Here is a 101,300-nt window from a genome sequence, read left to right as displayed (position 1 = left end):
CCTTCATGGCATTAATATTTGGGTGGCAAGGTATACACGTTTTATTCTGAAATTACGATTAAATGTTATAATCCAGACGGTAAAGATACTGGCATGATCACGTTATTTTTATAAAAAATAACATGTACGTATGTGTATCACATAGAGGGGCTGTCAAAATCATATTTTATGCATAACTGATATTGTCATAGTCAAACCAAAGGAAATATGATTCCTGGGATATGTAACTATATAAATATTGAATCCATGAATACTCTAATGTTACATTAAGAGTAAAGTGTTTGGATCACGAAAAATGATAAATATTTATTATGCTTGATTACGATATTAAGTAGAATGATTATTTAAATATTAATTTACTTACTAAATTATTAATCCTTGATTGATATTTAATTAGCTCCAATTTGGATCTAATAGCTCTTCCTATATATTCATAGTGTAGAATATCTTCTAATTTTTTGTTAATATCAGCGCCATTATTCTGGAGGTTTTTAAGTTCTGTGGATCAGCTACGCCTTTCCTTCGTTCTGCCACGGCACAAATACCCTTTTCAATAAATATATTGTTTGATAGAATCTCTATTTGCTTTAATTTATCACATGCAGATAAAAAGCTACTGTCCAGTAGAGCCTTGCATTAAGATAAAGTCTTGAATGGCTTGGACAATAGAATCATTTTCAATTTGAATTTTTTTTTTTTTCAAAATTTCACAATTATTCACAGAAAATAATAAAAAAAAATTATTATTTTCTCTGAATAATTGTGAAATTTTGAAACAAAAAAAAATCAAATTGAAAATGTTTCTATTGTCCAAGCCATTCTTAATTTGGGAGAGGGGCAGGTTTTTTTTTTCAAAACTTAGAAAAGTAGTAAATAAGAATCTGAATCACAAGTTAAGCATTATTTTCCCGAATTCTTGGATTCTGATTAATCGTCCCATCATTACTCATAAGTAACCAACAAACTGATAATTCAATGCATTGCATCCTTAATTTACATTTATTGTATCTCGCAACCTTTTTTCAAAAAAGAAACACACACACAAACAAAAAAAAAAGTATCTAAAGCAGTTGGTAGCAATTACCCAATTCTTTCCAAATATGGAATTATTATTCAATAGTTTTTATTCTTATTGAACTTCTTACTTAAATATTATTTAAGATTTAAAATGTTCTAACAATAAAACCAATCAATCTAATTAAATATTATGCAGAAATAATATAAATTTACCTAGTTATTAAATTTTTATGACAAGGCAACGACATTCCTAGATTAAAGTGCTTAGAAAACGAGGGGTCTAACGTCCCATTTTTCTTCTTTTTCTGAATCAAAAGGTTTAGTAAGTCCCTTAAATAAATTAAATAGTTTAAATCTTACAATTATTAAATTATTTTGAATATGAAACATCTATCAGCTTGTTTAAATCCCCTGACGTATAAATTATTTTTCATATTAGTATATATTATTACTTAATAACTCATGAACAGTTCAAATCCCCCCAAATATTATTTTTTAAGAAGGATTCAACGCAACCTAACTACATAGATTATTACATTAAATATTAAAGGAATAAATTGACCAAAAATCAATCAAAATCAACTTTTTTAAGGGCAATTAAAAAAAAAAAATGTAAGGTATATTCTATAACTTCAGCTAGGATATAAAGCACTTGAAGAAAAACAAAATAACAATTACTTTTAATTAAAGTCCTTCATTTTACTCAATTTTTCAGTGGTTACATACATTTTTTATTAATTGTTATCAAGATAAAGTAATAAGTAATTCATTTTTCAAATACTTAATGTTTGTATCAATTTAATATTTACTTTGATATCGAGATATTGCACTGAATCGTAGCTATGCCTCAAAAACTTGATTTTTTAAAAAGGCTTTAGAGGACACACCTATAAAGTTTGAAAGTTGTTATAGTCATTTTCGTGTTCTACGGCTTAAATAACATAAATTATTTTGGGCTTCAGCCTACATGCAAAAATGCTGTTGCATGGTGTTATATTTAGCTATTCAACCATTTTTTAGAAAAAAACTGAAAAATTAAAATTTAGTAAAAATTTCAAATATAAAAATTTATAGAAAAAATGACAGCTCTTTATAAGAAAGGAAATTTTTTGAATTAAAATTCAAAAATAAATTTACATCTGTTACCAAAAAATTGAATTTTTTTAAAAATAAATTCTAAATATAATTTTTTTTTCGAGTTAAACTTCAAAAATTCATAGCTATTTACAGAATTATTAAATTTTTTGAAAAAAAAATCTAATATTAAATTTTCTAGTAAAAAAGGAAAAAAAAATCCTTGATTTAGGTGTGGGGCTACATCCCCTCCAACCCACCCACTCCTGTGAACGTCCCTGATAAGCAGCTATGAGAGATTGGAAATAAGCACTAGTCCCATTCCATAACTCTGCAAGCATTTAAACAGCAATTACTCCGACGTGGATCCTCACGGAGAACAAGGAGATTCATTTATACACACAATTCGTGTCACATCTCCTTAGGAATTAAAAAATACAACTTTAGAAAGTACTAAATCAATGTTCAGGTTGCCAACAATAACTACAAAAAGTGATATGCTAAAAATGCTTAAGATTTACAAGACTAAGTAGCGACATATTTGGAGGGGGCATATGTTTAATAGTGTAAGGTGAAGGCAAGAGCGATATAAATATGGTATAACTGAATTAAGACCAAATCAGCCAAATTAAAGAGTTTTAGGCTTTTTATTGGAAAATTTAATATTTTAATTTTTTTTTCAAGAAAATAACTTATTTAATTTTTTTTTAAAACCTATTCTCTGTGAATAGCTATGGACTTTTTAAATTTCCCTTCAAAAAATTTAATTTTTAAAAACTTTTTTCAAAACATTTTATGTTTGTAACTAAATTTTTCAATTTTTTTTTCCAAAAAAAATTAATTTTCCAATTTTAATTTTAACCAAGTCCAACCCTTCACCCCTCCCCCAAAAAATATAATCTTGCGGACGCCCCCTTACTGTAATATGATTTTTTGGGGAGGGAGAAAATGAATTTTTGCTATAAAAAAGATAACTTTTTACATTTAAAATATAATTTGTGCAGGGAAAATATAATAATTAAAGAAAGAGCGCACGCATCAATCTTTTTTCCCTTTACAATTGGTAAACTTAGTTTTTTCTTTACATAGATCCCTTCTTTAGATATAATATATATGGAGGAGTTGGTATGACTGACTTATTTGCCCAACTACTAGGGATATACCGTTACTAAAATTTAAGCAGATTCTGATATCACCTTTATGGACGATTTTGATGCTGATTCCTTATTGTGTATAAAGAATTTTCATTAACGAATAACAAAACGATTTACAATTTTGATGTTTAACTTTCTATTTATACGACTAGGCAAGAAAATACATAAATAAATTTAATTTGAATTTAAAAAAAGTCAATTCCATTTTGTGTCAGGAGTCAATTTAATCCTGGTTTGACAATATGTATCACTCGCATGACTAAATAGCCTTTCCACTTGCAATGAACAAAGAGTTTTGTCTACATGGTTATTTACGGCCAAATATAGCTCTGAATCAAACGTGATTTTTTTAAAGGCTCTAAAGGCCAACACACACACGACTGATTAAATAATGAACTAAAAGAAGAAAGAGCACGCACACCAATCGTTTTTCCTTTTCTAATTTGGGAAACTTAGTTTTTTCTTTACGCAGATCCCTTCTTTTTTAATAACTATATAACATGAGGATTTTAATTATGAGCACCTCTTGCTTTCTTGATTTGTTTTTAGATACAGGGTGTTTATATTTTTTACTACTGACTTATTTGGTGAACGACCATATGATTTCGGGTATTTTTTTTTTAAAGTCGAAATGGATCAAAATATCGAATCTAATTTTGATACAAGAAACTGATACAATAATATTAATATCGTGTTAATATTAAAAAATACAATTATTATTGTACACAAATTATGATCAAGTTTAAAATTAACAAAGAGTATCAAGGTAATAACTATAAGAAATGTAATGAGAATATACAATGAAATACAAATGATCTTCTCAGACATTTACCCATTATCAGATGGCATTGAGAGCGGAGCAAATAAATAAAAAACCTCATTTCACATTGTAAAACAAAACAATTAATTATTTACAGTTGAAAATAAAGGTTTTTTCATTCATTTACATGAAGATAAATTGAAATTTGCTCAGATTTATAGCCTTGACTTCAATATATTTCATTCAAAGTGAAAAACTACATCATATGAGACCCGTTAACAAAAATCAAGCTTTAATATATTTTCTCAAAATAGAGTCCGGATTTCATTCGGGGACTACATACAAAATACGTTTTGAAATTAAACACAAGTTGTAATAAAGTACGTACGTATTGCCAGGGGCGTCTGTAGGATTATATATATATATATATATTTTTGGTGGGGGTTTGATTTTTTTTACAAAAAAATATCAAAAATTCATAGCTATTGAAAAAAAAATCAAATCAAAAATCGATAGTTATTCAAAGAAAATTAAAGTTTTTGAAAAAAAAGAATTTGAAAAATTTAATTTTTTCGAATTTTTAAATTACACAGCTATTCACAAATAATTAAATTTTAAAATCCATCCAAATCCATAGATTTTCAAAAAAATTAATTTGTCGCATAATTCGCCCGAATGAATTTTTTTTTATGAAAAAAAATATTTCAAAATTTTTTTTACTCCTATATTGCAAAATTTGTTTTTATCCTGACCAAAAAGAAATCCTTAATTAGGGGGGATACAGCCCCTGCAGCTCCTCAAGCCCACCCTTTGCCTACACCCCTGATAAAATATGTACATGGCCTATTGTAGCAGCTCCTTGACAAATTATTATCCTTTTTGTATAAAAATATTAGTCCCTTGAAATCCCTTCAAATTGTACTTCAAACAGTACCATAAATGTATCGTCAGAAAGAAATTTAAATAGAAATATATATCTATTTCTATTTTAAAAACTATTAACATGTACTTACATCGGAGCAAAACTATGTTTCATAAATCAAATGGAGACTTTAAACTATAGTTAACATTCTTAGGTATCTCCACTATAACCCATATATTCAGCAAATTGTATTTCTTGAAATACAGTTAACAAAGTCTCAATATTACGCTAACTAATCATAATCACATCAGATTTGGACATCAACAAAATATATTTAGTGGTTATTATAACTTCACTTTCGATAAAAACTTCTATGAATTACTATCTATTCGAATTTTCCTTATTTTATTCTATCAGTCATTGATCGACTTATTATTATTTCTAATATCCTTAAAGGTATTCAAGAATGTTTGAAACTATTTTTATGAATATTTTTTTAACTTTTGTAGACTTAAATCAATTTAAGACTAAGAAAATAATATAGTAAAGTATTTCTTGCAAAATTTCAACTAATATTAAATATGACAAATTAATGAGAAAATGCACTATAAATCTTAAGAACGTAGTTACTAACTACACCAATTCAGCTGTTAAAGTTTTATCATAACCTCTTTCAAAGATTATGGTTCTAGCTATCACTAATTATTTAATTTGTTTTTATTTTCTACAATCCCAGCTTTGACGAATACATTGTGTGAGGCTAGATAATTTCGCCTTAAACTATAATGCCTTAGGACATTTTGTCTTAAACTATTTTTCCTCAAGGATATTTCGCTATAATACATATATGTATATGTAAATGAATAAGAATTTTAAGTCGTTAATGCTTATTTTTGATTTAAATTGATGTTTCCCTTGAACTTTTTAATCAAAATATGTGATGTTTATTACTTTAAAAAAACATTGAATCGTTGTTATGAGGTAATAACATTGATGGCAACTTTTTTATGTTCCAGAATTCGAGAGAATTCGATGGCACTCAAAGATTGGGTCATAATTAACAGCCAGTTGGCAGTTTCTTCTTCTGACATATCCTGGATCAAAACAAACTGTAAATCCCTCCTCTTACCTTGTAATAATAACACTATCCAACGAAAGCACTAGAATAGCATATTCTCAACTTAGTAGAGTTTGATCCCCTAATTCCAAATATAGCCTTATTTTTTCTCTGTTAGGCACATAGCTCTCAGAAAAAGCCGTAAAGGTCTTTAACTATTTTTGGCTATTTTAAGATTCGATGCTTTGCTAAGCGCTTGGTGTTGAAAATAGTAATGTATTATAATAATAATTTTCAAAGGTTAAGATTAAAAGATTCTTAAACCATTTTTAAAATGTATTTAACTCGAGTTATCTCTGTTTAAAGTTGGAAATAGATGCTTTTTATTCTAAGGCTCATACCTTAAGACAAATATATTCAGAAAGTTTAAAAGTATCTCATGTGATAGCTGAACTTTAATTTAAAAAAAAGAGCTTCCTCAAAAACGCTCTATATCGTTGTCAATTTGAGATAATGCAACAACAATATTTCAAGGATAACGCTCATTTTTGAGTGTATCTTACAAGAAAGGTCCATATATTTGTATGCAATAGCTTAGAAGAAAAAAGTGGGAAATGAAATCCCTTTTAAGAGTAAGATCCCGAATTCTAGATTAGTGTTTATCAATGGATAATTATGTATGCGCGGGAAGGAATCCTTGGCAACAAATTCCCCCTTGAATTTCCCCAGGACACTCGGATTTGATTTTGTGAGGATTTGCTTCGATGACTCCCATGAATATCCATCTTTTGAATCCTCCACTCACTACGGGTTAGGATTGAGTCATTTTGTGTCCATGGAGCTTGAAATAAGGAGGCATGAGCAGTATAACTTAAATTAGCGAATTTTAAAGTCAATTTAAAATGATAAATCTATTTTCTGAGTTTAATCTTGGATCTGTGTTGATGGACAGAGGTGTGTTGCTTCATTCTTCCATTCGTATCACTGGCTTTCTTTTTTTACCTATGTCTCTGTTTCGAAATTATTACATAGTGAGATTTTGAAGGTCGGGTTTGAAATTTTGGGGTATAGTATCATGATTGTTCCAATAGAAAACAACCATTTACTGATTTTTATTGCAATAAAGATTTCATATTTTGATTTAAGAGTTCAAAGGGAACATTCATTTCAACAAAAAAAAAAAAAAAATAGTTTAAGGAAAAAATACCGGACACCACATTGCGTTTAGTCTTGATTGAGAAAATTATCACTTACCTATAACTAGAGAAGAACTCACAGGATTTTTTATTTGGGAATGAACGGGGATTAGTGGGGAAATTTGAGGACTTTCTAAAATTATAAATAATGTTCGGAATTACGTCATTGAGGGGTGGGGGGTAAATAGTTTGTGCAAATATAAAGATCAGAGTTTCAGTATACAATTATATATACCTCTTAATCTTATTGATTTTATCTTCAATCAAAAGCAAATCAATATTGCAGGTGAACTATACCTTCAATGAACAAATACTCTTTTCTTAATAAGACGCTAATTATTATTGCTTTGATACACAAAAAAATTACTACTAAAACTTGAATAGATTATTTCGTCACTTTGTGTAATTACCTAATTAATATATAAAAAGTCCACGGTTACCCATTGCTATTTGATTTCTCTCATTCGTCAATGTAGGTTTTAAACCTTCAAAAACTGGGGGTAATGTTGTTTTTGCTTTTGTTGGAATTTAATGAATAAAATACCTATATGAATAGTAATGTAAATCCGGTGAATTTTTTAGTTAGCTGGTTTTTTTTTGTCATTGGTAATCAGTAGAATGAATTTTCTTTTCCTCAGCAGTTGTAATTATAATTAAATTCCTGAGTAGTGAACATCTTTTCCTAAATAGATTCAATTAAATTCAAACCCTGATGAAACATTCGTATGTGGCCATAAAAGATCCAATTTGACAAAATTGCCCTCAGTATGTATTAAATACAATTTAATTATTGAAATTTAGATGTTTATTTACAAAATTGCACATTTTTAACGACGTTTTAACATCTATATGAATAAATTAAATTCTGCCTGTCTGTCTGTATGAATATCTGAATATATGACAACGATTCGCTGGGTGTAAGGTATATAGTGCACCCTGATGTATATCATAAACACATCTTGATCTTAGAAATTTAGGAATAACAATATAGTCTTATTAAGGAAAATATTGCCAGCATGGTCAATTAGCAACGAGTGTGTATCAGAGTGCACTGTATATATTGCTCCCTGATGTTTATCATAATTCATGAGCATATTCAATATATCCTAATATTTTTAATAAAATATATATACTGGTATGTTAAAATGAATTTTTGTTGGTTTTTATTAGTGAACGCTCCAAAGAATAAAGTACTCATCAATCATCCCAACATATAATTTTTTTTCCCCTCAAAATCTTATTGTTCTTCTTTTATTCTTGTGGACAGAACACATGTCTCTTGGATTTCAATAAAAAATTTGTGACCAAAAATATATTGGGCATTGCTTTTGGAGTTGATAAATCCATTGCCTATGCTGTATAAGGCTGTAGACTAAAAAAAACAACATTTGTTTTATGATGAAACTCTTTATCTTCCTAGGTTTCGACGTGAATCTTTTCTCAAAAAGTTTAACTTGATGATTTTAATATATATTTTGCACCCTTACGTTTAAATAATATTAGTATATAATTTAGCATCAAGTGGAACTACAACTGAAAAACAGAATTTTACAGGCTAAAAAAATTACTATAATCTATGTAAATAAAACTGATTTATAATCTAAGGCTTACGTTGGGAGTTCGTAAAGTTTTTATGCTAAATATTTATAAATTATAGTTATAAAGTACTGTTCATTTATGAAATTTTAAAATTAGCTCATTTTTAAGTTAACTTCACAAATCTCAAACGTGCTCTATAGTCTATAAAATCACAATTCCCAAACATCTCTAAATTATTATATTGGGCAGAGCAAGGCCATTAACCATGCTACTTCATTATTTAGTCTTGTGAATGAATTGATATAAGTATTGAGTAGTTACGTGTGAACGCGCTCATGAAAAAGGATGAGTAACCAGAGACATCTTTTACCTCAGCCTCTTGAAAGTGCGTGCTGTTTTCTTTAGAATTAGTTACATTCAATACATAGAAGTGAATTGAAAATTTTTTTAAAATACTCCTTTAATTGGTTGGATAGAGTTCTACTGATTAAGTATGAGTAAACATTATATTATTATATTTACTCCATCTAACCTAAGAATCAAAATATTATACAGTCTATTCAGTCATCAATTAATTATAATCATAGCTCACTAATCAGAATTGAAGACTCGGACACGGATTGTACTTAACTCTTATTGAGTTGGGACTTCAAACTCTAGGAAAACTCGATTCGGACTAGAAAAAAAGACATTTAAGGTTTGACTTGAATTTAATGTGAAAGACTTGTAACTCGACTAAAATTCGTTGTTTGATCGTAAAGGTTCAGATTTTAATAAGATCTAAAGTTTGAAACTCATTAACTCACGTACCCAAAAACTCGCAACTTTACTGTGACTTTACTCGAGATAATATCTCAATAATTAATATTATACTAGCGGTCGTAAAAATTTGTAGTGAACAGCTCCGTTTGTGAATATATGTACATGTATAGATATACTCATAACATTGAGTTCTTATTTGATATATGCGGAAATAATTCTACAAAAGAATTATCCTCATCACAAACAATTGTTAATTTGAAACTGAAGTCTGTTTACATTTGAATTCGACATTTGACTGAATGAAATTACAAAAAATAATGACCTTGTTTTATCAGCGTTTATAATTTCCATACAAAGTTTTAGAGTGAAGACACAAGATAAATAAATTATAATAGACGATGAAACTCATCAACTTCTACTATTCAGAACTTGTCAATTTTCTTTTAAATGGTTGAGCTTGATCGACTTGGACACATCATTGGATAAAAAAAGAAAGGCAGTGACTTTTATAATAGACCTTGTTATATATCCTGATATGTAAAAGACGGCTCTTTAACATCTTGACATCTTTAACAGTGTCGTTGATCTCAATATTGGGCAGAACTTGATTCACTATTTATGCAAATTGGATATTTTGAAATACAATACTATATTATCAGAGATTATCAGTAAATGAGCAAATGCACGTATAACCATAAAAAAAATCATCCTAAAATAGGTGAAGGCTTTATTGATAACAACAAATACATAAACTAAACTAAAAATAAAAGTATAAATATCTTTATTGATTAACACTCAACATTCATTGGGGAGTTATCTTCTATATTATAAAAGCAAAATGTGTCTGTTAGTCTACGCTTAATTACTCTGGGTACTACTGCTTGTATTTGATAATTAAATAACCTTCTAAAAAAATTTGTTTAGCTTGATGTAACGTTTTAAAGTAGATACATCTATTCTTCCAAAATGTTGAGTTTGAAACTTGTACTAGAGGGATAAAAATATTTGTTTTCTACATACTAGCTATAACATCCTACAAGCAATATTGATTACTTCAAGGGCGTCCGCAGGAATATATTTTAAGTAGGGGCTGGTTTTTGGATTTTTTTTGGCAAAAAAATCCAAAAATTCCAGCTATTAAAAACTAAATTAATTTTGTTTGGAAAAAAACTTAAAAAATCAATAGCTATTCAAAAAAAAATTTAAAATATTAATTTTTTTTTAAAAAAATACCTAACACTTAAAAAATATAAAATTTTTTGAAAAAATTTCAAATTTTTTTTTTAATATTAATTTTTTTTGAATAAAAATTCAAAAATCCATAGCTGTTCACAAAAAAAAAAGTTAAATATTTTGCTCTGCTGCATATTTGGCCCGAATAATGAAAACATTTTATTAATTAAAAGCAAAAAATCCTTAATTTTGAGGGGGCTACAGCTTCTTTGCAAACAATTTTTATAGTAACTTATTGAGAATGATTGGTCCCAAGCTATGTCCCAAGTATGGAATGTTAAACCTGACAATTTTTAAAGTTAGTTTCAGTCTGAGAGTTGTGTGAAACATATTTCTACCAATTTCAATGTCATTTTTCTAAAAAAAAAGGCCTCACTTACTTTTAATTAAAAAATATGTGTTCATGTGATATAATTGAATATTACTTTTCTGAGAAAAGTATTTATATACATATACATTCGATAACATGTATGTATCTCTGTGCTGAGGAGAAGTAAACATCATGGATTATATAAAAAACCTCTTGAAGGAGCTGAGCTCTTTTATTCTTCTCTTATTTTACTTTGTTCTGTTTTTTCATCTGCTTTCTTTTTTTACAGTTCACTTTGTGTCCTCAGAGAACAAGGAGATCAAATATTCTTCAGCTACAAGAATGACAGATCAGAGAAAAAGCCATGTTTGTTGGTTCCGGAACGCCCTGCGACTCCACGATAATCCTGCACTAACTGAAGCTCTCAAGGGATCAGATGAAGAATCTACGGGATTTATTCCACTCTTTATTTTTGATGGTACCTCGAATGGAACAGACCTCATTGGATATAATCGAATGTCTTATTTGTTGGAGTCCTTGAAGGATTTAGATGAACAATTTAAAAAATTTGGAGGATCCTTCATTATTGCTAGGTGATATTTTTAGTCAATTAATGTGCCTTATCCACTATTTAACGGGTAGTTTCTAAATTCCATCTATATTTTTATTTTGAAGAGGCTCCCCAATACAAGTTCTGAAAGAGATTCATTCCAAAAACCCCATCATGAAAATTACGTGGGAGCAAGATCCAGAGAACAAAGGTCAAAAACGTGATAACAAAGTCAGGGATTTCTGTGCAAATGCAAAGATCAAAGCCATAGAGAAACAAGGGCATACACTTTTTGATCCTTGGCATGTATGTTAAAAAAATATCATTCTTTAAGCACTTCATTAAATGTGTTTTTTCTTTTATTTTCATTTATTAGATAATTGCAGCTAATGGAGGAATTCCACCAACAACTTTTACCACATTTAGTAAAATTGTGGATTGTATTGGAGTTCCTAATCGTCCAGTACCAAATGCGGATTTATCACATGCTAATTTCATTTCATCGAATTTTTCGTTCTCTTTTGATAAATTTCCAACACCTGAGGATCTCAATATCTTTCCTCATTCTACATTTGATGATACGAAGAAAGTTTATATGGGTGGAGAATTGAAGGCATTGGAGGATCTAGAGAGAAGAATGACTCATGAGATCGACCACTTTCGTAAGGGACGTTATTTACCAAATCGTAGATCACCAGATATTTTGTGCCCTCCCAAGAGCTTAAGTCCGGATTTGAGATTTGGATGTTTGTCTGTTCGAAAATTTTACTGGGGCATAATTGATGCAAATTGGGAATTTCAAAAGGTAGATAAATCATGAGATAAACATATTTTTATATCTATTAGGTGTGATTCTCCTGACGTAAACTAATATTTTTTTAAATTACGGCATAGGCAGTTGGACTGAATATAGAAATAAATCATCAAATTGTAGCCCCACTTCTTTGGAGAGAATTTTTCTATACCATGGCTGCGAAAAATCAATACTTTACGGAGATTCAAAGAAATCCCATGTGTATTCCAATTCCTTGGACTTCAACCACGGACAATAAACAATTTGACGCTTTCGTCAAAGGCAAAACCGGATTTCCCTTCATCGACGCTGGGCTACGGCAACTCTATAGTCAAGGATGGATACATCATGTTGTTCGAAATGCTATAACCTGTTTTTTAACAAGAGGTGATCTTTGGATATCATGGGAGGAGGGATTCAAATTGTTCTTCAAGTACTTGTTGGATGCCGATGAGGCTGTCTGCGCTGGAAATTGGATGTGGATATCCAATTCAGCTTTTGAAGAGGTGAGTAAATCCTAATGGAGTACTCATGCACTTATTTTATTCAATAGGTTTTTAATTGTCAACACTGCATCGATCCAGTAAATTTTGGTCGGCGTCATGACGCCCATGGAGAATATGTCAAACGATTCATACCTGAACTCAAGTCCATGCCTCTTGAGTATATTTATGAACCCTGGAAAGCACCACACGACGTGCAAGTAAACGTTGGATGCATTATCGGTGAGCACTATCCCTCTCCAGTCGTTAATCATAAACAAATAAGTAAGCTCAATACTCTCAGAATGAAAAAACTTCAATTGGAATTTTCTCATACTCGTAGTAATCCGGTAAATATATATCTAAATGATAATTATTGCTAAAGTCGAGAATTCTAAGCATTTTGGGTATATATAATCCATGAAACTAAAAAATGACATTGTAATCATGACGATCTGAAGATCATGTGTTCTTATAATCCTTTGTTAGATTAACTGCAAGCAGTTGGCAAATGAAGTAAATAAATTCGAGCTCTACTCCTTATTTGGAAAGGATAGTTACCATAACCCTGGAATTAATTGATCCTTAATTCTATTCCGAGTACAAAAAAACTTAAAGCTGAACCAAAAATCCTTTGAGTAACTCTCCATTATCCATGAGCTCACACACTTTATCCTTGGATGAGTGGTTCCCAACCTGTGGATCTCAACTCCAAATGGGGTCGCATCACCAATGTCATGGGCTCGTTCACATATATATTTAGACGCATTTGAATAATATTTAAACACAGTTATAGTACAAATTTATATAACTGTCTAAAAATGTTTTTTACCATGACACTAAGTGTAACAGTTCCCTAGGTCACTCAACACAACGCCTGAGTCAGTATAAAACATGTTTGGGTTCTGTGTTGTTTTGATCGCACCACCAGTATTGTGCCGACCAACAGTATTGCCAAATTAGATCATTTCCAAATAGATTTAGCCAAGTTTGGAAGCGTTTGGGCAAGTTTTTTTCCACTTAGTGGCTAGATTTTTGTAAAAAGAGTAACAATACCGTATCAAATGTGGTCAAAGTTACTGGTCAAAAGTCGTAAAAGTTTGACAAGAGGCATTGTTGACCCAAAAACCTCACCAATTCCGTATGGAGAGTTGTAAAAGTCTTCTTAATAACCTTAAACATGATGGCGACGGGTCGACTTTCTTCTCTGATGAAGAATTTACAGAACGTATAGCTACTTCATGAATAAAAAATCTATAATTCATAATCGGCATAATATATGGCAGTTTCTTGTACAAAAAATTGAATGTATATATAAGATTGCTTGTTTTAAAATGGGTCGAAATATTTGAAAGGTTGGGAACCACTAACTTAGATGCTTTTACCTTAAGAATAATGAGAACAGTTTTGAAAAGTAAAAAAAAAAACCACTGTTGTCAACAACAAAAAAACTCGGAGACTTAAAAATTCTTAGAATTTACAAATATAATTAATAATTTGATTTGTCCATCATTCAAAGTTTATAATAATTATTTTTGTTATTTCAGAGGCCTCGGAGTGAATATTTACATCCCTCTAACTCAACTGAGGCGATAAAATTCATGTCGTTTGAGAGAAATTGTAGAACTTGTCCTTCAAATAAAAGTATTTAATACTTTGAGGGAAAATACTGAAAGGAATTGATCTCGTGGATTTATGTGTATCTATGTATATTTTAAATCTATTCTCTCTAAGCAGTTTCTTTGTCTGTCCTAACACTTGCTCAATATAACTTGGTTCCTTTAATCTCAAGTTATTTTGTCAAGTGTTTATTATTTGTCATATAATAGTACAACATAAAATTGATCTGGGAAGGTTTGGAAAATAAGGATAACATTGGCAGAGTTCTAAAACTCAAAGAAAAATGTAAACTCAAATTTTGACAAAAGAAACGACAAAAAAATGTATTAATTTTTATAAGTATCTATAGCAAATATTATATATGGTGGTGTGCAAGTGTTGTTATAGTCACCCCGTATCAGGGGCGTCCACAAGGGATGGGCTTGAGGGGCGGTAGTCTCCACAAATTAAGGAATTTTTGCTTTTTAAATAAAAAAAATTTAATTTTTGTAAATAACTGTTGATTTTTCAAATTTTGACAAAAAAAATTAATATTTGAAATGTAATTTTATTTTTCAATTTTTTTCCCAATTTTTTTTTGTTAACAACTCTTGATTTTGACATTTATTTCAAAAAATTTAATATTTCAAATTTATTTTAGGAATTTTTTTTTCTGTAAGTATTTATCTATTTTTGAAATTTATTCTCCAAAAATGTAATTTTGGAATTTTTTTTTGAATAGCTACGAATTTTTTGAAATTTTTTTCCAAAAAAATTTCTATTTCCTCTAAGTGTTTATTTTTTTTTTCAAAAATTGAATAATTGAAATTTAATTTAATATTTACAATTATTTTTTTCTGTGCATAGCAATGAATTTTTTAAATTTTTCCCCAAAAATTTAATATTTGAAATTTATTTTTCCAAATTTGTTTCTCAATAATTTATTTTTTTGTGAATAGTTCTAGATTTCAAAAAAAATTTAATATTTGAAATATTTTTTGAACAACTATGAAATTTTAGAATTTTTTTTCTAAAAAATTCAAAAACCAAGCCCCCTCCAAAAAAAAAAAATCCTATAGACGCCCATGAAAGTAGTTCCGGCGTTCGAATGTATTTTCAAGTGTCGTTGGCTTTTTCGACAACTTGGGCAGAAGGGTTATATTTTATTTTTATAAATCCTAAATTTGATAAATATTTTTTATAGAAGAGCCCAAAAACTTCTTTTTTTAAACTTCAAGTTGTTAAAATGTTTCCCAAGCGACTAAATTTGAACCAATAACAATTTAAAAAAAACTGAAATCGATTTTTTCCTTCTAAAATTAATTATATTTAAAATTTGTTAGTAGAGAGGGAATTTTTAATTGTGATAACTATAAAAATTCCTTAATTGCTAATTGCCTCTTGGCCCCCTGGTTCTTTTGTTACTTCTAGAGACGTAGTTAGTTTAAAATTATACTGTGCTCAACTGATACTAGAATTGGTGTTTTCAGCTCCTCTATGTCATCATAAAATTGACTTGCCAATGAGTTATCCCTTCAAATTTAATTTATATCCCCATCCCAAACAAAAAGACCATTGTGTGCAATTTATATTCAACACAATCGGTAAATTATAGTTTTTTTACGAGTCTTTTCAATAGATATATTAAGTCAAAAATTGTGTAATTATACACTCAGAATTATTTTAATAATGTAGAAATATAAATCGATTTTTTTATCACAGGTCAGTTTTATGTTGTAGTCCTACCATATACTTTGAAGAATATTAATAGAGATGTGAAAATGCCTGAAATTTTAAGCGTACGTGAATATAATTTCCTTGTAGAAGAGACTATTATATCTCGGTTTCACTTGTAGTATCAAATTGTACAATTATTTTGCTCATACGCTAAAAAATACGTGCATTTTCACATCTCCAAGCATCATGTATACAATAGTGGAATGTTTAAAGATGTTTTATATTATTCTCACACTTATCAATGTCCAAATATTTCCATTTTTATAGAACTAAAGTATTGATGTATGTATATACGTAATTGATGTTAATATATATTTGAATGTTTAGGAGGAGTACCCGGGATTTCTCGGATTTATTAGAATAATATATTATGATATGAACTAAACAGGTGCGGATGGTCCTTGAAATCCAACCACTTACTAATTTAATAATTAATGAAGGTTGAGGGATTCAAATTAATTCCTATTTCGCTATATTAAAGCATAAAGAATTAGTAATAAACCAGAACAAGCTTGAGCTCTTTCACTTATGTATAAGTGGAGAAAATGAGGATTGAAAGGGATCAACTAATTTTCATTTGCACACTCCAAAGAATTTGGCGTCTCTAGGACCACTTTCTACGCCGTTAGCAATTCCGAAACGTTGGAGAGAACGAAGGGCTCTGTCAGAAAGGCCAAACTGGTCCCGGATGAGGTAAGAAAATGCCCTGGTCAATCCCCTCAAGTCCATGAAAGAGATCTTGGGATTTTACACCAGATTGTCCAGAAAGCAATAAAAAGTGGGTTGAAAGAGCCTTGTGAGGGTGGAGAGGCCACTTTTGATACCAGTAATGAAAAAAAACAAAACATCTTATCCATTGCAAAACCCTTTTGAGTTTATTTGAACTCTTTTTTGACACTTTTGACCTACATACAGGTCAACACCCTCGACTTCACATTTTGTCTGCATATAGACTAGGTGAAGGCCTGCAGTCTCCTCCATCCACACATCGAGGTCTCAAAAGCCAGTGTCAGTCTGCAGTGGTACGCCATAACAGATGACTATATTAATTATTAATTTATAGTATTCATTTTCTTGAAATTCTATATTTTCTTAATGAATAATATCTTGTTGTAGTTTAAAATTCAAAGTATTCCAATTTTAATGGACCACTCGGTATAAATAAGATATTTACATCTAAAGAATGGAAATATCCCTCAGACTCTCTTGATCATTTTAACAAAGTTTACCATTCTCATTGCTTGTACTGTTTCATTCAGGCGACGTTTTTTAGCTGATTTTGAGAGTTTTAAATATATTCTTTATATCTGTAGGTATCAGCATTTTTCTTAGATTAATCCTTGGTTGACCATTGAAATACTTCAGGGATCGAGTAATCAAAAAATGTTTCTCCATATATTTTTTAAACTTTAAACTTTCCATTTCACGTTTAAAGATTTATGACCCATCGTTTGAATGTGGAGTGGAAGGTTACATTTTCACTTTAGTTTTGAATAAATAATTTCAAAGATTCAGAATGATAACCAGTGATGCATGAGTAAATGACAGATTTAAAAAAAAAATAACATTTGAAATTTTTTTAGGATAGACACCAATTTTTTTTATCGATCACTATACAAATTCCACAAAAGGAGGGGGGAGATGCAATGCTATATTTCAATGCAACAAAAACGCATGTATTTAAGATGTTTTTTTTTTTTTTTTTTCATAATATCATTTATGAAATGATGGATCACCACAGTTATTTTCTCTGTTGCAAATTAGTCTAGGAGTTGCCGAACCATACAAACATAAGTAAAAGTGTATTCTATGTGTCATGGACATTGATTTGTGTCAAACTTGTAATGAATCATTGTCAAAAGTAAAACAGTTCCACATATCCTTTGAATGTTATTTGTACCATTTTTAGCGATAAAACGACACTCTAAATAAAGACACCATTCATATACAATGATACAAAAAAATCAAAGGACTTTATCGACTTGAACAGGGATAATTTGAAGGAGAAACTGTATCTTGAGGGCAAAAAAATAAAAAAATATGATGCAATACATAGATTTGATAATTGTTTCGTTTATCAAAAAAACTTAGAAATGTAATATTTCGTACTTAAATCAAAGCTTTTCCGAAGGATATATGTCGCATGTCGTTATTTTAATTTTATTCTACAATCTTTTCTCAAAAAATTAAATAGGAATAAAAATATTCCAAATCAGTGAATAGTCGGAATTAGGTATTATTCATTTATTTAATTAGGGAATTGCTCACAACTGCTTAACAAGAGGTAATTTGAGTTCAACCAGTCAACCATTACAATGATTAAAAAGTAAGTTGACGAAAAAAAATACAGTCTAAATTTATATTTTACTCGTGAGTTAAATGAGTTGCCTGTTGAAAAAATATAAAAAAAGGAAAAAAATCGATTATTACCAAATGATTTTTTAACTTTTTGTTTCTCTTTAAATAACTGTTTATAGAGAAGATATGGAGGGACGATTATTTATTACAAAAAATATGCAAAATTTAATTGGCAACATATCTTAAATTAAGTTGTAGATAATGAGTAGTTTAAATAATTAATTGTTGGCAATTTCACAAAGGTTGTTAAAAATGTTAATTTTTTCGGAGCATTTTAATTACCTGTTTTTCATAAAACACATCAATTTAGAATTTCTGCATTACAACAAATCTGATGGCATCAATTTTAGCTCTCCAACATCATTATCCATGGAGTGATCCGCGTTCAAAGAACTTTCTTAATTTCCCAATTATGAAAGTGAATTGAAAAAATCGTTTTTTGTATATTAAAAATTAAAGCAATCAACTGATTTTCATACATCTCTCAAAAAAAAACCAAAAAAACAACAACAGCTCAGGACTAAATTGCAATTATTTATTTTCGACGGGAAGTGCACGTTCCTCACTACTCCAACGCATGAATGCGACTAAATATCTTTCCAAGAAAACTTTTGAATCATGCCTCTATAATGAAATCACGCCCCATCCGCTTCTACGGCTACAGCTTGATTGCCATGCATTATAAAAATTGACGTTGCATCCGGTATAATCCAAAAAGATAATAATCTAATATATTGAAAAGGAAGGGTAAAAATTTCGTTTACTTTCTTAAAGATTTTGGTAGGCGGACTTTATGAGGATAATTAATCAAATCACTTTATCCATAAAGTCTCTCAGCAGACTCTGTGGAGGCAGTTTTATGGACAAATCTTTGCCAAGTGCCAAAAAACCTTAAATAAAGGAGATAATATTTTTATAATTATGACGATAATGTGAATTAAAATGCTTTTAAGTAAGGCTTTTCCAGCCATCTTTGAACAAAATATGTAGAAATAGTAGTGAACACTTCACTTAATGTAAGATTCTTTGCTAATTTGAGCTAATTTTTATACTGATCCTAAAGATATTTAGATATTCAATAGAATTGATAGATTGAATCGCAAATTTTTCTAAAAAGAAAGAATTGGGCTAATCTGTAGGAAGAAAGATAAAATAATCAAGTGTTGTGTCGGTCCTATTTTAGGACCAAGGACCGTGCCCAGTCGGGTCCAGTCCCACTTGTTGGTCCTTAATGAAGGTAAAATCGATCCCTCCTGACGTCAATAAAGGTTGTTTTTTCGCTATTTAATTATTCTCTTATATAACAAAATAGATTATATAACTAAGTAACAATATAATATGTTCGTATTGTTCGTATGTTGTGTCTTGACGAGGGAGAGACACAAACTTATTTATAGTTGGAGAGATCCAGGATGACCGAGAGACATGAGGAGAAGAAATCACGTGGAGGAATAATATAACACTTATTTATAAGATCATGTGTATTCTTTATAATACAAAACCTACTCTAATTTATTTACAAAATACACGACTATTTATACTACGTAAAATACAGTACTTTAATACATAAAAGAAAATACAAGAAGATAAGAACATGAAAGGAAATATGAAATACATAACACAATATTACCAAGAGTTCGAACTAGTTGAGGTATTTCTATAAACTGGTGTCTCCATATACTCTATTTTAGGACTGTATGGAAGAAGAAAATATATAGATACAAAACTGTCCTCATAAAGTGCGGGGCCCAAAGATTTTATTTGAGGATTGAAATAATCTTTCATTACAACACATTTTTATAATTTTTACTTCAAAGTTGTAAGTCTGTTGTTTAAATTTTTGTATTTGTTAAATGGACACTGACAAATGACTCCATAGATTGACTAAATATAAAACAATTCTAACTGAGTCCCTGATATATCTATTAATTATTTGCTTTAATTATGAAAAATGAAAAGTAAAATTGGGAATTTCGATTATTTTTTTTTTTTGTAAAAATATTCAATTTATTAAGTCAAGATGATAAAATAGTAATTTTCTTCTTTTTGATAAAAAATATCCATTATTAACAATAAACTTCTTAGATCCGTCCTATGTTGTATACCCCAAAGTTTAGCACGCATTATCTTAATTATTGGCCAATTCCGATATGATCTGTATGGACGATTTCAATACTGATTTGTTATGATATAGAAAAGGAATTAGATTAACTAACAAAAAATGACGTACTTTCTTCAATGTTTAACTTTCTACTGATTAGTGAAGAAAATACATAGATATATCAATCATAATTATGATTAGAATTAGTTACAAATAATTTGAAATTTAAATTTAAAAAAAAATATTCCTCTCTCTGCTCAGGAGTCTATTTATTCTTGGTTGGCCAATACGAGTAGGTATACATATATTGATAGCATTACTGAATAGTCTTTTCACTTTCTATAAATGAGGGTGGGCATGGTTCTTTCAGGGGGCGAATATGGCTCTGAATCAAATGTGAGTTTTTTAAAAGGCTCTAAAATAAAAATAAATAAAAAAAATGTTTTATCTGGACCCCTGAGCCCTTAAAATTAAACCTACATAAAAAGACCGATTCTTGCCGATTTTAAGACTTATTACCAATAAATCCTTGTAACTTTTTCAAAATTTTGAGCATTTTCATTCTTTAAATACCTACATCTTATCAAAGTGTATGGTATGTTATTGATTATGTTACTAGATGGATCTATGCATTTCCAAGGATTTCAAAAATCACCCAATCTAAATGATTGGTTCAAAATTATATTTCATTTGTAAGCTCCTTGTATTACATAGCTAAAATAAGTGGTCTGCACATTTTTAGTGGCGACAAATCATAGAAAGAACGCCGAATTTTAGTTTCATGAATGAAGATAACAAGATCCTCGAATTTCATTCTATAAAAAATATACCCGAATTCGAATTTTTACTGTCTTCTCCAGAATTTTTTTTGTACAGGGAGAGAAAAATAATAACCCGAAAACGGGACTGTCAAAATGAAAGAAAAAAAACGCCGAAATCAGCTGGTAGTTAGCCAATTCTTCCAAACTAGGGAGCTATTATTGTTTATTGTTGGAAATTGCTCACAAGAGCTAATTCAAATACAAGTATTAAACATTCGGAACACTGATTAATTTAAAAGAAGTAGAAAAATCGACAGCTACATTGTAAATTTTTATTTTGATGAGGGAACTCCGCCTTATTTCCTAGAGAAAAATTAACTTGCATATGTATGGTGATCTCTGTAAGCAGATATGTTAACAATACACAGAGCGGTGACCCAAAACTTGAAGTAGTATTTAATTATAATTTTATCTCTGTTATTTTTAATGACGAAGTTTTATTATGCAATCAAACGACAGCTGAAACTAAACAAGTTTTGTTTCTATCCCATGTCTCTAAGTGTAAAAATGTCGGAGATACAACAAAAAATTCAACACAGGCTGCATCTCCTTCTATGAACACTACCTACGACATAAAGAAGCCCATCTCAGCCCCATACAGCCAAGAATTCCGAAACTTCTGCAGGATATATGGCTGACTTCTGGCCTGTATCCATGAAGCTTCTTCCAGCCCTAACTTTAACTCTATGGTCTTTTGCAAATTCAATGTGTCTTGGAGAAGAATGTCTGCCGTACCTCTCATCCAAATTTGGATTCGCTACGAGCCCCTATCATGATAGCGTGATGCACCATGGACACGGCCTTCATCATCAAGAGCTGCCAATCTGTTTGCAGGCGAGACAATGCAGTTATTGCATGTGAAGGGTGACATATTACATAAAAAATAGTTAAATATTGTGATATTTAAAGATATCACGAATTGGTTTTGAGTAGTGTTGTGTCGGCCTTTTATTTGTTCCAGTCCAGCCTTATAACCGGTTCTATTGGTGTTTCTCTCTTTGGATTTTATGTACCTCATGTGCGAGCCACACTGAGTGAGGTCGATGACCGTGTGCTGCCCTGGGCCGCCAGTTGCCCATCCTCAGAAATATGTATTAAGGTTATTGCTCATATCTTGCAAAGAATATGATTTTTTCATTATTATAGGAATATCTCATATTGTTACTTAGTTAAATAATCTATTCTAGGTATTATATAACGGAATAATTAAAAAAGGAAAAACATTCTCATTGACGTCACGAGGGATCGATTTTACCTTCTTTAAGGACCGACAAGTGGGACTGGACTGGATGATACCGAATTGGACTGAACCACGGTCCTTGTTTCTAAATAAGGACCGACATTTTATTAGTTTTGAGTGGTCTTTTCTTGATTCCATAAAAATCCCCTTTTTGTGTAATTTAGTCATTCTACTTCAAGTTTTGGATCCCCACTTCTATATACTTTTTTTATATTTACGCGTCTGAGGCTTTAAAATTTTTTCACATTTATTGAACTCACTATTTCTACTCACTCACGAAAACAACCTCTAATTTTTATACATCAATATCGAGGAAGTTTCAATCGCTTCAAGATACCTATTTGGAAAATTTCTCAGTACTTCAAAATGATGATGACTTTTTCTTCTCTGGGAAAGGTTAGCCGTAAAAACACATTAAAGACAATATATGAACATTTATTTTATACAGTATATATATATATATATACGAACCTAATCATTTCAAGCCGTGAAAAAGTCATGCTGCGCGATACGCATATGATATTCCGTTTATGTGGATTAGTAAGTAGAACTCAAGGCGTGGAACATTGAATTACATACACACACACACCGATATAATATGTTCATATAATTTTTATATAGTAGTTATTTAGTTTCTTTTTTAACATCAGCGCCCCTAGTCCCTACTACACACAGCCATCAAACAATTCATATTGGTTCACTTCTTTCAGAAGGAGTACAGAAGGAATTAAATACCCACATCCATTCCAGACACCTTCATAACTGTTTTTGTACAATTAAGAGGAAAATGGAATTTATGTGAAAAAATATATTTCGACATATAGGATATTTATTTCATGAAATAAAAAAAAAGGCTTCAAGTACGACTTCCCATAAAAAAAATATAAAATATCAATAAAATGCAAGCCAGCTTGTGGTTCACAAAGGTTTGGTAAGTAGATTTCTATTTTATTCCAATATTAAATATTGTCAAATATATATTTTATACAAATACATGAAATTTTTGTATTCTTATGAGATATCAACACAAAAGCAACCTACGATGATTTTTTTTTAAAATTGAGTCTTGATTGTTTTATTAAATACTTTGGAAGCGCTGCAAAATACATTTAAAGTAGGAAAAATGTATCATTACAATGAATGAATGGTATATATATATATATATTAGTGCTTACTTAAATTTTAAGTAAGCAATATTGTATTGTAATTACTCATTTTGAACTAGACATCTGCAGGATTATATATAAATTTTTTTGGGGAGGGTTTTGGTTTTTCGTAATTTATTCTGAAAAAAAAAAAAAATGAATTTTTGGAAAAAAATTTCAAAAATTAAATTTTCTGAAATTTTTTTTCAAATATTAAATATTTTTTTAAATAACATTTCAAATATTAAATTAAACCAAAACAAAAATTCAATTTTTTTGAAAAAATATTTCAAATATTAATTTTTTTCTAAAGAAAATTAAAAGATCTACAGTTATTCACAAAAAATCAAATTTTTCGGAAAACAATTTCGATAATCCATGGTTATTCTCTTAAATTTAATTTTTTTCTAAAAAATTTCAAAATCCATAGTTATACAGCAAAAATTAATTCTTTTGGAAAAAATTTAAAAAATTAAATTTAAAGTATTAATTTTTTTGGAAAAAAAAATTCAAAAATCAACAGCTATTCACAAGAAATTAAAATTTATAGTAAAAGACAAAAATTCCTTAATTATTATTTTTTTTTTTTTTTTGGGCCCCTCCAGCCTACACCCTGTGGACCTGCACATTGAGTTCTAGAGAATAATTTCTTCCAAGCGCATTGTCTATTAACTAAGTCGTTCCTTAAGATTAATAATAATTGAGTCTATTTTTAAGAGATAATATAATATACCAAATCCTTATACATTTTATGAAGGTTCTTAACTATAGTAAGTTTTCTTTTTTGGGTATGTCAACTCATAATATAAGGTCTATAATTCATCGAAATATGTGGTTGTAAGTGTATCACAGTTTACTAACATAAAAATGTACACTGAATTATTTTGTCATTTGTGGATTTTTCTGTCATTTCATCCCCTTTATCGTGTTCTGAGCGTTTATTGGTTATTTTGAATGAACTCTTGTTAGTTAAGCTGAAAACAATTACGTAGAATTGTTGAATAATAATTAGCACATTTGGGAGTAATTCGCCAACTACTACCCTCCGATTTTGGGTATTTTTTAAGCTTCATTTATGAGAAAAGATTCCAAGATGTACAGTGGGTGAGAGAAACGGGGTGTAGCCCCCCCCCCAATTAAGGAATTTTTGCGTTTTGCTAGATTTTTTTTTGGTGAGGATTAAAAAATTTAAGTTGAAAAAGGGGTAAAATTTTTTTTTGAAAGATTTCTTTTTTTAAAAAAAAATTATTCGAGAAAATTATGCAGCAATTTTTTGTGAATAGTTGTGGATTTTTGAATTAAAAAAAAAAAAATAATATTTGACATTTAATTTCTTTATTTTTTTTTGTGAATAACTGCAGATTTTTGAATATTTTTTCTATAAATTTAATATCAGATTTTTTTTGTTAATAGCTGTGGATTTTTGAAATTTGTTCGAAAAAATTTAGTATTCGAAATTTTTTTCCAAAAAATTTCTTTTTCTGTAAATAGCTATGGATTTTTGATTTTCTTTTTCTAGAAAAATTAATATTTGAAATTTATTTCCGAAAAAATTTAAGTATCTGTGAATAGCAATGGATTTTGAAATTTAATAAAGGTATTTGCTAATTATTAATCCAATTTTTTTAAATTTTTGAACACCTACTGATTTTTTAATTTTGCCTCTGATGCAATAGAGGTAAGGTCCTGATATTATCAGATGTAAAAAGCAAATGAAGTATCTCTCCTTTTCATACCTTTTCTTCAAGCTTGTTTTTCTGTGAACTAACCACAAATATTTTATAATTTGATTATAATAATAAAAATCACCTCATTTGCATCTTTATAGAGTATGTCCTTAACAGCATGTTAACCATCCTTAAATGCTAAAAGGTTAACCATACCTTCGAGGTCATCCAGTGTGCATTATTTACAATATGGAAGCTCATCAAAGTCTACTTAATTCCTACATATATCATATGTATATTTATACACAAATACCTTGAATCAAAGGAAGAGGTTGACCTTCTTCTGATCAGGGTTATTCCTTTGTAATTGTCTCTAATGCTACTAATAATAGTTATTATTATCTCAATGATTTAACCACACATTATTTATTTGTTCAACAAACATTATAGACGTGTATAACATATTGTATATACATATATTAGACTGGCTCCTTAATTCGTTTTTCCCCAAATGTTGGAAGCATATAGTCCAAGAATATTCTTTTGGGTAAAAAAAGAGTAAAAAGTGGAAAGTGTAGCATTGGTCCTTGTTTATAAGTTGCGCAAATCCCACATGAAGTTTCTAAATTTCATTATTGATAGAAAAACCTTTTTACCAAAATAATAGTCAATATAAGCCAAATTACAGGATTTTTCAAAAATAAATATTTTAGATAAACAACCAATCTTTCAAAAGTGTTAAAATAACTTTTTTCTAAAAGGACTATTACTTATTAAAAAAATGACGAAAAAAGTAGATGTCCCTTATTGCCTCCGCTTAGCATAATGTATTGTTTCAGGAAAGCTAAATTATATTCCTTGTGTTAGAGTACCGGGAAAGAAAACAAAGGCAATTATGGAATTTTGAAATACAAATAAGTATATATATATAATTCTGCGGACGCCCTTGTAAACAGTGATCTATTTACCAATATAAACCCTTTTGGACTATGTACCTCCATCCCATCAAAAACAAATTTAAGAACCAGTCTAATATATACAGTCAAGCCTGGTCTAACGGTCACCTGTTGTAAGCGTGTCACGCACTACATACATATATATGTATGTGGTGCTACAACAAGGAACCTCCTTGTTAACATCTTGCTCTAATTACCTACTACAATAATATTCCGTAAATATTTTTCATGTGTTTTCATTCTTGACTTTGTGGATTGAATAACATTCCCTCACTTTTCTTTGGTAGTAGAAATAAATAGGTATGGAATTTTATGTGGAACTGTTATTTTTCATATGAGTGATTTTGCAGTGGTATGATGATATCACGAGGTTCTTTCCAGTTGTGCCTAACACACACGTTAGGAATGACGTTTCAAAATCCTTTCAAGACTTTGTATCTTTTACAGCCAGCCATGATTCTAATATTTACGTATTTATTTAAGCACCGTTGTTAACCGTCGTTTCTATATGTGTAGACATGTTTGAATGTAGAACAACTATTTATTCATTTTTTTTTATAGTTTTAAAGATTACTTTCTCTTAAATTATAGTCTTATATATATAAATAGTCAGAAATAATTCAGCTCATTTTATTCATGATACGTATAGTTCAAAATATAAATTCTATAACTTGTACACACAGCTTGTATAAGCTGCAACCTAAACATTAGATAAACAATTTGGTATACATCTAGTGTTGGATCGGTCCTCATTCAACTTTTATTTTCTTCACTCCTAGCTATATATACGTTCCAGCCACACTCATCTTACATTGAAATTAAGATATCTTTTCTCCCTCCAAGTTTAATAGAAATACCATGTTATACCATAACACGTGTACGAGTGATGTTTGACTTCCACCACACTTTTTAATACTGACGTCATAGTGTATGAGGGTTTACATGTTTTGTCTTTCTTACCCGGCAGTCGGTACGACTCATCAAATTGAAAACTATAGCAATAGTGACATCATAGACTATGATTGCTTGAGGGTTCTGTCCAATCTGCCTGTCTTGCCCTGTAGTTGGTACGATATATCAATGGTATATCAATATTACATGATAGCCTAAACTTGTATTTCTATTAACCTTGGTCTCTTCGAAAGTGATTAGGCTGAATAGCTGAAAGGGCGTAGTTAGCAATGTTATTAGATTTTTAATAACATTGATAGTCAGTAATTACGTCATTTCAGTTGTTCTAGTTAAGGAACGGTCCTAATTTTAATAGATTTAAATGAAGAGATTATATCATCAATTACTATTTAGTAATGAATAGGACTGATCTTTTAATTTAATAAAGTGTAATAAGACATAGAAGTTGGAGCTAATACAATTTTTTATGTTCTTTTTATTGGTCAGATGGAGTTGCACTGATGAAGTATAAGTAAACATTGGTGTATTAAAGTTACTTCATCTGACCTAGGAATGGTCTTTGAAGTTTATGTTGTGTCGGTCCTATCTTAAGAACCGAAGATCACGGTTCAGTCTAGTCCCATCCGGTCCCACTTGTTGGTCCTTAAAGGTGTGATTTTTCTTTTTTAAATTATTGAATTAATTATATATCTTAGTATGAATATTATAATGGAAACAGGATTTTTTTTTTGCAAGATATGGGGAATCCTTTTAAGAAATATCTCATATTTAATTTAATAAGCCATCGACATTTTTAGGAAAAATTCTAAGGACTGGTGAAATGGACTAGACCAAATAAATAAGGACCAACACAACACATATGTATGTTTGTATATATCTAGTGATGTAAATCCTGTGATTCTTGTAGCTGGCCCATTTTTTTCTTTCTCTTTTTTTGGAATTTTCTTATCCTTAGCAGTTGCCATTATTATTTAATTTCTACTAATTAAATTATATTCATAACCTGAATAAACATTCCTCAGTGCTCTTAATAGACAGAGCGTAACCTTGAGGATTGTATGTAGAGTTATAATTATTGTAAGTCCTTTATTGGACTCAGAGTAGAATTGGGGATCGAAATCGGTGTAATTCTTGCAAATGCCCATATTTATTTCCTTCTTGCCTTTTCACAGCTGATTGTAGCGGATCTCTTTCGAAACATTCTTCAAATTGTCAGCGTAATCAAGTTGATTTTCAGTTATTTTTTTCTAACGTGCCCATTATGCAAACAATGTTCATCACTATACGTATATATATCTTTCGCTAGGAGCGACCGAGTATCGAATCTACACACATTAAGTTCAAGAGAATAATTTCTCTAGTTTCCATAGAGCTACACGCTCAATTAAGAACTAGTATATTTTGTTTATTTGTCAAAAATATGGAGGGAAAATTAGTATCTCAACCGATCTACAACTGAAGTGACGTCAATATAAAGGGTGTAATTTTTGATTTTGATTGGAGGGGACGTTACATATTCTTAAGTATTCTTAGACATATTAGATAATATTCAATGTTTCACGGTTCAATTACTCCTCAATAAGTAATTTTAATGGCTCAAAATGAAATGATGGTTTGACTAAATAGTTTTTTAGTTTATAAAATGTATTTTAAAATAATTGATTATAGCCGTTATGACATTTTTTTGGCTTACAAACTTCATGGATGCAATTTCTAAATGGATCATAAAAAAACTTCCATAGCAAACATATTACCTCATCAAAAAAGTGCTAACACCAAATATTTTCCCCCAAAAAATTACAAATTTAATTTTCCAGGTGTTATATTAAGAAAATAATCTATTTTTGTTATAACCAAAAGCTCAATAAACTCAATTAAAATAAACGTTTTTATTCATAAAAAACAACAATAATTAAATTTCAAAAAATCAGACGAGCATTATAGGCTGAAAATAACGAATGTTATAATAAAATAAGATATATTTGATACGATTTGTTACTTGTGTACAATTAACAACTTACAACTTTTTTACATGTACTTGTATTATTTTCTATTTTCTTGATTCAAACTAGGATTTACTTCAGTTTCTTATCATTGAGTGTATCCTCTTATCATTTGGTTTGGCACACAAAGGATGTAGTCCCGGCATCCCATATTGACATACATTCAAAATACCATAAGCCGTACATCAGAACATCCAGACGTCCCAAACAAATCATTGGGGCAAGGTAAGTGATCCATAGAGATGTGAAAATTGTCTAAATCCTCGTTTTTGTAAATCAAAAAGAAAGGTATACGTTGGGAACTTTAATATCTGCTCATACAGATCACTATAAAAACTGCTCCTTGCTCGCTGATACGCATGACGCATAGGGAGATATAACTAACAAGAGCACCAATTCAAGAGTGACCTATTCAAAAATATACTTTTTAAATTTTGATATGTTTACGAATATTTTTCCATTCTTTAAGATGTGAGAAGTACGTAAATATATTTTTAGGGATCTAAGTATGTCTTATATCCTGCCTCATTTCCCTTCAAGATTTTCAACAACGCCATTTTTGTTGATTTTGAGTAGTTTTTGGACAAAATGTATAGATGAAACACGTGATTGAATGTCAAAAAAGACATGACTCTAATATATAATTACTTTTGAATAATCCTTTTTATATATTTTATCATCTAACCACCAAAACTCCCTAGTACAATGAAGGTAAAGTTAAAAAGCCAAGTGTGCGGATATCAGTACTTAAAATGTATACTCACATGTATCAATCTTATTTTCACTTGTATTTATACATCTTGTGGGAACAAATTATTAATATTTTCGAAAGATTGTATACTCATCTCAATTTCCTATTTTTATAAAAAATTTAAACCATAAAGAAAAATAAGTAGAAACTACATTGGTATTTTGATATTTTTAGTCCTACCGTCAGTGCACCTAGCTTTTTCTCCTTACCATCATTGTACTGGGCAATTTGATAATAAAATATATAAAATTTATTATTCAAAAATAATGATATTTCAGTTTCATGACTTTTTTGACATTCAATTGCGTGTTTCATATATACTTTTTGTCCAAAAACTACTCAAAATCATCAAAAATTGCATTTTTGAAAATATTTATGGCCAATGAGGCAGGATATAGAACATATTTTGATTCCTAAAAAGTTAATTTTCGACCTTCCCACATCTTAAAGCAAGGGGGAAACGCTATCACAGTTCAAAAAAGTATTTTTTGAATACGTTCATACTTGTAGGTTACCAGCATATACTTTAAAAAAAAAGTATGCCCTAGGATTTAGGCAATTTTCACATCTTAGTGATCTATCAACATTAGTATAATTAAATTGTAATATAATAAATTTCACCCCTCTTAGCGTTGTTACATCCGTGTCTACTGTTAAGGACCATGATCCGGAATTCATGAAGCGGCATTATGAGGATGAGTATCGACTCAACAATAATAACGCCTCGAGTGCTGTGGTCATGGAACCCAAGTTCTATTTCTATTTATACGATGATAAAGGAGATTTGGTGCGTGAGAAACTTTCAATCCACGATATTCAAAGCATATTACTCCAACAAACTCAAATTCAAGGACTAAAAACACGAGGATGGCTTATCGGGAATAAGGATCAAAAAAGTAATGGAAGTACGTCCCCATCTCCTGTCACAACAAGTACAACCAAAAAACCCGTCTATCCATCTCGAAATGCGACCAAAAAAGATGTTGCTGATGTTTTGAATAAAATTCAAAACATCATAGAAAATGCCAAGAGTCACAATTCAAATGAGATTGTTATTTCTAATCAAATTAGTATTTCCGGATTTGATGACGATGGACCGTCCACTCTTGCATCAACAGTCTCCCCTACAATGACAACACCATTAACTACAACTAGATTGACTCCAACATTGGGCACCTTTGAATCCAAGGCTGGAGACTTCAAACTCTACGAAGAACGCTATCATGGTTTGAGCGATTACGAGCATCCTTGGGTTGATTTTTCAAAGCAACATCAATTGGCTGATTTAGAGCACGGACTATCAGAGCCAGTTTCTAGGACAAGTTCATTCAATGATGATGATGTCCCTTATTTCCCTGTGCATCCACAAGTTTACAGAAATAAAGTATTCCAGGACTTTCTGTCCCTTGAAGAAGCTTTTCCTTATGACGAGGAGGATGGGAGCTCTTCCATTCACATGATATCCTTAGGCAATGAGAGTGTGTTAGTTCCTATCGTATACTATGATGATGAGGATGATCAAGGAGAGGATCCACCTCTGGAGGCTGAGAGTACAAAAGTTCATGATTCAACCCCAGATGATTCTCATTCAAATCACGATCACGTGGAACATTCCCCTTCTCATTCAACCCATGAACATGAAGATCATCATCCTTCCAAACAAAAAGGGGAGGTGGGAAGCCAGGATCATCATCCCCATAAAGAGTCTCACCATAATCAAGGTCATCAAACCTCCGGCGAACATGGTGATCATCACGGTGAGGGACATGGTGATCATCATGGGGAGGGACATCATGAACATCACCACCCCTCCGGTCATGATGAAATTAAAGATATCCCAAATCCCCCTAAAGGAAATTTAGGATTGCTTCGATCCACTGTGGGTCTGGATCGTAACATGAAGCACTTTATTGAAATCAACAATGAATTGAGTTTGTCTCTCTACTCGAGTATGAGACAAAAGAATAGTCATAATAAGAATGTGATTTTCTCTCCCTTGTCTGCAATTAGCACACTCTCCATGATATTTCTTGGAGCTAGAGGAATGTCATCCTGGCAAATGAATGAACTTTTACATTTGGACGAAATGATATCCTTCAATCCACATCTTTTATACAAACAGCTCATGGATTCCATCATGACATCAGGATCAGCTGGATTTGTTAAACAGCTATTAGTTGACCAAGTAGGAATAATTTTTACTTACATAATAACTAGATTCTTATCCTGATTTGATTTTTAGAAAGAAGATCCATTTATAGAATTTTACAAATCAAGGATCCAATACTTTTATAATGGACATGCCGATCAAGTGGAATTTGAAAGAGTCTCAGAAGAATTTAAAGAAAGAGTTAATAAGCTTTTTCAAGACCTAAGTAACGATAAATTTGAGAATCTCCTTGAGGATTATCAAATCGATTCAGATACTCCCATGGCTGTTATGGGTGCAAGTTATTTTAAAGTAAGTGACATCTTTATTTTATGGATGCAGCATTTAAATCACTCATCTCCTTTAATTTTTAGTGCCGATTGAATGAAAGCCACTTTGATGTCGTTCAACCAGCGGAAATTAATTTCATAAATCTTCCATCATTTGGACGAAGACTCGTTCCTACAAGGGGATTAACCCTGCATGGAAAAATCCAAGCAGGCTATGATCCTGAACTCGATGCAACCTCTATTCAAATCCCTCTTAAAATGCCACTAGATCTCAGCTTGATTCTGATCCTTCCTGGAAAGTCCTCAGAGTTTAAGGTTGGCGGACTCTCTACACTTGAGTCTAAATTAAATTTGAAGGGATGGAATAACCTCTTAAAGAGATTTGTTCCTTTGGAAAGGGCTCATATATATATTCCAGCCCTTAAAGAAAGCTCTTTAGTGAATCTAAATACCACATTTTCCCACATGGGATCAACAGAGATCTTTGGGAAGGAGGCAAATTTTATGGGAATAAATGGAGGAAGGGACCTAAAGCTCTCGGCTTTCTATGAATTTAGTAATGTTTCTCTAAACCATCTCATAAAAGGAGCAACAAAGATGGAAGCACAGAGCCATGAAGATAATAAAACGTATATAATTCGTTTTGAAAGACAATTCCTCTATGTTTTAAGACATAACCCTACAGGATTAATTACTTCCATTGGTCGATACGTGAAGCCAAAACCAGAGGATTTATAAAATTTACAAAAAAAAAAAAACATACTCTAAAAAAGTATACTTTTTTGCCAAAGAAACTCCTCAACTGATGTAATTTTATCGTTCAAGATGGATAAAAGCGAATCTTCTTTAGATCATAGACAGTTCAACAATCAATCATAATGTTAATTAAATTTTTTATTGAAAGGATATAAATATGTATTTATTAAAAAATAATTATGTTATTATTTCTTACGATGGATAAAATCCATAAAACAATCATTTGTACAATTTTATTAAAAATTGGTAGTCCATTTACAAAATGACAGCTCTTTTTTATTAATTTGAAGCTCAATAATAAAACATACTCAAGAACCAGTTGTGTAAAGTAATGATTTTATGACTGCATAAAACATTTTTATCTATTCCAAAAATAAGACCTAATTAGAAATGACCATAAATAAGCATTTAATAATGCGGACGAACTAATGTTAATGGTGTTCAAAAACATTTTAAAACTTGTCCCTGCATTACCTGCACAAACATACAAATTTCCATGGTTGTGTAGCAAAATGGGGATTTTTTTATCAATATTTGAATAAATGTTTCGTCATCATGATTGAGCAAAACGCCAAGATCTCCTTGATGCTGAAGTTGAGGTAGTGAGGATGATGCACATTATGAATATCTCCAGGAGCCTGGTTTTCAAGGTGACCAAGGTGAAGAATGATGGAGAAGACCCTCCAGAAAAGCAGGAAGTGGAGGCTACAATTTAAAGAGTCATCCGGAGTTCCTGTCCCGATCAAGGAAGATCCCATCAAATCGATGAATCACTTAGCGAACGACTTTTTCATGGCTGCTAGGACCATCGTAAAGGGCGACTTATACAAAAGGATCCCGCACAATATTTTTATTAAAGTTCTAAATTAACCCCTCAAGTGCTACCCAACCCTGTACATCTTATTATGTTGTCAGCCGACGATTCCCTTATCAGTACCCTAAGCGTTGATTGATTGAACCCCAATGGGGCATGAGTGTTGTTTACTAATATTAGTTTGTAAATAAAGGGACAGAGAGTGTCACCGTCTAGCGGCCAATTATACAACTCCCTGAATGATGATATTATTTATGAACTAATATAGGAGTATGTTTTAAGACAAAAAGGGTACTGTGAAGATTATTCTCAGCATGTGCAATTTAAAAAAAATAACTGGTTAAAAACAACAAGCTACAGACCTTGTAAATAATATTAACAAAAAAAAAATTGCTTATGCCCTATTAGCTTATTTAAGCTGTGAACAATTCTCAAGAAATATTCACAACAATATGACCATAGTTTGGAAGAATTAGCTCCCTATTGATTTTCTTTTTTAAAATGACGTGCTGAGCTTTACAACCAGCTTTAAAAAGTATGTATAAATATGAGACCGTAAGCATGAACTATACACACTCGTTGATAAATTGTTATCTTTAGTGATCACAAATAATTTTACGCCCTCCAAACATCCATCCAGACAAACTTTGCCTACTAATACATAATTTTAAAAAAGAGGTAATAATAAAATACATGAAAAAGTCAATATTTTGATTAGGAAAAAACAGTATTTAAAACTCTTCAAAGAAAAATTTTAGAACCAGCACCTAATTTTAGGGTTTATTCTTTATTTTTTTAAGGGAAATGTTAATTCTCTAGTATTATCCAGTTTTCACATTCAGAAATGTAACAAAATAGAAAAGCTAGTGTCCGATTAATATAAATTTGATTTTATATATTTTCTAAATCACATTTTTCAAATAATTGTGATATAAGGAATCACAGATATCAGGGAAGATGGGCTATCATTCCAATCAAAGTGTGAATATTTCTTACAACAATAACATTTTAATTAGTTTCAACCAAATAGATAGTAACTATGACTAAGGCTGTAAATCGTATGCACTTCGGTATGGAAAAAATCCCCAAAAATTAACGTGGTAACCCTCACAATTTTAAGATTATTTGAGGTTATTAATAGTGAAATTTACCAATCGACGTTTCTATGTATAATTTTTTTTTCTTCAGAGGTAGAGGAATTGAGACATACGTAACATAATTAAACACTTTAGTTTAAAATTATTCCCCTCCCGAAGAACCATTCAGTACATCCTGATACACAGCAATAAAAAAATTCCGCCAATTAATAAAATATGATCAGATGTAATAAAACAAATATAAATAGAAATGACGAGTAAAACAACTACAAATCATAATAATAAAAAAACTACAACAAAAACTGAGTCAAGAGTATAATATTAAGGCATTGGATTTTGCTATGTCTAATGCCAAAGCCCTTATTGCGAAAACAAGTTATCAACCACTGGAGGCTGAATAATTACGAACAATTTTTATATCTTCTACAGTGTGATACTCGGCCTTTTCTTTGAGGATTCCAAATCCGTCGGGTCATGGATGGCAATGTAAAGCATATTTAGTACGTTAATATCAGCAAAATAATTATTAAATCTTGTAAAACTTTTGGGAAATAATTGTTTTAAATGTTAATTCTATACTCTTCAATAAATTAGCTATGAACAGATGAAGGAAATAAACATTTGTGCAACTCAGTATCAAACAGGGCCAAAGACATCAATTACTACGTTTTTAATTCTCACTTTATACTCTGAGTCCAACAAGAACTTACATTTATAACTCCTAAACAAATCCTCAGCATTACTCTCCATCTTTCATGAAGAGCAGTATAACATACTTGTGATTACACTTTATTCTTACCAGGTGGGTGAAAAAATATTTACACTTCGTTTTTGCTACCTAAATCAAAGTTTTTGTGAGTGCAGTTGGGTCAAATACTAAAAAAAACTGAAAAATGAAAAAAAAACACAAAAAAAACTAAATCTTCCTAAGTTTCTTATAAGGGGAGAAAATGCTATCTGAACGTGACCAACAAATTTCGGTCCGCACACTTTTGGACGCAGGTAAGAAACCAATGGAGGAGAAGTTGTTACCATGCGTCCAGACAAACTATCCAGACATGAACGTTGTGTTCTAGCAGGATGGAGTCCCTGCACACACGTCCAGAAAGGCCCAGAAGTGGTTGGAGGACAACTTGTCTTTCCGGCCAAAGAAAATGTGCCCCCCTACTCACCATATGCCAACGCATTGGACTTTACTTTTTGAGTGCTTGTTGAGTCCAAGGCCTGCACTGACCGTCACCCAAATATCAACAACCTCAAGAGGAACCAGCACTGGTATGTCATGTCTGAGGGATAAATCTGCAAGCGATACAAAGCCATCCTCGACTACCTGGAAGCCATGATTGCTGCCAAGGGGGCTACATCGATGATTAGGGTAGCCAAGACATCACATTAGTTATTTTTAGTTTATCATTGACATAACCTATAACAACTGATTGCTGAAATACATCTTGAAAAAGCTCGAGATTGAAAGTCTAAAGAATTTTTCGCCGTACTCGGTATATGTTATTTCCTACAGAATGAAATAATAATTGTTACAGCTTTATTAATAAACACGGGTCAGCTCGCTAACAAAAAAAATAAAAGCTCACTAAAAAGTGCTTGGGATAACAGACCCTAACTATAACAATCTAGAAGTGAACCTGGAAAAATTGTAAATAATAATTACAACAAGGAATGATTTATTCATTTCAAATTTTGACAACATATTTTCATTTTTTTTACCAAAATAGCTCCCTCCCGTAGACACGAGCCTGATTAAAACTTATTTGTCCACATAGTACAAATACTTGAAAAATTGTCTGAAAAAACTATAAAGACTGTAGTCTAATCAGTCCGGTCCTAATAAAATTTGTCAGTCCTAGGATCGGTTCTTATCAGTACATCATAGCCTCCTTTAGAGAGACAAGATCCCTGAAGTTGAAAGTAGAAAGTGTGCGGCTAAAACGTTAAATACTTTAGCGTTTAACGTATTAGCAATCCTTTAGTATTTTCTATGATTTTATATCCTTCATCCCTAGCTAGGAGTGACGAAAATAACATAGGACTGAAGGACCGACTTATTGGCCCTTAGGACGGTTGAATGAAGATTCCACGGAAAAACATTAAACAGAAAATAAAATAATGTAAGATTAGCAAATCAGTCCGATCCAATAATAGTACTTGTTCATATATGAAAGTACCGGTAAGGATTGTATCAAAAATGAAGCAAATACGGTCCAAAAAGTGATACCATTCATCAATTTCTTAATATCACTAAATTCTACTACAAATTTAGTTAATTTTTTTGGTCAAAATGAGATCTCATTATCTAATGAAAATCCCTTTGAATATTTTTTATTACCTTTGAAGCCTTTAAAATAAAGTATGCATACTTAAAAAGCTTGCATAATATGCATATAGGTTAATAAATATGTAAAATTATAGATATTACACGTGTAATTTACATTTTATTAGAAAGAATATACATAATACGTTAAATATTAATGGCAATATATACCTAAGCACAGATGTAATAAAAAGAGTAATTAATTAGAATAAATATAAGATTGTGCATGAAGATATTTAAGGCTTAATTATTCTACATGTATAATATACATTTATAGTAGATATTAAAAAAGAAAAATTGTCTGCTTATAAATTCCTAATCTGTTTAAAAGCTTTATATTAGATTTAATAAGATAACTTGAATTATTAAAAAAAAAGAGATTCAAAACAGCATGACACGAATTATATTTCAAGAAAAACAACCCACAGATAGCATGATAATGCTATTTAAATAAATACAGTAGGTACACTCTTTAAAAAAACGCTTCATTTCCTGCGTTTGAGACATTTGCAAACAGTGATTTCATATAATAATATTAATGATAAACAATGACAAATTACATCCACTGTCACAGTGGATACAATAATAAAAGATTTTATAAAAAAAAAAAAAAAGTTTAAATATAATTTGAGCATTATATTATTCGGAACATTTTATTTTTACATTTCTACGCAACCTCACAAATTATTTTTGTGTCGATGGTCCCTTATAAATATATATATTGTATGGATATGATAGTAATATACTCGTATATTCAGTATGGGTGTTGTGTATAAACTTTTACTTGAAAAGTTCATCAATTTTTTATAGAACAAATTGTATACGCGTTTCTCACTTAAACACAGTATACATATATAAATTACTCATAAAGTAAGTGCATCTCCTAGGAAAAATGAGGGCTGGACTTCTTGGATTTCTATTCTTTCTATCCTACATCAATCTACCTTTTTCAAATGGTCTATCCGTTATTGATGGATCTCCAGGGTATGTTACTTTATTTCTCATTTTTGTATACATAAAATGTAGAGTTGTTTCATTTGACTTAAGAATATATTACATAATTTTTCATTCAATGATTCGCATAATTAGTTTAAAAGCCATTAATAATAATAATAAAAAAATGAAATTACTATCAAAATATTATATGTAAGTCAAATTCAGTCATTAATTACATAAAATAAAGAGCTTGAGAGATAGGCCAAGGGTTTTTGATTATGAAATATCTACTAGGAAGGTAAGTATTGCTTATTTCATATGGTAAAGTGCAACTGATTGAATGAGACCTTATTTTAATTATGGTTGCAAAAGGATGAACTAATGAATCCATGTAATGTGCAAATATCTACTACTAAATAGTAGGTTGACCGAGACAGTTGCAATTTTTTTTTGTTTTTGACTTAATTGTTTATACTTAAACTCCCCAAATTGTAACAGAACGGACCTATAGATAATTTTCATTTACATTATAAATTACATCAAAAGTGATGGGTCTTGAGGGTCATTTTTAATACATAAAATCAACATTTCTCCAATAAACCTTGATTAAACTTCATCAAATGGATTTAAGAATAAAATAAGACTCAACTACTGAAATAAGAATTATTTTTCAGTTTTTTCAGAACAACTCTGTATTTTTGAATTTCTTTTCCAAAAAATGGATTATTTGAATTTCTTTTCCAAAAAATGGATTATTTGAATTTCTTTTCCAAAAAATGGATTATTTGAATTTTTTTAAAATAATTTTATATTCAAAATTTAATTTTTGAAATTTTTTTCCAAAATTTTTTGCAAATGACTTTGAATTTGAGAATTTTTTCCAAAAAATATAATTTTCTAAGAATGCCTATTTATTTTTGAAATTTTTTTCCAAAAAAATTAATTTTTGTGTGAATAGCTTTGGATAAATATACAAATTTTTAAAAATATCAATCTTCCGATTGATATTCATTGCACCACAAACTACATTATTACAAAAATATTAATTATAAAAAAAAAACTAATTATTCCCCTCCAGAATAGTTTTTACCCAATACCTCATACAAAAATGAAATAAAATTATACACTTTTTTCACAATATTTTTAGTTATATTATACAATGGTCACGTAAATTTTAAGACTGTAGCTTTTTTTATTATCGAGAAGAAGGGATTGTTTGAGCCGTACCCAGTTGAAACTGTCTCCGTCTCCCCTATAGAGTACTCATTATTAATTTTGTTGCAAAAACCTTATATACAACAAGTTGTTAAGTATTATTTATTTAATTTTACATTATGTATCAAAACACTTCGAAGCATCACATGTAATTAATTCAAATATCTTTATCTTTCACTTACAAAGAGGCTTGTTAGGTTTAATCACATAGATGATTGTTGGCAACCTCACTGATGCATAAAATTATCACGTATATACCTTTAAATAATATGTCAACATACATAGTACGGTTTCTCATTTCCGGGGAAACACATTTTTCAATTACAGGATCCTGGGTAATATCGATATCTCGTTATTACATTTATATAGAGGCTACCAGAGGGGGGAGGAGAGGGTGGAATGCCTGTAGATCCCCCGCCCAAATATAAAAAAAACTAATATTTGAAATGAAATTTTTATAATTTTTTTCAATTTTTTTTTTGAACAGCTGTGGATTTTTGATTTTTTTTTAATTACTATGGATTTTTGATTTTTTTTTTCCATAAAGCTTAAGTAATTGTGAATAACTGTGGATTTTTTATTTTTTTTAAAAATAAATTAAATTTTTTGTGTGTAGCCATAGTTTTTTGAATTTTTTTTCCATAAAGTTTAATTTTTTGTCAATAGCTATAGATTTTTGAAAATTTTTGACAAAAAATTTAAGTTTTTATGAAGAGCTGTGGATTTTTGGATTTTTTTTCCCAAAATTTAATATTTTAAATTGAATTTAATTTTCTAAAAATTAAATTTAAGAAATTTTATAGCAATAGTTATGGATTTTCGAAATAAAAAAAATTAAAAAAAAATTTTCGATTTTTTTTTCAAGATGCCCCTGCTATAATGAAAAAGGATTGTTCAATTTAAGCCCAGCTTAAATTTATGTTGAGTTGTTGCAAATAGGCCAAAATATAGCTATTTATTATCGGAATAACCTGGGATACCGGAAAATAGACCATAAACCAATCATATCTAACTCCATAACGTTTGAAATTACATAAAGCAAATTACATCAATATTTTTTCTTTTTTTTCTTTGTGTCTCTATTTTCATTCATGACCTCTTAATTTCATGCTTGCTAATGATGAATTAATTATAATTATTTATTATATTTTAACTATTTAACCTTATATGCTTTTTGATATAATATTAACAGAATGTCTTACAATTAGTTTTGGATCGGTCTAAAAAACTAAAAAGACGGGTGTCCTATCAGTCTGGTCCTTATGAGTTTTTATGATAAATACAACAGCGGAACCTAGTCCTTTCAGCTGTTCAACATAATCTCTTTTATGGGACCAAATAGCTCAAGTTTTAAGTAGGAGTTGTGTGGCTAGAATTTATTATTATACGTTCTAGCTATCATTTATTATTTTCTTCGTTTCTACTAATATATTAATCAATCCTATGATTGAAGAATAGCTACAACGTTTGCTAGGACGGAAAGATCGAGGTATCGGTCCTTAGGACTGTTGAATGGTAAAAAAGATGGGACCGATAAAAAAAAACAACTCAAAGGTCGAGGAAAAGAGTCATTAGGGAATAGGACCGATCGAATACTAGTCACACTTCACACTTGTTGTACATTTGCAATAGTCATAATTTTTATTCTTTAGTTTAAGCTATAATATAAGGCAATTGGGGGAAAAAAAATATGCAAAAATATTAGTGTCCAAGTAAGATCCTTCATTTTACTTAATTTTTGTATGATTGACACATTTTGTAGGATATATATGGAGGATAAACTAAAATTTAATTTATCTTTTGAATGATGGAATATTTTTTATCAATTGTTATCAATCTTTAATTTTGATTTAAAAATTATTTGACGTCGAAATATGCCTCTGAATCGTAATTATAACCTAAAAATGGTATAAAAAAGTATTTGAATTGTAAACCTATTGAAGCGGAAGGTTTCAATTGTCATGTTCGTATTCTACGGCTTAAATAACGATAATACACGGGGATTATAGCCAGCGGGCGTTCTTAGGACAAAATTTTGTTGCATGGTGCTATCAGTTAATTTTGGACTTTTTTTCTTTTTTTTGGAAGAAAATATTGATATACGCAATTAAGATTTCTTTGTGTTTTATTCATGGGTAAAGAGGGGATGTACGTAAAGAAAAAACTAAGCTTAGCGATTTAAAAAAAAAAGCAAAAATGTAGGATGCGTGTGCTCTTTTTTCTTTTTTTGCTTATTATTTACTCAACGTGTGTGTGTGTTCACATCTTCCTCTAAAAGAAGAATTCTCCGCCTATCTTTGGTGTGTAAATTGATTTAAAAAGGCATAATGAAATAAATATAAATTATTTTAGATATAATTATAATATTTTCACTGTATTAATGTTATTTTTAAATGTAGCAGGGGCTCCTCTTTATAACAGAAATTAATTTTCTCTCTCCAAAATTATAACAGGCAGCTGATGTTAAGAAGGGTCTTCATTCAAATGTACCTATATTTGACTCTCCCCTTCTTTTTGCGCTCATTTTTTCTTTACAAAAATGTCAACTCTAGCAATTGGTATTTTCGATATTTTAAACTAGTCTGTTTCAAGAGCCTAAACTTGTATAATTGATTCATAATAATAATATTTAAAAATGATTCGATGTTTTTCATGGATGTAATTGTTATTTAATTTCGTATAGTTTAGTGTCTTGAAAAACTATTAAAACATAATAGTACTTCTTTTCTTAAGTATGCAACAAAATCAATTGGAGGTAAAAATACATAATTTTTGTTTCCTAAATCATTTTTCTTCATTATATGCTCCTGATAAAATATGTGTCATTAGATGATATTTTTTCCAAGTGAGACGAATAAACAGTGACCACACAACAGGGGAAGGGGCCAGAATTCTTCAGAATTCAAAATTATCAAATAGCAGCAAATAAAAGTGATTTGTTTTTATAGTAGTTATTGTCCCAGTAGCGCTGGAACCTTTCACTTTTTTAGAATAAAAGTTATACCAGGTGTGTAATTGAAAACTAAACACATTCAATCTGGAGTTTTAACAAGTTTTTATTTCAAAAACTAGGGAAGCTACATTAGCAAAACTTTGTTCATATGTTGGCATATGAGTTGCCGTTTTGAATAATATTCAATGTAGCCTTCATCGACTTTTATAAGGGCTTCGATGCACCGCCAGAAGCTCTAACACGTGGTAATGTTGTAATTTAAGCACATGGAGTTCAAATTCTCCATAACAGAAGCCTTGAGTGCTTAAAGATTCGGTGCCCTTGTCCTGCAGGCATTGGCCTTGACGTGCAGCCAGAAGGTGATGAGGGGAACAGCCTTTACACTCTTCAGGTTATTGAGAAGTGCTTCAAAACGCTTGAGCTGGTCATGATCAACGATTTGTGTCAGTAAGGGAAGCTCCAACATTGACACACTTTCTCACCCTGCCTTCTTGACAGCATTCAAAATGGCGCCTTCAGAAACGTTGAATTATTTGGTATGAGCTTGTAAGGATTTCTTTGGGCTGTACTGGACATCCTCCTTGATGTCATCTGGATTTATCTTGGGTCGGGCACCACTTCAATGCTTTCTTTTCATGCCAATGATGTCATTAATACCCTTCTTGACGTAGTAAATAGTCAAGTACCGGATCTCTGTTGATGTGTGTTCTTGGAACCTCGATTCTTTTGTCTCTTTATGAGGTCATTTTTTGATTGATAAATGCACATAGCTTATTCGCTGATTGGAGGAATTATCAATTTTTCTCATGTATTTTTCAAAATTATCTCTTTTATATGGATCTTAATTTCAACAAAGCCCCAGTATAATAAAATTGTAAGGTTCCGTGCCTATAACCCTATAGCTGTTAGGAATTGCTTCTGTATGGATCCTCCACTTTCAAAAACGGTCTGCGGTGTCTAATAAATAAAGCATTTATCTCTTACTTTGCACAAAGAGTTTGTTTAGTAAAATAGAATAGAAGATCACTATTTACATAGTTATTTTGCCATAAATCTAACCCATAGTGCTCATGTCATACGGATGTTTATCATATTTGATTTAGAGCCTGTTGCATTAGTAATTATTAATGCTATTGACACTCCTTTAACCCTCAACATATATCTAATATATGTTTCTTGTCAAATCCAAGACATTTTTGACTTGAAAGACACGATTCTTATAGCTTGTTACAACATATTTCAAATATTACGTATTATGATTATATTTGTAAGGACTTTCATGGAAGGATACACATGTGACAAATATTAATGATGTAACATCAGTAGACAGTATAGAGTTTCAATCAGCTCTAAAAAAATCAAACTCGACCAGAGACAAGTCTGATGAAGAGACTAGGAGAAGGGGCGGAAAAATTGGCCCCTTCCTTATTAATATGTTAGAGTAGGGAAATATTTGATCCATTTTAAGAAATAAAAATGCAAGTACTAAATTTTCGGCCATCTTTTGTTTCCCCCCTCGTTACGAAAATTTTAGAGAAGATCAGGCCCAAAAACTGTTTTGAGAAAAATCTAAAACACACATTTTACACGATTATTATAAGTCCTTTCAAAATATTTCCTCTGAATTATTATTTTGTCTCATTAAAGAAGACCTTGAATCCTTTTTTATCCCGTTGTTATCTTTATTATAATTCGCAATCCTTCCTTCAGAAATAATTGGGAAATAAGGCCCAAAATTATTTGGTAGCAGACAATTATCCACAAATATGGATATATTATAGGATCATTGATGATCATTGTTCACAAATTGACAAGATCAAAGTCTAATTGAACTAATCAATGTTTTCAACACGGATTAGGAGGAAAGGAAACATCTACAGATGACAATCAAATACCATGTAAATTTAGATTTTATGAGATACAGTCATAAAATCAATTATGACATTCGTTCAGAAAAATGTTCAGAGGGTCCTCTAAGTGTGTTTAGATACATATATAATTAAACATGAAAATTCAGTGTAGAATAAGTATGTTAAAACAAAATGTTTTGGACGAGAGAATGAATAATGCTCTTGACGTTTCATTAGATCAGTTACAATCAGCTGTGACAAGAGAGGAAGGAGAAAGGGATATAAAGAAGGACATTAGCTAGAATTACTCCGATGTCGATCTCCAATTCTACTCTGAGTCCAACAAAAACTTACAATTATACCTCTGCAACAAATTCCCAACGTTACACTCCGTTTTTCACGAGGACACACGAATGTTCCATCAGGTTTTGAATATATTTGAATCTATTTGGGAAAGAATGTTTACTACTCAGGAATTAAAATAATAATGACAAATGCTAAGGAAAATAAAATTCATTCTTTATACTACCAATTACAAATTAACGGGACAGCTAAAAAACCCACCGGATTTACATCACTGACCATTGTCAATGTGATTTCCCGCTCCCACCGGTGTTTGAGCAACGCGGGGTAACCCTTGGCTAGTAATTGCAATAATATGTTGAGTACATATTATTGCAATTAATGGGCAAGTTGCTACTACTATAAACAGACTGTTCTAGTTATAATTTCTACGCCTAATTACGCTTGATTGAATTACATCATCAGTACTTTTAATTATCTAATATTAATTGATGCTTTTTCATTTTATCTATACTTATTACCTATACTAACAAAGTTGAGCGGAGCTTATGTTTTTTTTTTAAATTTCATTAAATTCAACATTTATATTTTTTTACTTTAGAATAGAGAAGAAATGGTGTTTCACAGCTGATTTTAGTTGATTTAATGAAACGTCAAGACAGCTCCAGAGGATTTCCTCCATAACATTCTTCAAATTGTCAAGGTTACCATGTTACCTTTATTAGCTTCTTCTATTCAACATGCCCAATATAAACACAATTTTCATCACTACATATGCACCCTTTTTTACTATGGTGCGCATGCTCTATTGTATTGATATTTCTTAGATCAAATATCTACAATCAAAAATGACATTATGGAAAGTATAAATTCAAAAGTACAAATATACAGAAAGACAAACCTTGCTTTATCTTTATTCAGTATGTAGTTCACAAATAATAGTTTAGAGCAGCGAGATAAACATCCAACAAAAAAAAAATGATGATCATTGATGTTGTGCCAATGTTTTTCGGAGTATGATAGTGTAGAGTGTTGGATTCCACCCATAAATCAGATGGTTATTGTTGTGAATCTAATTTTAATAAAGAATGTAACTTCTAATGGAAATGGTAAATAAAATAATTTCTTATCTTGAGATCCAGGTAAAAAGATTTCCGTTCAAAAAATGTCGAAGGAGAGTAACAAAAATAACTATATTTGCTTACTTAATATTTTGTATAAATTCCATATTAAAAAAAATAAGTACATACTTTTATTTTTCAAAGTTGTTTTGAGTTCAAAGGTACCTACTTTTCAATTCATTTTTCATCGTAAACGCAGAAAAGTACTTACATATTGTATACCCATGTATTTGCGGGTTCAAGTTTTTTTTTGCAAACCCACCTTTAAAATCTACACAGAACAATGCAGAAACACATACATCATAAATAAGCTTTAAAATGTAATATTTTGAAAGAGTTGTTGAGGAAAAATAATCATAACATCATTTACAATGTAGAAATAAATGTGTTTGGGGTCAAAAGTGATATTTTTAATACAAAATATGCTCCACCTTTTTGGGATTTTCAAATACTTTTGGCAATGCTAAGTGATGTTTATTACCCCTGTTTACCCATTATGTTTGATGATAAATGCAAGGAAGTTAATCAATTGGCGTTAAGGATAGGATAGGAATAAATATGGTTACTGCTTCTTTGTTATTGAATTATAATATAATAGCAAGAGAACTCGGAGATATTAGGCGTCAACGAACAGACAAAAGACAAAAAACTTTGATTTTATAATATTGTACATACAGGGTATGCAAGTTATTTATTTCGCCTTCGACGAACTCTCTTAGGGACATGCAGGTACCTGGGCAGCTGAGTTTTTTTTTTTTTTTTTTTTTTTGTCAGATAGCTTGTTTAAACTTGCACTAGTTAGAAAACAATGGAATCACTTGACCGATTTTTGGTCGCAAATGTTTGAAAAAGGCGGTGATTTCTTCTTGGAAGAATCTAATATAAGTCTCTTAAATCAAATGGAAACTCTAAACTGCAGTTAAAAATTTTGAGTATCTTAACTCATCCAACAAATTTGAAAAAAACCGAACAAAAAAACATATAAATTTTGTTAATATGTTTATGAAATATCAGAATAATTATGTATATTTGTAGTACAAAAATAAATTGGGTTTTCTATTTATCTTAAATTTAGTCCAAGATTGGTTTTATGTTGACTCACCATAAATTTGCTTTTTTTTTTTTAATATGACATGGCCTTTTTAATCTAAGACGGATATCCTAAAAATCTTGTATATAAAGAAGTCCTTTAGTATTTCTGTTTACCATTTTAAATATTTTTGTAGAATTTTATATTAAACTTTTTTTTTCCAATTTTCTGTGAAATAATGGTTAAATTAAAACTTGGTCATATATATATATATATATATAGCAAAGTTATTTTTTCTGTGTGTCTGTCTGAATGTCTCAATAAAAAAAAAAGAGTAACTGGATACCCTGTATATAGTGCTCTCTGATGTAAATCATATACATATTTTTGATCGAAGAAGTAACAATGTTGTCGTGTTAATGGAACATTCAGGCCTATGCATGTATAACAAGGGCACTGTTTATTTTTGTTATTGGTCACTTGTGTACACCAGAGTTGATGTGAATTTTCAGTATATACTAAGATTTGAATTAAATATAAACTCTGGTATTTTATTATAAGTATGCTTGTTTGTATTTTTGAACGCTCTAAAGACTAAAGTACTTATCATTCATCCCAATATACTTTTTTTCTCAAAATCTTATTATTATTCTTGGATTCTTTAGAACAGCACAAGTCATATGAATTTGCATAGGTATTGAGTAGTTACGTGCTAGCGTGCTCATGAAAAACAGAGTCTTACACTGTGGATTTCTTGGGGAGTTTTCTTCTATAGTATTAAAGGAAAAATTGTTTTTAAGCCGTCACCTAATTACACTGTGCGATGTCCGGCACTACCGCTAGTATATTAATAAAACAAAGCATGTTTATCTGTAGAGCCCTCAAATTTGAGTCTTTCCTTAATATCTTAGAACTGTGTGACTACTTAACCACAGAAAAAAACACCGTAGCAACGAGCGTGTGTAACTAAAGCTCAGTGCGTCAGATTAAAAAATAAAGGAAAAAAGGAGTACATATATATATTAATCAAAAAAAAGTTTGTTTATATGTGTAGGCCTCATATTTCCGTGTTCGACTAATATCTTAGAACTGCGTGACTACTCAATGGCAGAAATATTCACGTAGCAACGAGCATGTGTAGCTAAAGATAAATAAAAGTATAAGATCTTTAATAAAAAAGCTGTATACTTTTGTAGCCAAATAACTCCCAGTAATAAATAAAACAATTGGTTTTATGTTTTTTTTTTTTTTTAACTTAAAAACGTTATAGGGCTCTGGTAATCACGAAAAGGTTGAGAATCACTGATTTAATTGATTGTAATTATATGTACTATTAGTATTCCAAAGATAGAATAATGAATATATATGGTTTCCAAAGGATCCCTTTCATATTTCCACCCTCCCTTTTCAATATCCTCATCACGTCGTTTACTAATATATATTTAGATCTTATTTCCTAGACAATCTGTTAAGAATATACAAATGTATTATGTAAAACAGTTATCGTTATTCATAAGACAAAGTATCACAGACATTTCAAATCAACAACTCGGTGGATGAAAACATCCCTACCAACCTACCTAATTAATATCCTCTTCACTTGCTTGTACAAGTAACTTAAAAATAAGATAAAAATAACACGTCTGACGTCTATTGAATACATAAAAGTGTGACTTCGTTACTTTTCTTCTCTTTTTCTTCAAGAAAAGGGCTACTTTTTTGTTATTAAAAAAATAAATTAAATTCAAAAATCTATCTTGAGGCATTTTACATCTGTATGAAGTATGTTTCATCATTATCATCATACAATGTGATAATAATTTACTGAAGAATGAAGATACATAGTAATTAGGGTTGAAACTCCGTCTGAAACCGATTTTTTGGGGGTTTGCTCTCTTGGGTTTTTTTTACCTTGACACTACGTTACCTTAATTGTATATTGTAACTTTTTTTTGTACGCACATTAAGTTCAGGAAAATAATTTATCCCCAGAGCGTTGTCTATTGAGCTACGTCGTTCCATGTTGTATCTTGCAACCCTTCCATCAAAAAGAAACAGAAAAAAAAATCCAAAAATCAGTTTGTACTTATTTTTCTATTTCTTTTGAAGTTAGACCACTAACTAAACAATGTAGACTGCGTTTTGTTGTCAGCTGGCAATTTTTTGGTTGATTGGTCCAATAAGAATGAACTATTGTTAAGCTGTGTGCAATTTTTTAAGCACTAGTGATATGCTCAGCTTAGTAGAATTTAATCCCTTAATTCCAAAAATGTGCTTATTTTTCCTCTGTAAGCCTCATGGCCTTCAGAAAAAGGCCTTAATTTTTTTTGTTATTTTTGGCTATTTTTAAGTTTTTTCAAGGGCTTGGTGTTGAAGTTACGGATACACTATGTGAATATATTATACAGTATAATATTAAGCAATTCTAAAACCTTTTTTAAAATGTCTGAATCATGCTTATAACTAGAGTTATCTTTGGTAGGTTTTTAAATATAGGTGCAAAAATTATTATTCAATATTTGTGGAAATTTGTTCATAGCTTAACAATAGTTCATTCCTATTATACATATTAACCAAAAAAAATGACAGTTGACCCCAAAATATAGCGTACATTTTTGAGTTAGCAGACTAACACCTTTTATACCGATCTGGACCTATATTTTATTCAAGACCATGGTCTCAGACCGTAGATTTAAATGAATCGTTTTTAAATAGTGGGCCAATTCTTTTTTCGGTGTTACTATATAAATCAAGTTTCTGTCCTATCCTGATTTATGTGGTTTTAATAAATTTTGTCGTAATCACCCAACACCCAATTATGTGATTGTGAGAAAACTTTGAAATGTCATAACGGGTAAAAAAAAAGTTCAATTGTTAAAATTATGGCTCATCTCCAAATATTTAACCTTACTTTACTGCAGTTGTATACAGTTGTATACATATGGAATAATTTGAGCTTCATATGACACTATTGTACATAATTTATAATATCTGTCTAAACCGAATTTTAAATGAGACCAATAATTCACGATTTTTTCATGACACCGAACTTCTTTCTGTGATCCAATTTGTTTGCTCAAACATAAGTTATAACTGTCTTAGACCACTCTAGGATTTCATACCAACCCAAATAGTAAATAATCAAAGCATTTAGATTCGAATAACATTAAATCATGTTTCCCCCCTAAAATGTTTGATCAAAAAGTAATTACAAATTCATTACTTCTTCTAATTAATTGTTATATACGAGTGTATACATATATTATGAATTATTCTTATGATTGCAGAGAGAAAATATATATATATATTGTTTAGTTCTTTTTATCCAACCATCTGATTGATGCAAATAATTTTCAAATTTATGTGGAATATTCTAAGATAATAATAAATAATTTATTTATATATTTCCTTCTTTCGTTCCTTATTAAAATAATTAATAAATGATTCTGTTAAGAATGATAGAAATATTGACATTAAATACCTTTTCAATGCATGGAAGTAAAAATAGAACAGTTCTATCTCATATTAAACCTTCAAAACGAGTCCGAATAGCCGCTAGGACACCCTCTCTACCAAGGATAGGCAACTTCCAAAATTCCATGACCATTTAAAAAAAATAATAATATTGAACTATTTGCGGGCCGAACTGAGTGAGGAAGCATGTGCGGCCCCCAGGCCGCCAATTGCCCATCTCTGCTCTATACAATCAAGATTGGAAAGGATATCTAATTTTAAGCACTAAGAGGAAGTCGAAATTCTATCAAAAAAAACACAACTCATAGGTATCTTTTTTTTATATAAGCTTGGATTTTTCAAATTTCATGATGTTTTCAGTCGTAATTATCGTTTAAAATCCTATTAAGTGCCGGACGATAAACATAGTAGGGAATTTTTCACGACTGAACTATAAATAAAATTTGAGTTAAGCTGGTCAATGTTCATAACACTTATAACGGCGGTAAAATAAGTAGAAAATAAACCCCTGATGAAAAGTATCTAGATATAAAAATTTTTGCAGGCGTGCAAATAAGATTTTTACTCCGTGAAAATATATATGTTTGTAGTTTCATAAATTGAGTAAATTTGGAGGCGATATATTAGGATTACGGAAAATCTGAAGGGTACATAAGTTTTTTGTTGCTTTGGGATACCATTTGTCAATATGAATGGAACAAGCTTTGCGATCTAAAGTCTTAGTGATTTGAGATTTTGTTTGGTTTTAACTGGATAGAAGACGTTTCATTGCCTATTCTTATACATCAAAAAGTCCTTATAGCTTAATTGATTGACACTAACAGAAGTCAAAATTCCGTGGAAGAATTCTAATTATTGAGTGGTTTCCTTTTTTTTTTGTATTATAATCTTTTTTTTAGCTTTGATCTTTTACTTTCATAATGTTTTCGTTCATAATTATCGTTTAATATCCTATGGGGATTTTGTCTAGCCCCATGGATCTGTATACAAGTCGTGACGTACATCAAAAAGTTCCTTTATTGTATTACTCAACCCATTTAAAAAAATAGAACCAAAAAGACTTTAAATCTATTGATAGTTTGCCAATTACGTCATTAAACTCCAATTGTTTAATTTTATTTAATAGTGTCAGTGAAAGTGAAGAATAAGTTATAATTAAAAGATTTTTTTTTTTGGGGCTGATTGATAATTGTAAATTCCCAAAAGTAAGGAGAACCCCTGTTGCGCAGTCCCTGAGAATGGATATGTTCAAAACTTAAATATATTAAATTGATAGAGTATTTAGATTCCTTACCTTTCTGATATTTTTCCCCCACGCAAAACGTGACATTATCATGCAAATTTACATTTTTGTTGTGCGTAGTTAGTTACACACTTATTATAATATCAAAGTATACTCTTCACAAAAAGTGTCGACAAGACTACAACATTGCACAAATATTCATCACATGATCTTCGTTTTGTCACCTGATTTAATGCTCATCGCTAACACAAAACTATAAAGTGTTTTTGGTGGTTCTGAACGTTGATTGGTTGAATTAAAATTAGATAATTTTAAGATGTGAACAATCCCAAACAATTATTGATTAATAATTCCGTGGCTCAAGAGAGCTTTACTTCGTTTATACAACAATATACACTGTATATTGTTGTCAAAGGTCGATGTTTCAATTTCTTTCCTAATAATCAGTGCTCAAAACGTTGGCTGGCTGAATTATAATAGCAATTTTTAAATTCTAAGCAATTCTCAATAATTTTTGAATAGAGATTCCATTGGCTAAATAACAACTGATTTTGGGCCTCTTTATGTTTTTTTTTCTCAAGAAAAGTTGCATGGCACGATAAAGGTAATAAAGCAATAGCTTAGATTCAACCAATCAACATTCAGAACACGTATAAACGGCAAGAGTAGACACAGGTGGAGGGAAAAAATAACATTTTTATTTACTAGTATAAAACACTAAATGTTTGAAGCCTTAATCAAGAATAATGGAAAACAATCTCCTACATTTGTCAACCCCCAATAGGCATACCAATGAAAGACACTTCCAATTGTACATGACAAATTCAATTGCAAGGGCGTCCGCAGGAGGTGGACTCGAGGGGCTATAGCCCCACAAATTAAGGAGTTTTTGGTTTTACTATAATTTTTTTCCTCGTGAGTCAGTCAAATTATGTAACAGATCCCCCCCGACCCCCACTGAATAAAAATATAACCCATCGAAGAACCCTGAATTGATAAACTAAAGTAGACACTTTATTAAAATCTAAGTGAAAGTATGTCCCATAGAGGGCGTTTCCAAAATTGAGACGTTTTTCAAGGACGGATAATTACCTTAAGTTCCATATTAAAGAACGAGACAGCCTTACATTTGTATAAGCCTATAAATGGTTATAATTGACAAACTTTTTTATATAATAACAATATTTTTTCCTCCTAAATCAGATAATAAAGTCATTATTATGCCAAAATGTAGGAAGAAATTGAATAGCTATCTGTACGACGTGCTGCCTATTGTATTCATGCAATCTATGAATGTCTTTTTTAAAAGAAGTACATTGTCATCCTTATTCGTAAAACTTTGCATCTGTTCATAGATATCTACTTATCTGGTTATCACCGTCATGTCCTTCTTTTCAACCCAAGTATGTAATATTCATAGTTTTTATGTACGTATTTGTATTGTCACGATACCAATATTTTCGTAGCGGCTCTGTTATCAAAATTAGTATCAATATATCCATATTTTTAGAAGATTTTTGGTAGGTTTCTTTACTAATAAAAACTCAATAAAGAAGCCGTTTGGGGTTCTAGATCTGAAAATGTAGGACTTTTTAGAAATATTTTTATTTTTTGACAATTTTGACCGGATTTTCTAATTTTATTTAAGAGTTCAAACTTTTTGTAATGGATACAATTTAAACAAATAATCCTTGCTGTCGTAAAAGACAAATTAAAAAAAAAAAAGAATTAGACGCTAATAAATATTTTATCACTATAATTCTAAAATTATATGAAAGTGGGACAAGACCCCCTATGGTTATCGTGCCTCTGAAGGAAGACGTACATAAAAAACACACTTCCTTTTATATATAGGGTCCATGGAAAGTCCTATTAAATTAACGTTATATAATATAATTATATGTAAGGTTGCAAGATACTATGTTCGAACTCTCGTTGCGTTGAAACTGGATCAAAACAAACTGTTTTCAATAAAATAAAAGGGTTGTTAACCGCAATGGAAACCATGAAAGATGCTATAATCAAGGAGTACCTGAACGACAAATCTAGATCATCCATCTTGAGGAACCTGAAGAGCCTGGAGGTCAACCCCAATTTTATTCAAACGAACCATTGAGAGGTACAGGGAGACTCCATCTATTAAGGACGGACCCAGATCACGCATACTAAGGTCAAAAAGGACGCTGTTAGCCGTCGAGGAAAGGATTGCAAGAAATACCAGAAGGAACTTCACCAAAATAGCCAAGGGATTCAACATGTGTGCAACAACAATGAGAGACCTTATCCAACATGACCTTTGTATGTATCCCTACAAATTGAAGAGGCAACAGCACCTGTCAAGCAAGGTAAGGGCTAAAAGACTAGAGAGAAGCAATGCCATTCCTCAGAAGCTGAGAAATGGCACGGGTCCCAACATTGTGTTCAGTGATGAGAAGATTTTCACTGTGGAATAGGCTTTTAACCCCCAAAATGATCGGATTCTGCCCAAAAAAGGTGAGCTGGTTGACCATGGAGTCAATTGAAGGCAGAAGCCACAGTCTGTGATGGCTTGGGAGGCCGTAATTAAGAAAGGGAAGTCCCCCTTGGTGTTTGTGCTGGCCAGGGTGAAGATCAACACCAATGAGTACATCAACACCATCCTGAAGAAAGATCTTGTTCCCTTGGCCTAACAGCACATTCAGAATAGAATGAGCCATATAACTTCCGACATGATGGTGCTCCCTCCCACGTATCCAGAGAGCCGCAGCGGTGGCGTGAAGCCAATTTGAGTGGCCTCTGGGACAAGACAGTCTGGGCCTCTCCTGCCTGACGTAAACGTCATGGATTACTACATGTGGTCCACTCTTGATAGCAGAGGCTGTGTGACTCCCTTAGCAAGAATTTGAACGATCTGAAGTCCAAACTGGCGGCTTCCTGGGGCTCCACCTCCGGGGACATTGTGCGTGCAGTATGCAAGTCCTTTCCAGTGATAATTTGGGCTCTGGTCAAGGCTAAGGGTGACCATTTCGAATGAAAGTTATGACACATATTTTTGGAACTTGTGTCCACTTATTTCTTTAATTTTATGCAAATGATGTAATTTGTTATATCATAATCACTTTAATAAACATTTAACAGAACTATCCGTGGACCTTGTATTATATACCTATATAATAAAAAGACCGTCATTCGATAATCTCATGTTTAGGCCTCTGAAATCCGTTAACTTTTTTTAAAGTAGCGAACTATTTAGTAAAGGAGTAAATATATTTTTTTTCTGGTTTGTGAACAATTCAATTTGTTTTCCTCTAATTGATATGTAACAAATTGAGCAAAATTAATTGCAAAAAAAAGATAACTACCTACATACCAAACTGACTTCTTCTATAGTATACAATTAAACATTCTTTCACATTGTTAGTGTCATGGGAGGACCTACTTTTTCAATTAATTATTTTATAAATCCTTGACTTCCGTGATGGTTTTTATTGCTCTGTAGATTCTTTGAATAGATAAGAAGGAACTTGCCAGCAAGAAGGAGACCTTTCATCATTCTGCCACAATGGGATAAAGCAGGGAATTCTCGACTTTGTAGGTTTTTGAATAAGTTAATTTTTTGCAACTCTGGGATAATGCAAATCTATTCTTGGAGACTTGCCCTTAAAAAAATTATCAGATGGGGATATGTGCCTCTTATTGATGGAGGTTTCGAGGTGGAATCAGTTTTTGTCATAGGGAATGACAAAGTTTTACTTGAGAGTGCTGTTATAACATAGTTTCATGCTAGCTGTTGTCGGGTAGTATAAATTGAATCTTACTTTTAATTGCCTTTGTCTTTTGTAACGTGCTTTTATAAATCAAAGTTTATATTTGTAAATAGATATGGCAAGAAACTTACTTGGCAACAGCTGACGTGAAAATTATATTTTATCTATGTGTGTTGTTCTCTGGTCAAAAAGAAAATGAGCGAAAAATAATATGAGGAACAATTTTAAGGATTATATTATTGCAAAATGCGCACATTTTGCAATTTGATTTTTACTAAATATTCTAGCTATTATGATCTTCAAATCAAAGAAACTAATATTTTTTCTTAGATTAGCTATTAATTTTCTTATAAAATATTTAATGTATTAGCCAAGGTTAATAGAAATACATGGTTACACTCTAACACGTCTACTACTAATGTTTGACTTCCACCACACTTTTTAATATTGTTTAATAGTGTATGAGTGGTTGCGTGTTTTGTCAAAATCGGTAATCATAAGAGGGCTTGTTTTTTCCATAGCAATTTACAAAAATTAAATTCTTTTAAAAAAAAATATCAAAATTCCATAGCTATTCACATAAAATTAAATTAAATTAAATATCAAATATTAAATTTTCCAAAAAAAGATCAAAATTAAATTTCAACTAGTTTTTTTTTTGGGGTAAAATTTCAAAAATCCATAGTTTTCACAAAACAGCTATAAATTATTTGTAAAAAAATTTCAAATTTTAAATTTTTGCGATTTTTTTTTCAAAAATCCATACTTATTATTTTTAGGAAAAAATTTGAAAAATTAAAAATTTTAGAAAAAAATTGAAAAATTAAATTTCAAATATTTTTTCTTTGCTCCATAATTTGCCCGGACGAAAAAAAAAAATCCTAGTAAAAAGCAAAAGTTCCTTAATTTGTTCAGGAGCCTGATGGTATTAGACTATTCTCTGCACGGAGGCATCAAAGGTGGAGTAAGTAAGGAATGTCGTCCTTGCTTCAAGTCATGCCATCATGTATCATCATTTGTGTCGACATATCCCCATTGCTATGAAATAGACAAACAGTTGGATATGTGATTGTGAGTTGAATGGGATATTAATACTATGAACCTCATTGTAGGAGCGTACATACAAATTACACAGAAGGAGTCAAACTTTATTTGGATTTATATATAATATATGTTTAAGTATTGTATGTATGTATGAAATATGAATGTTGTAATCTAATGAGACCTGACCTTGGTGGACTATTTTTATTTTTCATCATAAAATATGGTCCTAATCAAATAGGAATTCATTTGTATCATATTTTTATATTTAAAAAAAAAACAAACAAACAAAAAACCTTCTTAATAGAATGAAAAGGGGTCTAGCATTTACAAATAGAAAAGGGGGGAAAAGATTGGATTCACAGGAATCCACCTTGTTTGATTCCTTGGATATGAAGAAATAATGGACTGTCTCATCAAATATCCTTCATTAAACATCAAATTACTGCTTATTTCTATATACTTCACATATTTTATTATAATATGAATAAATAAAGAGTTTGGCAACTTAATTACTCACTATTCAAAAGTAATTAAAGTATCCCAGATGATGAATGATGTAGATCTCATATTTCTGGAATCCTCTATCGTTTACATTTGGTTATTCCAAAAAGTAGGGGGCGTAAAAATAAATTGATTATTTCCCCTTCCAATAAATGGCTTTAGTAATGTGTATCTCGCGTGGTATAAGTGTGATCGGTTTGCACTAGATGGCGTTTGAGCTATAAGATTTCGTCATAAAAACTTCTACGACGGTTGTATGATTGTTTGACTAAGTAACGATTGCGCGTGTGTCAAAGATCGACACCAGCAAAGATACGATAGCCCATACTTTATAGTTTTCCTTCGAAAAGGCGAAGTTGCCAGAAATTAGTGCATCCTAAATTGTTTAACATTGTCTAATGTCTGCATATGATAAAATTATTCAAACATTTTTATATATTCGAATTCGAATTTTTTTAAAACCACATCAGTTTTTATACGTACTGTATATGTAAAAGATATATAATTCTACATTATTGATTATTACAAAGTGAAGGCTCACCTGGCCAAGTAGTTAATAATTATGAAAAACTTTATTAAAGAGTTGAGTGATTAAGTGACGCGGTACTGTTTGAGAGGGCGAAAAGAACAACACTAACAATAAGAAAATATCCCATATTTTACATTTTTTCTTCATACAAGGTAAAAATGCAATCCAGGCGGCTAAAAATTCAAACAGTTTTGATGGTTCCGATGCTCTAGTTTTGGTTTTGTCGATTCGTAATTCTAATGTCATAGTCTGAAAGACCTGTTGTCGAAAAAGTAGTCAATATAATGTAAATCGTCAAGACTGACCGCCATATACGCGCTGTTTTGATTGGCAAAGAAATAAACATTGATGAAAAGAAAAAATCCATTACAAATAATAGATTTCTTATGCATTTCTTTTCACTAAGCCTTATATATGACCACTAGACCAGTGCTTTCCAATCTTTTTTATCAAACGAACCGGTTTTTTTCTAAAACGATTGCGAATCGGCATTCATTTTATCTGTCTTAATCATTAATAAAACAATGATTATATTTCGAATGTATGGCCGTGAACCCTGGGAGGCATAGTGCCCAAGTTTTTTAATATTATATATTAATGCTGGACATATGGGTGAGTGTGAGGAGAGGGCGAGAGCGAGACATATGGTACCATTGATCAAAGTTTGTTTTAAAAATCAGCTATTCATTATGTTAGCATTTTAGAGGGAAGAATATGATCTGTTTCTGGTCTAGAAATGAGAATCTTTTATATTTCAAATAGTTTATTTTTTAGGCGTTTCAGGTATGATATTAATTATATTGTACACAGGTAGGGACACAAACTATATTTTCTTTATTGGAGGGATATCTTATCAGAAACATGATTTGTCAAAGAATGAACGAATAAGACTTATAAAACTTATAACTTATAAAATTCTGTAATTTATGACGTCAATCAACTTTATTTTATTCTTTTTTAATCAGTTCTAGTAGTGACAGTCCACAGGACCGACAGTCTTAAGGACTGGCAAAATACTATACAAGTAATTAACTATAACTCCTCCCTATATCCTTCCCATATCAAACACCTTGTCGACGGCCCTGAAATGTAAATCAGAGACGCATCCTTTGGTCCTTTAGTTAGATCCTGAACAGAAGTCACTTTTAAAAATATAAAATATCTTTCGACCAATAAAATAAATAAATAAATGAAAATTCAAACGTTTTCCACTATCCTTGATCTTCCTTCCTTTATTTTTGAACGTCTTGGACAACAATTATCCTTGATTAAACAAAGGTATGATATGGACACAATAATATCTCTTGTTCCGAGTGTTTTAAGGGTATGTACACCTTTTTTTTCCATTTGTGTGAATGCAATACAAATCTATATAGTGATGGGTGTATAGAGTTTCCTTGTATTCCCAACTCACTCCAACACAGCTCATCAATCAGTCACTTCAGACAAGGACAATGATGCAAAAACTATTTCTGAAAAAAGACACATTGATGATTTAGTAGTCAATTAACTTTAGGAAAGCTAGTTGGTTATATGTAGATGTCAAGCATTTGTCACGTAGGAATGTTGCTCTTAATTTAAAGTTTTACTGGGTGTATTAGAACGCTTCTTAAATGTTTGTTTTTTTCATAAAAGTAGGGGGGTGGGATATAGTCCCTTATTGTTCCTTGAAGCAAAAAAGAAATAAATTAATAATAATTATGAAGAAGTATATAGTTTGAGCCTTAGCTGATCAATGTTTATTGGCTACGAGCATTTACTCTCAAAGCTTCTAGATTAAGGATTTCTTTTAAATAAATTGCATTTTTACCATTAAAAAAAAAAATTAGGCACAACAGTGCAATGTATAGCTCATAACTAAATTAGATAAATAAATAATCTATCAAAAGTTATTGATAGTTTTCCTTAAAACGAATTATTTTATATGGAAATTTTTTTGTATAATATGAAATCTAAACTTTTTTGAAAAACGTTTTTAAAAGTGAATATTTTTATAAAATAATACATTTCGAAAGAAACCAATTTCAACCCTACTCAGTGCAAGGATCCCTTCACCTTCAAAAAGCGAAACAATTAGTCAAGAAATGAGTACACAGCAGGGGCGCCGAAATCAATGTATTATTGATAATACCACAATATTACTTTTCATTGTTATTGTTTTTCAAAAAGTGGGATCAAGAAGGAGGAAAGGGGGCTGGAGGGGCTTTAGCCCCTACCCCTAAAAAAAGGAATATATGCTTTTTAATTTGAAAATATAAAATTACATTTTTTTTTTTAATAAAATTAATATTTGAATTTTTTTTCCACGAAATTTAATTTTTCATTTTTTTTCAAAGAAATTTAATTTTTCCATTTTTTTTCAAAAAATTACATTTTTTATGAATAGCTATGGATTTTGAATTTTGTTTCTAAAAAATTTATTTTCTGTAAATAGCTGTGGATTTTTGAAATTTTTCTCCAAAAATTTAATATTGGAAATTATTACCTAAATTTTTTTTTTTTTGTAAACAGCTGTGGAGTTTTGAAATTTTTTTCCAAAAGTTTATTTTTTTTAGAATAGCTATAAATTTATTGTGAATAGGTGTGGAATTTTGAACTTTTTTGAAAAAAATTTAATATTTGAACTTTATTTTTTCCCAAAAATTTTAATTTTTAGATTTTTTGAAAAAAAAAAAATGCAAGCCCCTTGACCCCCCTCCAAAAAAATAATAAATAAATATTTATATAGGTATATATAATCCTGCAGACGTCTCTGGCAAGTACCTTACCCCTCTTCTTTATTCCAGTTTCTATGACCCTTTGTTATTTCTGGCATTCTAATTAACTATATTGAATTGTATAATGTTTATGCATGTTTAAACTACTTTCTGAGGTCAGACACAGGGATACTTCACTACCACAAAGATTTAGTATGTAATTTGTGCTCATATCTTGAGTTTTCTTCTTCTTTTTCCCAAATCCGTATTTGAACGTTGATTGGTCAAATTAGAATTAGCTTTTTTTTGAGAGCACTCATGCTCCGTTGAGAAGCTACTAACTCATTTTTGACTTTTTTATCTTTTTATTTTCGAATGAAAGGTTGCGTGATAAAATAAATAAACGACATGCAGGGTACTGATGAGTTAGTAAAATTGACAACTGACAAAAAAATACAAAGAAAACTTTTATACACATATACATACAATACAAAATTTACAGATATTAATAATTTTTGAGAGGCGTTTGTCCTATATTTAGAAATATGTTGAAATCCTTTCTGCCCAATGACTATAGTTTTCCAGCATCCATGTGTAAATATCTAACGGATTTTTACAAAGATACACATTGGGGATATATGCAAGTGTTGGAAAAAGGGTCATAAAAAATTATTCTACCTTGTGGAACGAAAATAATTTGAGCAATATGAAGACTGCATTAATATTCTGACATGTTTTCCTCGTAAAAAACAAAGTATTGATAATAATAAGAAAATCACGCGTAGATCTACCAAGTAGCTTCCTACCCCTTAATTCTACTCATAGCTTCTTGTTTGTAAATGAACACATTCAAAGGATTCATGCAATAAAAAGTATATGATCTTTAATCAAACATAGATTAATCCTGTAATCATTTAGAAAAATATCCAATTGAAAAATATATGTGTTAGCATATACAATGCACTTTTAAAGATTGGACTTTTTTAGCAAAATAAAATGAATACAGTAGGGAAGACTGGTTACGGTTGCAACATGTCAAATAATCTCGAACATCAAGAAAGTTACAACCCCAAAATTTAAATTACAATGGTATAGTATAATGTAGATTATTGTGGAAACAAAAATCAATCAGTTTTGTCAACTTTTGGAAAGTAACGGGATGTTTTTAAAAATGTAGTAAGTTTTTTATAGATTTTAATGTAACTGATATCATTTAAATTATTGACATTTTTTAGTTTCGGTAGATAAGACGCATGCAGAAGAAATGTGATATATTCGGTGGCTCCGTAGAAAGGGGTCAGTTGCAACAAATATTGCTGTTTTCCTCGTATTGTTTTTTCTTCTTTATTATCTACTAGTGGTAGTAGCCGACATTGGCTTGTGTAATTAGGCGTCGTCCCTAAGACAAATTTTGCTTTAATAATATTGAAAATAACTCAACAACCGTGTTATTCTCCGGTTTTCATGAGCACACTCCAATGCAACTACTCAATACTTGTATCAATTCATATTATGTGTTCCCTCCTCAAGAATGAAAGAATAATAATAAAAGTTTGAGACAATGTTTAAATATGATGTGATGAGTACTTTAGTCTCTCGAGCGCTCACTAAAAAAACACACACAGATGAAGCCTCTATGCTAAACAAAAAACGAATGCGAGAGTTGATTAATTTTTACATACCAGCATTTATTCTATTCAAATCTAAAAAAATACAAATGAATTATGAGATAAATTAGAGAGTAATCACACAAAAACCCCGAAAACAGTGCTGCATATTCGATGCTACATGCACACGCCTATATTGTTATTTTCTAGATCAAAATAGTTCATAATATACATCAGGATGCACTATAGATATTATACTCGTTATATACGTTCGATGTTAAATGCACACACCTGCAATATTTCACTAATACGACCACATTCTTATTTATCTGATCCAAATATGCATGTGAAATACATCAGGGATCAGATTATACAGTACACCCTGTATACATACTTGTTCAATGCTACTTTCACATCCCTGCAATATTTCATTAATACGACTACATTGCTATTTCCAAGATTAATAGAAATACAATGTTATAACATAACGCTTTTTCGATTTATGTTTGACTTCAACCAGGCTTTTTAATAGTGATGTCAAAGAGTAAAATATACTCTTACTGTTAATCATATAATTTCTACTATTATATGCTGTTAATATACTCTATGACGTCAAAATCTATCTATCTTGCTCCGTAGTCGGTACATCAAATTGAAAATTCTGGTATGCCCAATTACATGATTGTATATCTTTGTATTTCTATAAACCTTGGTTATTTCTTAGATCAAAATATGTTTATCATATATGTACATCAGGGTTAACTTTAGACATTGCTCCCCGTGACTGTTTTTTCATACCAACAGACAGACAGACAAACTTTGCTTTATTACTTATCTATATTAATAGACACGGTTTGTCTGTATGTATGAATGTGTGTTGGAATGAGAAACAGTCATTTTTTGTCTAATAAATAACAATGTAATCATTTGAATGAGATATAGCTGGCGTATTGCATGTACCTGGACTTCCCTAACCATAAAAAAAGATGGATGACACTGATTTTATTATTTCTATTTAAACAGTAGACATACATAGGTACTATATATTATTTTGAAAATGGTCTTCAAGATCCTGTCATGATTTTTGACAATGTTAGTTGATTCATATTAGTGAAGGATTCCTTTATACTCGAAAAAAAAAACACCAATTTAATAAAGCCGATAAATTACTGAGTTGTAGTAGAACTAGCCCCCTCTGAAAGATTATTTGAAAACTCGAAATATTCGAGTAATGATAATCTCATCTCCAGTTGTTCCTACATTTTTAATGAATCATACTGTCATATTTTTGTCATCTTTAATTTAATAAGAGACATGTTTTTCTACTTTATTAATTCTACAATAATAAAAAATTAAATAAAATGTATACCTCGCATTTTTAAATTTTATAATATGCTGTTGTAGATCAAAGTTCTCCAAACTATGGCCCCCAATGTGGCCGATCCAGCCCACGACAACTAAGTGATTATAAAATAAATATTACGCAGGAAAGGCGGGAACAGTACAATAGTTTTGACCCTTGGAACTCACTGGAGTAATTGTTATTATCAATCAAAATTGACTTTTTTTTTATGGCAAACTTTTTAAGATGTAATATTAATTCGTTTCAGCCTTAATAATAGGTGAAGTAATTAGTTCTGAGGGTTTTTTTGTTTTTTTTTCCTTTATTTTGATAATAAAATTAACATAGTTAGGATGATTGAATTTAGAAGCTTCCAAACGGTTTTCTGGCTAATCTTTAGTTCCTGGGCAATGGAATAAGTGTTCACATGTAGATGTAACTCAAAGATATCCATTATTTTATCGACAACTTTGACGTCTATATTACCAGAACTGAATTGTTGGAAACATCCCATTGCTGTTTCATTCCAAAGGCCAAAGCTATTGAAGTTGAAGGTTATAATGGTCTTTTTCGTGTTCTACGGTTTAATTAGCAATAATAATTGTGAGTTTCAGCCAGCAAGACCCAAATTTTGTTGCATAGTCAGAGGATAAAAAAAAGAAATTTGAAGATTATACTCTTTTTGTAATTACTATGTACGTAAAATTAATTTTTTAAATAACAAAGCTGTCATGAATATTCTGTTATTCTTGAAGAGTGAACAATAAGTATAAAATTATCACTTCCGCATGGCAGACCAAGAGTAACTCAGAGTATTTTTTAGGACTTATAAGTCTAAGTCATTGTTGGACTTGGAGTATAATTGAGGATCGACATCGCCGTAATTTTTGCAATTATCATTGTTAGATACGGATGGGGGTTTGTGTGTATTTCTTCACCTCATAACTTGTTGTATAGATAATTTTGTTGAAACGTCTTGAAAGCTAAGTTGTTTCCTTCTAAACATTGTTCAATTTATCAGGGTAACCACAATAATGTTTGTAGTAGAATTGAGAATCAGCATCGTGGTCATTCCTGCCTATATCATTACTAGATACTGAGTGGGGTTTGTATTTAAGTCCTTCATCACATCATTGCTCGCAGCTAATTTAATGCAACGTCATGACAGCTAAGCTGCTCTCTTCCAAACATTCTTCAAATTGCTAGAGTGACTAAGTTAATTTTCGGTCTTTTTTATAAAACAAACCGGTCCATAGTGTAATAATTGACTGTCATAAGGTAAGTTCACTGAAGTGCTGAGGCACTCATTTAGCACGCCTAATTTCTTCCTTTTTATTATTGTTATTGATCCTTACTTCATACTTCAAAGTAATAATATAAAGGAAGAAGAAATGCGTGCTAAATTGTGCGTAAGCACTTTAGTGAACCCCTTTTAATGATGCATGCAAACACACTTAATTGTTAAAGTTTGATTTCCCAAATGCATTTAATAAATAATATTGTCTTTAATCAAACTCTCCCAAACTCGAATGTTATATGTAATTCGAATCCAACACTAATACATAATAATAATTGCAGTCTTTCATAAATTTAAAAAGATATTTTAAATAAAAAAAGATAAAAAAACCAAGCAAACAAACAAAAAATTCAATGACATTTACATATTTTTGAATACGATGCACTCTATTCCTTGTTTCTCCATGTACAACATAAACATAGGAATATATACTCTGTACAATTTAAATGTTGTGTGTAATTGCATATTATGCCAGAAAAATATACAAATATCGTTTATTTTTCATAAAATAATATACAGCAGCGGATCTGCATACGTAAGTAAATATGTTTGCTTTGTAGATATTGTATGACGAATGTGTTCCAGGTATTCTAAAAAAAGTAAACAAATAAATATTCATCTTTTCCAATCTTTGTAAATAGATGTATAAGCGTTACGTCGTAAATACTTTTTAACTACTATTCTGGGGGCATCATTTTAAATACCTACATCACTCCATATTCTAATCTACAGAATTTTGAATTAGAAGACAACATTAAAGCAAATAACTTAATATAAGTAATAGTAAAAACAAATCCATTATTATTAAAGGATTCAAAAAAAATTTATATCCTTGGCAATGATGGTCGGTTGGACGATTCCCTTTATTTTATCCACATGTTCGACAATTAGGCATCCAAATCATAATTTATCTTTGACATAAAAATATTCAGAACGAAATCGATGAAACTAAATTACCAAGTAATTTGCTTTGAAGCCGTAAAACATTAATCACGTTTTCAACCTCCTGGCTTGTTTTTTCGCCTTGTTTGAAGAAAAGCTGTAAAATATGGCGTATTTTATCTTTGCGTGTGTCCATGATTGAAGTTTCAAACAATTACGAAACTGTCTTGGAAGTTTTTTTAGTACAAACTCTTATCCTTCTAACACCATCTAGCTTAAACCGATCGCACTTATGCAATGTGGGAGCTACACATTACTAAGTCAATCTAATTGAAAAATTCGAGTTTACTTTTTATTAGACCTACTATTTTCCATTTAAAAAAAGGATCAATTTTTTTATTTTTGTCACACCTGTGGCCCATCAAGAAAAACAAGCTAGATGTTTTTTTTTTTTTTTTTTTTTTTTTTTTTTTTTTTTACAATTGAATAAACATTTATTCCTAGACGTACTTAAAATATCCAAAATTGATCGTCACTATAAAATAATCAGAAATGGACAGATTTAATATGAATCGAGGCCAATAAAAGTTTCTTAAATTTCTTAAAAACTACATTCGAACCACATCCTACTGTGTTGTGCTTATATAATAAACATTAATGAATATAATTAATTAAAAAAATATTTCTTTACTTTATCATATGAACAGTACATATTTATCATTCTATCATTTTGTACTAAAATATTCAATATTATAAATCAATAAATTAAATATCCTTTTTCGACCAAAAGTCTGTTTGCGGTCGATTTTCATACAAACGTCTTTTGTCCAAAATATTAGAGATTTTCCTTACATTCGATATTCTTTTCCAACTGACACTTACATCGAAACAGAGCTGTTGTGGGAATAAATACTCTGGTGCTCAAATCAGTTCTGTAAAACCGACTTTCTTATGGAAAAGACCTTACTTGAGTGTCTATGATTGCCTCACCATGATTAAAGTCGATAAATTTATGTATATAATACATTATTTGAGGGCCCCGAAGATTACGATCCTACAAATCCCAGATCCTTTATCAAATTGTTCAACAAATTACTTATGTTTGTATAAACACACCCAGGATGACAATTTCCTACTTATAATCATTTAATCCATAATTCCAGATAATTAATTATTCTTTATTAATTTTTATCGAGCGGATATAGTAGATTCTTTCACATTATACTTAAGCATGTAGGTAACTATACCTCTGAACAGTGTTCTCCATTTATAAATTATAAATGCAAGATTCCTCACATTTTTGCCCTCCAAATTTATGGTCCATTAAATATCTTTAATTTGATATGCAGTATAATATAAATATAAGAAAAAAATTAGTGGCAATCAAATAGGCTGTTAAAATTTGCAAATTCTCATTACATATATATCACTTAGAATTAAAGTGTGGTTCATTTAAACATTCGCAAGAGGAGAAAAAAGTAAAAGACTGCTGTTACTTTATTTCTCTACCGATTTTATTAAAATTTCCCCAAAAATCAACATTTCAACATAAATTTGACATTTAATTAATCAAATTCCCTTAAGGTCGGACAACATGTTCAGAACGTCCCACTAGGTAAAGATCGGTATTCTCTCCTAATCCCAGCTCTCAGGGATCTTGTGGAGCTGTGAGAACCTTCATTGGCCCTGCTGAAATACTCTAAAGGGTTCAAGTTTGGGGGAACGTACATCATATTCTCAAAATCAAGAAAATCGAGTGTTCTTTTAATGGTATGACTGGGTGCCCTATCTTGCTGCCAGATCCAAGGTCAGTATTTTATGATGCTGTGGACCGAGGGAAAAACTTTGGTGTGCAGAACACGGTAGCGTATACCTCCAGGTCCTGCTTGAAGATTAAGGCCGGCATAACGTAACCCTCGCCACTGACAATGTTAAGAACCATAAAATGCTGTGGGTAATGGGCTTCATGATCCTAGGGGCACTAGAAGGGCTTTTTGGCAACCATCTATTGTTCATCGAGGTACACTTTCATTGATGAACAGTTGTAAGGGATGCTACGTCTATGATGTCAGCGATTGCATTGATCGATTGGCAGGGATTTTTGTCAATATGTATGTTTATTTTCCTAAACAAAGCAGGACTTTGAACGATTTTGGCCACTTCAGGGTCCCAAGTATTCCAAGAAATCATCGTCAGTGTGTCCTTACCATCCTGGCTAACACGTATTCTAAACTTTTAGAGGAATGGATAAGTGCACCCGACCGTTTCAGTTAAATAAGCCTTGTCATTTCTATTTAAATTTCACTAAATTCACAAAAGTGCAAATGTTTTTGTTCCTGATTAAAAGAACACAGGGTTACGTTGATGTAAGGAAGCAAAATGAGCAACTGACGTGGTAAAATGATATTCTTACCGACTTACTATCCATTAGTGTGTATTTGTATTAAACCGGGCTGTAGAGGTATGGGATGAGGCCAGAGAAAATTGCAAAAGTTTAAAAGAACTATCCTTTAGCTTTTACAAAAGTCAATTAGTTTTTTATTCCAATTGATTGAAGGCTTAAGTTGTGTGCATTGTATTTCCCCAGTTGTTCCATTTTGTAAATTCAGGAGAGGGGGAGAGAGAAATAACTTTCATTAATTGCTCAATTTGCTGTTCATTTGTGCATTATTAAATATTTATTTATTTCCCTCTCTTTAATTCATATGACTATAGAAAAATAAACGAAGCATTTTTATGTTCAACCATAATATACCTCGTACCTTCCTATATTCATAGATTCCCTCGATTAATTTCATTTACCTAGTCCCCATACCTTTATGGTTTTGTGCCCGTTCAAATATCGTACATAGATCACATTATTGTATCACGAAATCTCCCCTCCGAACAGAAATAGGGGAAAAACAAAAATAAGTTGTTAGTTAGCCAATTCTTCTCAGCTATGAAGTTATTATTCAATAAATATTTGGGATTGTTAATACTCTAATAAAGCCCCTTCTATTTCAACCTATCAACATTCAGAAGACTGATTAGGATAAAAGAAGCAGAATCATCGACAGCTCAGAACAAAATTCACTCTATATTTTTGCTAAATAACGCCATAATATATGAATAACGTGCAGGATGGGGATTTTAAATATGGAAAAATTAAGGAGAATGTATTAATCAATTTATTTCTTCAAATTAATTCAGAAATTCTTATAACTCATTTGCTCTTACATGAAGGGGTACATAGTGAAGTCAATCACTCAAACCAGGCTTCAGCTTCAACAGAACAGGCCTTGATGAGGAACTCCTATTGTTGACCACTACCTCGAGAATGAATTCCTTTATGGAGTCAACTGAGTGTTATGTTGAAGTTTATTGTAGGCTCATAATTAGCAATCCAAGGGGTTCAAATCCGGTGAGTTAGGATGGTACATTACCGTGATGTCCATAACATAAAGGTATTAAAAATGTTGGTTTTTTTTTTTCGGAATAAATCCGGTTTCAATTACTCACTTTAGACAAAGTGTACCAATTTAAAATTCTCGCTTGAAATGAATTCCTTTAAATCAATTTAAGCTCTCTTCCATAATTATTTATGAAATTATTTGTGTGCATGGACGAATGTGCGACACGGAGGCATACAATAATGGCTGACGGCGTTCGTATTCCATTGACATCTAAAGGATTTTTTTTTCTTCTACAGTTTTGTCAACATCACCTGATGAACACGCTTTTATAAATATTGACCTCAGGATTGCCAACTCTAAACTTTTTCCTGATTTTATAAGCCCACCCTCTTTATACATTATCCTAGATATATTACCTTCATAAATTAAGCTTTGGCAAGTTCAAATTTTTTCTGTTCATCCGTTCATTTCTGAAAAGTTACGTTCAAGTGTTCAATAGTTAATTTATTTCAGTTTATTCTATTTTTTAGAACGAAATGCACAAGCCATGTGATTAATATTTGTCACAAATTTAGTTTGATAAGAATAAAAACTTTATCCTCTGGAGTTGTCTGTTTTGAAGTACCACAGATGACGTCACTTAATCATTTGGCGTATATAATTTTTCCTTCCCTTTACAGAATTCACATTGGGTGAATGCATGCGGATTGTTAAGTTAGTTATAGATTAATGAATGATACATACAGTCCCCCTAGCGGACAAAAAATATTCATGTAGTTAAATAAATTTGGTACATAATTGATCACTTGATTATGGTTTTGCCACATGGTAAATTGCTTTGATCTTAGGGGTAAAAGATGTCTGTTGAGAACAATAAAAAGAAACGTAGAAATGAACACTGCCTTAAGAGTTTTCGATTCAGACGTTCAAAACATGAGTAAATATCTAAGCTTGATATTAATAAATACAAGGACTATAAAAAAATGGTTTCCTTATTGACGAGAAATATATTCATATAAATATATTATATAGCCTCAAGAGTAATTTTAATCTTGTGTCGATCCTTATTTAGGACTAAAGTCTGCAGTTCAGTCTCTGTCCAGGCGTCCACATGCGGTGTTGTACCCCTGTTTAAATTAACGAATTTTTTTCTCTTTACTAGAAAATTTAATGTTATTTGAAATATAATCTTTGACATTTTTTTCCCGAAAAATTTTAATTTTTGGATACTTTTTCAAATAAATTTCAAAAATATATAACCCTGGGGATGCCCCTGAGTTCATTCATAAAACTTATAAAGTTCGGTCCTTGATGACATCGCACAACTTTATATCTTCTTTTTTACATAAGTTCCAGTATTGACAGTATGAAGTATCTCTCCCCAGGACTGATAGGACCAGCCATACGACTGTATTGAACAAATAATGACTGACACAACAGTATGTATGATCAAAATATGAGGATGTCCTTTTGGCTCGATCCTTATTTAGGATAACATAAGAAAGGAAACAATATATTATTCAATCTCATTAGTTGAGCATTTCCAACTTTCTCTTTCATGCACTCTGCATACAAATATATGCATGCATACATGTGCAATTTATACACCTTTAAATAAAACAATAAGTACCTAACGCACTCGAACAGATCCTCATAACTCAAATATGTACACTTACGTCATACTGTGTATGGTCTTTGAGTAACAAAAATACATAGAACGGAAAGATTATAACTAAAACACTCGAAAAATGACATAATATATCGTCATATCACAATGTCCTTCTATAAATAGTTTTATTGCGCAGAGAAATTAGGGGTTGGCTATAAGACAGTTTTTGTATGAATATAGAAGTTAATTCTGCAAGAAATCATATTTGTTACTTTCTGGCTTTCATGAGCACACTCACATGGTAAAGGTGACAATCCTGTGTGGAATGAGCATGTAAAAAAATGAAACCGAAAATCTACAGGGTAACTAGTGTTGTGTCGGTCCTTATTTAGGACCGCGGTCCAGCCCAGTCCCACTTGTCAGTCCTTAAAAAAGGTAAAATTGATCCCTCGTGACGTCAATGAGGGTTTGACCCCCTTTTAATTATTCCCTTAAATAAGTATAAATTATTATCTAACCAAGTAACAATATAATATGTTCGTTTTATATTGTATTATAATGAAAAATATAATATTTTTTTGCAAGAAATCTGCAATAATCTTAATGCATATTTAATGTATTTTATTTGCCTTAATAAACCATCTATATTCTAATGAAAGATTCATGGACCGATGGTCTTAAGGGCTTGCCCCTAAGACTGACGGTCCTAAGGACCAATAGAACTGGTCCTAAGATTGGACTGTACCGACACAACACTAATGGTAACCCTAACAATTTGAAGAATGTTTTGGAGGAGGGAAAGAACAATGTTCATGACGTTTCATTAGATCAGCTGTGACAAGAGAGGAAGGAAACAAGGATATTTGCTAGAATTACTCCTATGTCGGTTCCCAATTTTACTCTCTTAGTCCAACAAGGACTAACCATTATAACTCCGCAACAAATCCTCAGGGTTACACTCCGTCTTTTATGATCACACAAAAACGTATAAATAGGTTTTGAATATAATTGAATCTATTTAGAAAAAGATGTTCACTACACAGAAATTAAATAATAATGACAACTGCTAAGGAAAATATAATTCGTTCTTTATTACAAATTCACTGACTAGCTAAAAAAGCACAGCTGATTTTACAGGGATGTAACTACTCAATACTATAATTCTTATGACGTGTTCTCTCCTCAAGGATGAAAGACGGATAATAAGAGTTTTAGAAAAAAGATTTAATATCTTGTGATGACTGAAGAGTACTTAGAAATCAAAATAAACAAAATTCATTTTAACATGCCAGCGTTTACTATATGTATTTTATTCAAATCTTAACTGAAACTGAAAATCCACATGAATTAAGAGTCCAATTACAAAAAAAAACAAAAAAACAGAAACAGTGATATTGTTATTCGCACACGCCTACAATATTTCATTAATAGGACTACATTATTATTTCTTAGATCAAAATGTGTTTATGATATACATCAGGGAACACTATAGACCCGGTGACTCCTTGTCATATATTCATACATACAAACTTTGCTTTATAAATATACATGTATTATTCCAGCAATAACCTGGACGTCTTACAGTGCACTCAGAAACCCAATACCTAGAAAAAGAATATATTTCCTTTGTCCAAAAGTCTAATGGTTAAATAATAAATACATATCTATTAAGGGTGATAATTTCCCTTGATTTTTGATTTGAATTGAGAAATCCCCGGAAATATCACGATCCTGATTGTAAATAATAAATACTGGGAAATTGAAGTACATATATATTCACAATGTCCTGCATATCAATTGCACGTCAAACATCAACACCAGCAAAGTGACGATACGCCATACTTTACATTTTTTCTTCGAACTAGGCGAAATTACAAGAAATTGATGCTTTAGAAATTGTTTAACATAGTTTAATGTCTGCATAAGATAAAATTCAAGTTTCTCCCATGAAAAATTACATTTGTATATATTTGAATTAATATTTGGACATACTGTATATACGATATTGAATGCAAAGTAGGTACTACTTATGAAGGTTTTTTTCTTTCTAATTAATTATGCAGTATTTTTTGACGTATAAAGATCCTGAACGACGGAGGACACTTATTTATTATTTAGGTAAAATAATATTACGTAGGTGTATTATGAAAGGGTTGCTTGTAGATAGATATATCTAGTGGTGAGGAGAATAGAATGGGGGTGGGGGAGTGTGGGGGGGGAAGGATGGAATTAAAATAATTTTGCAAAACGTTTTCTTCACGATAATTTTGTTGATTATCTTGAGAAAAATAATTTTTTTAGGGAATCTTTTTTTTTGAGAAATTAATGTTTCAGTTTATTTTTAGAATGACCTTTTTTAATAAATGGACGCCTCATTTCATTGGATGACATTTTGACCTATTTCTAAAATAGCCAATCATTTTTCTCTTTAAATAGGAAAACCAAAAATTTCTGAGCATTTTCTTGCATTATTTTGACAATAGAGTTAACATACTTATGATTAAATTTAGATGGTTCCAAACAAGTTCCTGGCTAATTTTCAGCTGCAGGACAATTTAATAATTGCTCACGTACTATTTTATCAATATTTTCGACGTCCATAATACCAGAAAATAATCATTGGAAGATCCGCTTTACTGTTGCATTTTATACTATATTGGGTCCATAAATAGCCCTTTTTTTGGCTGCCTGCTCCACTCTTTCATCTTGGTCGCAGTGATACTGAAGAATATATCGTATTTTCTCTTTTTAGCCTTCCATTTTTGAAGGCTGTAACGTAAAAGTCAACTGGCTTCACAAAACTGAAGACTGTAAATGAGCTTTTTTAAGTGCACGTTTAAACATTAAGCTTTTTTGGATGCAATTTACTAATTGCAGGATATAAGTCAATAAAGACATCTAGCGAAAAATCCTCAGAACTTTTTACTTATCCTAATATAGGGTTCTGAGTGTTTATATTGAAAATTTAATAAAATATTCACAGTGTGCCCTCTTCCCAGTCCTTTTAGAACCGTCCTTCTACGTGTCCGTCTCCTAAGCCTATTGATATATGGTCCACTATAAAATGATTTTGCAAAAAAGGTTGTGGATAAAATCGATGGAGCAATACCGTTGCGTAGTAAAATCGCGGTGTTCTTTTTTATTGTGCCATAAAGTTGCTGTGGATAATAACCCCGCTTCCCTAAGCATAATGAACTCCTATTAATATTCAAAAATACACCCCAGCCTTCAAGTTGTGCAGGTAAAGTGTTGGGCTCTAAGGTAGTTTAAACTCTACTAACGAATTTAACTTACCTTGGGGCCAAGGAGCTGATCTGCACAACCCGTGGGCCCAGCTATATTTTTGGATATTTGAAAATACATTTTCATTATTATTTAAAAGTTGGATTGGGCAAATATAATATATTTGCAATATATAATTGCACACGATGATATTGTCTTGCACTTAAATTTCTCAACCTCATATTGATTTACCATGATATCAACCACAACAATTTTGTCTATACGATTTTACCATGCAACGATATTACCCTTTTTAACACAATCATTTTATGGACATCTGAATATGGTTATAGAACAATTGGGCGATTTTTTTTCCACAAAAGGACGCCGAAGGACAATTTGCCAAATGGAAATTTCGCTGAAGCACGATTTGATACTTTTTTGTCGAAAATGATATTTAATAAATTGATATATGCGATTGTATATTTTAATTCAATTTAAAATGATAGTATGATAAATAAGCATTGTTCAAGTGCTAGATATTTCATATAGGTAAATTAATTATTGTTATTTTGCAGGCCAATATTGTTTCATTAATTATATTAATTAAAGATAATTATAGAAACACAACAGAGTACTATGTTTTTCGAATGTATCTGAAATTTATATTGTTGTAGTTTTTTAAATAATGAATAGACACAACAAGGATGAGAAAGGAAAAAGTGCTAAGAATCACTTCTCTGTTATCAATTAATTATCATTCGACACAATGGATTATTCATATTGAAAATACTCATGGTGTTTCTAGGAACAATCATAATATTAGGCATAAGCAAATTACTTTATTGGTAAATCATTGCTTTTTATGTTGTATATCAACAATATCTATACATGATACTAACATTTTAAACATTAAATATAATTTTTTCCACAAATTTCCCAAATGATATTTAGGCAAAATGTCTGTTCGGCAAATTGTCCTACCGTGAAATTGTCTTTTGGCAATAAAGTTTTCACCCAATAGTCTGCTCATGCCTAAATATATCTATATTATTTGTATACTCAGGATATGAAATGAGTTTTTGACGTTATTTTTACCCCTCGTTAATTAATAAATGATTATTGTGAAATAAAATGTACACTCAAATATTATTGATATAGTTATGGACAATTTATTTGTTCCTTATAAGATTAATAATTATCTTGATAGGAAATGATAGCAATATACGTAGGCACATACGATTATTATCTACGTTTAGAGATTAATTCCAGAATTATTTCCATTTTTTTTTTTTGACCATTATAATTATATATGTATATATAATTAGTGTGCTCAACATATTATATATATAATTTATTTTGATAAGTATTTGGTCCAATCGAGGATATTAAAGGATGGTCATTCCATTGCAAGTCACACACAATTGTCCACTCCAAAATCATTTTCATTTCCTCCTCAACCTTGTTAATCAGATTATTATTTGATATTATGTGACTTTGGAGGACGTGAATTGATTCGATAATCTGACAATCCCTTTTAGAAAGTAAATAAAATCATTGGGTTAATAGGGTGTGAATAATCACTCATAGTTTTCAAAGTCAATACATAGCGAAGATATTCTTGGGTCTAAAAAACAAACAACCAATAAATAACGCACATATCAAGACATGTACTAAGTAACATTTCATTCAAAAATGCAGCATGATGCAGATATTTTGAGTCTAGTAATCAACATTCTTAAAATAGTAAAGTACAATTGTATGAATGATTCCAAAAACAATTTTTATTTCTAAACCATTCCTCTACAAAAAGAAGAAAAATATGTTTAACATTTGTCGGTTCTTTATAAGTAAAACAATGATATAACCAATACACATATCTCATATTTGGCAAAATAAACCATTGACCGACAGTATAGGACCAACAGTCTTAAGGATCAGTTCCAATGACCGACTAAAACGGCCTTAAAACTTGACTGGACCCAACAAATAAGGACCGATCCTAAGGAACGACTAGACTTAAGACCAAACAACCCTAATGATTGATAGGATCTGTTCCTAAAACTGGACTGAACTAAATAATAAAGGCCCAACAAAACACAATCACAAACAAACAAATTTACTCTGTGTTTTTTTTTGTCAACTGTCTATTTTCAGCTTCTTTTCTCTAGCTTAAAAGTGTGTTTGAAACAGTGATTGGTTGAGCTGAAATTCGCTCTTGCTAAGCAACAATTGTTAAATAATAATTTCATAGTTGGTAATCATTTTTGGTTATCTAGTACTAATTGATTTTGGGTCTTTGTTCGGTTTATATTTGTAAGAAAGGTTGCCAGATAGAATATAGGTAAATGTTAGGGAATTGATCTCAAGATAACAAAAGCTAATTCGAATTCAACCAATCAACATTAAGATCACTTTCAATGGGCGAGAGACGTAGAAAATTGATAAATAACAAAAAAAAAAAATACTTACACGCATATATCACCCGCAGGAAACCTATTTTGAATATACGTAATATATCTGGACTATAATATTATTCATGACAAAGGACCAGTAAAAAAAGTTCCAATGTGTTTATGGTCCGAGAGGAACCGGCATCTAACTCATCCGGTCCAAGTTCGGTATGCAAACTGCCATTTTGAATAGGCAATTTTTATACAGACAAACATAATATATCATAACTTAATCCTAGTTGAAGTGATAGATGTCGAACAAAAATGAATAAACCGCAAATTATTAAGCATATCTTAGGCCTCTTTAATTATTAGGAATGAATGTTTTGAATGATAAATCAAATACCAATGAATATAAAAAGTACAAAGTTTGAGTAATTACATCATATTTGGGACCGTGCAAGAAGCCTAACAATGATTATTCACAATCCAAAAATCCCATTAAAAAAATAATATGGCTTGTACGCTTCTAGGACTATTCACAGAAAACATTTTTGCCAACTGACAATTTGGGACATTTATTAGAAAGATGATATTTGATCTAATGGTATACGCCCTGACATATTTGATAGAAATTTCCGTTTGACCAAAATGTTTACAGCCAATAAGCTTCTCTCTGGCCTGTACTACGCGTAAAGTTGCCTGAAAAAAATATAGACCTTCACCTGCGAATCACTGCTAAATCGCAACAAAATAGAGCCATTTCTGGAGCGGATGGTGACTGTTGATGAAAGTGGGTCACTTACGATAACGTCAAGTAAAAACGGTTGTGGTCGAAACATGTTAAGCCTTTCCAAGGCAGTGACCAAATCAAGATTGACGGCTAAGACAGCTTAGTTGTTTGTTTTGTGGGATTGGAAGGGCATAATTGACTATGAGCTTAGGCCCTACTCTTAATTCAGACCTGTACTTTGAACAATTGGACCATCTGAATAAATCAATCGCCCAGAAGCGGCAAGCTTTGGCCAATAGATGAAGAGGTGTGCTCCATGAGGACAACACCAGGCCATATACATTGATATTGACTCGCCAGAAGCTCCGGGAGTAGTTTAATTGGGAGGCTCTTATGCATCCACTTAATAGTCCGAACCTGGCACCATGTGATTACCACCTGTTCCTGTCTATGAGGAATGATTTTGCTGGTGAATATGTATACCTATATATATGATATATGCGCATAAAGAAATATGGATGTGAAAAAACTAAATATTTGGCGTTGTATGTATGACCAGCAAATATTACATTACACAAACGTCAATGCTGACATTTGTGTAATAATCCTAGAGTATTTGGTATTTATTCCTATAAGAGAATATGTATCAATGTTTATAGCTATAGCAACACATATTTCAAAGATTTAAAGCCTTTGTCCATTTGCTGGTAAAAAACACTTTTGAGGGTTTTTATTTTATTTTTAGAAATGACGTCAATTATGTAATGTGTGTCCTTTGGAGTCACATATACATTTAAGCATACTATATTATTTGTTTGTTTTTATTCTTCAAAGGGTTTGAATAAATAATAGTTATTCTCACAATAATATAAACACACAAATTATTATTTAATGACCGTTTATTGTTTCGTAATACAGACATATTTTTAGAATATTCATCCATCTAAAGTAGTTAACGAAAAGAAAAGGGGAGACTGAAGGGGTTTCGCAATAGAGAAAGACGTTCATAGAGGTAAACAGTTATTTTTCTGATGAATATAGAAGGTCCTCCTCTGTATAGCCGTAATTCATTTTCTCTCCCAAAATCCCGTAACAGGCTGATCTGATAATAACAAGGGCCTTAATTCAGTAATCCCATCTCTACTCATGAGTATCGCTGTGTTGTTCCTGTTTTCATCTAGTCAAGTACCACTTGTCGGTCCTCAAAGTAGGTAAAATCGATTTATTTGCTTTTTTAAATTATTCTATTATATGATTGAGTAAGTTATATAATTCAGTACAAACTGGATACAGTTCCAAAGGCTAAAACTTTTTTTATTTTCCCTTCCATTTAAGCAGGGGGACTATACTACGGCCCACGACGTCAATTCATCCACACCGTACATGAATTTCCCTAATAAATAAATGAAACACGAAACTTTAATGATTAAATTTCTGTAGTGACAAGAATATTATAACCTCTTCTTCTTCTCCTTCTTACCTACATTTGAAGGGGGGAAGAAGAAGAGGATTTTTTTGTTCTGTTCTTCCGTTAAAAGGCGCATCATTCACATATTCAACACCTATGCCAATTAATTACATTTATTATCAAAAAAATTATATTTATATTTTTAAACTATTTATAATTAATATTCTGAGTGAAATTATATTATTAAAGCCAGAATTAAAAGTAGAAGGACTAAACATTTAGTCATAAATTTGATGTTAATACCAATGTGATTTTATATACCGCAGGTACCTTTTTTTTAACAATCAATAATTTAATTCATTCCATAAATATATAATAAAAGTTCAATCTTATAGCTTTTATTTACCTTAAGACCTACAATTTTCCTCGTAGGATTTATCTTGGTTGTTGTGGGTCTATTTGAACACATTTAACCCACTTTTGATTCAGGCTACTTAATTTGAAGACCTCTAATCTACTACAGCATTTTAATGAAACTAAAAATAAAAATGAGGGTGATCCTTGTTTTTGTAAAACAAGGCACCAATCAGACTTAAACGTGTCGAAAATATGACAATAAAAATGTAGAAACAACTGGAAATAAAATAAATATATCCTCAAATATTTGTAGTTTTGGTCATTTGACTTTAGTTGAGTTTTCAAATCGTATTTGGGGGGGGGGGCAAATTCTGGTAATTTTTTAGAAAAAGGTCAATTCTAGTAAATTCGGGGTTTTTTATAGTTTGAATCATACTGGAATCCAACGCTAGTACTAAAAACTAAATGGAAACCAAGAAATCTCCCCTATTGATGAACTGTGTGTAAACGAAATCCCCTTTGGGTTTACATATAGTGGATGTTTAATATGTGGAATCTGCAAGATACATAGTCGCAAACCAAAAGTAAAATATATATTTATTTTGAATGAATGAAACCTTCAATCCACAGAATATTCAAATATATAATTTGACTGAAAATATATATGCTAATACAACACATCTGTTTGTTTCATTCACTTAAAGAAATACACTTTCTAATGCGTTCTCTTAATTAGTAGATTGAATCATAGAGAAAGAAATACAGTGAGACGCAAAAAGATGAGCGAATGGTTGAGGAAATACTTCAGCTGACACAGAGGGGCATTATAAGGGTGTTTGGAGGATTCTATGCTTTTTTTGGGGGAGGAGATTGGTATAAAAATCCAAAATTTTCAAAAATCCATAGTTATTTTTAAAAAATTTAATTTCTTTTGAAAAACTTTCAAATACTAAATTTTTTGGAGAAAACATAAACTTCACATAAAATTAAATTTTTGAAAAAAAAATTGAAAAAAAATAAATCACAAATTCATAGCCATGTACTGAAAATTAATTTTTTTGGAAAAAAAATCAAAAATTTAATTTATAATATTAAATTTTTTGGAAAAAAAAAAATCAAAAATTTAATTTATAATATTAAATTTTTGGAAAAAAATTTCAAAAATACAATTTAGTTCACATACAATTAAATTTTAAAAAAATTATTTGGAAAATTAAATTTTTGAAAAAAAAACAAATAGCTACAGCTGTTTATACAAAAATTAAATTTTTGAAAAAAAAAAACAAATAGCTACAGCTATTTATACAAAAATTAAATTTTTTGTGAAAAAATTCAAAAAAATTCGCAGTACTTCATAATTTGCCAAAATGATGAAATAAAATTCTAGTAAAAAGCAAAAACTTCCTTTTTTAGCCCCCCTTGCGGATGCCCCTGCATTTTGACATCCAATCGTTCACTTTTTTCCTATTAATGAACTAATGGCTTGCATTGTTATAAAACTGCATCAACAATGCTGACGTCATGTAAAAAATCTGCAGGTGTTGTTCATTACATTAGACTGAAGATTTTAATCTACAACATACTTTCTATGCCAAACTGCCCATTGAAATATCATCCTCATCTCTCTGTATTGAACTCTTAACTAAGCTATTAAAAGGAACAATCCTATGTATGTTGTAGGGATTGTCTTCCCGGGATCTTGGATCCCTTTGGTTTTTACGAACAGAAATCATTCCTGACAAATTATACAAACATATAAAATACTCATATTTATGAAAATAATTGTTGCTTGTTTAAGCTTTTTAGGAGCCTATTTCAGGTTTATGTATTATATATATAGGATGTGAAATGCACAAGCTTAAATATTGAGACGAGCGTGGTTTATGTTTTTTGTTCATTTTTGAACGGTTGAGCATCTGAACAGGAAGGGATGGAACGATTAATGAGAAAAATATATAGGGGGCATTCATGTTTTATTGTTCTTTAAAGATATATTTAAAGATTTATTTATCTAACAATATTTTTTTGTACAATAGTGGCGCTAAAATATAGCTAACTACACTACCTCCTTGAATTCCCAAATTAAAATGCGAGAAAAAATTTATTTTATCGGTGGTATCTCAAAATGAACATTTCATAACAAAAAGTTTTTCTTAGCCACTAAATTTGGACAAAAATTGATCATACGTCGTCGTTTCCTTTTTAAAAGAATAAACTGAAAGAAATTAACAAATGAGTGCCTGAATTGATTTTTTTTTAGGAATGAAGGGGAAAAGTGTGAATAGATATGTATATATTACGAATTTATATGTACAAGGAAACCTGTATTAAGTGTTTAGTCAAGGGAAACTGAAGAAGCGACTGATTAGTGCAGGTGACTTCCTAAACCAGGTTTTCTATTTTTTGTATTTCTATATTATGTATTTGTGACAATATTTTATTTACCTATATATAAATGAATACTGATGTTTTAGAAAATAGGCCACATGTATCTAAATATCATCATCAACTATTCAATTTATTTATATACATTGTTAGACTTTTTAACATTTTGGTAGGACATTCCTAGCTGGCATATATGTTAAACGGGATCAAACTTCAAATTTAATTTCATGGGTTGAGAGCCAAATTGTTTTAATTCAAATATAATCTACATAATTAAGCTTCGAAACTTCATTGTTTCACTATGAATAATCAGGGGCGTCCGCAGTATTATATTTTGGAGGGGCTTTGATTTTTGAATTATTTTTTGAAAAAAAGGGAGGGGGCTACACTACCTTCATCCCGCACCCTACGGACGCCCTTGATAATGATTTGTTATAACTTTTACAATGAAATGGATCTGACAAATTCAGTTCAAGAGTCTGAATTTCTTTGTTTTGAAGTATTAGCATTAAATATTATACTTGAACTAGGATGTCATATAGGCAATAATACAAATAATTTTAATTTTTGGCCCTAAACCCTCGATTTTATCACTTAGGGCTTCAAAATTAGTGTCCATAAAATTCTTACTCTCAGCACAAAAAAGTCAAAACATATTTTTGATTCAAATATTGAGCATTATGTATTCAATGAGCCTCTAAAAAAAGTTATTTAAATTCACATGTGTACCTATACCTCTGAAAATGAGGAACAGAATGCTACGCTGAGCGGAAGATTCGCCCCGCCATTTCCACCCTAATATAAATATATATTATAGTATAATTGTATCTTTGCATTTATTTTTTTAAATCAAATATTAAATTTTTCTTGTAAAAAGCAAAAAATCCTTAATTTGAGGGGTACATCCCCTCCAGTCCAATCATTGAGGACATCCATGGTAATGGCCTTGTCGTACACTTAGCCATTCTGTAAAAATTATTTTGCATGTGGTACTCATCACAATCAACGTGTTGTAATGACTCCCTGTGATTCTTCTCTGACCCCGATATAATATTAAAGTTTACTAGAAATTTTAAGAATAACAACACGTCTGAAACAAAAATCTTCTTGAAGCAATACTTACTAATAAACCTTTATGTGAGAAAAAAAATGGTTTTTCTTCTACCTATGACCTTCTAACGAAATTAAGTAAAGGATAGATGTAAAGTTTTTTTATATTTCATAGGTAATTGTACCTTAAGTGGCAAAGAAATAAAAACTCATATTCACGAAAGAGAAAATAAAGGAATCATTATTTCTAGACCTATACCTACCAAATTTTCTTGACCTTAAAGTAACTAACTCTAAGGGTTAAAAGTTCACATAGAATGAAAGTAAAAAGAACGTGTCTCATTTATTTGTCGTTTTAATCATCAAAGTATGTCGAAACAATTCGACTCATCATTTCTTTTACAATTATATCATTATTATTGTGTGTAAGTACTTTCCATTATTGCTTCTTCTTCCTTCTTGGCAGGTTGAACATTTCCGACTATGAGGGAGAAGTGGAATCCGAATGGAATGAGAAAATTATTTTCCCATCCGCTGAGGAAATGATATCTCGAAACAAACCCTATATCATTAATGTTGAAGGCATTGTTGGAACTGGAAAGTCCACATTTTTAAACTACATGAAGGTAATGATAACCCCTATTAGTAATAAGTAACTTGAAAGGGGGGTTCTCAGAGGATGGCGGGGGGTGGAATGCATGGGCGGTATCCCCTTCCCCCAAATATCCAAATTTACAAAAAATTTACTCCTTCTAGCTTATTTTCCAAAAAATTTAATATATGAACAGTTGTTCAAAAATTGTTATATTTGAAATTCAATTTATGAATTTTTTTGTGAATTGCTGTGGATTTTTGAAATTATTTTTCAAAAAACTTAGTTTTTGTAAAAGAAGCAAAGGTTTTTTCAATTTTTTATGAATAGCTTCGGATTTTTCAATTTTTTTTCTGACAAAATTAATATTTGAAATTTAATTATTGAACATTTTTTCAGAAGAATATTCAAAAGTCTTTGATACCATTAATATAAACTTATATTTTGTATATAGGAGAATTAATATTATAATTGAAGTTGTATTATTTTGCCGCAAGATGGCGCCACTCTCGGTCGTTTTGTTTACTTGTTATTATATCTAAACTGCACTCATGTCCTATTGGCGAAGTATCTAGGCTTTGCTAGGTTTCATCATTTTTATTTTTAGATTGGGCTTAGCCCAAAAAAAATTAACTTTTTTATATCGTCACTTTTGTCAATAGGTCCATTTTTTCATATACAAGCAGAGGATACCCACATTATAGGGCTAAATAGAATGGAATAGAAACAAAGAATGAAGGTAAAAAAAGGAGACAGAGAGAGGGGCATGTAGAAAGAAACAAAGGGAGAAGAGAAGAAGGAAAAGATAGATAGAAGGAAAAGATAGATAGAAGGAGAGAAGAAGAATTAGGTTTATTCCGTTTAAAAATAGACTTGTAATGATCGGAACACAAAAAAAAAAAATAGTATAGGAAAATGCTTAAATATTTTATTCATCTTCTTGCTAAATTTCAGATTGATTTGTTCGACCATATTGGATTCCCTATGTGATAACACCATACATATATAAGATATGATAAAAATGGTGTGGAGGGTGGAAGCTTCAGAAATTTTTAGGAGGCTTAAACCCTCCCCCTAAAGGGGGAGTAAGGACGCCACTTCTAACTACTATTAACTTATTTTGGGCCTTTGTTTTAGTTTGGTGGGGATGCCATTGTCAAAAATTGGGTTTTCCTTATAAATATTAAACTTTGCTTTTTCACAAATGATTAAATATAACTTTGTAAATTCTGCATTTTTGAATGGTGCCTTTTTAAGAACAACAATTTCTTTTTAAGCAGTCCTTTCACTGCATAGTTTGCCCAACTCTTGTATTTTATGTACATATATATATATCGTTTCCTTATCAGAAAATATCTCCTTGATATTTTTATCTTTGAGTAAATAATTCATGCATAGAATATAACGTTATTATAGTAAATGGACGTGAGGAGTGCTACTATAGAAATGATTTTTGAATGCTATGCCATGCTGAATAATATATATAATCGCTCAAAAATTCCTTGTACTCCTGTTCAACATTCTTTGATGAGGAAAACCTTTGTTTTAATACTTCTTACTCGCAATAAATCAACATAAATGAAATATTGGTGTTGAACAATTATCTTATAATACACATTATACACTTATTATTTGCCATTAGCATTTTATACAACCAGCTCTCAGGTTCCTAATTGAGGAAATGTCAAGGAAATATATACGATATATAATTGCAAACTGCATAAGGATTGTATAAATAAATGCATTTACATTTTAGCGGATACAACGGAGGAAATTTCAAACAACTTCTTTGATTTTGGATTAATTGCTCAAGTTGGTTTGACTTAGACTCGTCAAATGTTAACGAAACTTTTGCTCAACTTGATTTAAAGATTATACCAGTCAATAACTTTTTCACAAGTTGCATCTACATGTAAATTGTCAAGTATTCTTGTCAAGTACCTCCATTAAAATATGTTGAATTTGAGTTAGAAATGTAAAAGAAACTGACTAAATAAAGATTAATAAAAATACAAGGTTATGCCATCATGTGATCGGATTTGCTAGAATTATCAATTTGATGTACCTTACCGACTCCTGAGCAAGACAGACAGATCTTGACGTCATCGAGTATAACAACGGTAGTCTAACAGTATATGTTAACAAAGGCGATATATAGCTACTCTTGTTAACAGTTATACCCTTTAACTTCACTTTGAAAAGGCGTGGTGGAAGTCAGACATCAGTAGGAAAAGCGTTGTGGAATTCCCTTGTATTTTTGTATAATGACATTTTTCTTATGAATAAATAACTGGAATTTTCATGATGTTGAATGATTAAGTTTCAATGAATTTATTAAAGTAGATAAAGATTTATTAATATATAATTAGGGGACATTCAAACCATGCGAGCACTTATGGGGATAGAGGAGTAAGGCCTAACACCACGTCTATCCCCGTTGGCAATTAGTTATAGAGATAAAACATTAGTGATGTTGTAAAGAAAAAGTAAACGTCATCTTAGTAGACCAAAACGTTCAAATTGTATTAGTAATTAATAAATATGTTAACAAGAAAGTGTTTTATGTTCCATCCTCACTGTATTTTACATTTGATTAAATTTTTATTTATGGAAATCTTCAGTTTTTATAGAAATATAGGATGATCCCATAGAAGATAGGATTAATATATACGATTTTGCCCTTTTTTCTGTTTTTGTCCCAGTTTTTTTTTTTTGTTTGTTAGTCACGAGGATTACGCCAAAAGTTTCAGATCATTTTGATCAAACTTTGTACGAAGGTTAAATATGGTCACGGTAAGAGGAAGTTAAATTTTGAAAGGTCAAAGTAACTCAAAAGGTAAAAAATGCATAGTCGACCATAACTTTTAAACAAATTGAGATACAGCACTCTATTTAATTTTAAGCAGAGATTAAACTTCCTTGAAAGAGCACATTCTAGTTTCCATTGTTTAGGTCAGAGATGGCCAACCTTTTAATACCGTATTGCCACATGAAATATTTTAATGGATCACAAAACCTACTAAATTAAATTCCCACAAAACAAATAAATATATATTTATTTCAATTTTATGGCAAATTTAATTTTTTCCATGACAAACACCTTCAAAAAAGGGCAATCTGGCAACCCTGTTAGAGTCCAAGAAAATACAAGATGGCGTCAAATATTTTTCAATGTTTGTACATTGCAGTGTATTATGCGAGTTCTAGGCATTTTGATGATACTCTAACAATTTTGCTAAAATCGAAGAATGAGTAGTAGGCTGCAACCAAGCATTAGGTGGACCTTTAGGTCAGGTTTGATATCCGTAGCCTAAACAATGGAAATTAGAATCTGCTCTTGGTAGAGTATTTAACCTGCAAATTTTGGAGAAGGGTTTCCATAATCCAAATTGTTCGCAAAAAAATTTCAAAAATCACCCGCTGCTCTCAAAAAAAAATTATATAAAGCAAAAATTTCTTAATTTTGGAGAGGGTTATTTTTTTTTCATAACCTAGAAAATTAATAAATATTTTAATACTAGTAATAAAAAAGAATCAGAATCGCAAATTAAACATTATCTTCCCGATTCCACTACAAGAAAACATCCGATTCTCTGACTAATCATCCCATCACTAAATAATATACCACATCGATAAAAATGCAAACCAATCTTTGATTCATAGCCACAATTATTTTCTCACGTTCGCCATTAGTAGATGTTTCTGTTATTCTTAGAATGTAATTACTCTAACATGTTCTACATATGTGCGTGCATTGAAAAATCATGTTGCACAAAAGGTATGCATATGGCTTGAATAATAAAAATATTCCATGAAAGAGAGCAACACCATATGGTCCACTCATTCAACATTTTCCCCTTAATCTTATTTTTCCTATAGGAATACCCCTATTTTGATGTTCTTCCTGAGCCTATGAACAAATGGACGAATTTGAATGGAACAGATCTTCTAGGACTCGTTTTTGAGAATCCATCTCGTTGGTCGCTGATTCAAGAGTCATATGTACAATTGACTCTCACGGAAGAGCATTTGAGACCCTATGGGATTGTCAAAATGATGGAGAGATCCCCTCATTCAGCCTGGACGATCTTTGCAAGACAATTTTATGAGGCTGGTCAAATGACGGAGGTGGAGTTTAATGTACTTGGGGGTTGGTACAATTTCCTCAATGAGCACTTGGATTTGACTTGTGATTTGACAAGTAAGTTGACAAACTTGGGGGGGGGACTCCTGACACGGACTCGACATGTCCATAGATAAGTATAGATTGTTTGAGGGTGCTCGTGTCGCATAAGTTCATATCAACCGTTGTAAGGCCCCGCCCTATGATATACTTATACTTAATGTTGAGTCAATTTCTATTTAGGACTGAAGACTCCAGTTTCGTCCAGTTCAGTCTTGGTCTGGTACAGTTCAGTCCTCCATATCAATCCTAAAACTAATAAAGGTTGGTTTATTTCTTTTTTTATTAGTTCTAGTACTGACAGTCCGAAGGACTGACGATCTTAAAGACCGGGCCAAGGACTGATAGGAATGTTTCTAAGCCTGGACTGTACTGGACCGAATAAATAAGAACTAACACAACGCTACGTCTACTCGTATATTCTATGAAAATCAATAGAAAAAAAAATTGGGTATCCTCTATAAGTTTGCCCGTACGTCATACTTTCTTTTTCTATCTGGAAATTGGAAACAGAGGATAGTTGAAATTTAATTCTCGCAGCCTTTTAATAATACGGAAATAGTATCCGTACGTCAAACAAAGGAACGCGAACTGAAGAGGAAGATATATTGACAGATGGAGAGGTGAAGGATCTCGACTTTTTCGATTTTTTAATTTATTTTAGTATGTTTCTCTTCTTTATTTAAGACTGCCCTTCCAGACAATGAGACCTTCCATCTAATTTTGTGACCTTTCGAAGTGCTAATTATGCGAATAACTCGAAAAAGTAAAGATCCTTCTTCTGGTTTTCACTTTGCGTTCCTTCACTTGATGTACCAAAGTTATTTTCATATTATTAAAAGGTTGCGAGAATTCGATTCAATAACAACCTCCTCAATAAAAACTTCCTTGCTCTATATATATTATCTATCCTCATATCAAACTTGCAGTTTAAAGACTCTGACTTGGCTCAAACTCGTAGTCAAAAGCTTTTAGACTTGACTAGGCTTCTCCTAGTTAGGGAAAAACCCTCTCAAATACTTTTTCTTGTCTTTTGGTGAGCGTATCCCCTTGGTATTATTGTTTGATATGCTTTAAGGTGATTTATTACACACAAAATATTCAGCAATTTTTATAATGCTAAATTTAGTTTTAGGGGCACTCATAAACCACCTCGTCACTTGTGGAAAGAGTGCAAATATAGAGTCTAAAACCACATTTATTCTCGTTGGGGAGTGAAGGGGTCAACTAACAGCATGTAGACTTTAAAAAGGTGCACCGGCCCCGGAATTCATTTACATGTGGGAAGGTAAATTACATACTGGTTACATCATCAGGGGAGATGTAAGTGTCTACAGTATACATCGACATTGAGAGCCAAATTGTAGTAAAGCAAAAGGCTTTTTCAGATACATTTTAATTGAAAAGTTGGAAAGCGCCATTATTCATACTGAAAGAATGATGTTTTCAAGCTTGATTCTGTAAAGTAAATATTTGAGTTACGACAATTTGGCTCTCCCCCTATGGCATAAAAAGTGTGTGGGGGAGGCAGGGGGCAATGCCATCAATAGACTATATATCTAGAATTCCATAGATTAGCATAAGCTCTGAAAAATGCTTGATTTTTTTAAAGAACATGCTTATTAAAAAAATGTATTTGGTTAAAAATCAACCAAATTATTTAGTAAAGGCTTTTTATTTGGAGATATTAGTCGCAAAATTAGATAAAACATTGTAATAACCCCCTTCTCTCTCCCCTAAAAAAAATCTGTAGCAGCTGCCCTACTTGGTAACTTCATGAATAGACATGATGAATCAATTATAATCATAATCATTTAATGATGTATGTTCTAATGACTTCCTGTAATGTGTAGTTTACTTGCGATTGGATCCAGAAATAGCTTACAAGAGGGTCACTGAACGTGGACGAACTGAGGAAAAGAACTTGAGTCTTGACTTTTTAAAGAGACTTCATCGCCTCCATGACGACTGGTTGCTTTATCGTAATACAAGCATGTACCTTCCTACCCAAAAGTAAGTACCTTAAAAATTGTCTGTAAATAATTTACATTCATAATACATTTATTTTGTAGCATCTTGGTCATTGATACATCCCGTCCTTTGGAAGAGATGGAGCTCCTCTACAAACATCTTGGTAAAAAGATTTGGAAATCCATTCCCAAAGAAATGATTACCTATTGTGACCAATTATCCACTACGGAGGAGTTATAGCTCCATTATTTGCTTTGTTCTCCCGTAGACCAGATATGTTATGCTTTTTTAATAACTTTGTTTCTCTACGATTTACAAGTATAAATAATAATGAATACTTTGATTTACCTGCAATTACAGACCTACTTATTAATATCGTGGCAAATTAACCCCAAAACTAGATTCTCTTAGTTCTAAATAATATGTAGATGGCTTCACATTAACTAGTGCTTTGTTGACTTGACTCAAATAGTGGAGAGTCGATTTTCAAATTTCATAAAAACCAAATCGAGTTTTTGTTATTTTATCGAGTCAGATTAGTAATTTGTATCACTAAACTTCCTCAAATGTTTTGAGATTTGGTGACGCTATCCCTTAGTGATTTTCTAATACAATACCTTAATAACAAATTCCTACTTAATAATAAATGTGTTAGTAACTATTAGGTTTAGAAAAAATTTCTGAGCGTTTTTAGCTAGATGTCTATAGCGAGCTATATTTCCGGATTGATATATTGCATTAAAAAAAAAGCTTAAACTTTGCTTAAAAGTTAAGCCTACACTTTAAAAAAAAGTCCATTTACAGTTTTGTGTTTGGTGAAGCCACTTATGTGGGTCATCGTTCAAAAAATGACAGTAACAAAATAGAACATTCGACAAATTCTTCAGTATCACTACGACCAAGGTGAAAAGGAGAGAGCAGGCTGTCAAAAAGAAATTGTGCTCTTTATGGACACAATACAGTATCGAATACGACAACAAAGCGGTGGTTCCAACAGATTCCGTTCTGGTAACATATACGTTCAAGATGAGGCACACTCTGGTAGACCAATCATCGAAAATCTCCATAAAATAATGGAAATCGTCGAGTTGGACCAGCTTGTGAGCATTTATTCAATTGCCAAGGAACTGAAGATTAGCCAAAAAAGCGCTTGAAAGCATTTGCATAAGGCTGGTCCTAACTACGTTAAATTTATTGTCGAAATGAAGAGAAAAAAGGCTCATAACTTTTTATACCACAAATTATTAATACATCTCGGTAAAAATTGTTACTCAAAAGGCTTCCCTAACTCTCCAACGATGCCATTTCTAAGATTGTATATGAAGAATATATGTGGGATTCTGTAACTATTTCCCCAGCCCGGAGCCTAACTCCATTCATTTTATCTGACACACATTTGTTTCAGTTCAGTTTGTGTTCGATTTGTTTCTTCTCAGTTTTTGAGCCTTTATAGATCATAAATTATTTTATAAAGTTAAAGTCATAAATTCACAGGGTCGTTTCAACTATGTATGTTGACATTTTTTATATTATTTTTTTGTTTTTCAAAACTTGGAAAAGTAATAAATAGTTCGATACATGCAATCTATTATAATACATAAGAATCATAATAGAAGAATCTGAAATTACACTTTACTTTACCGATGCCGAATTCCATACACATTTCGCCCGCTCTTTTATTCTTGCTAATTTCCCCATCACTAATATATGTACAGCACCGTTATAAAGATCTTGTTATTGGGAAAGGGGATTGACTGGAGCGGGAATCATAGCCCCCCTTCCACTTTTGAGGAATTCTTTATTAATAACAATTTTTATTTTATTTCTCCTAAAAAAAATAAAAAAGATGATTATTCTATAAAATTTTAAAACAGTTTTTTCTTTCAAATTTGGCATTTATATGAAAAACAAAAATTCTCAAATTCTCAAAAAGCTTCCCTTCCTAACACACACACAGAATAAAAATCTTAGTCAAGGTCCCCCCATAAATAAATTATTTTGAATACCCCTGATGACGTCATTAATATATAATTTTGATACCCACATTCAAATACATTCTCCCGCCGGTGGACTGGAGTGACAATGATAGGCCGATAAGTACTAATAGTTAATGCTGTGTCAGTCCTTACTTCTTTGGTCTTAAGACAAGTTTTACAAGTCTTTTGGACCGGTCTTAAGTACTGTCTGTACTAGAACTGATGAAACAAAGCAGATATAAAGTTGAATGACGTCATTAATTACTGCAGTTTTTAAAACGGATATGCAGGACTGATATGGACTGGGCCAAGTCCCTCCTGTTATTACGACCATGATATATAATTGAAAAATATTATTAATTAATGAGTGAACCCTGGGCATCCGTAGCTTAGTAACTGTTTTCCCTTCTTTCTTTCATTTTCTAATGAATTGACTCAATATACATAGTTTGAATCCACTCAATCTACTCACAACACTACATTCAAGAATGTATATCGAATATAATATGGATTGATAGATTGTATTATACAATAATATACAACTACATATGTACTTATATGATCTTGAAGATTAGTCCATATAAGAGCCTTGAGAAAAATATATTTATTTAAAGAACTAAATGTTCCATAATTAATATTTAATTACGAGTACAGATAATGAGGATTTTGATCCGATACTTACAAACAGAGGATGTACGTTGACTTCCTATATTTTATGAAAGTATGGGAAGAATTCCATGAAGGAAATTAAGCTTTAGGAGTCAGGATTGTCACGTGGAGTAGTGTGTACAGATGGCATTTCCCCTTCTCTTGTACATGGGTTTACTTCACAAACTTAAAAATGGACAATGTCACCTTTATTGTTTATTGCAAGAAACATAAATAAGGATTTAAAACAATTGGTAGTGAGGCCATTTTTTCTAACTATGTAACTTTTATTCAATAGTAATTGGGAATGTTTCACGCTTTACATAATTAGAGTTTATCCGAATTCAAGCAATCAACGTTCAGAACACGGATTAGGAGAAATAAGCAGAACGTCAACAGCTAGCAACAATGTAGGTACATTATGTGTTTATTTCTGTGTTAGCAAAGTATGTCCCCCATGTCGTATCTTTATTGTATCTCACAACCTTTACTCAAAAAACAGAAATAAAGTTCCAAAATCCATTTTTCCCAGCTATGGAAGTTTTATGCAATAATAATTGAGAATGGTTCACGGTTTTTGCTAATTCAACCAATCAACGTTCAGAGTACTGATATGAGTAAAAATTACCGAAAAAGTTACAGATCACAACTAAATGTACCGTACATTTCTATGTTAATGGAGTAACGATATGATATATTTTGTTACGAGCTGTTGGTTTATCTATTTATTTTTTCTTTATAAATGTTCTAAACGTTGATTAGTTGAGATGGAATCAGCATTCCTTAAGTTGTAAATAATTCCCAACATTTATTATTTATTTAGCTACATCCGTCTTCTTAGAAATTAGAAATAAAAATATGAATGTAGTGCTCTCTGATGTATATCTCAAACATTTTTTGATCAAAGAAATAACAATTTAGTCTTATTATTTAAATATTGTAGACGTATGTATGAATCATCGAATGTTTATACCGGGTGCACTGTATATAATGTACCCTAATGTATATCATACATATACATATTTTTATCTATGAAAAAAAGTAATTATTAATACATTGGTCTATTTTTTAATGAATGCTCTAGATAATAAAGTCTAATAGATTTTTTTTTCTCTCAAACTCCTATTAATTATCATTCTTTCATTATTGAAAAGATAACGTGTACTATGAATTGATTTGAGTATTGAAGACTTACGTGTGAGTGTGTTCATGAAAAACATAGGATAACACATTGGATTTATTGGAGAGTTATCATTTATATTGTTGAAGCAAAGTTTGTCTGTTTGTCGGTGACTAATTACTCCGGGGAATGCCAAATACTACCGTTATTACTTTTGTAATTTGTAAAACAGAAGCCAAAACTTTAGCATAAAAATCTGGAAAGTTGAGAGTAATTGGCTAACTACCAATTAGTTTATGCCTTTTCCAATTCATTTGGAAGGAAAAGCTGCAAAATACTCTAAAGATAACCACGTATTATTTGTAAATCTTTTTAAAGTGTCATTCATTTTCCTTCGAATTCCATTAGATATGCAAATGCAATTTATTATAATTGACTTTTCGCAAATTTCCTAGTTGATAAGTAAAAGGATCCATAAATCTCGTATTGCAGTTATCGTTTGCAAGTCGGGATAAGATATTTATAAGCCTTAACTTGCATTCAGAATCCTCTGAATCAATTCATAAGTATTGACTAGTTAAATCATAAATGACGTCACATACATTTAATAGTTAGTGTTATTCCAATACACAAATAATTCATACAATAAATTCTAATTAATTAGAGTTAAATACTCAAAAAAGCACAAATATAATGTTTTAAAATATTTGTTAATTCATTTGTGTCAATTTCCCCCCCGTATATAAAACATACTGGGATTTTTCAAAAATAGCATTGATCTTTACATTACTCATGCAATTAAAAATGGTAAAAAAATCATCCTTGTTGGGTTTACAACCAAGCCTTCTTTCTAGTAAACTATAAATTTTCATATAAGCATAATTTAATAACGAATAATCAAAAAAAAAAAAAAAAATGGTCTGTCGTCTCTGATATTCCAAATATCCCTTGCTTGTCTCTTTGAAATTTGGTTCTCAATTCTATATTTAAGCTATTTCTCTTCAGACGTTAATAAGACTTTCTTAAAAGTATTTTTACACTTACAATAGTCCTTTTTCATTCTCCGCCGTGTTAGGTAGTCTTTAAAAGGGTATAAAGTTGGAATTTGAGAGAATTGTCTATATAAGGAAATTGGTAACATTGAAATCCTCATTCTACACCACGAGATTTATAAAGATGTATCTTATTCTTTCGAATCTTCATTTTATTGCTAATACTTTCTTTATTTATCTTGATAATGCCGTTTATATGATTTATTTGTATATTTAAACATTTTTAATTGAGGTTTAGTGAATTTATTAAACTATTTTGCTTAAAAATCGTTTTTTATTATACGTTTAATTTCTTTGATTCTTCTTTTTTTTCAATATTAGGATTGCTGTGAACAAAAGGAAAACTACAAAAAAATTAATATCCTAGCTATTATTTTATATAACACACGCAATCTCATCAAAATCATTTTTGAGTGATACTAGAAAAATACTAACTGCGAGTATTTTGAGTTTAAGTAAATTTCAATTTCTCCATACATTATTGTCTGATTTAGTAAAGTTTGGGGTTTTTATCGTTCGAGTAGTCCTCATTTAACCCATCACTAATAAATAACTAATCTAAATGGATTCAAATGAAATGACAGGGTTAATTAATAGTTGACGTTTAAAAAAGTTGCTGTTATTTTTATCTCAGTTTTTTTGTGACGTACAAATTGCAAGTTGTACACAACTGAAATTTGTTCAAATCCTAACAATTAACTTAAAGTCATAGCATATCCATAAAAACAAGATTTATTTATTTATTATCACACATATCCTTTCTTACCTTAGCAATTGCAAGAGCCGAAATCCCTCATTTTCAGCCTCTTCGGTGTATTATGATTAAACAAATGTCTCTTAAAGTATTGTTAAACAATATTGTTTGTATATACGTATTAGATTAAATTTACAGAGCCCCAAGCAATGAAAGGAGAAACTTTAAAAAGTTTGAATTACCTTCACAACTGTTCAAATAAAGCAAGGAGGGAGGGATATAGAAAACGGATCTCACACTTGTAAAATGGGCTATATTTTACACCTATTAGGATTCAAGTGAGGAAATTACATCTTCCATGACTTGTTTATTTGAAAAAGTCGTGATCTCTCTTTGTTAGAAGTCAAATATCACAAGTACATAAATTATGTAGACTACAATTTACGTTTTGTTGAAGGGTAACTTATTTATATTGCCAGCAGTGATTAAGGTTAATTGTAGATAGACATAAAAAAGTTGGACCTATGTATAGCACCCTAAAGAAGGGATTTATAATTGTTTTATAAATCAGTTTTGTTCTTTTATCATTAAAGAAACTAAACATAGTTTACACCCTCTAGTGGTAATGTGAGAAATTAAATTATAAAATTGATATTTCAAGGTCTATGTCGTGCAAAAAATAAAAACAAATTATTAATGGGTTCATAAATATCCTATTTTTTTTTGCACAATTTAGTAAGGAATGCACATGTAATGAATTAGTTATTGTTTTGGCTTTATGTATTCTTAAACAGGACATTTGTGGCATTCATTATTGTGAATATTACGTATAAATTGCTCCATCATTGGAAAAAATGTGAAAAAGAATCTCTTTTATTTGACAAACAGGTTTTGTTTGAAGTTTGTTCATAAATGGTACCTCCTTACATAATAAAAGATCTAAATTAATTGACAATTAATGGGAACAATGTCTTGATGTAACTTTTTTTTAATAATACGAATATTAAATGTAATCTCCAGGAGGACTAAGCTGGCCTAGGCCCCCAAATTATGTTTTCGAGTAGTAGCATTATTTATCAGCCTTATCAATGTTGAGTATTATTAGCCCTTTGCGAGCAAGGTGTAGAAGCTCTTCTCAAGTACAAAAAAACACTTAACAATGTAATGCTCAGATCAGACTCCCAATCAGCAATTGCTGCAATCTTTAATCCACTTAAGACTGGTAAAGAAGTTTTAAAATGTAAAGAAACCATCATCAAAGGAATGAGTTACAAAAATATACATCTTGAATGATGCAAAGGACATTCTGACATTACAGGAAATGAAATTACAGACCATCATGCGAAGAAAAGTACTGAGAGCCAAAACCGGTTTGCTATTGAGACGCCTCCAAGCTCCATAAAGAAGGTAATTCATGACTTCTTCTATCAATATTGGTGTGACTGATATAAAAAAGATTTAAGTATGAAACATACACATACTATGCTTAATAAGGCGAAGTCGAAGTGTATCAAGCTCGGAAGAGAAAAATTGAGACTCATTGTACAAACCTACACTGGACATGTCCCTTTTCTAGCCCACCTAAGAAAGTGGAAGGACATAGGTGTAATGTATGTATGGAATAATTGCAAAGTGTAGACCATCTCATCAATAGACATCTTACATCTTACGAGAGACATCAAGCCATGAATGAGGAAAACGAAGACATTCGTATTTTAAAATTTGTGAAATGTAAAAAAAATAAAAAATACTATTGAACAAAATTTTATTGCAAAAAGGATTTAGAGTCTACTGTAGTAGCAAAAATACCCTGTTGTGTGGTAGTGTTCGTTGCCTTATATTTGTACAATTTTATTTTTTGTATGTATAGCAAGCAATAATAAATATTTAATTCACTATCTAGCCATTTGTGAGGGCGTACGCAGAGTTCTATTTTGCGAGGGACTTCGTTTTTTATAAAAAAAAGTTTCAAAAATTTTAATTTTTGAAACTTTTATTTGGTAGAATAACCGTTTTTTTAGAAAAGAAATCTCTCAAAGAAAATTTTTAAACCTTTTTTTCTCATTAAACTTTAATCATCCAGAAAAATTACTTTTCTTAGTCTAAAACAAAAGTTGCTTTATTTGCTGTAGGCCCCTCCCCCCCCACCTCCCGGCGGACGCCCCTGCTTTGATTAGAGAAATTTCTTATCTTTTATTTTCTTAAAAATAAGTTTCAAATATTCAGCCCCTCAGATTATTTTTTGACGGCCCTAGAAAACTGTTGAAAAAATAACTGAAAGTTTTTAATCCTTGTTTTTTTAGTCCTAATTTGGCACCCCTCTAACGTTTGGGCCCCTATAAAATATTCGTTGTATGGGGAAGCATCGGCGCCGTACCCCATGCCACTCCACCACAGGGGAAATTTATAATTTGAGGTTTTTGGACTCGGTGCAGAATTGAGGATCGACATATATATGCAATGATATAGGCATATATATGCCTATATCATTGCTAGATACGGAGTGGGGTTACTGTATATTACCTGAAGTACTTGAGGCTAATTTAATGAAACGCCCAACAGGTAAGCTGCTCTCCTCTAAATCATTTGTAGTTTATTTTTTATAACATACAGGCGTTTCATATCATTTGAGTCTCTCTCTCTATAACCACTCAAAACAGCCACTTTTCCCATAAAAAAAAAAAAAAAGCATGATTACGGTAATTGCTTGCAAAGGGGAGGCTATTTGTAAATTGAAGAGTCCGTACGTTACATATTTAAAAATAATAATAACTGCATTGTTATGGGAATTTCAGATCTTATATTCATCTATTTTACTTCGATGAGGTAGCTCTTAGATTATGCTGGCACTTCAGAATACTTTTTGACACCCCTAGGCAGCACATGGAAAACAAATTGAGATTTTGTAATGGTCTTTTTTAAGCCCTAATTTAGCACCCCTCTAACTTTTGTGCACCTATAAAATATTAATTGCAGGGGGAAGCAGAGTCACTTCTACCACAGGGCCCTACTAATAATTTGAGGGTAAAAAGCCAATAATGTAACAATAGGTCAATTTTTTTTTCTAACTATCCTCTAAAATTTCATAAAAATAATCCAAGAAAAGCCCCAGGCATTGCTTTATATACATCATGATGAGTAAAGTAACTCATATTACTAGATTTTCAAAAATTAGAAGCTATAATTTTTCTTCTTATGAAGATTTCTTTATTGTAGGTTTTTATTTATTTTATTGATGGTTGATCTGACTATGTCTGGGATTTATTGCAATTTTTTTATTGCTTGACTACTTTAATAAAAATCATTAATTTTCAAATAATTATTACAACTAAATGTGATGTTAGTTGCATTGCTGGTCATGATGATAAATTAGATTAATTAAAGGTAAAATAACTTTCAAAAACGGTATCATGGCTCAGTTATGTTTGGTTTTTCAATGCTTAAGAAATAAAAAAACTTATAATCGGATTATTTTTTTTCCTCCAGCAATTTTCATTCAATCTAAAAAGGAAAAAAGACAAACCCCCCTTCAATGTGGCCACATCGACTATTAGGAACAACATGTCCTGGCAAGACCACACAGACAAATTTAAAGAGGTTGTGAGTGAAACAAAAAGACTACCAGACTTCATCAAGGTTCTCTGGGATCCTATCCTTACACCAACTTACAACTTACATGAACTTGAAATACCGTATCTCGTCTCGGGGCTTTTTCACAAAAGGGATCTCCAAGGATGCCCCTGGCAATCTGCGAGGAATATAATAAAAAAAAGATAATATCACATAATTTCAGGGATTGCTAGATAATAAAAGGGATTAGCCAGGGTATTGAGTTCAAACTGGGTAGGAAGACATCGAACTCTTGTATGGTTTTGGGGGAGGCAGCGATCTTAAGGGAGTGGCCTTGGAAGCTGTAATCAAATTAAAGTGTTTGCTGTCTGTATCACAGTACCATAATGTTTTCCCACGAGTTGCTTAGCTTTGGTTGCACTAAACGAGTTCAGATGGACAAGGTTGGCTGAGAGGAGAGAAGAGAAAAATCAAAAAACTTTGTAAAGCTCTTTATGTTGTTTTATTTTCGTTTCTTCTTTTATTTATATTTCGTAATAAGTTGTAAATGTATGTTAATAAGTTTTAAAAAAAAAGAACTCTACGTTCAAGAAATCTAGAGTTTTACCTTAATTGAAATAAGGGATAATCCTTGGTATTATATGCAATATACAATGTCAATATATACATATGTATATAAGGGATATCCCAAAGGATATTGTCCTTCTTTTTTTTGTGAGTATATGTTAAGAAATCCTATACGAAATGCTGACATGAATAGAAAGACAGACTCAAATGGATGATTGTTTTTGAAGATACACTGTGTCGTAGGTATGTTACGGAGTATGTCTTAAACAGTGTTATGATAATTCATAAAAACATTGCTGCTTTAAAATATGCATGGTTCATCACTTGGGCGTGCTTTTGCATTTTAATAGCTTTGATATACGTCATTGTTATTTGGAGAATATTTACACACATTTCAAACAGGTTTGGTAGTTGATTTTTTTGCCCGCTTGATGTACCTTGAAATTTTGACTTGTACAATAGGTCATTTGAGAAGTAATTTTGTATATAGTATACACTATATATTTTATGATTGATAAAATTAAACCTCACTTTGTTAATCCCCGTCTATAAAGCCTGACTTGTATACTATTTTATTAAGTGATGTGATATGGAAGGGCTTGGAACGTTAGGATATTAAACAAGGGACTGAAGTTTAAAAGTAGACCAAAAAAGAAACCGTACTCATGGAGATTGACTTCAATTTAACTTGATCAGTACATACCCATATAAAATATGAATTCTAATGAGAAAAATAAATAGCATAAAAACGTACACTATCAAACTTATTGCAAAAAAAGTAGAGTTGTGCATACCTACATATATGGACCCAATACATCCATTTTACTCCATTTTTGATAACTGTTAAATAATCCAGAGTTAATGAGCTTCATTGGCGTTCATTTGACGATTTAATCTTATTTTTTCATTAAAGTACCCGAGTTTTGCAGCAAAAAAAAAAAAAAAAAACCTTTTGTAAAAAAGTGTCATTATGTATTTAAAGCTTAAGACCTCATACATTCTTTCTTTGTGCAATACCTATAGTAGATTACTCATGCTATTGTAAAAATTATATATAATCCTTCCTCCAAAGAAAAAAAACTTATTTTACTTAACTCCTTACTCTAATACACAATATTTCTTTATGTATTTGTTAAAAAGAAGTTAGAAAAATATCCCAACTTTTGATTCATATGTTGTTGATAACATATTTATTAGTGTGGAGTATCGATTTGGGAATCCTAGAGCGATCTCAGACAGCTATCATATTTCTAAGACTGAACTAATTCGGTCCAAGTTATATCTAGACTTTAAAAAAAATGCATAAAATCGTGTAAATACTAATAAATTTCAAACTACACAAAAAAAAATGATCTTGATAGGTCTTACACAAAAAATAACCTTATTATTATTATTATAAAGTTATAGGTTGAAAGTTTCTCTTAGTTACCAAAAGACTCTAATAAATATATTAGTATAAGCCTGCAGGCTTTATCCGAAAAGCTGTACAATCTAGGATTTATTCTACGTCTGACGAGTATGGCTTATCGTTGAAAATAACCGTCTTTAAAAGCAATCGATTTTTTTAATTCTATTAAAAATCGATTTTTATTACATGGGTTCAATTAATTTTAGGTTGGGATGGTGTAGGGCTGAGATCTTACTTATTAGTTTGTTACTATGATAACATAAATTCTTCAAATGCTGGGGGGGGTTGACTCTAATATTAAATCGATTGGGGGGACGTAGGTTTACTATTATTTAATTTGTTAATTCAAGGCATTTTATCCTTTGGTCCATGAGAATTTCACAGGAAGTGGGTGGCTTACTATTATTTGTGGCTTGAACTAAGAGGGCTCATGTGCCTTTCAGTGCCCTTAAAAAAATGTGGATAATTTTGTTTAACTGCCCACGAAAATTGGCCTTATCTTGAAAACCCATAAGGCATAAATATATCTTTCAAATGATGCCTCAGTAATTGGGGACAGACATCTGGTTGAGCCTTGAGATCAGGATGAAGTTGACTTTGTATTATTAACGGATTCAAAATTTTGCTATATGTTGTGAACATATACTAGAATTTATCTGGCTGAAATTTTAGTAGAGAGAGAAAGCTGTCTGATGCTATTAGTTGCACTATTCTTGATCCTTGAATCAAACCCTGATGACACAAGGACTCAAAAGTTGAAAAAAAATCCGTAGTACATTTAAAACGCAATTAATATATTTGGACAGTTGGCCAGACCCAGATTTACACTGACTCCTTCTCATGACACCACAAGTTTATTCACCTTGTAGACAAGGGCCTTAACAAGGGGCTTACCTACGTCTTCAGCCTTGCAAATGTCCTTCAATTTGTGGCCGATACATTAACGTTTTATTTTCCTTCTGCCGTAACTTAACTCAGGAAACTCCGATTTCATTTTGAAGCACATTTTTGAAGTCCCTGTTATTATTGTTTTTGATGAACAAGGTCTTTTACAACAGTTACATTCACGCAATCTTTCATAAATGACGTTTTAAACGTACTCTAAATGTAGTTCTAGAGTTCTGCATGTCTGCTAACTGTTACGTATTTGTTTGTTAATTCAAAACCTATTGGATTGACTGTAAGGATCTTTTTAAAATACACCGCTTCTTCATGGGATTCTACGCTGAATGTAGGGTACTTTTTCTTCCCCCAATACCAGGGTGTCTTTCAATTCAGTATTTGTTCTAGTCGTGGAGTTGTAATAAGAAAATATTTCTTAGACAAAACTTAGTGAAACAGTATTAGGATCTTGTCTGAGCTTTAATGAGTCTAAATTATTGATATATCTAGACCTTAATAAGTATATACTAAAAACATCCGTGTCACCTTTTTGTACAGGATTTACGCAAAAATAAGGCAAAATACATCATAAAGTGCTCACTAGATCTAAATAGTCTTATATTGTATTTGCCAGTTCTTACATATTGGGTCCAGTCTTAGGGCCGCTCCTATCAGTCCTTGCGATCGGTCATTAAGACTTTAGGGCCTTCGGACTTATTAGTTATACAACTGATAAAAAAATAAAAGATGAGTGACGTCATCAATGACCAAACTATATTAGTCTTAGGACTGATCTACAGGA

At 31.0% G+C, this 101,300-nt stretch overlaps 3 protein-coding genes across 3 annotated transcripts; all 3 read left to right on the top strand.

Moving 5' to 3' along the window:
* Positions 1-11,255: 11,255 nt before the first annotated feature.
* On the top strand, positions 11,256-16,451 carry LOC121113778 (cryptochrome-1). Its single transcript, XM_040707640.2, has 6 exons — positions 11,256-11,557; positions 11,640-11,820; positions 11,891-12,319; positions 12,409-12,813; positions 12,861-13,139; positions 14,337-16,451. The coding sequence occupies exons 1-6, from the start codon at positions 11,307-11,309 to the stop codon at positions 14,439-14,441; spliced, it is 1,650 nt and encodes a 549-aa protein (XP_040563574.1). The 5' UTR covers positions 11,256-11,306; the 3' UTR covers positions 14,442-16,451.
* A 6,724-nt stretch (positions 16,452-23,175) lies between these two features.
* Positions 23,176-33,592, top strand: LOC121113779 (uncharacterized). Its single transcript, XM_040707641.2, has 5 exons — positions 23,176-23,576; positions 29,398-29,553; positions 30,710-32,264; positions 32,322-32,540; positions 32,603-33,592. The coding sequence occupies exons 1-5, from the start codon at positions 23,545-23,547 to the stop codon at positions 33,254-33,256; spliced, it is 2,616 nt and encodes an 871-aa protein (XP_040563575.1). The 5' UTR covers positions 23,176-23,544; the 3' UTR covers positions 33,257-33,592.
* Positions 33,593-38,230: 4,638 nt separating this feature from the next.
* On the top strand, positions 38,231-88,935 carry LOC121113780 (deoxynucleoside kinase). Its single transcript, XM_040707642.2, has 5 exons — positions 38,231-38,498; positions 82,302-82,461; positions 86,307-86,628; positions 88,464-88,623; positions 88,683-88,935. The coding sequence occupies exons 1-5, from the start codon at positions 38,407-38,409 to the stop codon at positions 88,819-88,821; spliced, it is 873 nt and encodes a 290-aa protein (XP_040563576.1). The 5' UTR covers positions 38,231-38,406; the 3' UTR covers positions 88,822-88,935.
* The last annotated feature ends 12,365 nt before the right edge of the window (positions 88,936-101,300 follow it).

Source organism: Lepeophtheirus salmonis, chromosome 2 (genome assembly GCF_016086655.4).
Source record: "Lepeophtheirus salmonis chromosome 2, UVic_Lsal_1.4, whole genome shotgun sequence".
NCBI lineage: Eukaryota > Metazoa > Arthropoda > Copepoda > Siphonostomatoida > Caligidae > Lepeophtheirus > Lepeophtheirus salmonis.
The sequence above is the reverse complement of the archived record's forward strand: the minus strand, read 5'-3'. Positions and strand labels throughout refer to the sequence as shown.

Bases quoted from the DNA above. Each gene is read 5' to 3' on its own strand.
- LOC121113778 (XM_040707640.2), top strand. From the start codon at position 11,307: ATGACAGATCAGAGAAAAAGCCATGTTTGTTGGTTCCGGAACGCCCTG. The intron at 11,558-11,639 runs GTGATATTTTTA...TTTATTTTGAAG, and splicing joins GGATCCTTCATTATTGCTAG to AGGCTCCCCAATACAAGTTC. The intron at 12,814-12,860 runs GTGAGTAAATCC...TTTATTCAATAG, and splicing joins CCAATTCAGCTTTTGAAGAG to GTTTTTAATTGTCAACACTG.
- LOC121113780 (XM_040707642.2), top strand. From the start codon at position 38,407: ATGAGGGCTGGACTTCTTGGATTTCTATTCTTTCTATCCTACATCAAT. The intron at 86,629-88,463 runs GTAAGTTGACAA...TGTAATGTGTAG, and splicing joins TTTGACTTGTGATTTGACAA to TTTACTTGCGATTGGATCCA. The intron at 88,624-88,682 runs GTAAGTACCTTA...TTTATTTTGTAG, and splicing joins ATGTACCTTCCTACCCAAAA to CATCTTGGTCATTGATACAT.
- LOC121113779 (XM_040707641.2), top strand. From the start codon at position 23,545: ATGCAAGCCAGCTTGTGGTTCACAAAGGTTTG. The intron at 29,554-30,709 runs GTAAGTGATCCA...CACCCCTCTTAG, and splicing joins AAACAAATCATTGGGGCAAG to CGTTGTTACATCCGTGTCTA. The intron at 32,541-32,602 runs GTAAGTGACATC...TTTAATTTTTAG, and splicing joins TGGGTGCAAGTTATTTTAAA to TGCCGATTGAATGAAAGCCA.